Genomic DNA, 107788 nt, shown 5'->3' with positions numbered 1-107788 from the left:
GTTTACTTTGGGCTCCAAACTTGTGTTGCATCTAGTGCTGTAGCTGCAGTGCAGCTGTTGTTCAGAAGTGGCACTCTGAGCAGGACATTGTGGAAATACACAAGTTAATTTGGGTTACCTTTGGCTAGAAAGTTTGTTTAGCATAGTTCCTGAAGCGTGGTTGATTTTACTAATGTATGGCTTTGGTTATCTTCCTTGCATAGATCAGTAAGAAGACACATACATACTGACAGCTCTTACAGACTTGCTGCTGGTAGTTTAACACAGACCACCTAAAATTCTTAGGTACGCTTCCTGTTGAACATCAGGTTGATTTATTACTTTTTTTTTTTTTTTTTTTTACATTTTTAAAGGATAGATCAAACAGTGCTTATAGTTTAAAAGCTGTGTATTTATTATTTTTTATATTGTCAGTCCTCTACCTTGTGGCAAAAAGAAGGTGAACTGTAGGTAATTCTTTGTGACACACCATGATTCTGTTTATTGACCTCCATGTTCTGTGCAGCATCCTCAGAATTTACATCTCATGTTTTTAAATCTTAAATAAGTTATTTTCCTAGAACTAAATTGTTAGAAAATAAGTTGTCCAATTGCTGGTGGCAACTTTTTCTTTCAAATTTACTTTCAAAATGGATCTTTTTCACTTCATTTCTGGAGTCATCATGTATGCTTTCTAAATGCGATATGTGAGCAAGTAATTAGAAAATAGTCTATCTTGAAAATGTTAAATGTTAAAAATGTTAAATGTTAAAAAATGGCAGCCAGCCATTTGACATCTTGACGGATGCTAAAGCTCGCGATAGATGTTAAAACTGAATGACTGCCAACTTTATTTCCTGAACAGTAAAAGCTGTAGGAGATTGCAAAGTATGCAATTACTCAAGAAAGGAGTATGTTTACCCACTCAGGGGTTGTAATAAAAAATACCTTTTGATTATTCCAGCTACTGTTAAAGTGCAAAAACTAGCGATTACTTACTCCGCTGATTCCTACAACTTGATTCATTTGCTTAACAATGCAACTTGATTTTCTAGAATCAAGTTTGTCATGTCTTGAAATGGTGTTTCTTTGTCCTGAAAGTGCAAAATGCGAGAGCTTCATTTTCTATCTAATTTGTAGTGTTTGTGTAGTTTCTCAGAAGTGTTTTCCAGTTGCAGTGACCTAAATGTTAGTGTCTTGACTCTATTTGCATGAGCCATTTACCAGCAGTTCTGACAGATATTCATGGCTTCGTGAATTGTAAAGCGTGTACACTTGTGTGGTGTTGAACAAAGTCTGACAAACCATTGGTGCAGTTCTGTTGAGTGTTAAAAACAAACAAAAAAACTACCCTTGTGCACTTTTGCTTAGGTATGGAACAGTGTTTGACTCCTGAGCTGAAAGATCATTAAGCAATTAAATTCTGCTGATTAGCTATTAGGAAAACAATCAGTACTCTCAGCTGCATTTTTCCAGGTCTAAAGTTCATTTACTGCAACAGATCTGGTGATAGCAAAATCTGAAAACAAACCTTCTGGTTAGACTGTTCTTTTACGCAGCCTGACCATGTAGCACTGTAGTATCTTCTCTGAACTTAATGTTACCATCTTAAAAAACAAAACAAATCTAAAAACAAATCTAACTTGCTGGTATGTATACAACTGATGGTTGCACCTAGAGTATGAAGAAATATTTTTGCCCCAATAACATTATGTGGTTTAGGTGAAATATGCATTGATGCGTACTGTTTGTAAATCCCTAGTTCTGTGACCTATTTCCAAACAAGACTTGTTCATTCTTACAGCAAGCAGGGGACTGACTAAGGATGAGATGTGTGTTTTTTGGTTGGTTGTTTTTGTTTTTTTCCTCTTCACTACAGTGGATATTGAATCAAACGCATTTGTGGTTGCCTGGTAATCAGTAACTATGAAAAGACCATTCTCAGTCAGAAAAATCAATGACTTAAGCCAACAGCAGGTAGAAATCTTTCATATTTTCTTCCTTCAGTGCTAGCTTGTTTGCTTATTCTTTTCAAAATGTTTGACAGTGCAAGGGAATAATTTATAAGGTAATGTAACCTTTTCTATAAGATTTTTATTTACACCAAACAATGTCTTACTAAACCTATGTTATAATGTTATCTTGTATCCATCAAGGTGACAAAAAGTCTAATTCCTGAAAACTTCAGGCACCTCAGAGCTGGCTCTCCAGTGCTGTCCAGTGAATGACTTCTGTGCAGTGTCTCAGCAACATACCCCAATTAAGAAAGGTAGTTTGAAGGTTTCTGTTTTGCAATGTTGCTTATACATAATACTAGTAACTTAAGGTTATAGTAGCTTATTTGGTACTGCTGAGCTACCATCTGCACTCCTCATACATCCCAAATTCTAGAGAATCCCACTACTCTAAGAGTATAACTTTAGAAAACTGTATATTTGTGCTTAAAAAAGAAATGTAACCAATATTAGCAGGGCTCAATTGCCAGTGGCTAAGAGCGGTGCCTGCTGTAGAGAAAGGAGCCATTGCGGTGACCAGCTGCCCTGGCACCTCCCTGGCGCATGCAGGCAGCCTTCGCCTCCTCTGGCAAAACAGGTCATAGAGTGGACCCACCTTCCTAGGCAAAGTACTTTATTTAAATACACTTAACAATTAAATATCTCTAAATTCTTGAGAGCAAAGTCACATGCTGGTCTATCAAAAACAGAACAAATTTGGAGTACATGGGCAAATACAGATGTTGGGAAACCTAAAAGCTGAAGCATTAATGTAAAAGGGAAGGAATTCAAACTTTTGCAGTTTCAGAGAGCACTGGTCTGAAAACTTTACTATGCATGGATAGTCTGATTTAAAACAAACAAACAGAACCCTAAATCTTCAAATGGTATTACTGCACTTTATTTCTACTGAGTAAAATAATATTTTACGTTACAATAGTGATTTTAGAGGGATATTTTTGAAGTAAAAACATTAACAATTCACAAAATAATGCTAGTTCTGTAGCCTTTCTACATTATGTACTTTTTCTAGTTATCAACACTATCAAATCTGTCCATGAAAAATACTGTACTTGAGTTGTGTGTATGAGTTTCTGTACATGTACCTTTGGGAGAGTCTGAATATTCTAATGTGGTTTAGTGTGGGAAAACTACAGTTAGCAATTTTGATGAGCTGGTGTAACACTAAAAGGACGTATATTAGAATTGATATTTACTTTCATGATGTCATTATTGGCAAGTTATTTTCATTTCTTGTTTCATGGCCTCCTTGATATTTTGATTTTATACATGTTTTCTGCCTTTGACACATCTGGCATGTATGAGAAATCACAGGTATCCTTTTCTACTGGGTCTGGCTGGGATGTTAACTTTCCCTGCAGCAGCCCATACAGTGCTGTGCTCTGCACTTGTAGCTAGAACAGCAGTGGTATCACACCAGTGTTGTGTCTGCTGCTGAGCAGTGCTGGCACAGCATCAGGACTCCCTCTAACCCTCCTAGGGGGTGGGCAAAAAAGTGAGAAAGGGACATCACCAGGGCAGCTGACCTAAACCAACCAAAGGGATATTCCATACCATACGATGTCATACTCAGCAATAAAAGGTGTAAAAAAGGAAGAAGAGGGGAGGGGTGGGCTCTCGTTGTGAAAACATCTGTCCTCCTGAACACTGGCTACTTGAAGGCCCTGAACACCAGCCCTGCTTCAAGGATGTGGTCAAGCATCTCTCATTTGTGGGAAGTAGAGAGTAGTTTCTTTCCTCTGCACTTCCATACGGCCTTCACTTGTTTTTTTTTTTTTCCCTCCCTTTTCCCCTTTCCCTTTTTTCCTTTAGTTAAATAGTTTAATTAATAATAATCTTTCCTTAATAATTATTTTTTCCCTTTAATTAAATTATCCTTATCTCAACCCGTGAATTGTTCTTTCCTTTACTTCTTCCCCTCCTCTTCTAAGGAGGAGGAGTGAGAGAGCGGTTGTGGTGGAGTTCAGCTGCCTAGCATGGTAAAACCACCACACCTTTATCCTACCTGCCTGCTGGCATCAGTTAAGACTTGATTTAATGAGCAGGTAGATCACTATTAAAGAACAGTTAAGTATCCATTTCTGATATAATCAAAATTTTTGATACAGTGGAACTCTGATTTCACTACAGTAACAAACTAAAGCATTTCTCATCCTAGTTCTTCTCAGCTTTAGGATAATAACTATATCGGTATGTTTGAACATGCCAACTACATGGAGGAGAAAACAGCCTTTTTCTCAGTATAAAGGAAAACAAAAGTATTAGAATACTTAAAACTCTCTGTGCTAATATAAGGCTAGATCCTGAGGTGATATAAATCATTTTTGCTCCATTTGCTTCAATATAATGGAGCTATGTTGATTTAACCAGATGATTTTGTCCACTTTTTTTAATTTGCTTTGTTACAGACTTTTTGTTTGTTTGTTTCAGTAAATCCATGTTTTCTAGTGGATTCTCTAGGAACTTTGTTGTAGAATTGTATTTTAATTTATGTAGAAGCATTTTTCCCTAAAAATACACATGGTCTCTTTGTTCCTTCCTGATTTTTCCAAAGTATTTTTGGTTTCAAATATTCCCTTCTAGCTACTAATGTAAAGATATGGAAATTGCAAATTGAAAACAGCTAAATAGTTTCATCATTCACTGTGAAAATAAAACAATGTGTTCTTTTTTGTGTTCCTTAAGTCAGTAACATCTTCCGTTTTATTATAAACCCCACCTGCAGTGCTGTAGTTTCTAACAGAGAGATGGCCTCCTTTCATTTATGTTCTTCTCTTGTATAACTTATCAATTAAGGAAAAGAAAGAGTGACCGCTCAATAAGATCATCATAATTGTTTTTTAGTCAGCAACAGACTGGATCTTCTGTCACTCTGCACTGCTGTGGATAATTTGATTTCCAGAAGAAAAAGTTAACATTTTAATACAGATCAACTTGAGTATACAGAAGCATTATAAAATAGGTCTGACCTCTTAGTGCAGTCCAAATCACACCCACAAGCACAGGTAGAAGGCTTAAGCGATCGGCCAGGCACTGATTTTAAGGCACAACGCATGTTCTTGCTCTGCAGAAAGAACGTTAAATATGAGTGAGAGAGGAGATGGAAGTACTTTTCTGATTCTTAATTCAAGAAGTCAACAAAACCTCACAGCTAAGGCTTCAAAGCTGAAGAACATCTCGTGGTGAGACGAACTCCTAAGTCCTTCAGTTCCTTTAGAAAATGGCATATTAACTCTTCAGTCATATAAGTACTTTTTTGGACTGTTGATGCTTTTCATAATTTTTTCTATTGTTTCACAGTGCTGTGAGTTTGTATTGTTTTTAAAGTTTTATTTGGAGAAACTACTTTTGTAGAATTAAGTCCCACTGACTTACATGAAATATGGAATGCTAGAAAATAAGATCTTGGTTCCAAGTCAGTTAGAATCTGGGAGACTTTTAAAACAAGTAACAATTATGACAAGAGACCTGAGTAGCTTTTCATTTCCCTAAAGACATGGGTAATTCATATGGAATTGATTGCTTTATTTAAAGAAAAGCAGCAAATTATTCCCAACAGTTCCTTCAATTGATCTGAGAGACCAGAAATGCAAATTACATAATAGCAGTGAAACTCTACTTTCTTTTTATCATGGCTGATACGTGATATCCTGTAAATGCGGATGATATCAATGTAACAGCTCAGAATAATTTCCCTTTCATTCCTTCCTAAGCATGTAGTGTCTAGCACGTTGGGATTGTTTTATTATTAGACATCTTTGAACTCATAAATTTGCAGGAAATAACACAATTTACTCAAACTATTTGTCTCATCATTCTCTAAATTAAGTTAAGACTGTCTTGGTCACTTTTTCTGGATATTTGATTAACTGCTAAAAGGCAGCATGATAAAACATAGTTTGCTAAAACAGGCTATTTTCTGTGATGTTGCAGGATTTCAAAAGACTATTAAAAATCAGTAGCTATATCTAAAATTCTTTGTGCTAATTTTAAAAGTAATTGTGCTTGTTAAAATCATAGAATCATAGAATATCCTGAGTTGGAAGGGACCCATAAGGATCATCGAGTCCAACTCCTAAAGATTATATTATGCCTAAAAAAAATACCCACAAAATATTCTACTGCATAATAATTTTCAAATTAGTCTTAAGGATTTAGAAGTATTTTCTGAAACTATGACTACGTTTCTGATTTGCCTTCTTCATATACTTATTTACTCAGCAGCTATCTTTTGAGTATTAGCTGACTAATTTATGGGATAGAAATCAAAATGTTGAAACACTTTGCGATTAAAATTATAAAAAAGTAACTTACTGGGTCCAGAATCAGCCCTTTTACTATTGTGAATAGTCCAAGCAAGTGTATCCTGAAGGCAGGCTCACACAATGACTTAAGAAGCCAATTTAACACCCCAAATCGGAATTGTACTAAAAGAGTGCTATATTTTCTTTCATTTCTGTTGCTTTTAAAAAATAGTGATTTTTTTTCCCTCTTTTGTAATGGTTCATGGCACTGGGCATTATGGCGATTTACCTTGAAGCATACATCCTCATTGTACAAAACAGACTTCTGTAATGCTCTGTAACTCAATTTGTAAATGCTGCTGCACGTAGACTCAGTATAAATAACATATCAACAAGTAATTCAAACACAAAATTGAAAAAGAATTTTACTTTTGTTATATTAGATTTTATCAGCTAATGTGTGGCATTTTATTTTAATAACAGATCTCTATTTATGATAGCTTATCCAATTCAGTCTGGAAAGATTTGATTTGTGTGTTTAATACAAACATGTACATTTTATGTGTTCAATATGTACGTATTGTAGAGCTGCTGGACTTTTCCTGAAAAAGTGCTTGTGAATAATAATGTCTGTTCATCTGAGAGTAACATTTTCAGGGAAGCAAATAAAATCTTAGGGACTGCTGTTTTCTAATTTGAACAACATTTTCAGATGGACCTTCCATAAAGGGCTCTTATTTTCATAGTTTCAAACATCTACAGTTATCATGTACACGCAGGAAATTTTAGATCAATATATAGGTTCAAAAAGATAAACTAATAAAATTACAGGCTAGGTGCTATCACTCTCACCCGGGACAGAACCTTACACTTCTGGCAGTCGCAATGTCAGGCGCTCTCCAGTAAGGGGTGGTAGCATCTCCTCTGTGAAATTCAGCCGGCTGTACTTCAGCTGTGCGGCACTTGAGAGAAAAACTAGCTGCAGAAAAAGAAATGGGGAAATCGATCCACAGCATCTGTAGGAGCCAACGAAATATATCTTAATTTCTACATTTTGCTTTTTTTCCTTTTATATCCATTTTGCTAGAAATGTATTATGTTAGTTACTGATAGTTTAAGAGTAATCTGCACAACAGTGTACATACAGCACTTAGTGTTTTGGAACTGCTACCATTAAAAAATTACAATGTTAGTAGCACTGAATCATGCAGGAATTTTAGAACTTTGTCTGGAATAGCAAATATTTGTGGATATACAGAAATGATGTTAAGCAATCTGTGTACTCGGAAGGTCCACAAAATTCTGATGAAGTAAATGGAATCCATCTGTTCTGAAATCAGTCCATTTATGATCTCAGAAGAACAATGTATTTTCCATTTCCTGCATTTTTTTTTTAATCCCTGTTATCTACTCCAACATTCAGTGAAGACAAAGAATTCTTTTTAACAAGTGTTTTACTGGAAGATCTTTTTTTTTTCTCTCCCCTAAGAAATGGTTCGAATAGCCTATGCACTGCTTCCATGTGAACGCTCTAATAATTTCCCAGTGCCTTTCAGATACACAGTGTCCAAAACAGGAACAGAAAGACCCAGGTAAGATGAAGCAAGTTGTACAAGACTGCCCATAAAAGTGTCACAGGACACAGAACAGAGGAGCAGAGTCCAGCCTGTTTGCTGCCCAGTCTTGTGCCTCAGGTATGATAACTACTAATTCTCCAGCTCTGTTACTTATGTGCTTGTCCCATGCAGCTAAAACTAGATTTTTATTCCTCTCCAAGATTCCCAGTCCTAGTAGCATCCTGATTGCCTGGTAGTGTCAGAAAACACGTTTCCTATTTGCCCATCACCATTCAGACAGGAGCGAGGTGAATGCAGCTGTCCTGCCTGTGGTGAATGTGCTCAACTGCTGCTCCCTTGGAGGGGGTGAATTCAGGCACATAGACTCGGGCCTACAGAGAAATTGCCAGCTGGCTAGCAGTGCCCACACCAAAACCATCGTATTTAGTTCCTATATTACGGCAGTAAGGTCAGACTAGGGTTCACAGCGTGCTGTTAGCATGCTCCCCTGCCTCTTGCCTTTCCCTTCAGTGCAGCAGCTACAGGCAGGGGGCACAGGCACCTGTTCCTGGTGTGGCCCACAGAGCCTAACAGCAGCCTCTGTAGAGATCGGTGTCTTCTCCCCGCCTCCACGAAGATCGAAGATCGGTGTCTTCTCCCCAGCGCCTGCCATGAGCTTGGGACCACGGACAGCTTGTTGAGCTACGGGGAACACGCTGAGGAATCCCAGCCAGCCCTGCGAAATCCACCCGCAAGCCAGTGAGAGGACTAAAGCAAGCGGTGAGTAAACTGAGGAACACGAAGCCATCATCGCCCTCCTTACTGAGAGCCCTATGGCTCTCCCAGCACGACAGCCACCAAGCCCCTGAGGCCGGTCCCCGAGGCCGCCCTCCCGTGGCCGCCTTCCGAGGCCCCGGGCCGAGCCCCCCGCCCAGCCGCCCTTCAGCGGCCGCCGCCCGGAGGCGGGCGGGGCGCTGCCGCGTTCCGCCCTCCGCGGAGCCTCGCCGGGCCCCGCCGAAACCTCGGGCGGCGGCACCGGCCGGGGAGGAGGAGGAGGAGGAGGAGGAGGAAGAGCAGAAGGAGCGCCCGGTCCTGCCCCGCCGCCCGCTTCTCTTCCGGCGGCCTCAGGTGAGAGCAGGGCCGGGCAGGGGGGAGCCGCTGCCCGCCTGGGCGCGGAAAGGTCCGGCTCCTGGTAACGGCGACAGAATGGGAATAAAGGCACAGAGGGAGAGGGGGGAACAAAGGCTGAAAGAGCGAAACTTGTAGGTAACAGCGCCCCGCGTTGCGCCCTCTGATTGCTCGGGAGCAGAGAACACCTCCCAGGCCCGCAAACCTGTGCCCGAGTTTGTGTGCGGACCGGAGGAAGGCTCGGGGAGTCCGGGGCCGGAGTTTGTGCTGTGTCTGCAGCCAGATGAGTGGGGAAAGTACCCGCTGGGTAAGGCGGGGGTGTATAACCCAAACCCGGCTTTGTGGAGTGCTTTGGGCGCTTTTTTTGTACTTTTATTCTTAAAAAAAAAAAAAATTAAAAAAAATAGGGCTTTAAAATACTGAAGGAGGTACTTAAACATCCAAAGAAGACTTGAAATGTGTGAAGAAGGTTGGCTTGTCTTATTTTTTAGTGCTGATGAACAAGTCAGTCGTTCAGCTCTGCTCTTGGTGGGAAGCGTTACGGCATTTCTGTAATAAGTGAGCACTCAATAAAGGGATTAAAACATTGCAATACATATAATGTGATGCTTGATCATCATTGTTTGATCACATTATGTTTGCCTGAGGGAGATAAAGCACATCGCTTAGCAGGGGCATGTCATCCTGCAGATGTCACTGAGGATCCGGGACCATTTTAAGGCTGCTGAACCCGAGGCTGCCTCTGTAATCATTAGGGATTTGGTCTGCAGAAGTGTTGAAGTCTGACAAAGACACTTGAAAGCATTTTTGGACACTAAAAGTAAATATTCAGTGTAGCGTTTGAATTCAGTTCAGCACAGAAGCCTGCTTTTCTCCTGTCAGTGTGTTAACATTTTATTTGTATTGCTCTCTGCTTAAAGCGTTTGGTCATGGACCAAGACCACGCTGTGCTAAGTGCTGTGCAAATACAAGGTGAGGAAGTCCATGCAAATGCATCTAAAACTTGTGGGTTTGATTCTGAGGCAGTTGTGATTTATTATAGGAAATAAAGTGTCCTCTGCTGGACGTGGGAGCGTGAAAATTTCTACAGAGTAAGAAACAGATGCACCTATTACCTGTGATAGTGGTTTTGCTGCTTTGTGCTATAATTCAAGATGCTGGGGTCTTGTTTATTTATTTAAACAAACAAAATCTGTGAAATTGTTTATCATTAAGCAAGCAGGATTGCAGGGAAGAAAGAGTTTCTGTGAGGGTTTAATGGTTCTGAGTAGGTCAGAAATAAACAAATAGCGTGTTGTATGTGTGGTTTGTTGTCTGTTTATTTTAAAGAGATCCTGATCTTTTGGGTGTTGATGTCCTGATCTGGAAGTTTTTAAATGGTCCCCTGTAGGAGGGAGAACAATTTGTTGCAGGTCTATGTTAAGACCAGTGATATGGTGTTCTCATGGTATGCTTGTGCGTATAGTGAAGTAAGTACTTGTAAAATAAGTCTGTGTTGTAGTGAGTGGTTGATAAAATCATCACTCACTGACAGCGATGTAGAACAGAAAATGAGGAGTATGAGGAGCAGCAGCCTCAAAACAAGAGAACAATACTGATTTCTAATGGCTGTTATAGCATGTTATTTATGCTTCCAGAAGCCATTACTAGCAGCAATTAGGGTCATTGGGGGTTCTTGTAAAGAAGCCATTAAAGTTCTTAATTTTTTTCATAATGAAGCTACCGTCAACACCATTAGGAGTAAACAGGGAAGACACTTCATTCCCTAGTGTATGTGGATATTTATGTTCTCATGGTTTGTGCTAAGTGAAAGAGCAGGTGCTGGTAGAGAGCTAATTAGTTTAGGTGTTAGCCTAGAGACAGATGATCGTTGTCTTCTGTTATTGTGGGTGTTTATGTAATTGCCAGTTGCTCTTGGATCAAAAAAGAAGGCGGGGGGGAGATAATATTCCTTGTAGAATTAAAAAACAAAACAAAACACTCTAAATTGAATTCTTACATGTCTATTTCTTGGGATATATCTTTGACTCGGATTTAATGTAATGTAACAAATGACTGTGATTTTAATCTATTGTGAAGGCTTTAAAACACAGAGTGAAGTACTTCACACAGAGATTCCTCCCTCAGTCCCATCATTTGTGTTCAAGCTACATTTTATACATTTTATCTTTCTGGAAAAGCCTGATAGTTGGAAGAGTTTGGTGTTTAGATTAATCAAATACAGTAGTGAAAGTGCACTGAGCAGGTCTTCTACATTCAAACCATCTTTTGGGGCTCCTATGCAGAAATCTGTACATGCATTGATAAATCAAAGATTGTTTTATTGCTAACAAGAAGGTAACCCTACACCTGTGAGCTGCCGGCAGATGGAATAGGTGTTCATCAGGAGCTGCCTGCTGCAGCCTGGCCTGGTGCCCCATGGCGCGGCCTGCCCTGGGCCTGCATGGCTCCTGCCTGGTTCCCCTGGCGCTTCTGCTACATTTTGTGTCGAGCAGGTGTTGCCAGCTGTGTGTTCATCTTCCCACTCTGGCAGGCTGAGGAAGAGAGTATAAATATAGATGTTGTGTCTGGAAGTTGAAACTTCTGGTTATGAAACGCAGTGAGTCCTTTTTCCAAGTGTGCTAGTTGCTTGTTCCTGCTGTTATTTTGGGCTAGATTTAAAGCTCTTGTGTGAGAAGCATCTGTGCTTATAAACAGTTCCAGAGATTTAGGCATACTGTTAAAAGGGAGTTAGAGACCTTGGTTAAAATGAGGAAGTTCTTCGGATGAGAACCGGGACCTTCTCTAACTGGAGCCCTGTCAGTACTGCCATTCACAAACGCCTCTCGGTGAAATGCCCTGTAAAACACCTTTTGAAGCGCTAACCTGTTCCTTCAAAGGCTGAATGCTGCTAAATAGATCATCTGTTAAGCTGGTATCTGTAAAGTTTCAAGCTGATTATTTGCTAAGCTGACAGGATATTACAGTGTGAAGTAGTTTGTAACCACTCTGCAGTTAGATCATCATGCATTAAAATAAGGAAGTGTAGCTTCTTCCTTAGGTCACTATGGTGTACTTCACAAGTAGTCAGTGTCTGCCGTCTGCTGAAAAACATATTTTATATTTTACCTTTTGAAAGCAGGAAAGATCTGTTCATTTGGAATTGACTCATACTATTTTGAAGAACCATTTTCACCTGGAAAGAAAAATGATGTCTATTTTTATCATGAGGAAATAAAAGAGTTTTATACCATTTTTATTAATTTCCATCGTTATCTCCAGAGGTATCTTTTGCTGTTGCTTACCTTTTGCTTTGTATACCATCCTGTTTTCCTGAGTCACGCCGAGTAGGAACCAGGCTGTCCTGCAATGTGTCAGCTGTGGCTGGAGCTGCCAAGCCGTAGGGTGGTCAATAAAGGTAGAGGAGCAAGCAATAGATTTGGTCTTTCCTTTTGCATGTTTTTCTTTGCTTAATAAGCATAACATATGACAGCGTAAATATTTTGTGCTGTAGTAATATTTCCTGCATATCATCTGTAGGTTGCTACTGTAGCTGAGTATTCTCTCTTTGGAGTTACTAAAATGAAGGCAGAAAAGGTGAAGTCATTTCCTCTAGGTTATGCAAAGTTAAAATGGCAAAATTTAAGCAGAACATGGGACTGCTGTTCCTTTTCTAATGGAGGCATTGTTTTAACTCAGTAGCTTGTAGTTATGACATGAGTTTATATTGAAATGTATCCTTCAAATAGAAACATTTGTTTTATGTAGCCTGATTTCAGTATTTTTTATTTCATATAAATCAAGCAGGTGTTCTCTTCTGTGTGAGCCAGGCTGCTGTTTTGTTTTGTGAAAAGTTCAGCAGATTCAGGTCTGCCCTTGGTTTAAAGACGAAGCCCAAGTTGGCCCGAATGAGACCCAGGGTTGTACGTACTGCTTTTCCGAAGAGCTTCCTTGCAGCTCGAGTGTTCCTCCCTGTAGAACTGTGTCTGAACAGCTGTTCTGCAATCCTCATTTCAGCATTAAAAGTAGCTTCTGGTCTGTAGTTAGACAGAAGGAACAAACAGGGTGTGTTTAACTTCTGTTTCTTGACATAAAACTAAGTGAATAAGTAACACATTGCAGTTAAACACAGAAATCACAAAGACTACCAAGGCTGTAACTAATGTCCTAAGTAAAAGAAAGGTGACGAGTGTCTTCAAATATGGCTGGCTGTTTCTGGCAACTTCCCTCTGAAGTGCCCACATGCTGTACATATGTGTATGTCTGGCTGTGCTCCAGAAGCTTGCAGGGGAACTGACTGAGGGCATTTCCAGCTTCGCTCCGATGCCTCCTGCCTTGCAGTTTGCTTCAGAGTAGCTGCAGGGCTTTGTATCGTCCTCCATTCTGCATGATCCATAAACGAGTACTATTTGACATGAAAGTTGTCTTTGATCCCACAATCAAAGGAACATATATTTTTTCTGAGATGCTCAGTGAGCATAGTAATAAATTCTCTTTTTATAAAACTGCCTTGTAAATGACTGGTTATAAAACCATGAGTGTACTCTTGTACTGTAGCGAATATAAAAATGTTTTTAAAGGACTTTGATTAAGCTCTAAGGTCTTAAGTATGCATGCTTTATATAAGGGAAGGAGGCACCCTCTGTAAGTGTTTTATAGATAGGTAAATGTAGAAATAGCCTACATGTGACTTTTCACGTAACACGTTACTTTTGTCTCTGGGAAAAGTTTTGTTATGACTAATAATGTTAGCATTTCGGTGAGTTGAATAAAATATTTTAGTAAAATGTAACATATCCCTAGGTTTTAGTCATTATTTACTTAATGTCCAATCTGTGCATTTTCTGCTTTATTTATATAAAACATAATTTATTTGTTCCAGGGACTTCTCTTTAAAACACTCCTTTTTTTAGAACTAGCTGATGATCAAGCCACCTAGCAGTGACTAATTTTTATTCAGATATAGTCTTCCATCCGTGTAACCAAAATGATGAGGCGACGAGGATGCCAATAACATGACAAAGCACAGGAAAGGGCTGGATAATGAGTACAACTGAGAAGCAGCCATCAAGTTGGATTTGAAGCACACTGAGGCACAAAGTCAGCTGAAATTAATGGAAATGGACAATAAAGTCTGATCGTTTTAAATGGCAGATATTCTTAGCACCTGGCTCACATCAGCCTGAATCCATCTGTTACATTACTTCAGGTAGGACTTGCTGAAACAAGCTTAAGCTTAATCAGGCAGAGGGGGGGAAAAACAGATTGGGGCAAGTTGAGAGAGAATGAACTTCCTACTTGGGCTTTTCTGCGTGTTTACGGCTCGTCCTCTGTTGTTACCACTGAGCTTCCGTGGGACTGAATCAAAAAAATGAGTTCCAGTAGCAGAATAAATTTTCAGTTTCCATTTCCTCATTTGAAAGGAAGCCGGGGTATGGCTATCGCCACTTTCTCACTTCCTGATGCTTTCTGCCTGATCTTCTGCTACTCCTTTGCTAGCAATTTTAGGCAGCTGCCATGGAGGTGACTGCTATCTCAGTATCGAGTTGGGTGGGGGAAGTGGTGTCTGAGGAGCAAACATTTATATCTTTGTGTGATACACTTTTACTGGAATAAACAAAATAACAGAAGAGAAATATGAGTGGTCTTTACTACTCTCTTGCCAAGAGGAGCGAGCCTGCTTGCTCTGGCTGCATAGGTAGCCGAAGTCTGAGGTGGAGCATCAGTGCCACCAGAGCTGGAGGCCTGGCTGGGCCTGGGGAGAGCCCAGCTCTCTTCTCCCCCATAAGCAATCTGGCAGGGGATTTTTTATCTGGAAAAGTCTTGTTTCATCCTCTAGAACTGAGATAAACTGGCAGTTGCTTCAGAATCTTGTAAGCTAATAGAAGTTCAGCTTTTTGTGGCTGGTTTTGATCTTTTATGAACTAGTCATATACAGTTCATGAATTTAAGGTTTTTTTTTTTTTTTTTTTTTTTTTTCTTCTAGTAAGGGTTTTGCATATGTACAGGAGAACACAGCTTCTTTTGGAAATGTCCTGGAACCTTAAATTGCTTTCTGCTTGCCAGTTACGTAAATGTCTTTGTAAAGTATATTTTCTGAAAATACTCATCTGTGATTCTGGTGGGATTCCTATGGCATGGCTCAGAGAGCCGCTGCCCTTAGGAGAGGGCAGTTCTGCTTGCTTCCCCGGAGCTGCTCCCACCCCTCCTCGAATTGGTCCTGCTGCTCATCTGACCTGCTGCTGAGCTGTTTTGGGGAACTACATGGGCAAAAAAGCTATTTTTTTTAATTGGATAAGCATTTTTTTTCTTCTGAAGGAACAGAACAACCAGGAGAGAGGAAGTGGCAAGACTATTGCTGAACTTCTGGAGAGACAGGCAGAGACCGTTCCCTTCTCTTAGGCAGTAGCTGTGTTGTAAAACTGTGCTCCTGTTACCGAAGTAGTAAGCTGTACTTCCGCAGACATGCTGGAAAAGTGACCTGGGCTGTATTTTGGTTTGAGGTATTGCTAGCTGAATTGTTAGCCTAATTACAGTACTGCATAAGAAAGATCTTCACTCCTCTGCTTTACTTTTACAGCAGGAAATGAATGTGAAAATATTTCACTTTAGTACTTCTTAAAAAAATCTATATTTTTTTTTAAGTTCCTGAGGAGCATCCTGTTTTGGATTTTGTATTTTATACTCTTCATTTTTAGTCTGCTAATTGTGATAAAACATCAGCTATAAGCCCCCCACTCCCTTTTTTCTCAGGATACTGCACTTTTAAAATAAGGCAGGAGATGCAACATGGTGCTATATTGACAATTGTGTTGGCACATACTGTGATTTGGTTAAGGAAGTGCGGTGTTTAATGTAACACAACAGTATGGAATTCACAGATGTCGGAGGGTAGTCAAAACTAGGAGTTGCTCTGAGAAAGTGCGAATTTGATAGCAGTATAAACACCACATACATCTTTCAAAGAAATGGGGAAAAAAACAGCACAGTTACTTTGTAAATGTGACTTGATGTGGTTCTTACAGCGCCACAAATATGCAAGATTGCACACAGGCAATTTTATTCCCCCACGAGCTGGCGCGATGATTGCATGCATGTTCAGAGCTCACTTGCAGAGTTTCAGAGCGTGATTTAGGGACATCAGTTGTCAGCGTGAGCAGAACTGTGCACGGGTGTTACATTGCTTCTGGTGAGATGCAAACCAGTGAACTAATAACATTGCTGGGTGATGGCGATTAAATAGGAATTCATGAATAATATATTGGAAGAATAAAGGGGGAATTATCTCTTCCCTACCCCCCTAAGATTCTGGACAGATTGAGGCAAGAATCAGGCTGTTCGTGTTCATATATTGAATGTGTGTGTTCTGTAACTGTTGATAAAACATGTTTAGGCAGGGAATTTGGATGTAGTTGTAGCTAAACTGGTTTTCCAGAGTAACTTTAAACACTTGTTTTAAATGTTGAATGAATTTCTATGCTGTGTTCATACAGGCTGTCATGTTTTAGAAATGTGTTCTGCTGTACTTGTCCTGGAAGTTTCCATAGGCAGTGATGGTAAGGCTTTTCTTACAGTTATCTCTGCTGCCAAAAAAAAAAAAAAAAAAAAGAAAAATACATGTAAATACAAGGAAAAAATTAAATGTAATTTCTGGAGGCTACAGAATCTAAAAGATGCTGTGCTTGTTTGTCTTTCTGGAAGGCTTCTCATGTCCTTCTGTGTACAGATATCCCAGGCATCATTCTTTTGGTTTGTGGATTTACAGATGGAGAACCAGCATTTTAAGAAGCATTTACAAAAAAAAAAAAATAAAATAAATCATGTTACTTAGTGGTAAATCCATGAGGAGTGTTCGCTGCGGAAAGTATGGATGGGAATCAGTTAATTTATTTTGTCATTAAAATCAAGCCAAGGAGTGAGGCAGCACTTCTCCAGCATACAGTGTTTTCAGCATGCTGAAGGCTGTGCTGAATTACGTAGCAAGTAGTTGGAAAGAGGATGAAGTGTTGCTGTTCTTACATGCTGGAAAACACCTCTAGAAATAGAGGGGATTTCAAGAGCAGGAAAAAGTGGCTGAGGGGGGAGATGAGAAATGACTAACTGTGGCACTGTACTCACAGAAATGGGCTCGCTGTTGGCTGCAGGCAGAGGAGACCAAATTATGTTGTATAATAATACTCTTTTGGATCTCGGTAAGGTTTTCCAAGATCCAGAGTCAGGCTGGATTAGCGCTAACACTGAGACAGAGACTCTGGAGGTACCAGAAGGGGAAGGCCACATATCTCTTCTGGAAACCTGGCATGATTCAAAAGCTCTTGCCTGCACTTACCCATTGCATTGGAAACCAAAACGGTCAGAAATGTTGCCTTGAGTTGCAGAGACGTGAGCCCACGCTTAGAGCAAAGCTCTAGCAGTAGGCAGAGGAGCTGTGTGGTCTCAGTGTGGAACAGCCCTATCTTTCTTTTCAGTGTCATGGCTGAATTTAGTAAATTCTCTTGTGTGCTAGTTGGTGGTTAAATGACCTGATTCGAGCCCTGTGTGCAGGACAGCGGTTAGCAGTGTTTGTGCCCACCCTGTAGGTGTTCCAAGGCCTTCAGGGGGTGAGGGAGGGTCTGGGCCGTGCCTCCCCAGGCTCCCTCACAGAGCCCAAACCTTGGAGCGACGGCTCTGGGCCTGAAGGTCAGCGCGACTTGCTGCGCCTGTGTAAAGGGAGCTGTTCAGGAGGCCCGTCCAGCAGGACCGCTTCACTCCTGGAGGCCGGGGTACCTGGTAGTCCCAGGGACACGGAGCAAGTTGTGGGGGAAGTTTTTAAAGGTTTTCAGGTGATGCTGGAGATCGCTACTTAGTGCAAAACCAACTATCCTGTGTGCCGTTCCCTGGGTCTGCCTTCTCTGGGGTATTCTCTGGGGATCTGGTCGATGCTCGGTAGGGCTCCTGTGTCTCCGTGCTCCACACCCCTCAGTGCAGGCTTTTCTCTTCTCTCCCCTGTGAGAAGGATCCTGGCAGGCTTCGATTCTCTTACCGGTCCCTCAGCTGCTGGTTTGTGCCTCTGGTCAGGCACAAACCCTTGGGTGGGCTGTTGCATGGTTACCTCGCGGTTTGAGTTTAGACCTGAAAAACTGGTTTTTATAAGCGCTAACCACCTGTTCTGTTAGGGAACAGCCCATGTAATTGTGGACGGTCTTTAATGATGTCTTGTTCAGCAGCGGAGGCTGAGTGCCGCTCCTCCCTCTGTGTAGTGCAACACAATCCATCCTTCTAACTGGGCTCCAATTCTTGAACAAAAAGTTACCTATGAACAGTTAGAAATGTCCAGCTGACCTTCAGAATATTGGTATTGGTTCCCTGGGTAATCAAAAGGAATTCGTGGTTGTAGAGCAGAGCTGTATTTTACATCCTTGTTCTTTCTCCCTCTCCAGAAGTGCGTGCAGCCAGGCTACCTGTATGGCTTCTAATGCTGACGTCAGGGAGCAGCTAGGTAATTACGGCTCTGGTAGTTTTTAGCCAATAATTGGGCTGGTAACTGGTCTGCATTCAAACCTAAGAGGATGACTACACAGAAAGTTGCCAAGGAACAAGGTATAATGCCTCAGTTATTACTCGTGTGTATTATTATCCTGTATAAGGTAAATGTGAGACAGTTTTTTCTACTTTTATATACAAGGGGATGTAGTTTGTAAATTAGCATTTGGTCTGAGAGATTTTACATGCTATTAATCCCCAAATTTTAATTGATCTACTAATAACTTATTCATGTAATTATGCAGTTAGTTTCCTTTACCATGATAGTCTTAAAATATACATATTTAAAATCTGGACAATTTGATAATTTGGACAGACTGTAGAACATAGAAACTACATTATATGCCTTGTGATTTGAAGTAAGACCCCTGTCAGAATGACTGTAAAATGAAATTTGATTTAGTCCTAAGCTGCTTTGGATATTTGCCTGTACCACCCATGGACTGTTATGGGCTATTGATTATTAATTTTTTCTATGTTGAGGTATAAGATGCAAAAGTAGGCAACAGTGATATTTGCCCACCTGTCCTTTCTCTGTTAAAATAAATATACAAACAGTATTTTACAAGGTAATAACCTAGGGGATGAGGGAAACACCCTCCTTGCAATATTGCCAAATGTCACTTCTGAGTTGTTTTTTTTAAAGCATTTTAATACTGTAAGACTCATCTTGCTCTTCCCTTCTCAATTTTGATCTATTTTTGGCCTAAATTTAGTTTTTCTATGCAGTCAAGTGCTAAAAGCTTGATTAAAACACACAATTTTGTGATTTAGTGACATACTAAAAATGTCAGCAAGCATAAATATCCTGATATAGCACTAACCTTGTCAGCCAGAATGCTAAATCATTCTTATAACTTCCTTCCTGTCTTAATGGAGAAGTCAGCAAACCTTTCTGCGCTTTCCTAGGGCCTGTGACTTACATTTTTATAAACGTTTCCCTACAAAGCAATTTTAATTCTAGATTACAAGCACACTAAATGATGGAACATATCAGTAAGGTTATGTGCTGGATATGTGTAATACGCAAGATGTTTTTGTGTTGATGCTATTGTCTCGTTTTTATGCTTTTGTGCAAGTGACTAATTTCTTAACAAAGACTAGTGGTAAAGCCCCCTAAAAACAGTAGTAGTGAAACTAAATAAACCCGTGTTTTTGTTGATGGTTCCTGTTTTTTCTTTTGTTTGAGTTTGGCCAGAATGAGAATACACCTTTCTTATTTGGGATTTATTGACCAGGATTTTGCCCTGCGGTTTGAGTTCCTTGATGTTCCAGAAGATTCACCAAATATTCCCTGTTCCTTAGGCTGACCTTCTGTTACTAGTTTCTGTAGGATCATAAAAGAAGGGCAAACTGGGAGAGTCACTTGACTGCTTGGAGCAGCAGTCATCACCCAGCCAAGCACTGATCCCTGAGGGAAAGGGGAAATCCAGTCTGCACTGGCTCTGGGAAGGTCAGGCGCTGTGTGGTCACTGGACTCCAGCAGTCGGTGCCGCCGTCCGCCTTCCCGCTGTAAGCTGCAGGAGGAAGGATTAGTATTGCATGCAGTCGGACTGGTACTTCATTCAGCATTTTTGCTCACAACTATGAGTTTTCTGTATTGCCTTTTATTTAAATGACAGGTTTCTTCACACATTTTTATGCTAGTTTCCAGGCATAATCTCAGTCAAGATGAGACTTTTGTGAATACCATTTTCTGCAAATCTTAAAATTAGTTTGTTTTGGGTTACTTAAATTCTTGCTTTATGTTCGCAGTACAGATTTATTTTCAGCCATGATGTCGATTATGCAGACATCTAGGGCTCATAGTACATGTAAAATATCTCTTGTACTTGGCACAGTTAATTGCAGCTGCTTTTTTTATTATTAGTTTTTTTGTTTTTTTTTTTTTTTTTTTTTTACTTCCGTGCGTCACCCTGTCTAAGGATTCGGGATTTCATAAATTAATGTTTTGGGTGGAGAGTTCAGTGAATGTTAGTTTCTCTGTTCATTGTCTGTAGCCATTGTCTAAATATAAAAACTTATTCTTGCAACTTAGTCTGTGCTTCATATCTCTTACTGACACAATACAATTTGTTTCCCAATGGGACATCACTTGTACTGTTAGCACCTTAGTCAGAACTGCTATGTTCCCTCTGCCTTTTTTTTTAAATCCATTTAAGCTGACAGTCTGAAAGACTGCCTTTTTCTATGCTTGTCACTGAACATGTTCAAGCAGCTGTGATGTTAGTGGGTTTTTTGTTTTGTCTTTTTTCAAAAACTGAAGCAATTACGCTTAGAAAGTTAAGTTTTGATGGTTTGTTTGCATTTAATTTCAAACTATTTTCTTATCTTTTTTTTTTTGAGCTAGAATATATTTATGTGAATAATTCAGAAAGAAACAGTGATGAAATTATTGGTGCAAACAAGTATGTATGTGCTCGAATACATATATCATCAAGTGGTATATACTTTAGTCATTTGAAGAAGTTGATTGCATTTGCTTTAACAAAAATACATGCCAGACATTATTTACGCTTCATCCTTTTGCTTCCTCATTTCTGACTTCTTGTATTATCTGTACACTTAGGTTTACCATGGTGACAATGTAGAAGTCTGGGTATAAACCACTATCTCATGGTTTAACTAAATGTTACAACATTTTTATGGCTGTGTGTAACACGTAGGGTAGCTAAAAATGTAGACATGCCTGTTTTATGCACGGCTTAGGTCACTGAAGGATTGCATATGGTTTATGCTTTTCCTTACCCAGAAACACTTGACTGTTAGCTCCTGAATGAAGCGGGCTAAGTGATAGAGGTGAGTACAGGTTTTGTCATGTTGCACGTTGCACTGTATTTCTGCTTCATTTGTTAAATTGTTGCCTTTGAGACTTTTTCTCTTTGCAAGCTTCACAGTATTTCCTAGTGAAAGTTTGTCAGAAACAGTTAAGTGACTTAATTTAAAAGCAACAGAAATATCTGAGGGAAGTTTTAGTGTAAAAGTGGCTTTTGGATTTGAAAATATTTGGGGAGTGTGTTATTTTAGAAACACTCTGCACATACACAAATGTTTGTGGCTTTTCTTTACTTTATCAGTGAGCAGTCATATGTCTTTCTAGATTGGAAATTAAATGCAAAAATACCTGGGTTTGAGATTTGACTAGGGAAGGTGTATAAAGTATTTAAAACATGTATTATGAGCTTCAAAATAGCCGCAAAAGGACTGATATTTTTTCAGTTTCTGTGCAGAACTTTTTTTTTTTTTTACTAAAAGCGTGAGTTGAACCTTTTAAATGGTTCTCTTTATCTTGAAATTCCTTCAATAAATCCCCCCCCTCACTTGCACTTGAATACAGATACTTTTGGCGTTTGTCTTGCCATGCAACAGTTTTTTTTTTTTTTTTTTTTTAAGTTGGAAGAACACGTTTTTTTTTTCCATACGAAGTTACTATTTTTTTAGGCAGCAAGTTCAGCGTGATATAGTGGTGGAAGCAGAAACCTAGCAGGTAACAGATGTGAATATTATTTGTAAGGTGGTTCTCTCAAGTCAGATTTTTTTTCTGGCTTTTTCTTTCTGCAAAGTGCTGATAGCAAGAGTATAGGAGGCCCCCTGACAAAAGTGGAAAGTGTTCTGGGCATTAACAGTAATTTGGCTCCTGGAAGTTGCCCAAAGTATTAGCAGTACGTTCTGACTCCTTCTGAAAACTGAAGTAACAGATCTTTTTCTAATAAGCACAAGTCAGCTTGGGTCCTGCTCTACAGGCTGTGTCAGTCATCACTTCTAGCAGCACAGAGCCCCAGGGATCACTGCAGGGCATTGACGGGTTCAATACTGACTCACAGGAAAGAGAGCCACTGCCTAAATCATTGCCACTGATCTCAAAAAATGATGCAATTGCCATTCTCCTCCCTGCTCTGGGAAGGCATCTCACATCTCCTCGCTTGCTGCTGAAGTTTTCAGGGATGGGATAAGCCAGTCTGACCGGGGTGAGTCTTCACTTGTAGTGGATATTTATCAGTGCCTCTTAAATTCTTGAATATTTCCTTGACGTTATGGACTGTGTATAACCAAACTGAAGCGAGAATTACTGACTACTCTGACTGCTTGCCTAGCAAAGACGTTGAGACATGTGTTTTCCCCGAGAAGCTGATCTTTTCTATTGCTGGCTCTTCTCTCGTTATCTCAGGGCTCAGGACACGTGTGGGAGCACAGCTCCTTCCCGCGGGGGCTTTGGTGGCACTGCCAGGTGAAGGAGCTGCCTCCTGCCTGTGCTCTGCAGCTCCCCGCTGTCGGCCGTGCCGGATTGCTGACCTGGTGGGTGCTGTAGAGAAAAGGAAGCAAAAACTGAGGGACGCAATAGGTTATTTTTGAGCTGAGCCGACCGAGCGTGGGCCTAGAAACATTCACACGCTCGTAACGAAACGGTGATGTGGCATGGTGACACGATGGGAGGAAGAGGGGAAGAGCAGGGGAAACTCTTTGAACAAGCCCCTGTCCCAGAGCTGTAGCCAAGAACTATGGGTTTAGCTGCTAAAAAATGAGCAGCTAAAGCTCCTCTCTAGCTTTCTATTCACTAAACTAATTTAAGCTGTGTGTCTGTGGAGAGGGGGCTGATTTATTAATAAGTGCCCTTGCCATAGTAGCTGTTTGTATGTGAATAAATCCCTGATAGTGATGCCTGTCATTTCACTAGGAGGCTGTTGTCCCGTTACATTAGGGCTCATGGCTCGAGCAGTAAGTTGGGCTTTAGAAATAAGGAAGTGCTGGCAATGGCCCATGTGTCAGGTTGAACCATATGTGTAAAAAAAAAATGGTGGTTCAGTTACAGATGCGTGAAAGGGGTGCAAAGGCCTCTGTGATTTCAGCCACTGCTCTGTCTTGACATTGTTTAAATAACATGGTTTTATGCTGGGGGGAAAAAAAGAAAAAACAACAACAAACCTTTCTTTCTCAGGTTATCAGAACATAAATTAATTTTTTTCCTGCTTGTGTAACTGAAATTGCAGCACTGACTCGCTCTGTAGTTTTTGTAACCACCATGACTATCAGTGGGAGTTGAATGACTGGCATTTTGCTCTCCTTAGCACGCGTTCTTATTTAATTTTATTTTTATTTTTGAATATAATAATATACAATAACTTAATTATTTTTTATGCAATATTTAAAGCCTGGCATTGTGCTTCCTGCCACAGCTAAAGAGACAGGCTCCTCCAGGGATATCAATTTCTGGAAGCATGATATTAAAGTCCAACAAAAAGTTTGTGTCAAAGCTGGTGATTACTGTAATGCATTGTTAAAGACGCAAATCATTTTGGACTATAAAATGTCCTGCGAGTGTTCATTTATTTTGTCTGCACCTTTTGGGGATTGATGATGGTATTAGTTCAGCTCCTTTGGGAGAGAAAAAGGGATATCACACAGTCAAAGCCAGCCAGCAGGAAATCTGTGGGAGAGCCGAAAGTTAGGAAATGGATTTTGAGTTCTTCGCTTTAACCGCAGTGGTCATCCTTCTCATACATAGGCTAAGAGCTTCAGAAGGTTTGAGAATTTGTATGTGCACGGGATGGAAAGAAGGGATTACAGGCAGGAAAAATACCTCTGGAATTTATTATGCTTTAACCACAGGATGTGGTTGTTAAAATAATGTCTTGGGTTTTTGGCAATATTTGGATTTCATTCCTGCTCTTGAACTGTACTGAACAAGCTCAGTGAAAGTTAAAAGTAATCAGAATTTTGAAAAGCAGGGAAGTGGCTGTGACGCTAATTAATAGGGTGATTTATGCTTCCACTGGAGCTCTCTGATCTACCGGATAAGATCTTGCCAGTGAACTATCAAGCCTGGGTTGTATTCCCAGATTTGCTACTGAGGTGCTTCATGGCATTTAGTTAAGCACTTCTCCAGTATATAACTGCTTGCTTTCCTCTTGCGTTTCTACTTCAAATGTGAAGTCTCTGAATCATGGATTATCTTTTAGGAAACTAGCGTTTGGTCAGAGCTTAGGGCTACTACTTAATTCCATTTTTAGTCAGAATATTCTTGGTGTATAGTGCTAGAAAAAAAAACACACACCAAAACACCTTTTCGTCCCCTAACAATAAAAGTTAACCTTGTAATTCTATGGAATTTAGTTATATAGTTTGATTACATTTTCATTAAAAGGTATATCCTTTTCTCAGATTGCTTCTAGATTGTCATTTTTGAATTTGTCACTTTCTGCTTTTTATCTCATGCCATTTGATCTTGTTATAGGTGAGTAGTTGAAGTCTACTGTTGCATTATCGGTGTGGTGTATGTTCTGCCTCCTTTAGTTGGTCCTGTATGGTTTCAACTCTATAGCATTCTTCACTCAGCTTAGTTCTGGTGCACGTCTGTATCGTGTCCCAGCCAGCGAATTCCTGCCAATACCAGCCCTGCCAAGGCACTAGTGTAAACCAAACGGCAGTACGACCTTGCTGAGAGAAAGAGAGCTGTAGTGACACCCCCACTGGGTTTTGGCAAAGAGCTTCCAGTGGTGCTGGAGAGCTGCAGCTGCAGGAGTGGAAACTGCATATTTGATGCAGCCTGTAGTAATGGTGTTTCTGCTCTTGCGTTTGCTCATGAAAATAATTGCAATTTTAAATTTGAAATAGTTTAAATATGAACTACGGTTTGCTAAATTCTTAATTTTGTGCTTGTATCAGATAGAAAAACACTAGTCACTGAAACGTAAAACCACTCCAGCAGCACTGTATAGCCTTCAGACTTGTTGCAGCAAGAAAGATTGTACCAGCAAATTTTGGAGACCTTCCTAGCTGTGCGTCTGAGACAGGCTCTGTATGGGTCTTCTTACTTCAAACTTTGTGCGTTCAGGAAACCGTTCCTGTGTTAATTAAATATTACTTCCAAGAGACCAGAAACCAGTCTTTGTGTTGAAGTCCTGTTTTCTAGGTGTTTCCCCAGGGGGATCAGTTGCAAGACGTTGGTAGCCAAGGAGTTCGGATGTAACAAAGGTAAAATGAAGAAGAGAACTGAAGAATGCTCAGCTGGTTGTAACAAGTACAGTCAGGCTGCTCTGTTGTGTTATCATGTAATTTTAAAATTCCTTTTATGGGAGAAATTGATACAATTTTGACATTTCTTGTGGTTTTCAAAGTAATTCTGCAGATAGTATAGGAGAGGAAGCAGTCCCAGCTTTATCTGATACAGTTTCAATCTGACTTTTGTTCCTAAGCATTTATATTGTAAGACAGTTTACTGGAGAAACAAGTTCCTGAGTAAAGTAAACTTTAAGCTATGCATCAGTTCAATTCATGTTTCTTTGGAAATTTAGGATAACATGGAAGTGATTTTAAGGAAATCTGTAAATATTAGCCAGGCAGTAAAGTAGAAGGAAACATCTTAGTCTTCATAATAATTTTGGTGTGCTTTATATATGGTTTTATTATTTTTTTAAATTAAAAAAAATGATATGTATTTTAAGCATTTCTGAAGTATTTTGGAGAATAGGGAAATCTGATTAGTTGGTATGTTGGTGAACAGATGTCTTGAATAAAACAGGGAAGAATCAAACAGTTTTGGAAGTCTATGCTCTAAACAGGTGTTACATTTGGGTGAAGTATGCTAAGTCTGGGACTTTGTAATACAAGAATAACCCATCCCTCTGTTTGGAGTTTCTGTTAGGTCAAATTTATTGTTTCTTGAAGCTAATGAACTCTCAGTAAAATTAACTGAGAGCTATTCTCATGTCTTTTTCTTCATATTGTAAGGCTCCAAACCTAACGCAAAGGAAAAATCTTGAGGGGAAAAAAAAAAGTAATAGTGTGTTACTAAGGACTAAACAGAAAACTTTTTTTTTTTTTTAATGTTGCAGCTTGGCTGTAGTTTTTTACAACTTTTAATAGTTTTAGCTTGATAAAGATTGAACACATTAAAAACAAACAAAAAAAAAAAAGCAAAAAGCGCACACAAAAAAAACAAAACACAAGATAAAACAGATTTGTGCTGCAGGTGCATTGATCCACCAGCTCAATGCCACATAAATAACAAACTGGTAAGTGTGAAAAGCACCTGCAGTCAGAGCAGCAAGGCGCAGTGCTCGCAGTGTAGCTGGTAACTGTTCGGCAGGCAGAATGAGCAGGGCCTGCAAACAGTTGCTAGGGTAATAGGGCCTGTGGTTAGCGCTGAATGCAGGCAGCTTTCTCTGTCTTGTAGATCAAAAAATGGCTCAAAGTACTGCGTGTCGCTTCCTGAAACATACTGCTTATCAGGAGGCTGCTCTCTGTGCCTCTGACGAGCTTTGGTTATGCATACAGAGAGAACCATCTTTTTTCCTCTCTGTAGGTGCTGAAGCAAAGTACTTCTCTCGTTTCTGCTTTTGTTTTCAGTGCTTGTGCATGACGTGAAGCGTACTGTCCGTAGGGCCTGGTCCTGACACCCCTTCTGGCTGAGCAGCTTGATCCCTCTGCCCATAAAGTTCATTTTGCATGTAAATGCTTATCAGAGGCTCTGGTGAAAGTTGTATTTTCAGACAGGTATTTAAAAAAAAAAAAAAAAGAAATTTGGTGAAGTTTTGGGTATCAAGCATAATCCTTACTGTAACCTTCTAAGAGCTAACATCATACAAGTACAAATAACAGCAGTTAAGCCCTTTCACAAACACTGAAAACCATAATGCTTTAGCAACTTGTGTAAAATCTCTGAAGTGTTCTTTCTGGGTAATTGAAAAATAAATGAATAAATCATAGCGTATGTTTCTAAAAAGCATTATGAAATTTCTGGGACACCCTGGGTGTTTGGACATTCTCCTCACTCTCCTACCTGAGTACCAGTGAGCAGCTGCTGGTATTGCTCTCTGCACTGCACTGACCCATTTCAAAGCAGCTCGAGGCATCTGTCTGCTGAATACCAGGGAGCCATCCTTGCAGGAGAAGTAGTAAGATGAAAGTAAAGAAGAAACCTGTTCGGGCATTCCAGATCGAACATGTACCTCTAATAAGATGTACAGAGGTTATAGTCTCATTTTTATCTCCATTTACACACACACACACATACACGCAGCAGATTTATATCTGCCTTTTCAGATCAGCTCTGCAAGATGTGATCTTGTTTTCTTCCTTTCTCTTTTATCTCTAAGGCTGCAGGAAGGCTTTGTCAGGATCTTGACCTTTTTCTTAAGAATTGTCTCCAGTCTCCAACTGACTTCTATAAATACTGATGCCCATGAACTTGGCTAAGTGGAGCCAAGCAACTTCTGTCCAAAAAGTAGCAAGATTTGATCACAGCTTGTCCCAGTGCTTAAGGATGAACTGAGCATTTAACCCCTTGTGACAGAAGTGCTTTCGTAGCTTTGCTGCTGAGTGGGATTGCGTATAGACATGCAGAGTGCACGCTTGTGTGTGTGTTCTTGGTGACAAAGATATTTTAGATAAGTATACAAATATGTATAAATGTATATTTTGTTTTAAGAAAACAGTGCATTGTCGTTGTCAGAGTATAGTAAACTAAGTTTTTCTTCTGTTGATTTTCCTGGCAAAAGACAGAGGATGAGTAGTCCTTTTTTCTTCCTTGAGCTACAAAGGGAAGAAGTAGAAACACTGTTAATGCCTGCGGTGGTCCATGGAATAAAGAGTCCTCATCTTGTTGCAGGTTGGTGTGAATATCTCAAAGATTCGGTGTCAAGAATCATACCTGACTGGGTTGTACTGACTCTGCTGCACAAATTTCAAAATGATCAGGCAGACCACAATGGAGTGAAGAAATGCTACTTTTGCTGATGAATTCTGTGGCCTGTAATGGTAAGCAAACAACAAGATTTTTTAAATATTTTTTTAATCAAGATTCTAAGTAAAATTTAGGACCATAAAACCCCAGAGTAACCTGTTATGCACAGCTCAGCCTTACAGTCTAGGTAAAAAGTACCTTCTCAGTGGCTTCGCCCTGCTCTGGGGATTGGTTAGATGTTGATCAGCATGATAAACTTTCATGTGATAGTGGCTACATACTTTGCTATTTTGGAAAGTTCTTCTGTGGACTCTGTGTTGCTCCAGGGAAGTAACTTCAGACTTTTCTAAAAAAGTAACATTTACCATATCCTGAAGTTTTGCTATGGCTATCAAATTATTTCATGTTTTGGTATTAACTATTTCTGTTTTATAATACTAGTTAATTGAATTTAGTATCACTGAATCCAAAGGGTAAAGCTGCTCAAGCATAATTTAATTGAAGTGCCTGCTTCACTTCAGCTGTTGCCTCCTGAGACACCAATATTTCCCACAGTGACTCAGTGCTTCACATGATGCAGGTTTCCAGTAGCTTGTTAGTGTAGAGAACAGTTGGGTTGGCTGCCAAGCAAAGCTTTGAAAATGAAAGATACAGGATAAGATGAAATGAGAAAGATAGTGATTACAGATTTGTGTTCAGCAGTTGCATTATCTTGGTAGACAATCAAAACTTACAGTGTAAATTCCCATGGGTTATGTGGTTGCCTATGGAGCAGTACAACACAGAGAGCTTTGTACTGTTTCTGTACACCTTTCTTCTTTCAATTATCTAAGAGACCATACCCAAGTACTTGTGAACACTTGGTTCACATAGCATGGAGTATGGATCAGTGGTAAATATGTATGAAACCCCTAACAATTTTGAAGCTTCTGTTGCTATCAAGTATGACTGAAAATATAAGACTTCAGAGCTTTCATCCCATTGGTGGTGGTTTATTTCAGTGAGCTCATAAATGACCTTTCCTAAACCCCATGTTGTGTTTTTGAAACCTTACTTAAACATTCTGTTCTTTTTTGGTGTCTCTTGTGAGCTGAGGTAGGGTATAACAGCAGAAGCAAAACTTCCTGTCAGAAGCGTAGGTATGTCTCCTTAGTGGTACTTTAGTGCTTAACCTCCAAGGGAGGGAACTTCCTTATTGCAAGTGTTAGTTTTAGTTTTGGTTTTGGCTGTAAAGCATGCATGTGGTGGTGTAACAAATACTGCATGGCTGATATTTGGAGATGTCTGGGGAATGTTAAAATCCCCTTATATAATAAATAGTACATAGAAATAAGATTTTAAAAACATGTACTCTATAGAATTTACTGTTGAAGTGCTGGTCATTAAATAAAGGGGAATTGGATTTAATGTGTCCCTTTTCCCCTGTTTCAGAAATGGAAGGAAGGCTTTCTTTATGAAACTTTAAAGGCATTTTATACTTCAAAAATATTTGTACTGCAATAGCACCCTGCAGTACATTGTTCCTGGTGCTGATGTACAGTCATGTTGGTTCCATTGTCCATCTGTCATCAGCTTTGGGCTGAGGTTTGTTTCCAAAGTGAAATTGTCTGCAGGTCTGATATTCTTCAAGTTAGAGTTCCTCCTGAAGCAGATACAGATGAAAAAGCAGAAATTCAGACAGAAAAAATGGTTTTTACCTTTGGCTTAGACACAAGCAATGTTGTTTTTGTATTACGGCTTACTCTTGTATTTTGGTTATGATGCTTGGTAAAAGCATTTTAAAATGATTGGTTCTATAATAGCTATTGATAACAGTACAGTATGAAGGCAGTGCTGACCTATGCTTTGAGCAACCTTACAGGGTCAGTTACCTACTACTCAGTGACATATTTTCAGCGTGAACATCTATGATAGTTCTTCCAAAACCTCAGAGACTGGGGCGGGGGGGGGGGGGGGGAAACCAACAAAACAAAAAAAAAACAGACTAAAAACCCAAAGCCATTGGGTTCAGTGCATCAGCTGAGCCTCAGCTGTCTGTATGGGTTTCTCCTCAGGTCAGTAACATGCAAGTATTGTAGAAAGAAGAGAGAGGTGTGTTTATCTTTGAGCCTGCTTCTCTGTTTCACTGTCTTTAGTTGGACTGAACCTAAATCTAAATAGCAAGTGATTTCTTATCTGACTTAGGACAGGTTTTATCTTCCTCCCGCCCATAGCATGCCCCTTATCCCTTGCCATGTTGTGATTGCACCTGTTCTGTGCAAATATACTGTTTAACCTAGAGGTGGGAAACATGCATTTCTCTGAAACTGCAGCACTCCCCCTAAATAACTAAATGAGATGGGGGGAAGGTAAAAGTAATGCGTGATGCCCATTGCACTCGCTGTGAATTATTTATTTATTGAGTGTCTCCTGGCGTACCTAGCTGTAAGAGGCGGCAAGTTACGTCCATGTGCTCTGGCACTGGCACATCAGCAGACTGTTTCTTGGTTGCTTTAGTGAGAGAGAAAAGTGGAGGCATATTTAAAATATTGCTATACAAATGAGAGAGATTTAAGTCTAGATGTAATTACGTAATTCTGTTGAGCTGAGGGAGCTTGTCAGCCTTAGCATCCTAAACAATAACATCGGGAAAAAAAACTTGTCAGTTTGAACACACCTTTCTTCAAATGATCCTTTTTCTTAGTACTAATTTCAGTATAGACTGAGTATTACCTAGTGTAATGTATTTTTTCCCCTATAAGAAAAATGTTTTGAAAATATCAGGGATTTCAGTTTCTGTAAAAATCAGGGGTATTCAGTAGAAAATATTGAGTCTTCCCCCCTCCCCCCTCTGTTGGAAACACTATTTTTACCTATAGTCTTCAAGCTAAATATTTACCTATAGTCTTCAAGCTAAATATTCTGTATTTTGGATTTTTTTTAAAATGTAGTTTATGTTGCTCTTTATTACTATAAATAACTGAACAAGCATTCTGCTTTTGATATAATTGAAATTATACAATGGAAACTTATCCTGACTTCTGAGGACACTGCGTTCAAAGGTGTGACTTTTAAAACAGGTCACAGAAAACTTACTGTAAGAGGGATATTGACTTTTGTGGTCATAAATTCAATTTTAAACCAGTTAGTCAGAAAATCTATTTGTAAGGTACATCGGAGTGTCTAGGACTCATGAAATAATCACACACCTTGGACTTCGAAAGATGCAAAGCACAGCTGAATTCTCTTCTAGTGTGATAATACTTTTTTTACACCCTGGAGTTTGTTGCCTATGAAAATCAGCATTATAAAAGGACTTTTTTTTTTCCTGCTGAGATAGAAACTGAAGTTAATTATAAGGCTGGAGAGATTGTTGTTTGAGCTGCCTTATATTTGCACAATAAACTACCTTGGAACAGCAGTAAACTCTCCCATCTAATTCAGTCACTCTGCTCTGGTTATATGGATTCTTTTTCCTTTTTTACTTAGCTTAGTTTATGAGCTAGTCGTAAATTATGAGTCTTCAGTTTCCTGAGCCATCTTCTGTAATCGTTGCTGTGTACTGCGTGGATCAGTAGCGCAGAGATTTCTTTGTGACGGGCTAATGGCTCTCCTTGAAGCCTGTCCTGTAACCATAGTGGTATTCGTCAGTGAGCACCGCAGCTCTAGATGCGATATTATCAGTAAACTTCTTTTTGGGCTGTGGACCTGTGAAAATTGATGAGTCAATTAGCAACTCACTGCTGCCCTTGCTCCCGTACTTGTGGTTTGCCTTTCCTTTCCAAATGCTGGGCCAGCTCTGGAGCTCATCAGATGCCTCTGCTCGCTGACACGCTCCAGACACGCTCCAGCACCCAGACAGAGAAGTGACAGGGCAAAACTAGCTTTCTGATTTCTTTGGTGAGTAGGCTCAGAAGAGAGGCCGGTGGGTGCCGGAGTTGGGTGCCTGGGCAGGCTGGCCAGGAGAGGGGTCCAGGTGGGAGACACCTTCTCCTTCTCGTGCTCGGAGCTGCCTGCTCGGCTCGGATGTGTGTGAAACCATGGCCTCTGCTATTTCTCATCTTCTGTTTCTACCAGTGACTGGAAAACTATATTCAAATTACTACTACACAAGTTGTTGTTCTGATTTTAGAGGCTATTGTACAACACACGTCATGAGAAGAAGCAATCTATTCAAATAGGAATGCGAATAGAAAACGTTTTAGTTTTTCTTTGCAGAGTATTTAGCACTATCATCATTACGGCTCTGAGTGCATAGTGATAACCTTTGTTTTATTTCATTGATAACGATTGTTCTGACACGTGTCGGGATTTCTTCTGTCTCCTGATTTTTTTTTCCAATTGTCAGACTACTTTTTTGTATTGTTTTGGCTTTTGTATGTAAATAGAGCTTTGAGTGATCATGTGAAGAAGTGGGAATGCTCACTTCTAATAGGAAAACAAGGTAAATGTAGATCAGATTTTTTCTGTTTTCCAGAAGGAGCTCTTCACAAATTAAACATAAATAAGGAAGGTGGAATGACACATAAAGAACTTCAGGGTACAAAAATGGTTTACCTTTGTAAAGAAACTTACTGCACAAGTTAGATTTACTGCTGATAGCAGATAAGGCATTACAAATGCATCTGTTCTCCTTTTAATATTTTTATAGGAGCAGAAAAAGCTAAGATGACTGCAGGCTAGCATTTGGAAGCAAATTCCTAAAAGGAAGAAGTGTTGTCTTTAACATGAGTGGTATTTCCTGTGGTGACTGCTGCGAAGTATGCAAAATCCAAAAGGATTGCTAACATTCGTTTGCTAGACTGAATTAGTTGTGGAGTCCACTAGACCGTAGATTATTTTTGCCTGAAATTCATAATTCATCTACTAATACTCCTGCAATTATTCTATTTGATGATTACAGATTCCTGATTCCCTTTTAATATCTGCTAATGGGTAATTATGGTCAGCAATCATTCTTGTCATGGAAATTGCTAATGTAATTTCAGAAACACTGTTGTCATTTGTGTGAAACAAAAGATGGAATGGAAATCAAAAGTGCACCTTTTTCTTTGATGCTGTAGTAGTTAAAAACAGAAAAACTGCTTCTGCTCACTTTTGTGCTTTGGCTGTTGAGAAAAATAAGGCAATATATGTCATTTTACTTGATTCTTGCTATTACGGTTTGGTTTTAGTATTTCATGGTTGAGACTGCTTTTCAGTAAACAGCTTGAGGCGGGTAAGACTTGAGTCCCTGGCAAATGAGCAGCTAAGTGGAAAAATAAGTACTTATTATCCAGGCAGTTACTGAGAACGTGTTTGTGAATGCATCGATAATTTCGAAATGGAAAACAGAACTGCAGTGTACTTGGATCCTCCTTGGAATGGCATCAACTTGGTCAGTGTCTGGTAGGGACAGTACTTGTAAGGAAAGGGGAGAAAGGATGTGATTCCTGGCCATCTGCGTCAGTCCTGAGTGGGAGACTGAGCAGGAGGATACGGATTTGCCAGGTCTACTCCACAGTCTGAAACCTGAGAACAGTTTGTGCTTCATAAATAGAATAAAGGAAGGGCCTACCAAGAGCTGTTTTGTTGTTATCAGCCTGATTTTTGTGTCAGATAGCACGTTGTTCTGTCGCTCCACCTTGCGCTGTCAGGAAGGAAGAACGCTCTCTGTGCCGCTGTGACGGAGCTTTCTGCTGTGCTCTCGGCGCCTCGGATGTTCTCCCGTGTCTCCCTGCTCGCCCTGCCCTGGCACCGGTCCTTTAGGACAGTTCAGAAGTTACTCCGTCCTTCAGCACCCTCTGCATGCTGTTCAGGACAAGGCTGGAGATGGAAGATGAGGGAAGTCCTGGCAGCTGTGGAGGCACAGGGATGTAATCACCCCATCAGGTGATGTGCCTCTTGTCTGAGTGATGCAAGTTCCCAGATTAGTTTCCCTGGTGAAGAGACTTGCCTTTTTGTAATTACTTATCTTGAGCCAACTGCAAAAGAATGTCTTCACTGATTTTTTTGTAATATGACTTGTTAGTGTAGCCCAGGATATCATATTTCTGTTTTTTTATATATATTTTTTAAACACTTGGTCTCTAGGCTCTGCAGTGTGGCCATGTCTCTTCTGCAACTCTTGCGTCCTGGCCAATTCCTAAGCAAATGTTGTATATTGACACAGAGCGCTGCGGACAGTTTTAACTAGTCCAAGAGAACAAAAGAGCATCATTCCAAGCCTAGTAGCTTTCAGTCTTCTATAACAAAATCCTATGGCTTTGTCCAGGAGACGAGAGTGTAGTGGTATTTGACAGCTGATACTAATGGGAAGCAACCACAGAGCTGCTGTCAGAAATACCCAGTTTTGTGGAAGACAGAAATAGCTCTTTTCTGGTGAGCAAGAGGTGGCTGTGTGTGTGTGTGTGCACAAGATCTTGCCCAGTACTTACCTGGGTAAGTTTCTGTTGCTGAATCTGAATGCAGCCTTGTTCCCAGTGCATTGGAACAGAATAGATTTACTAGGCTGCAGCTGTTTGATTCACATTCTGAAAGGAATCTTACTGTCTTTCTTTTTCTTTTCTTTTTTCTTTTTTTTTGCCTATCATGAGTCCAATGTTCTTGTGTATTCATTGGGCCAACTTCTTTATCTGGCCAAATATTTTTCAAGTTTACTGCCATGCACGTGGCTGGAACTCATCTAGATCTGATGGAGTTTTATTCATTTGTTTGGTAGACGTTCTTGTCAGTTCTCAGTGCAGTTTCCAATCCGTACTATTTGGGTTATTTCTTATATATGTATACATACACTGAACTAATCCTGTTGACAAATTGTTCCTTCTCCTTTCTAATTCTTCAGAACACAGCGAAGACTTCCAAAGAAAGCTTTTTTTCTTGATAAAGTGACGATCAGAGCTCCTTTTTGTTTGCTGCTCCTGCTTCTGGGAGTGCTGTTTGGATTTTGTGGTCTATTGCCAGCTGAGGGTTACATCTCTCTTGTGGTGTCAGAACGCCAAATCTCCAAGAAGTAATGACCAAAAAAAGTAAAAGTGATGCTGTGGTGAACAGTGCTTAAGTGATCCTTAAATACATAAACAGGAGTGCCTCGACTGATGATTTTACTAGTGTGTCATGTCATCTCTGAGACAGAACATTTCTCCCTCTCATAAGTATTTCTTCTCTGCTTTAAAGTGGCTGTTGGAAAAAAAAATTCAGAGCGGGAGGAAGGACAAAAAGAGTGGAAACTTTCAGCTAAGTCTGTTAGTTTCTTGAAGAAAGATCCCTTTTTTTAAGGAAGTTTTAAGCTAATGGGAGGAATTAATATCACTAATACTATTTTTGTGTTCAAGTCTGGTTAAGTAAATTGAAAGTTTTAAAGTATTTTGCTTGTACTGAAGAAGCACAAGTTGCTGGGTGGCTCTTTCTAAAAAGGGTTCTGGTAGTGGCAGCGGATGCAGGATGCAAACTGAAACTAGTCCAGAACTGAATTATTCATCTCAAAGTAGTATTCATGTAGTGTATTACAGATTCCTGTTAAACCAATACGGTACCATTTGGGGCTTTCTTTACTAAACGGAGTTTTTGAGAAGAAAATGCTGTGACCCAGGGCTCATTAGTAATTACTTGCAATGTATGTCAGTGTAACAATCAGGGAAGGAATACGTGAATCAATAAGCTAGCACTCTCTTACTTTATTGAGATGGATTAAGTCATTGAAGAGACATGTCTCTCTGATTTTTGTGTCCTGTAAAACTCTTGAAGCCATCCCTGAATAGTATTAAAGCTGATATTTGACATTTTTCATCTTTTGAATATTAGCTAACTGAACCAGAGCCACAGTGTAGTTCTGAAGAATAGATTGTGCCTGGTGGTGTATTTTCCTTGGCAGAGTCAGAAGAATAAATGGCAGAAGAAAAGCTGTAAAGTCATTTTTCTTGGATTGCAGATTAAGTAGCCCAAGACAGGATTATATGTCTCATAATTGTGAGTGTATCACTGCTTAGCAATTAATGGTTTTTAGAAAATGGATTTGGTTTTGCAAACTGGAAAAAGGCTTTTTTTTTTTTTTAAGAGCCTTTCAAAATATCTATTATCATAAAAATTACCGTAAAATTGTATTTCTGTGAGTATATTAAATAATTTTTTCTTCTGAGAATAGACACAGAGAGGGGTCCCTGCCCATGGCAGGGGGTGGGAACTGGGTGATCCTTAAGGTCCCTTCCAACCCAAACCGTTCTGTGATTCTGTGGCTGTCACTGATTTCTACGATGCATCCACACACCTTTGCAAAAGCGCAATGATGCGTATGCAAATAGCATACGTGCCAGGTGATTTTTTTCAGGTAAAATATGGGAGACCTTTTTATTAGGAAAGAAAGCTCAGTAACAGCAAGTACAGGTGGGCCTAATAATGGCACAGGTGTGCCATTAACTGTACAAGGGGAAGATCTATTGAAACACGTCTTTATTTCAGATTTCAATATGCATCTGCATTTACTCTGGATGATACTGAATAAAAGTGATGCAATATGTTTTCTTTTTTTTTTGTGATTAATCCAAGTTTGTGCTATACTGTGAGCAAGAAGTTAATTATTCATTTCGGTGCAGAAGCTCACTTTTCGTTTTGGTCCAGCCTCAGTATGGTACATCTGTTTTTGCCTGCTTGGTCACTAATAAGTGGGTAGTATATTAATCTTTGGCTATATTTGCATAAACTAAATCATTCAGTATGCTTTCTGAAACTGTTTTTCCTTAGCACTGCTTCTGGTTGTAATGTGAATGCAGTGGGAACATGCGTCGTTGAAAGTTTCGTCTTAGAGTAACTGGCTAGAGTTTGGCTTTTCTTTTAGCTGGTTCTTTCTCCCCAGAGAAATAGTCTTGGGCACCATGGTGACGGCAGTCAAGTGGCAAAGAAGCTGTTGTCCTGTTATCAAGTTCTAATAAAACTTCTTCTGAAAGCCTGTTTTTCATGCTCCCCTCCATCCCATCCCCCTGCTTTTTTGTTTTACGTCTCTTGGCACTGAGTGAGCTATATTCACGAATCTATTTGAAAAACGTTGGTCACTAGTAATTTACAATACAGTTAATCTCTTAGTATTCATTGTTAATAGAATGCACCCTTTGCCCTGGAAATGCTATTAATTGGAGTTGAATGAAATATATAGAGCTAGATGCTTTTTTTTTTTTTTTAAATATATAGTTGAGTGAATTTTGGCTTCGGTTGTATTATTTTCTAATTTTTGGTCTCCTTTTTAATTAAATTGCGAAAGGAGTAAAAAAACCTTAATTTTTAAAATACACATTTTGAAAAAAGTAAAGCAAGAAACATGTATTACGATTAAAAATTTATATATACACATCACTTCAAAAGTGTTGTTTCGTAACAGCAAAACCCACAAAACAAACAAACAAAAATCTATTGCATATTTCGGTTTCAGAAGGGAGCTGTATGCTCGCTGTTCAACAAGTTTCCACATCAGCTGGTTAGCGAACTTTCTGCCCTCAAACCACCATGTTTACTAGTTCTTCCAGTCTCGATAGCGTGAATTGTCTTTAGTTTTTGTTGCACGCTGCGCACATGGAAAATACCTCATTAGCTCAAAAGGAAACAAACCAAATTTAGTACGCTTTTCAAATGAAGTTTCAGTTGGTGGAGTAAGGTGTGATGGTGCACGCTGAGCAGCCGCTGCCAAGTGTCGCTGGAGCCCTGCCTCTGTGGCTGTTAGACAGCATCGCCTGTGCAGGGGGCTGTCGGGCTTCCACTCTGAGAGCCAGAAGCAGCTTTCAGTTGCTGCTCTTTAGAGCATGCAGATAGTGAGTTTAAGTGTGCTTTTTTGGGTGGGGGGAACATGTTGCCCATTTGTCTGAAGACACCTAACTTAATAATACTGTTTTTCTACAGAGTTCATCTCAGGAAGTGAAATTCAACCTTATGGAAAGAAGGTAGAGACTTTGAAAATAATTTAAAGAAAATAAAAAAATCCTTGCCGCACACATACAAGTTGATCTAGAGATTCCTAACTGGAGCTGGTGAATAGCCCCTGGTTTTGGGGACGCTAACTCTTGCTTTTGGTTGCATCGGGAATCTGAAGTTAGTGCTCATGAGAAGTAAAATCGGAGAACCGGGGGTGCTCAGCGTGGCTAAAGATTGCAGAGGCGGCAGCGAAAAGTCAGACATTCTCTTTGAAGTAGAGGCTTCAGCTGGGTCCTTTTGCGTGCCCTGGGAACTGAGAGAAATAGCAGCCAACCTGGGATAAAATGCCAGCTAAGGGTAAATACTTCTTCAATGAAAACGATGACTGCAGGATAACAGACCCTCTCTATGAGAAGTACCGCTATACAAGCCAGCAGCATCCACTCCTGCTATTGCTGCTCTTCATTGCAATCATCTTCTGGACTACACTAATTATCATCTTTTTTGTCAAAGATGTGAGTATACTATTTAATTGGTGGTATCCAGTGTTTTCAAAGATGATGAGGAATCGGTATAATAGCATACACATAAAACAGCACTCAACATTTCTGGTTAAGTAATTTTTGAGCTATGTGGTATGAAAGTTTGATGTTGAAAGAAATCAAGTAATTACGTAAATAATGCTGTGTATGCTTTTGAAGGGATAGCGTGAGACAAGATAGTTTTTTTACACATGCACAGTTGGGAGAAGGCATGTTCTTCCCTTCCTATATATTAGGAATAAATTGTAATCTACTCTGAGTAGTGGCTATGATAGTAAATAAATAATAGTGGGGCCAAAGACACAACAAAATCGTAAGTTAAAATGTCTCCTGCATGTTTTGTTTTTAAACTTTGTTTTTAGATTCATCTAAGAAATGTAAATTAACATCGGTTATGAACTCCTGATGTGATTTTTTTTTTTTTTTTAGGATTTATATATTTATTTATTTATTTACTAAAAAGACATCAAACAATCCCACAATATAATGGGAGATCTGTTGAATCAGTAGTCATTTAGCAAAGTGCAGGGATCCTATAGGCATAGGAAAGGTACATCTTAAAGAAATTTGCTGTTGTGTAGCATAATAAGATTCTGTTTAAAAAAAAAAAGTGTTCTTCAAGTAAGCCCAGTTGACACCTGGTAAAAAGGGGAGTTGATTTAATGATGATGTTGTAAAAGGGTAATGAGGGAGCTGTTAAAATCCTCCACTGCCTTCTTACACTGCTTTCCAAATAGAGTGCTTCATGAGAAAGTGACTTAATCATACCAGTTGCACTCGTATCCTGTTTAGCTTTTATTCCTTAAAAATGGAAAGAAATATCAGTGCTGTTTATATGTGTTACAAGTCAACTGCCGTAAAACCTGGGAAAACAGTTGTTGCACCCCTTTTAGCAAAGCTTGACTTCTTTAAATATGTTTATTTGTGTACAATATAGTATAGTTATAACAGTTTACAACAACAAAAAGACTAATTTGGGAAATGATGATGATGAAACTGGACAGACAGGGTACCTATAGTAGTATTTGTTATCTCTTTATGTGTGAATACCAGAAAGTATTAACACTGCCACAGCTTGACTACTTAGGAACTCAGCTTAGCATATTTTAAAGCTAATTAAACTGTTTCCAGGACTGTATAGATGCATTTTCCATCTTTACTAAAGGAGAAAGTTAGATCAAACATAACGCTTTGTTTTGTTTTTGCAGGAAGCAAATATGCATCTTGCCTTCATTATTGCAGTATGTGTTGTTCTGGTCATATTTGCAGTCATGTACTTACTTTTATGTATCGAATCCCTGTTTCGGAGATGGCTAACATTATTTGGAGTTATGATTTGGATTTGCTTCCTAACCATAGGATATATTCCTCTTCTTGAAAGAGAAAATGATTTTTCAGCATGGGAACAGGTATGTATTTCCTGGTAATTCATGTACCTCCACAGAACTGGTCAGTATATATAGATCTACTTGTGTGCTTTATTTTTTTCTGAACATTATAACTGCATAATAATATTTTTTTTCTTGAGATCTAGGTTCCCTTTCCTAAATTGGTTTTATTGGTTTATATTGTGGCCGGTTTTCATTTGTATTCTTCTGGTAGTGAAAATACAGTTGAGCTAAGAAAATTGGATAACTGCATAAATTTATGCAGAAATTGCATCTTTAAGTTGTAATTTTAATTCTATTTAAGCAGGTTAAATACTAACTATTATGAATTCATCTTTAAGAGAATTTTTTGTTAGTAATGCTTGCTTTGTTAATTTGTGTGTCAAAGTGGTGTTCAAGACATGTATTAAGGACTCTAGAACTGGGTGTGCCCTAGGGAGCAGTTTTTCAAATCAATGGGAGAGGTGAAGTGAACAATAAGAATTAATGACACATCCTGGCATAGCTGGGTGCGGTTCAAGGCCATTACTTAGTATCTCTGATCAGAAGACAGACAATTTCATGATGCCAAAAATATCATAATCTGTAGGAAACTCCTCCTAAACTTTCATAATGTAAACAGAAGAGTTTTTAATGAAATAAAAATGAGTTTTTATCTTGTTTTACTGACTCTTCCCCTTCCCCTCTTTACTTCAAATAAAGAAAGATATAAATTATGAGTTAAACAGCCAAAATCTGATTTGTATTATGGCCTGGATCCAGCATCAGTATTTACAGTTGCTATTCAGTATTTTTTGACTTAAGGAAGAAGATACCACCTTAGGAAGAAAACAAAACTTACTATTCTTAACTATAGGTACAGCCATGTAATGAAGCAAGATTTGGTTTTGTTGCTTTCTATGCAGCAAGTCAATGTCTTACATTGTTGTAATTTGGTAATAACATTGATTTAAAACCAAAAACATAAGGAGACCATAGGTTAGAAAGCTGAAGCGAATAGGTGAATTCCAGAATTGTATCACAAGTTAAGAATTTATGACAGATTGAGGCTACTGTTTAAATGCAGGTATGACCTTTGCTTGCCTGTGCTTATAAAAAAAAATAAAATTACACAGCATTCAGAACAGTCTGATAGGGTTGTAAATACAGTAGAAAGATTTTTGGTACAGCTGAAATAGTAAATATGAATGTGCAAAGGTTACTTTTTTGTTGGATGAAAACCTTTGTTTATTTCTTTGCTATTTTCTGACCCAGCCAAGCAATCTGCTTAATACTGGCAAAGCATTTAAGTGTTGTCTGGGCCTTGAGACTTCCTTGAAGGAAGCTGATGTCTGGAACAGCGCAAGTTTGAGCTGCAGTGAAGAGAGAGACCTGAGTCAGGAACGCTGCAGTATTTTCTTCTGATCAGTCTTGTTTAGTTTCCATATGTAAGAGCGTATCGCTCTAACAAATCTATAAATACGGATATAAGTTCTGTAGATGTTCCTTCTGATCTGTAGCAGTGTAGCAGACCACTGGGCATTTTGTAAAATCTGTGCAGTTAAATACGTAGGTAGTGGCAATAGGCATTATTCTCTTCTGTCAGCACTTGGAAGTATTTATCAAATATGGAGAAAATAAATGTGATCTGGTGGTTTTAGGATTAGAATACTGACTTGGAGAAGGTGATGAATTTGTTTCTATTCAGTTTTGCTATCTGTGCAATGTGCTTTTCCTGATACATAATGTATAAAGTGCATCTTCAGCTGTAATGGATAAATTAAGGATAAAGAACGAGGACAACTGGAAAAATTAAAGGTGATATGTCAGCTAAACCATTTTATCTATGAATTTATAGCTACTAATTCTTCCAAAGATTTTAGGGTTACTTCCCTCATGTTTTTAACTGTGCTTTTGAAATGTCAATATTTTGTTTGGCTTGAAAATAGGCAAGAATGCTGCTACTTTCCTTCTTCTGTAGTGATTTTTGGTGAACATAATAACATGTAAGAGTGTGTGCGTGACTCACTTTTGTTTGTTTGTTTTTTCCAAAGGTGCCATTCTTTCTATTCATAATCTTCACAGTTTATACCATGCTACCTTTTGGGATGAGAGATGCAGTTATAATTAGTGTTCTTTCTGCTCTTTCCCATATTATTGTTCTAAGTGTGTTATCCAAGGATTCTCAGGCAGACAAGAGATCCCTTCTGTTTCAGGTAAGGAGAAGCTACTTGGTTAAGAAATTAAATATCCTAGTCATATTACCATTTGATACTGGCATAACTATCCTGTTTAGATAAGTACCAAATGTCCACACAATTCAAGGATTTGGAGCTTGGACCAACATCTGTTTTGCATGCTTTTATGATAACATAATTATTTTCATTTATCATGCATTTGGGTTTCCTGACCTGAGTGGAAGAAGCAGATTTATTTATTTATTTATTTTAACATGTTACTTAAAATACAACAAACTTTGCCACAATCTTTCTTCCCAATCTGTGCTGTTTCAGATGGGTCCTATCTTACTTCATCTGGTACTGCCTACTGGGTGGATCAAAAGGGCCGCTGCTGCCCCTGGGAGTGCTACAGGTGCCTTTCAGGGTTCCCAAAGCTTATTAATTGGGTGTGTTCAAAGCAGCACCCCAGCTCTTTTGCAGATGTTGTCAGACTTCACACAGTATGCTGATGCATGAGTTTGTTGGCTGGATTATCCCTAAATCAAACACTGGTGTCTGCAAATGAAAGTGTTAAGCGATACAGCAGAATTCTCTTTTACATTGTACTACTGTACGTTCGTACAGGAATGCCCGACACTGTGTAAGTTAGTTTATATTTCCCAGGCACATCCTGGCTAATTGAAATGCCGTGATTTGGTGTGTGACAGGGTAAGGGGAAAATTAAGGCCTGCGAATACTTTTTTTTTTTTTAAGGGACTAGTAAGTGTGTGTATTGGTGAAAGATCAATGGCTGTTCTGCTGTAGGTAAATATTTTTCTTCTTGTGCAGGTACTTGCCAATGCTGTCATTTTCCTTTGTGGGAACTTGATGGGTGCATTTCACAAACGCCAAATGCAGGTTGCTTCATGGGATTTGTATAGGTACACGTTAAAGTGCATTCAGGTCCGAATGAAACTGAAGATTGAAAAGAGGCAACAAGTAAGTGAAATAATTCATGTTATGAATTGCTTGTTTTCATTTCTAAAGTTGGTGTAATTTTATCAGGTTTGTGACTAATGCCTGTTGAAAGGCTAGGGCTGATCTTTGTGATACCTACCTAATGTCAAAAGTTATGCCATTAGTAACAAAAGAAGGAAGTTAAAGGGAGGAAGCTGTTCCGTGTGGCTTGTCTGTACGAAAATCACAATATTTGTAACAGGAATGTAATTGCCAGTTATTTCAGTTAACTTCTCCTAGTATAAAAAGTTAAAGGGACTGGTAACTTAAAAGCAAATGTCCTTAATGTCCTGACAAATACTTGTAAGGTAACTTCAACGGTTAGTTTTGTGCTTCCCTTGGTCATGCTTTTGCCTTGTAATTCTGCAACGTTTGTTCTTTTATTTTCTTGTCTCACAAAGTCTTTCTTTTGCTAGAAGGAGAAAATTGAAACTTAAGGCAGAAAAAAAAGTAGTATAATACATTACGGTGTTGTTTGGAGTATGATTATAAATTATATATCTCTAAACTCCAGCGGTATTTAGAGAAGTAGGCAAGGAACATGAGTTTTCTACTGAGGAAGGACTGTAAAGAAGTATCAGTTGAAACTAGTATGCCTTTCTTCTTTTACCCTGGTATAAGTTGGGTTAAGGGTTTAAGTTGGCAGCTCTAGAAGGCTGATGTGTGCTGAGTTCTCTGCCCACAAGTTACGAGATGAAAGGAAGGGGCTGAAAAGTGACCAACTTGGCTGAGTTGAAAAGAAAATGTCACACTGCTGGTGCAGCCTGTCCTCTGATGATAGTCTAGTGATATGAGATGACAAATCTGCATGAAAACCTTAGCAGAAGTCTGTTCCCTACACAACAGCCAGGGAAGTATTTAAGCAGCTTACACAAGCAATGTGCTTTCTATAACATCTTTGGGCGATGTGGTAACTTGCATGTCTTCTGTGGTTGCTTGTTTGAAGAGTAGATGAGCTTAAGTCTACAGGCAGTTTACTTTTCATCGGTGTTGTAATTTGTCAGACAATTCTGAGCTGCCTTTTTGCCACCCACTTTTTCCCAATGGAAATGATGTGAGAAATGCAGGTCAGGGTTCATCATCACTTTCTGGAAAACTGTATAATGTGTCAGTATCAAATGGCCCCGTTACATCCAGCGGGGCTCTGTTGTTGGCTTAAATTGGTCCCTAAAGTTGACTCCCTTAATACTAAAATGCTAGGGGAGGGGAAGAAGTAGTTTCTATTTCTGGGAGGCAGCCTCAAGCCAAACTGCAGTCTATGGCTAGTTCAGTCAAGTACTTGACGGACCCCTTCTTCCTGCTGTGATCCCAAGGCATTTATTTTTGCTGGTAGGTGCTGGTTAAGCAACCCTGGCAACTTGCTCCCATCTGTGTACTGCTGCATCCTTTGCTCAGGAAAAGTGGACAGATTTAGTCCAAACAGGCAGAGTTTTACTCAGTTACACAATCTCTTGGCGTTGCTGGTAGTGTTATCTGAAAAAGTTTCTGCTTGTAGCAGCTCCACACAACATTTTCTCTTCTGTGGTGGCTCTTTCTATGGTGCAGCAGAGTCTTTCCTGAGCTAAAACTACTCTCCTTTTGTCTTCTGTCCAACAACTTGGTGCTCTCTTCTTTCAAGAGCAGGCTTTTAAGACAAAGCCAGCAAAACATGCAGCACACTGAATAGCTGAATAGCGTAAGTGGTTTATAACAAGTCTTTATTCTCACTCAGTTCAGAAGACTTTTATTTCAGTGGCATCAGTTCCTGGTTCGTTTAAGCTACAGCAGCATATTGTCAGTTTTGTGTCTGCTGTGTTCCCAGCTACTTATTCCAGCATTTGTGAATGCATAAGAGTTTTTAGTGCTGCATAGATTACTAGTTATAGAGCGTGAGCTTTTATCAGAATTTTTATCAGATGCTAACGTAATCCTGAGGTTGGTTGGGAAAAAAAATAATTTATCTAGAAATTTTAGTAATACTGACTTATTTATTTAATTTTCTCCTGTTTCATACTTAGAGAGGTGTGACATCTAGAGCACAAGGAACAAACCAAAAAACCCAGCAACCTATGTAACGCACTTAAATGTAAAATCATTGTTTTTGCTTTTGAGAACTGAAATGGAACAGTCTTTTCTGGAGAACCTGACATGCATTATGCAAAGGCTATTTGAATAAGGAATTTTTATATCTTTAATTAATTCTTGTGGCCACTAAAATCTTGCAGTTTCAAAGTTACTATATGAAGAATTTCGCATCATTAATTTTTTTGCTCCCCCTTTAGGAAAATTTGCTTTTATCCATACTGCCAGCTCATATATCTATGGAAATGAAGCTAGCAATCATAGAGCGACTGAAGGAAACTAATGATAATAGGCAAATGCATGACAACAACTTCCACAGTCTGTATGTAAAAAGACACCAAAATGTAAGGTAAGTTTAATTTCCAAAGTAGTTATATTAATATAAGCTGCTAGTTTTTACCAATGCATATTGTCCAGTGAAACTAAAATTCAGAGGTAGACTTCCAGGCTGAAGTGGACTTTTTTCCTGTTGTTGAAAGATAATCTATCCCAAACTCATGTGTGGTCTTCTAATGAGTTGAGATACTTGAGCCCTTTTTTTCTGAGGGAGAGGTGTTTTCCATTAAATGCATTTTAATATTTCAGCTGACTGCGGAATAGACATATCTTCATACATCATTTATTTATTTATTTTCCTTTTGTCCTTGTGTAGCATTCTCTATGCAGACATTGTGGGATTTACTCGCCTTGCTAGTGACTGCTCTCCTAAGGAGCTAGTAGTAATGCTGAATGAACTTTTTGGAAAGTTTGATCAGATTGCAAAGGTATGTGTTGCAGTTTCCTGTATAGTGGGATTAAAGACTACTCTCATTCAGTTAAAATTCAGTTGTTAAAACTTCAAGTGCTGGAAAGTAAAAGTTTCATATTTACTCAATTGTATTGAAGCAGCTATTAAGAACTCTTGGAATAAGTCATGCCATCCTAGTTGCCACCAGCTTTTTATGCTACAGTAGAAGTTGGGATTAAATACATTTGGTCATTGCAACTGTTCCTTGGGTACAGATTTAAGATTTTGAGTGATATGCTTGAATTTCTTCCGCAAATTGCACTGTTTAAAAAATATTTGGATTTAGTGAGTCAAGGTCTTTTGCAACTCTGTGGTTGGGCTGTAAGAAGAGATTGCTGCTTTTTGTGCTATTTTTATCCCGCAAGGAAATATTCTCAGTCATCTCTTCCACAATGTGAGGATGTTGTAGGCGTCCTAATAAACTACCTAATAAAAGTCCATGGCTAACCTGGACGCTTGGCTGGATACTGAAGTCTACCAGCTCTGACCTAAAGGTACCCCAGAGATCTCTGAAACAGAGAAGCACAGGACTGTCTAAGCTTACTTAATCAGAACCTACAGGGTGGCTTCAGATGTTAGAGAATGACATGTTCTCTTAAGGCTTGGACTGATGAGTGAGAACAGCTTATTTTGATAAATTGTCACTGACTTAGGCTGGTTGTAAATTGTGGTACTTTAGAGTTGATGGAAGAACTGCTGAGCTGTTCCCACAGTACGGATGGTTAGGCAGGTGAAGGTGTTAGCTGTCCCAAATTAAGCTATCTCTAATCATCAGTCAAACCCTAATTTCTCCCTAAATTCTGTGCAGATTTTATGTCACTACATAATGTTATTTATATGACTGCCATGAGGAAATTGAGGAAAAGGTGAACAAACCACTTATTATTCAGGTATTAATAAATTAAAGACTAATATTAAGAGAGATAATTAGATTTCATCCTTCAGATGGTAAATTCTTTGACAGTTTTTCACTGCTATAATTTCATTTATAGTTTCTCAACTGCCAGCAGTTCCAAGAATAAAGTAAGAAATAAATAAGATTATTTTATTTCAGAAATGCCTGAAGTAGTCATATCTAATACCTTCCAGGCACTTGGACGCAGAAAATTAGAAGTAGGTTTTGCTTCAAACAGGATTGAATGGAGCCTGACTTTCTCAAAATGGTGTAGGCAAGTCCTAGATTTGGTGTAATTGGCCTACTTGCAGTTCACTTTTTTTTTTTTTCCGTTAAATAAGTTTACTTTAATTTCACAGGAGAATGAATGCATGAGAATAAAAATCCTGGGAGACTGTTACTACTGTGTCTCAGGCCTACCTGTGTCATTGCCGGTTCATGCCAGGAACTGTGTTAAAATGGGACTTGACATGTGTGAAGCAATAAAGTAAGTATAGCACAGAAGACTTTTTAATTGTATAGAGTCTATGAAGATATTGAATGCAGTCATTCTTAGTATTCTTGATGACCTTCAAAAAGCATTTATTACCTGTAGTTTGATAGTTATACATTAGGTCATAAGTTTGTCTCTTGTCTTTGCAGTGGGTGTATGTTGAGAATAAACCCTAATAGATCTCCAGAAGGAAGAGACAAAGTCAAAAATGTAAAACATATTCCTTCCTTCTTCCATAGGCAGGTGAGAGAAGCCACAGGCGTGGACATCAACATGAGAGTTGGTATTCATTCTGGGAACGTGCTGTGCGGCGTGATCGGCCTGCGGAAGTGGCAATATGATGTCTGGTCTCACGACGTTTCCTTAGCAAACCGCATGGAGTCTGCGGGCGTACCTGGGTGAGAACCTTAGCTCTCAGTGCTGGCTCACTATATCATCACCATTTTCATAATTGTGGCTTATGAGTCTGGAATTTGTAACTGTGCCATAATGCAAATCATCCTAATGGCATGAAGAAAATAGGTCAAATGTGTACTTACTTACCTGAGCAGTAAAATATTAATATTTTCTGATGGTTACTTTTCAATGAGCTATACAATTGTTTTCTCAGGAAAATTACTACTTCTTGACCTCTCTTTCATTTGAGAAAGTTGTGTGGCTTTAGCAGTGCATTATGTTAACTTGTGTTGTGTACTGTAATTTTAAGTTTAGATAGAGAATAGATGTACTACTTATGTTGACAAGGCAAAGCAGAATATTCACCTGATGTTTCTGTTGACATATAAATCAGGTGGGACCAATTGATATTAGCTCTATATTCAAACACTCCACAAGCCCCAACTCTCAGAAATTAAAATAGATCCTGGTGAGAAGTGGCCAAGCAAGAATTTGGAGCTGTTGACTGTTGTGTATTCTTTCTGCATAGCATTTGTCATGGGCAGAATGAGTAGTCCTGGGTGGAAGAACTGAGGCAAAGCAGTAGTGTAACTTGCTGTGTATTGCTCAGCAGTGCGGAGTGTTGGGCCTGAGGTTGATCTTTTTGCTGTCTTTTTTTGAAGATCCTTATTGAAAAGGACAAATATAAATGCTTCTAAAAATAGTAGTACTTTATATGTTCCACGTTGAGGAAAATGTATCTGTTTTCTATTTTTGAAGTTGAATCAGAGATTAGAATTGAGCTAAAAACTTTGTTTTTCTTTTCTTTTTGGTTTTTTTTTTTTAATCTGTACGAAAAAGATAATATTACAGCTTTTCCTTTTTCCATTCCCAAATGACGCTGTAATTTTGCATGTTCTTATTAACCTGTGCAAATTAATGCTTACTAATGCAATGACATTCTGAGGGGTATATGTTTGCCATTAAAAAAACATTAAGCATTAAGATACTCATTTCTCTCGGAAAGTGATTCTAAGTAGGGACATTGTATCATCAGTGTCATCTTATTTGCATGCCTTGAACACCTTTTAGGTAAAATCCTGTAACTTTAAAGTGATTTTCTGCAAAATAGTAAGGGGATATGAGTTCTTTTCTTTCATTGGTAACAGAAAACAAACGAATTGGATCTTAGTTAACAGTTGCAATGCCATCCAGGTTGAGTGTTTTACTGTGATTCTGCATGATGAAACAAGAATATGGAGTTGTAAAATTTCTTTTGTTGGTAAAGCAGACAACATGACTCTGAACATGGCACGAAAGTTTATTTTTTAGTAATGTTTAGGACTATTGCCTAACGTTAAAAGCTGATTATTCCATTATGTTTGTCATGCTTATATTTGATTCTCTCTTAAAGACTGAAGATCTTTTAAGTTGGCTTGTTGATTCCAAAACATTACAGTTAATAATTTCTGTAGCTATACATGTCTAGCACTTGCTTTTCACATGTTAAAACTAGCTGAAGGAAACCTTCCGTTCCTGGAAGACTAAGCCTCACAGGGAAGGGGGGGATTTCTATTTGTTATGTAGCTTCCTCTGTGGAACAGTGATCTGTCTGGGATTTTCCATAGCTTGCAATCCTAGCTAGTTCTGCTCCTTCGGAAGACAGCAGAAATTTTGTCGCTGGGAGCAGTTTGAGGGTTTTATTTAAAACAGGAAGTATATATGTTTTGGGCTTCTGTCAATGAAGAAATTCTGAAGACATTTGAAAGGATGCAGGGAAACTTCTCCTTTTATAAATATATTATTTCCTTTGACTGAATATCCTCATTCTTTTCTAAACTAAAAAAGATTTGTATTCATAACAATTTAATACACGGGTAAAGCAGAAATAACAAACATAACACCAAAACTAAAAATGCATTTATGACTATTTCTCTAATGTATGCCTGAAAGATTATAATGTTATTCTCAGACACATTAGCACAGGGAAACGAGAGTGCATATGTTAGATATTGTGCACTAACATCAGGTGCATTGGTGCGTGTTAAAACTTGCCTTTGAGAGGCAACTTTAGCAACTTTTGGAGTCCAGTAAGCATCAATAACTGTTGAGTTGTCAGCGTAGTCATTTAAATAGAAAGACATATACAGTGAGATCTGAAATGTGCTATGATAGTGTGTGACTTTGGGAAGAGGGGAGAGGATTCTTGATAAAATTGGAAAATTATGGATACTGAACAAATGAGATAAGTAGAAAAAACAGGAAACTTACTGCAGTACACGACTGATTTAGTGCTTATTTAATACAGACATCACCCAGTATGCTTCAGTTCCGATAGAGGGGAAAATGATGATCTAAAGCAGGCTATAAAATGTAAGATTTGAAGGTTTGCCTCTACTACAAAACTGCTTAACTAAGGTGACAATTAGAAAAAACAGTCTTTTGAGACAATTACCAGTAAACAAAACCATGCATCTTCTATATTCCAAAACTCTTACCTTCTAACTCTGAAAGAACTGAAGAATTTTTTGTTCTTCCTTGTGGGAAGCCGTGGCCAGTGGTCTCCAGGTCTTGGCTAAATTATCTTCAGGTATCCTCTGCAGGATAAGGAAGTTGAGATGGATGGGACCATGATCTCCTTTCTGTAGTGCTGTCAGCTTCCATTCTGGAAATGTTCTGCTCCGAGCTCTGTGCTGACAGGCTGTAGGAATGACAGCACAGTAGTTAACCCCTCAGTGCCAAGGGAAACCGAGAAAAGCAGTGGGAAGATGAACAACTAGAAAGAATATAACAAAAATGTATTTATATATTTGTTTATATACATATATACACACGTACACTCCTATGAATGTACTAAAGTCTCTTGTTGAGAGATTCTGTGGAAAGGTATTACTCATCATTTATATGGAAATACATGATTCAGGATATTGGACTAAAGAACATCCAAGGGAAAACATGAGCAGATACAGACAAGTGCTAGCTGCTCCCATTAAAAGTCTGTTGCTGTTGATGCTGTGTTACACTCGAATTGTTTCAGTCAGAAAAGACAGACTTTCAGAATTGTCCTCCTCGTTGACTAAAAAAACAAAAACAAAAAACCAAAAAAAACCTTGTCCAACTCTTTTCAATATTTTCTTTGTCAATTTCTCCTCCCCTCCTCATGTGTTTCCTGCATAAGGCAGTCCTCCCTTGTGCTTTGTATGTGAACTTTCCTTGTGGCTCTTGCTGTCAAAAACAACCTGCCTGTATGTCTGTTTTGTTAGTCATTAAATCTCCTGTGATCATATTTCTTCTTGCTTTTTGTATTTCTCTGTCTCCTACCGTGTTTATTTCACTTTAATTTTATGCTGATAGTATCCCAATCTGGAAAGTGTTTTTTGGCATATTTATTATGAAAGATGTGCCACAAAGATCTGCAGCAATGGATTGCAAATATTGTTTTAGATACTAGCAGGATTTCGGAGTTGGCTGCCAAAGCACAGAATGGCTGAAAAGCAGAAATGTCAGCAGTAGCCATTGAAATGTAAATGAGATGCTTAATATGACCTTTCTGTAAATGTTTGGGTCTCTTGTTCTTTCTGCCATTCTCAGCCGTGTACACATCACTGAAGCAACGTTAAATCACCTAGGCAAAGCTTATGAAGTAGAAGAAGGAAATGGACACCTTAGAGATCCTTACCTTGAATCCATGAATATCAAAACCTACTTGGTGGTTGATCCAAGGGTATGTGTATGTTTTTAAACATGTATATTTAAATAAATACATTTTAATTGTGTAGCTGTCTGTTTTGCATACACTTTTTTAATTCAGGAACAGAATTAAAACATGGAATGAGTCATCTGAATAGCTTTGATTTGGGACTTTAGATCTGAAAGCATATCCTACTGTTCTGTGAAATGTCTATTAGCTTGAAGGTAATAAGTGTTATACTGAAATCTCTTACATGGCCTGCATAGAGTCAAAATCTGTATTGGATTATGTATTTTCTTGAACCGTGTGACTTTCAAATTAAGGTCAAAAGGTGGGATGAAGTAATGAAAGAGCACATGTACTGTGTAGCCACTTTCAGTTAAAATATTCTCTGTGAACTAGCTTCTGACAACTTCTTCCTCACTGTTTTCGGTGAGATTCACCTTACTTTCAAGGTATACAGATATGCTGGTATACAGATAACTGCTGGTTACCTATTTAGGGCCAGATAACTACAAACACATTGGGTATTGCTGGTTCGAATTGGCTTGTGGTTGACAATAAAATATTTTAAAAGAAAGAAGAACGAAGACAAACTCCTTTCCTTCAGGATCTTTATGGGAGTCACTTTTAATTACCAACAGCTCAAGCTTATCTTACTTGTATGTATGTGCGCGTGCACACACACACACACATCATATGCACTGCACACATTCTCAGATTTAAGATCTAATCCTTTAAATGGTCCCTACTCACTTGAAGATACCTATGAAATGTTAGCAGTTAACCAGTCAATGATTTATCAGTTTATTCTGTAGTTTTAGCTTCCTTTTAGAAGCTAAAGAGGTACTGCTGTATGAGTACTGCCTGGCTGTTCACCTGCTGCATAGGGATCTAAGGCCGAGTGTCATTTGTGGGATCTTCTCCTGACCATTGTTTTGATATGCGCTAGCTCAGAAATTGAATATCTCATGCTTCTGCTCTTGTGCTGACTGCAAGGAAACTGCATCTAAGATCCCAGGATCTCTCGCTTCATCACTTATAAACCAGAAAGCTTGAAAGTTGTTTCACAACTGAAGGCTTGTAATGGGAGCTCAACCAAATTAATTATGTCATGATTTGCGTTAGCCCAAATTAAGTGAGACAAAGGAATCAGGTTGGCTGACACATTGCCAATGAATGTTTAGAGTCCTAGTAAGTTGCTAGATTGTTCTTAAACTACTTAGCTACCCTGAGCTTCATTTGTTTGTAATCTGTATCCCTTGTTTTCTAAGTTACTGCATTTTTCTGTTAGTCCAAACAGTGCATATCAAATAATCATCTCCCTAAAACAAGAGTTAATGATGGGCTGAAGATGCGAGCATCTGTTCGGATGACACGTTATTTGGAGTCCTGGGGAGCAGCCAGGCCCTTTGCCCACTTGAACCATAGAGAAAGCGTGAGCAGTGACTCTTCCACTTCACAAGGAAGGAAAAGAAAGGTGAGGGTTGAAATAATTATTGTCATCTTAAAATTGTGAACTACTTGAAATCTGATGATTTTTGAGGCTGAGTTTCTGTTGTTGTAACTTGTTCTTTATTCCTTATTTGGTTTAGGAAATACCTTTGTGTTCCACTGGGCGCCAGAGGACTTCTGACAGGTTTGGTTTTGATGGTGCTTAGCAACTGTTGTGGTTTAGGAAAAAGCCATTCTTTCTTGAAAGAGACAGGACTCACAGATGTATAGCTTTATAAGGCTTTCTCAAGTTTCTTGCAGCAAAAGCCATTTCTATTATCCCTTCTTGGTGGAGTCCTTTTATAAGTCCTGAAAAAGCAACTTCTTTGCTGATTCCCAGCGGTAACCTGTGGTTTTTTGGTAGTGAGATGATCTTGTTGCTCAAGTACTTAAAGAGCACATACTCTTTGTTATATTTTTTACCTCCATTATATTACTTAGAAATAATTAGAGGGTCCTTCCTTGCCTAACAGCTCACACACTCCTGGGTTAACCTCTTAATGGTTAAGGATGCTAATTTTGAGCCTATCTTTACTCATAGCCAGCCAGTTACACTCAGTTGTTGTCAAAGTGGCTTAAATGTCATTTCCCTCTCTATTCCTGGGTTTCTTGTATTTCTAGGATTCTGAGTACTGACATTTAGATGTAACGAGGTCGTTCTGTCCTTTTTATAGGACTATGAGATAACTGTGTAAGAGGAAGGAGAAGTTAATAGGAATTTCTAGTTTCATCTTTGCTTTCTGATGTTGCCGTTATCAGCACTAGAAAGCATACTTTATAACTGTATCTGATTTCTGTCTTGGAGTTTTGCTTTGTTAATGTTTGTTTGTGCTTGGCATGCATCTGACTTAGGTCTATTTGAAAAAGTACATAATTTATTTTAAAATATTTGCCTGATTTTGAAAGTAGCCAGGTGTTATTTTAATGTGTTTTAGGATACCCGTATTTATCAAAAAGCTGTTTAAATAAGATAAACAATGTCTGATAATCACACAGTACATAACTTTTTCTACATATTTAAGGAGTTTGGATAAAGAGGAATTGTATCTATAAGCCATTAATTGTTTCTGAATAACATTTGTGACATGGACTTCATATTCACAGAAATTCATCTCAAAAGGGAAGGATAGAAGAAGATATTTATGATGAAATGATGTCAACCATTGAGGGACTCAGTTCAACGAAGTATGCAGTACTTTATTTTTTTCTCATATTTTCTTCAAGAATAATTTGCATTCTCAATTTTAAGTCTAGATAGAAAATTTATTTTTCGAAAACATTACCAGGATTTTGTCTTGCTGCTTTTTTTGGTTTTGTTTACTGAAGTTCTCTTTTTACTTTAGTTTGCAGTAATAATATCATTATTTTCATTATTAGAACAAGAAGCAAATGGTTAGTTTAGCTGTTCAATGTGATCTGATACTATGAAATAGCAAAAGTACTGCTTTATTTCTCAGGACCCTCTGAAATGATGAGGTGAACTGCAGTACAGGGATAGGAAGTCAATATTTGCATTCTGATTATTAAGATCTATGAGGAAATGGGGTGCAGTTCTGAACAAAACTTATGTATAAAGACAGAAATCATAGCAAGGCTGTTAACACTGTACTTCACCTATTCCTAAGAGGTGCCTGGTAATACCTATGGGCAGTGTTTGGAGGCTGTAAGATGTCTCTAACATTTGATGTTATATGCTCCTATTTTTAAAACTCAAAAGAAAGTCTGGGATTATATCTTGCGTGTAACTAGCAAACACTGCTGTCTGTGGAAGTTTTGGATCTGCCTGTCAACAACATTAAAATTTAGCAGATCATGTGTCACCCTATGAAACATAAAGACCTTCCAGAGCTTTCAGATGTGTATAAAACCATGGCACCAGCACCCTTTGTACTGTAGAGCTGTAATTCCAACAACAACGCTCTTGCACTCTTCCCTGGCCCTGCTGCATACTTCTTGTAACACGTGTCTCTCTGTACGTAGTCCATGGTGTAGCAAATCGGATGACTTCTATGGATTTTCACTGATATTTGCAGAACCTGGTCTTGAAAAAGAGGTTGGTAAGATCAAAATAATCCTTTTTGGTCTTTGTTTTGCGCTTCAGAGCAGCATAAGAGTAAATTTGAAACTGTTTCCATTCTTAAACTGGAGTCTAGATATGACGGCACACCCAGAGAGGCTTTTGATAACTAATGGGAAGCAGATCTCATGATTCATTTGAGCTGGTCACTCTTCCTTGATAATGCTAGTTATTAATGCTAAATTAAAGGAGATTGTCTCTGATCTGTGGTTAAACTCTTGCCATAAGGGAGCCAGTAGGATTTTAATCAGCTTTACTATATAAAGAACTTATTTCAAAAGTAATGAGAATTTAAAAAATAAAATATAATGAAAATATTTTTTGTGGTTGCTTCATTGCAAGTATAATACCATTATTTGTTAGGTATAGAGTATGTTTTCTGTTCTTTGATTCACTGTGCTGTAATGCACCATACATAGTTACTGGTACACACAAACACGTGTATATAGTCATACTGTGTGTATATCCTTTTTTTGTAAAATTGTGATCGTTTGTATCTGAAGTGCTGATTTACATACTCAGTGGTGGATTTCCCTCTAGGTTAGAAATTATCCTTTGGACTGGGCTGTTTATATTTGTTCACTGATTTTCATTTGTTGCCTTTTAGTTCTGTGTATGTTTTGAATAGTACAGTATAAATTTGTGTATATATATGTAATCACAAAGATGTAATAGGATTCAAAAAATATCCTGGAATTGTTCTTTATAGTAATCTGATTTGTTATAATCTGTGTTTCAGTATCGCACCATTCCTATTCTAAAACTGAAGAGTTACTTTGCCTGTGCGAGTTTTGTGTTCTTCTGCATTTTCCTGATACAGATGTTTATAATGCCAAAGTAAGTGTCAGTATTTTAATAATTTATAATTCAAATTAACCAATGGTTTAAAAGAAACTCATATGCATGAAACTTTTTGAAGTCTTTTGGAGTTCCTGAGGGTTTATGCTTAAGAAAGATACACTTCCTAAGGCTATAAAAGAGCGCATTTGTGTTGTTGGCATAACAGCCCAGATATCAGTATGGAAATAAAATAGAAATATTTCTTAAATATCATATGTGACTGGGTATATACACAGGGAGATGGTCAGTTGATTGATAATTACTATTTTATAACAATATTTGGCTGTAAGCTTGCTGACTGAGTGAGGAATAGAAAAATGGGAGTAGTTGGTTTAAAAAATACAAATAAAAAGTGATCAGCAATCCTTTTTTATTTTTTTTTTTTGTAGAGCTACGAGGAAGGAACTTTAGTTTCTTCTCATATCTCCAAGAAAGCAGATATTTGATGTTTCTGACCTTTATGGGATACTTGCTTTTTTTCACAGCTATTGCAGTGCAATTTCCATGTGATTTATGCATGGGGGTAATAGTTCAGGCTCTTAGGGACGGAGTGGAATAATTTAAAGTTATATTTATGCAACAGAGAGCAACAATAACTTGTGCTATTTTATGGACATCCAGTGCCATTAGAAAAAAACGATCTATTTATAATTTGAGAAATGCTGTTATCAAACATTAGGCTGATGTACAGCCTGAAAAACATTTTCATTTAACACTGTTTTGTTTAATGCTTTCTCTTCTGTTTAGAACTGCAGAACTAGGAATCTCCTTTGGTGTTGTTGCAATCATCATTGTACTTATTTTGCTTGTATGCTTTGCTGAGAAATGTATGGTAAGTTTAAAAAAGCAGATGGATATAATTTGACAATTCAGTCTATCTTTCAGGATGTTGAATTAAGCTGTTGATTTCAATAAGAGTTGCAGAAGCCTGAAACTTTAGGTTACCAGTAGATTGCATTGCCTGAAACAGATTTTCATCTTTTAAAGTTCTTACTGTAGTTCGGAATGATTTGAGTGCCAGAATAGATGGCTGGGAGGGAAGAGGAAGGTATTAACACTTGTGTGATGGGGTTGCTTTTGTGTTTTGTTTTGTTTTGTTTTTTCCCTGTGTTTATCCTTAATAGTAATTTTGGTTGTAAATACTGAGGTTTCTATACTGGAAACAATATTAAAATCTCAAGGAGTTTGAATGCAAGGTTAGTTTTCATAATCATATGTAAAGCCCTATGAAAGCTACAAACATATGAATAATTCATTGACAATTTCGTAGCTGTTAGAATTCGAAATTCACCATAATTCACCATTACATCAATTTTTCATTGCATCATTAAATGTCTGCAATTGCTGTTTAAAAATATATAAAACAGCCTGTAGTGACATAGAGTTCAACTGTGCAAAATGAAATAAACCTCTTCTCTTCTCCAAGAGCTGTCTGGAGGCTGGGGGTTAGAGAGGGAAGGGATTTTAGTGTTCCTTACATTCATCAAATCTTCGTTGTGATAGACCAAGGGTGGGAGTGCATTTTGAAGTTCTGTTGAGATCATCCCACCATCATCTTGTTGCAGACTGGTGAGGGTGGTCTCCCAGGAAATCTGTCACAGAACGTGGTGGTCTCTTACAGAGCCAGGTTCAAATTGTGTAAAAGGGGAAGGTAAAAACGGTGCACTATCTACACATGTAAAATTTTATTATTAATTTAAAAATAGTTAGATAACATGCACAGCATTTACATAGTATAGTTTTTATTTATATGGATTTTATATGTGTGTGTGTCTATATAGAGATGTGTGTGTATATGTATCCATGTATAGTTTCTACGTATTTAAAACACATGGAGAAAAAAAAAAGAAAATTCCAAGATGACAACTGCATCAGGCTTGAGTTTTACACTGGCAGTGTTTGAGTATAGCATCCTTGAACAACGTTTGCAGTCTTCTAAAAGCATATGCTTTGCCAAATATATTTTCTCTGAAGCAATAAAAGAAGGCTACTAGGATGGCAAGGGAACTGTCTTTGGTTTTGATTTAGTCATCTGAAACTTTAGTTCCAGTAAAGTATTATAAATCTGAAGAAAAAAATACAGTGCAGGCTGTCACTATGTTTTTATTAATATTTCTTTAGCACTTTCAATCAGATCATAGTTTGCTATTTTTATAGCAGACATTCAGAAAATGTTATCACCCAATGATAACATTGATAAGCTTTGAAATCAGAAATCATTATCTTAATTTCCAAGTCTGGAATTTAAGGCATTAGGCATTAAATCTGAATTACTAGATGCAGAGCTCTAAATTTGGATTCCAACAATGAGTCTTGACTCTCTTGCATAGACAAAAGTATTTTAAATTTACAAGTATTTCTTCACATATACCAAAATGTTGTCCATGTCATTAAAACTTTTTTTTTATTATTATATTACAGAAGCACTGCTCAGAACGGTGGCTTTTTCTGCGCCATCTTTGTACTATCTCAGAAAAGGTGGAAACAATGCCTTTACTTAGGCTTCCTTTAGCAGTCATCACTATAGGTGCCTTGCTGATTATAGCTATCTTTAACTTCGTAAGTAATCACATTATCTTTATTCTGTGAACATATCATAACTTTGAGCAATGTTCTTTATTCTTTTTATCAAGTACTTTGCTTTTTGCTTTTTTTCTGATGTCCAATTTCCACCTGAGTTGATTTACACATGGGTAATGCACCATGTCATTAAAATAAATAATAAAAAATATTGTGAATATTGTAAAAATGTAAAATAATTCAAAGGAAAAAAATACTAGTTTGTAGAACTAAAAGTTCTTGCAACAGACTTGAGATCTATGTTTCCATCACCTCTTCTTGCTTTCAAGATGGCATTTATAATTACCATTGATTATGACTATCATCACTAAGATGGTCTTCAAGTATTTTATGTGGGTTTAAATGTTTGGCTGAAGTAGGTTTAAGTGGTTTACTCTGTTATGTTCACTACCTAGGAATAATATAGATGGGGGAGGGAGGTGTATAGCTCAGCTCTCTTTTAAAACCAAAGACATTGTGGCTAGACTAAGAAGCAAGCAGAATCCATCTTTTAACTTTAGTTTGAGTATTGTGTTGCACCTGGGGAACACGCACATGAAAAACTACCCTTTGGAGTTATGTTATGCTCAAGACCATGTCATCTGTGTTTTTTTGTTTTGTTTTAAACAAGCTTTATGTGACATCATGTTAACAGTTAAACCTGTCTGATAGCTAGCTACCAAAGGTGATGTTCTTCCTATCCTGTGTTCTCAGTCTGCCATTCTCCTGATTCCATGGGGAGTTTATTCTGAAAGCCGTACTGTAGCTTTTGTAGGGTTGTTTTTCTGCTGGCTTAGGTCCTTGAATTGACTCACAGTGGTGTCATGAGAACACCACCAGAGACAGCCCAAAAGAAAACAGGAACAGCAGCTGTTAAACTGGCGGGAGAGACAGTAGAATGATGTCTGTGCCAGTTAGCTCTTAGATTAGATTAGCTGTAATGCAAAACTTCACCCCCAAATAAAAAAGTAAGTAAATACTTGGCAATTTTAACCTTCTTGTTACCTTATGTGTGAATGTATAGTTAAATGAAGCTATATGGGATATCATGGAGTTCTAACACTTAAGTTGCAGTAGCACTGAAAGAGAGCTAAATCATGTATAACATGTGGCGAAAAATCTTAAAATAAATGACTACCTGCTAACCAGTTTGTATGTTGTTTTTTTTTCTTGCTAACAAATCAGACTGATAATGACAGTACTGCAAACTTTACTGGATCAAATAATGTGAATGGCACCATCTCTGTGAGTATCGTCTTCATTTCTAAGATGAAATGAGGGTTGGATGGTGTGTAGAATATAGATGGATGGCAGTGTTTTGATATCTTTTCATGCTTTTATTAAGACAGAATTCTTAAACCATTGAACACAAAGATTACTACTGCCAAAAGGCAGTTCTAGCAATATTTTCCGTTATTACCCATGACTTACTATGCGTCTTCTAAGGACTTTCAAAAGTCTCATACTTACGGATAAAGCCAAAGTCGGCTTACTTTGGTAACTCAGCACTTTTGAGAGGTGTTCCCTGGCATTTTGTGTCAGGGATAGTTAGGTGCAGCACTCGCTAATTGCACAAAAATATTATTTCTGCGGATTTATTTTTTTAGCTCTTTAGCTTCAGAATAGCTTTCTATTTTCAGATTGTTCAAATCTTTGGGATGCTCCTTTGTCACCTGGTCACCCCTTCAGGTGATGAACATTTTATTGAACAATGCATAGTAGGTCATGTGAGGACCCTTTTAATCGAAGTCCTTGTGACAGAAAAGTCGTACATAATGTAATGCAAATTGTACTCATCTAGTAATTTTCTATTCTTGTGTGCCTGCAAATCAGTCTTTTGGAAACACAACTGAATACTTCGTTGAGGAAACTGTAAGTAGTGAATACGTTTTATTTTAAAACTCAGATATTTGAATACTATATATATTCTTGATAACTGGCAGGTTCTGTTGCTGTATAAAACAGCTTTTTAGGCATCTGGTAGCATCAAAGTTCTTAAGGAAATTGAGATGTTTCTGCTGTTGTTGCAGTGATGAAGAAAGTATGGCTTTGATGTTTTAAACAAAAAAAAAAAATGCAAAATTGAAAGTAGGTCTAGAACTTTGAGGAAAAGCAGCAGAACAGAGTGGTGATTGTTTGTGAAATGAGAGCTGAAGTTGCAGTTTTCCCAGTAAAGTACCATGGCAGAATGAAAGGGCTTAAATGGCAAACAGACTTGTATTCTCAGAGGGTTGGTTTGGGGTTGAAATTGTGTGTGTTCATTATCTTTTGAAAGTTATACTCAAAGCCATTAGGATGACAAAGTTGGTACAGCGCATTGCTATAGGTGGTCTGATTCTGAGTTGTCCAAAAATTTTTTCTAGCTTCATTTTCTTCATCAGAAATTTTTGCTTAGTCTAAGAATCTCCCAGAAAAGTGGTAGGTCTGTCAGTGCTGTTATGGGTGAAAAGCTGTTATAATGTGATCCTGTGTGCATAAAGATAGATAAACTCTTGGGGAGCAGAAGCAGAGGTAATTTCTGAATTGTCTATAGACTGAAGTATGCTACATCTGTACCTGTGGCAGCAGAGAGCAATCCTGTCTCTGCAATGCATTCTATAGCAACTGACGTTCCGAAAGCTCCCAGCTGCTGGCTGAATGTGGAAGCCAGGCTTGCACTGTGATTTCCTTATGAAATTTTTAATGCCATCCATTGGATAATGGCTCTAGCTTGATAATGCATCAAAGTTCTCATGAAGAAGGTGTGCCTAAGGTTTGAGAGCCGCTCACAGCTTTATATGTTACAAGCTGGGGAGATGGGAATGTGCTATCAGCTTAAGGTTACAAAGGGAGCACTATCAAAAAGAGGACCGGAATTCAGGAGTTCCTGCTTCAGAGCTAGTTCACTGGACTATAAAGCTGGTGTTAGTTAGTCCTGACCTTGAAATAAGTAATTGCTTAAATTACTAGTCTTCAGAAAATAAATTCTGAACACTCTGATACCACTCATATTAATGTAATTCTTTTTGTTTAAATGTTCATCTTTAACAAATTAAAAACTAGTAGCTATAAAAAGTGTTAAATTCTGCATTTTAGTACAATTAAAAGTAAAGGATTAAGTGGTTATCATTTCTTTAATGATGGTCATGAACTTAGAGCATTTGCTATGGCTTGAAAGTTGCATGTGCATAAAGTGTGAATAACGCAACTGCATTTAAATTCTTCTTTTACAGTATTATGCTTACTGCTGCATTTTGGGGTTCATTGCTTGCTCAGTATTTCTTCAAATGAGCTTCGAACTCAAGGTTCTCCTCCTGTCTATTGCTGTGACTGTATACCTCATCATTTTCAATGCCTTTCAAAAGTCTAGGAACTTGAGTGTATCCGTCAACAGTACCAGGTGCAGTATAGTTTCTTATTAACAATAATATTCTGTTCAAGGTGCTGGATCTTTGTACGCTTACTAGAATACTGAAATACCATAATGGCATGAGTCAGACATTGTAAACCTTTTTGTAAAGTTAATGACTCAGAAATCTCATTAGACCATATCACCATTTGTACTTATTTATTCACTTGGAAAGGAAAGAGAGTGGAGGTGTGGGATTTTGTTTGTTTGTTTGTTTCCCTGAACAATTCTACCATGTGGCTTTTAAGATATCTGGAAAATTAGCTTGCATTGAAGACTAGAGGAAAGAAGGGGTAGAGTATCAGTCTTGTAGTAGGGTAGATTTTCTTGTAAGCTGCGAGCGAAGCCTTGATAAATCTGATTCCTAAGCTGCGTTTGTCAGACGTGCCCAACAGGATAGTGCACTCTTCATTTGCTTACGTGATAATTTGAAAAGTAACAGAAACTTACCTGATGTCATTGAAGAAACTGCAAGAATACTTAAATCACATGTGGAAAGCTTTTACTCTTCATTTGCAAGTCTGTTTCCTATATTCTTAGCATATTATCATAGTTGAAGATTAGGATAAATTTATTTTGCAGAGGCTAGCTGTGAGTTCTCAGTGTTTAAAAAAGCCTAATTGAGCTCTTAGTTTAGCCTTGAAATCCCAGATTATTCATATCACAAGAATTTAGTTTGATGCATTAGTGAAAATGAATAATGTGGTAAGAGACTCATTTTACTATGAAATGTGAATGATCTCTCAGATTTCTGTGGAGTTCTGTACAGGTGTGATTTAATGGTTACATTTGCTTTAGTAATTCAGGTTTTTATTTATTATCAGCTTCCCTTCCACAAATAAAGTTTGTTTTCCTATTTCAAGGTTTTGTTCACCGTGTTTTTTGTAGGACAGTGTGGGGAGGGAGCATCTCATTACAATAGCTACTTAACAAGGTTTCAGCACCATTTTGTCATTGTGTCAGACACAGTTCATGTACTGAACTGAATGATTATCTTTCTTTACTATCAGGGTAATCAGGTAACCAGGCAGCCATTGGCACGAGTGAATTGGTAATATATACGTGCACAAAGACATCCTCTTCTGCTATGCTTTTGCTCCCCCGTCCCACTCTCAAAACAACCCTTAGTCGTGTGGATTTTCTTAAAGGATACAGATGATTTTGTATTGCTTTCTTGTTTTCAGGCTTTTCATTGAAGAGCCAAGGATAATGATTAATATATATCTGGTTCTGTTTTATGTAACCCTAATATTACTTGCAAAACAGGTATGTATATAAAAAGCAATAGGTTAATTCTCTTACTTGCAGCAAGTTGATTTAAATACGATGCAAAAGTATTGTTTATTGAAATTGTGCACTAAATTAATGTATATATTTTTATCTTTTTTTCTCTTGTACTTGTAGATAATGCCAAAAAAATTTACTGTGAAAGGGCAGGAACATGGTTTTTTTTTTTTTTTTTTTTCAGTAGTATTTATATTACTGAAGTCAGAACTTTTTCAAAATTCCTGCAGTTTGGATCCATTGTGATTATTTATCCTAAATGTAGTAATTCAAGATCAAAACCATCACTGTATTATTACTGTGATTATTATTGTTGTTGTTATTGTTTTATTAAAATACCATTGTTATACATACATCTGATGCTACCTGAATGGCATTCATTTGTAGTGACTGCTTCGTATTTTTCTGACTTCCATTTTTGAGGCACACAGTTCATAACTGTTGAAGTTCAAAATGTCTTGAAGAAATCTTATGGCTACTATGCTTTTGAAATAATTTCATTAATTGTATATTTAAGTGAGATATTATATGGATTTAAGTTATGGTATCGGATTCTTTTGCAGATTGACTATTACTGTCGACTGGATTGTCTGTGGAAGAATAAGTTTAAAAAAGAACATGAACAGTTTGAAACGATGGAGAATGTTAACAGGCTTTTGCTGGAAAATGTACTTCCAGCACATGTCGCTGCCTATTTCATTGGTGAAAAACGAAATGAGGTATGTTTAATCTCTGTGAATGACAGTAAATTGGACCAGTGTGACACAGAACATCAGGCCCACAAGCACATAGAAAACTGCAATATTTTGCATCGTTTGTATCCCAAGAACTTTGTAAACCTAATCTGCTATCCAGACAGGCTCAGAAAGCACAAACTTTTGCTGTCAGTTTCTGAAATCTGTTTTTCAGAACTGATTGTTCAGCTTTGGGACAGAGTGAGTTTGGCAGATATTTAACAACTATTTACTGCTTTCTAAAGACCATAATTCAGTGGAGAAGATAGGCCTTCTTTCTAAAGAAGTTAGTTCAGCAATGGATAGTATCTCTGTGGTAACAACCCTGTGAGAAAAGTTCATCGATAGTGATTTTTCAAAGGCATTTTTGATTCTGCCAGCATGTTATCAGAATAAATACTTTGCTGATTTCAAAGCTATGGTAAGTGGGAGAAACAGGCACTGTCCAGAACAGATAAGAATCTTTGAGATATGTAGATATCTCAGCAGCTTTTCCTTAGGCAAATCAACTTTGTTAATATTTCTGATAAAATTGGACACACCAACTGTGAAGATCTGTAGCTGGCTTCCAAGGAAAATTGTGTTTTGATTACTGTTTGCAAACAATAATCATAGTTTCGAGTGCCTGTGGTGTGTAAGTCGACTGCTGACAATATGTAACTATATTGTTTGTTTTCCTGTAGGACTGGTACCATCAATCTTATGACTGTGTCTGTGTCATGTTTGCATCAGTGCCAGATTTTAAGGTGTTCTATACTGAATGTGATGTCAATAAAGAAGGTCTGGAATGTTTGCGGCTGTTAAATGAAATCATTGCTGATTTTGATGAGGTAATTAAGCTTCTGGCTAAAATGGACTGGATTATGTATTTGCTGCAAAATGTTTCAATAGATCTGTGAGCAGTGGAAGGAGAAAAAACAGCTTTTGTGCTGAACTAATATTTTGAGTTCAGCCTTGCAATCTTGGAAATAAAATGTATTCCATCTGATGGGATCATCTAATTCGTTAGTAGTATGGCTTGAAAGCTGTGAATTTCAGTAGTTGCTTTATTTCTCTTATGAGCTGTTAGAGCAAAAAGATGAAAAGAACACTTAGTGCTTCCTTATCTAACATTCATGTGATTCATAGTGTTCCTACAGATGTTCAGTGTTTATTGCGGGCAGCATAGGATTTCCGGTTAAATCACACACTGAAATATTCTATTAAAGTCTCCGTCTCTATTTTCCTTACCTTCGAACAGCTCTTGCTAAAACCTAAATTTAGCGGTGTTGAAAAAATAAAAACCATTGGAAGCACTTATATGGCAGCAGCTGGCCTCAGTGTTACACCAGGCCAAGAGAACAACCAGGTATGTTTTTTTCTGAAATCAACCTTCAGTGCTGTATGTGTTTTATGAAGCTGTGTGTATGCATGTATGTTTCAAAGTAGCAGAATGAAGTGTGATGTAAAAAAGGAAGTAAATCACCAAGATAACTTTCTCAAATGTGGAAGATCACAAAACTGTTTTGTCTCATTGAATTCACTAGCTTCTAAGCAAGGGTTAAGACTGCATGCTTCTTACATCTTTTCTCTCTGATTACAGTAGCTTAGCATTTCTAGATGCATAACAGAATAGCTCTGGAGATAAGGAAGAATGGCTGCCAGAGAAAAAGCCATCTTATAATTTGACAGGAAGCTTTAGATAGCTGAGAACTGGCACAAAAAGAGAAGCCTCAAATATCTCATTAGATCTGAATCTGAAACATTCTGTACCCCAGAAGAATTAAGAGCAGTTTCTGTACTCGGGCTAGCAGGATCGTACGTGACATTAGGATGCATGCAGGTGTTGTGTGTATATAAAGCATATACATTAAATATGGAACTGTAAATATGGAATTGTAAAATATTGGGAGGGTGTCTAGAGGATGGGGCCGGACTCTTTTCAGTGGTGCCCAGCGACAGGACAAGAGGCAGCGGGCACAAACCGAAACATGCGAAGTACTGGCCGAATATGAGAAAACACTCCTTTACTATGAGGGTGACAGAGCACTGAAACAGGTTGCCCAGAGAGGGTGTGGAGTCTCTGTCTTTGGAGATAGTCAAAACCCTCCTGGATGCCATCCTGTGCAATGCACACTGCGCGACCCTGCTTGGTGGGGGGGGGTTGGACCAGATGATCTCCAGAGGTACCTTCTAACCTCAGCCATTCTGTGATTCTTTGCAATTCTGTGAATCCAGAAGGAGAGACATAAATTCATTATGACTAGCCATGCCAGTTGAATTTAATCCATTTTAAATATTTGTTGAACTGTGTAATTTCATTGTGTAGCCTCATCCTTATATACTTTATTAGTTAACAGTGCTGGTTTTGAATACAAACCAGTCTAATACAGTCATCTGTGTTGTTATTTGATCATTAACACGTTACAAACTGTAGGATAAGGAGAGACAGCATGCACACATTGGGATTATGGTGGAATATGGAATTGCCTTGATGAGTAAACTGGATGGAATCAACCGACATTCCTTTAACAATTTCCGCTTACGTATTGGTAAGTTCAGCTTGTGAAGAACGTGAACTCTGCAGCTCCTTAGAAATTAAAAATGAGGCAGGATGACTTAAGTAAATGGAGTGCTGTGGAGCCCTGCTTAAAACTGAATGCAGTAATTTTTTTATTATTAAATGCTGAATAGCTGAAGGTAGTGTTGTCTTGTCTCACTTTTTAAATATGCCAAACTTACAGAAATGCCAGGGATGGGCTTTTCTAATCACTGAAAGGAGCAATAGGAAGACAGCAGCTGGATGAGTTTGGAGAAAATTACAGATATGGGTGAAGAGCGAGGTAGTCTGTAATTATTAACTGTTGGCTAAAGACAGTATTGTCGTTATAGAAATATATATTTCTATATATTTAAAGTAGAAAAGGAAAAGTTTTGCTTTGGCATAAACTCTGCCCTAGCTCATTTTGGACTTCCATTATATAATGAATGAGTGACCTCCCATCTCCTCAAGTTCAGTAGTGTTATTTATAGAACAGTGATAATACTGCCAGAAAAGTGTAGCAGGGGTAGTGTGGTGTTTTTTTTTTTTTCTTTCCCTGAAGCTCACAATTTATAGCTAATAATGAAGGTAGGTATCACATAACCACCTCCTTTAGTAATGACACCTGCTTTTATTTATACAGGGATAAATCATGGCCCTGTGATTGCTGGTGTAATTGGTGCTCGGAAACCACAGTATGATATTTGGGGCAACACTGTTAATGTTGCTAGCAGAATGGAGAGTACAGGGGAACTTGGAAAAATCCAGGTAAATGTGAGCGTTGGAATGTCTAAGAAATTATTTCTAATTTTTTTTTTAATTGAATAATGAGTAGAATTTCACAAGAGTTTTCTAATTCTTTTCACACAAAGGTCACGGAAGAAACAAGCAGAATACTACAGGAGCTGGGATATTCATGTGAATGTAGGGGACTCATTAATGTCAAAGGCAAGGGAGAACTGAGGACTTACTTTGTTTGCACCGAGACAGCCAAATTCCAAGGTATTGGACTGAACTGAGGCTATGACAAAGTTAATCAAAGTAGACTTAGAACTGCCTCCCTTCTGTGAAGACTTAGAATTTCCCTCCTTATGTAAAGGAGATTATTCAAAACTATATATACTATTCATACTTCTTCTACATCTAAAGATAGGAGAATGTTGTTGTGTTTGTTGTTTTTTGAAAGAAGTTCTGAGAAGTTTGTAGAAGACATGGAACCACCAGTTTGAAAAAGTCTACCTTTTCCCGAAGTTATTTGAGGATTTACATGGAATTTGCATGAAGCATTTTCGGTTAGTTCCTTTCCTTCCCTGCACTGTGAGAGTCTAACAGCTCCAGTAACAACCTGTGTGGATGCACTGTAGAACTCCTTACCACCTTAAAACATTCCACTGCTTCATTCTTTGTCACACCCGCACACAGTATTGCATTTGTCACAGACATACTGAGATGATACTCTGGGCACCGCATACCCTGCTTTTAATGCTAAACAAACTTCATGGCAGAAGACAGCTGAATAACAGAAAGAGAAATGCAAGTAAACTCCAATATATCATATGATAATTGTGCTGAGCTCCTTTGGTTGTGGAGGGAATTAATTGCACAGTTTGGATCCCTTCTTCATTATCTTATCCTCTACAGTAGTACAAATGTTTTTCCTTACCAGCAGCTGTTCAGAAATCTTTAAACTAGTTCAGAGTGTTTACATTCTAATACATATCATCCTTTGTATTTTTGTGCTTCTGTATTTAGCATCTGCATGCAGATTTTGTACAGTCGCATAGGAGAATGTTCTTTAAAAATTCTGGCTTGAAATTTCAAAAAAAAAAAACAACAACTAATCTTGAGGAGCACTGCACACCTGCATTTATGCTGAATGCTTGGTTAGATAGGCTCTGATAATGGCTTGTATCACTGACATCCAGCTGGAATTCTGCATACTGACTGTGTTCTTGAGGGCAGTTTTGAATGGTTTGGAAACTGAAAAACAAAACTAATAAAATAGTAACTGTTACTGTTTCTAATACTGGACAAACAGAACTGCAACTGAGATGGGTTTTCTTTTTTTCTTCCTTTTTTTTCTATTTTTGTTTCTTCAATTTGACTAGCTACTTGCTGGTTTGAATTCCTTTGAAATGCAATGCAGTTTATGAAACAGTTTGGTTTTTAAAATTATAAAAGGAAGTGTGGAAAAAACATGCTTAATGGAAACGTTTCAGCAGAGCCTCGATAATGAAAGTATGCTTGGTGCATTGGTAAGATGATCATGGAAATCAGCTTGCTCTTAGTTTGTAAAGTATTTAAGGTGTTAATAGCTTTGGCAAAATTCTAAATTAGTATTTTTCTACTTCTTGTAATCAATCTATTTTCTGTTGGTGGAATGACGGTATTTTATAATAACATCTCGTGCCTAAATGTATGCATTAACTAAGGATGGATTCTCCCCTTACACCTTCATACCACATGGAGTATGACTAAACAGCACAGTGATCTGTAAGCTATACATCTGCTTTGTTAATCCTTACTCCTCTACAAACAAAGCAGCACTTACTAATCTTTGGGTTTACTACTAAACTATACTGGAAAAGTTTTTAACAAGCAGTCATATGCATTACTGCCACTTTCTAATTACTGTGTAATTTCTTTAGAAGATGAAGTGACTATGTTTCAAGACAGAAACAAATCTAGATATTGTCCAACTGTGGATTAAAACTTGTGCTTACAGCCTTTTTCAATTTGGTAGGTCAAAACTGTGTCTGTAGTAAGCCTCCGACAGGAAATCACGTTAGAAAACCTTTGTTCGAGGTTGTCTGGGTCATGTATGGACTCGGCTGAAGAAGGAAGTTTCAGACTTGGCATCTTGTCAGTATCAGATCAGTGTTGCAATTGTATAAACTTTCAAACAGCTTTTGCTACTCTTGTATGTTTTGCATTTGTAGTAACAGATGCTCAGCAAGCATTTATCTTGAGATATTTATTGGTTTTTAAGGACCATGCATGTGTCAAAGGCTCCTTTCAGCAGTCTTTGATGTCATATGTTACGTAAAGTCACAATTTGCGTCTAATATATTTTGCAAAGTGCATTATGCCTATAGATAGAGCTGGCTCTGAAGTGTCTCTGTTCACAGAACTAGTAGAATGTAGGTGTAAGTTATCTATGAAAAAAGTGGCTGTCTGTAACAGCATTTTGAAATGCTTTTGTTTACATTATATTGCCTATCAGGCTAGTAACTTGCTTGGGCATAACTTAAACTTAACCTCATTTACAGAAGTGGTATAAAAAGCTGTAGCTTTTGAACTGGAATGAGTAGTTTGTTTTCTTTTTGTCATGGTTTTAAAAGGACATTGTGTACTTACACTGCTCACTGAATTTTAGCTTATGTAATGGAGAAGATTGGAAAACACATGTAAAGAAAAAGGGGTTATATCTGAAAATGACTTTAACATAGCAGAACTGGAAGTGTATACTAAGAAAGCTATATTCAACCAGAGAATAAGTTCAATTTAAATGGCAACTGTCTTTACGTAATTGTTTTTAGCAGCCGTTTCTTGAGAACTGTGAAACTTAAGATTACTTCTTCAATCTTGTTTGAAAATCTTTACAGCATTATTGTGGTTTTTTGAACTGTAAAAATGGCATTGTATCTAATTTGAAGAGCTAATAACATGTTTTGAATTAGCAATCTATTTTAAAGAACAAACTTTTCTTTTTACCGTTAAATAAAGAACTTCCTGAAACTTGCTTGTTTTTTGTAATTATTTTGATGAAGTTTCCCCATAAACAGGAGGCATGATATATCTTATATATCTCTATAGAGTTAATGAGATTGTTTTTACTTACAAAGTAAATTTGATACTCATATTTTTGAGAATGTATCTAAGTAGAAAATACATAGCGTGATATACTTGCTAAAGAAAAATTTCCATGCTCTGTTTTCTGTCATCTGTGGCCTTCTATTGCACTATATGAAAGATAAATGACGGGAAATGAGATGCTATAGACTGAACCAATAATGTTTTGCGTCTTACCTTCTCTTGTACCATGAAAATGAGTTAAATATTAATTGAAAAATTCAATCCCTGAAGTGTTTCAAAGTAATCAACTACAATTAGCCACTACTGTGGGGAAAAAACCACAACAGTTAATATTTTATTTAAAGAAAACAAAAAACTATTCTGTGATGATTTGATAACTGAAACTACTGGAGAAGTATTCAGGCTGACAGTTCAAACTGTTTGGAATGAGTTTTAAGAACTGAAAAATTAAAAATGGAATTAAACACCTCTGCAGCTCCTTTTTAGAGAGGAGGAAGAAGAGGAAAGGAAGTATAAAGGTGATGTTGGCCGTAAGACTAGGAACGAAGAGTGGAATTCATTATTCTGTTTTGTCTTTAAGTTACCTCTTCATTTCAGTTCCATGCCACTACAAACATTCTAAATTGCTAATCAGATGGAGATGAACTACTGCATGTCATTGCTGTTAACACTCCAAGGTAACACTGGAACCTTAAAATAAATACTATGGGGTAAAAATAAACAATATTTAAAAATAGGTAATGATGTCTGTGGTAAAACGGTATAGCACTGGACAAGTGTGTGAAAGTAATTGACTAGACCATAGGAAGAATTCTTGTTCAGGACTCTCTGGCTCTGCGTAATACTGCCACCATGCTTCAATTCCTCTCTGCCTGAATGCAGACAAAACAGACTAACACTATAAGCAATTTTGGTGACAAGGGAATCATCTTTTAATTGACAGTTTTCTAAATATGCTCTTCTTTCTGATAAGCAAGCTTAAAATAATTATTCAGATGGTGTTTAGTAATATCTTCAAGTTTTCTACATGCACATCTCAACCTGAGTTAATACTGCTACATTAATGTGGAATTCTTACTGGCAGCCAATGGCTTTGTTAGTCTCACCTTATTGTTGTCATGATGTATTTTAAAGCTTTCAACTTTTAGGATACTGTGAATGGATGTTGCTGCTCATCTATGAGGAAATTAATCTATGCTGAAAGCCTTACAAAGGTGATCTTTTGTTAATTTATCAGGTTACATCAGTTTCATTCAGTGTTGTTTTTTTCCTGTCCCTCATGATCATAAGAGTTGCATGGTTATTTTAAAAAGGGAAACTTGTGTGTTCAGATACTAACGGTTTTTGCCCCAACCAAGTTTAACTACAGTTAAAGCAGTGCTTTTGGAAACTTGTGGTTGAGTCCTTTCCCCCATACACAGCTCCATTTTCACTTAGTGTTTGACTTTTCCAGGCATATAATAATGGAAGGAAAACTTAAAGGACTTCAGCATTTAAAATAAATGACAAAAGAATAATTAAATGAATTTAAGTAACAGAAAAAACTCTTAACAAAACTCAACTTTCAGTTCCAAAATTTAATAAACAAAAGTAGTTTCTTTAACACACAATATACACATGCTCTGTGAATGCACCTGAAGAATGTTTATCTGGTTCTTAAAAAGAATCAAACAAACACCTGTAAACTTAACTGAAGCTTCAGACTTTAACTGGCCCACATTCATTTTCAGTGATGGTGACAGTCTTTTTAGGTTCTTCAAACTCTGAAAGAGTACAACAGACACCAGGTCAATAAGTATATTTATAACTTGTCAATTAAAGTAGTGCATATACAATATAATACTTCTAAAGTAATTTGTGCAGACAGTCCTGAGTTAACTGTGTGTTCTGTAACAGCTCAAGAATTTGTTTGTTACATAGTCTGGCTTGTAGTACACTATGAAAAAGAAATTGCTCGATAATCGTCAAATTGAGATTTCTTAGTTTCCTTGAAAAGAAGTTACTGAAGCAGTCCTGTTCTTCTCATTAAATCACATGAGACCTGAAACCTGTTATAAGCCACGTATTGTGCAAATTTGTTTTGTGAATTGCCTTTCTTGAAACTAAATTCTTGCCTGTCTTATAAATTGAGGACACACAAGTTCTAGGAATGCTTTCACAGTTTACGTGACTTACTAAGCTGCTGCCACAAGGGGGAGATCTGGTTCTGGCACTTAAGTTTTTCACAGAACAAACTCCTAAATCCAGCAAAAACAGTAGTTACTTCGTGCTGGATAAATGAGTTGATGTTGTCAACTGAAAAGCACTACAGCTGGCCAAATTAAGCAAAAGGAGTGCACAGCCAAAAGCTTGGGGAAGAAGGATGCATGATGTCGTCATTTTAGCAAGTGAGGAATTTTAACTTTTTTCTTGTAACTTCACTCTAAATGGAAAAACTAGAACTTAAAGGTTTGCCAAGCTTTACAATTTGGCAGTGCTATAAGATGAATGATAAAATGACCACTTTGAGTAGTTGAAACAAAGTTCCATATATTCAAAAGATTAATTTTGGACTGAGACCAAGCACAACAACTTTCCATTAAAGACAGAATTTTAAGAAGTAGAGAATAACTGAAAGCTGGAACTAAGTTACTGCCAAGTTCTACCACAAGCATTCTAATGATTTGCAGATGTGGTTTTGTTTTAGTTGCACAGATGCTACAAAACAGTTTTGTATACTCACCATCTGTTAAATCTACCCCGCTGTCTTCTGTATCAGGTAAAGGAATCGAAATTCCCATTGCTTTCCGGATTCCATATGTACTAACAATGTCACCTGGAGTCACTCGTTGTGCCAGTTCTTTCAGATTATTGGTTACTCTCTCCGCTGCAAAAAAAAAGAAAGTAGTAGATGTACTCATAGGCTACATGTACAAGCATGCATATAAAATCACTGACATAGAACTGGACCAACATTGGTCATATTTCTGCAATAATGGGGATTTTATCTTTTCTCATTGAGATTGCTATTTTAGGCCACATACACTGTAGTGGATAGTGCACAATTTAGTTTTACTCACAGAACAGACACTCTCGTCACACACTCCTGTCAGAGTAGGCTGCTGTTAACATAAGCTGTGGAACTGAGCTGTGGAACAAGGACCTTTGCTCGAATAATTGAAGAGTAAGTGAGAAAAATTGAGAAAATTCTTGATTTTAGGGAAATTCACTTAGTAAAGAAGAAATACTTGTCATTACTGTTTAAAACCTGAATCTGGCTTTCCATACAACAAATGAATCTACTATACCCAACAGGGCAGAGAATCCCCACTGTTGAAGTTTTGCCTTGATAAACACTAAGACTTGATCAATTCCCCAAAAATTAGCAGAAAAAGTATATTTACCTAAGTGCATCTCTCTGTAAGATGGACCCAGAAGACAAATCATGTTCGGGGGTGGTTTCGTACTTAGTCGTTCATTTTGGGCATCCTGAAGTTCTCTCAGAAGCTTTGTTGTTTCATCAAGTTTCCTCTGGAAAATTTCAGCCTCTGTTTAATGAAGAAAATTCCTGTTAGTAAGAGTGTGTGTTTACTTATGTTATGATATAAACTATGTAAGACTGAATATGCAAGGAGACTGAGAACATTAATTACCTTTCATTAAAGGTTACAGACACATCAGAATTGCTAGTACCAAGATAACTTACCCTCAGAATCAAACTCTTCTATAGGCATGCCAAAGTTTGTAACAGCTTTTAGTGCTGTGAGTCTGTCATTATTAGCAGAGTCCAACCTTGTTGCAATGTCAATTTCCATAATCTAAAAAAGCAGCAAGAAATAATTTATATAATATTTATATCAGTCTTGAAACAACAAAATTGTTTTGGGGAAATCAGAATATCAAATTAGTTAAAATTAATCAGCTCTACAAAAAAGAAGTGAACTTATAGCAGGAAAAAAGTAAAGATACCCTATAAACTTTTACTGATCGCTACTTACTCAGCTGACTATTTCATACTCAAAAATTGGTATCTCACCTAGAAAAGAACTTATGTACAATCTGAGACCAAAAGTCAAAAAACAATCCAGGAACTGGAAGCAGGTTAAAGCTTCAGGAGAGCAGCCTTTCAGTGGAACTACTACTATACTTTCTCTAACTGAACAAAGTTTGTCGGGTGGAACGATTTTAGTGATATTTTGTATGCCTACAGGGACACAAGCTAGTTGAGAATGTGACTCAAAGATTTCTAAGTCTTGTGGAGTATGGTATTTTATACTTATTACCAGTTCATGTTAAAAGAAATCATTTTTAAGAGTAATTAGAATAACTAAAGTTGCCAAACAGAAGAGCCAGTGGATTGTATAATAATTTCAGACAAAAGTATATAAGCATTTTCTTCCACTGCTATTGGCATATAGTCTAAATTAAGAATTAACTTTTTGAAGATTCTGGAGATTCTCCAAATGCCTACTAAATAGCATGCAGTTGTCACAATTTACATTGTGTATATTTACAATCAAATTTTCAATGTCGCTTCATAGCTTTACAGTTGTTGGCAGTTTTATAACTGACAAGCTAGACATGTTGCTTATAGTAGCTAATAGATATAGAAGAATCTTACCTTTACATCTTTTATTGCATCACTTCTTTCATGTGGGCCTTCAGTTTCTTCCAGGGGCTGAATACACAAAGGATTCTTTAAAGCAGGCATTAAAACTTATCTTTTCCTTAAGGTCAAAGTAACACCTTACGATCTGGTATTTTAAACTGAGGTAAATGATGCAAGCTTTCTTTGTAAAACCAAGTTACAAAGCAACTATTTTTTAGAAGGCATTTTCAGATACCAATGTTTGCTAAAAATACATTTTTATAGCATGCATTTTATTACTCTCTGCAAACATCCATGTGTTTTTCCCCAGTGACATCACCTCACAGATTATTTACTGGGGAGAAGGGAGAAAAGGAAGCACGATGATTAGAGGCTGAAATATACTGCTTCAATACATAACTATTTCTTAATATTTTGCACCAATAGCAACTGAACCCTGTAAGTCAGTGTCACTACTGGGTACTAGAAAAGAGTAATGCTAAGCAAAGGTCTGAACTGGAGGCTAGGGGCTGATCTTTGCTCTATGAACTATTTCCAGTATTAGTTTAGCTGATATATGAACCATTACTAAGAAGCTATGATCTGTATTTCAAGTTTCCATTCATGTGAAAGTAGGTCAAATGAACATTTGTAGTTAGCAGTAACTGCCCTCTGAAGATACTCAACTAATTCTAGGATTGTGAATGAAGTTTTAGTCTCATTCTGTTCCCCTCATCAGCTCCTCTGATTCCAGTCATGTTGGCATATATGGGTACTGAAGTCTCAGGAGCACCTGAGGACTACCTGTTCAGTGGTTTTCCATAGTGCAGTGCTTTTAAACTCAAATATGTGCTAACTAATGAAAAAAAAACCCTAGGTACTAATTCTGACATAAACAGTGGCTGCTAGGAGGCATGCTAAACTTTTCATGGAAACTAACAAAAAACTGGGCTCACCTGGTCTCTAAACCCCATATTGCTGTTTTCTTTCTAAGCACTAGGGGCAGAATAGATAGAAAAAGGCCATGGGACTCTGGGTAACGTTACAATATTTTGTAATTTTTCACAATTCATTAATTAACAAACCAGCATAATCTCTTCCCTGAAGACAAAGGTGTCTTCACTTCCAAATTTTACCACTTAAAAGGGGGCCTGTCAATAGGATCAGTATCATCTTTCTCTAGCTTTATGGCTTGCGTGCAAAAATAAAGCCTAGAAAGTCCACAAACTCACTCTTACCGCTTCAAGTTCTCTGAGAGATCTAGAGTGTCCCCCTTTAGTTAGGACATCAAGCAAACTATCAGCCATTAGGAAAGGATAATCTTGTGATTTCATCAAAAATTCATGAATACTAGAAGATTAAAAGATAGTTAAGGTAAGCAACTTCTGTATCTAACATTCAACAGTAAGAAGTTTTGTTAGGTAAAGGCAGACCGATATCTACAGAATGGAAAACACAAAAAACAGCATAGAATTTAACCTAAATAGCTTGCTTTTGTTTAATTATCTATGGCTTTTGTAGCCCAGGAACCCATTCAGATTACTTACAAAACCTGAAAAAGGATGAAAAGTATACTGCTTTAGGCAGCTGCATGAAACTGACAGCAAACTTGCACAGTCACTTAACATTTGCGCTATACTTAAGTATTCCTATATTTCATATGAATTTATATTACTGTGTATTCTATTTTTGAGTTCTCATAAAACAAAAGGACTTAAATTCTGACATTTTTACAAGCAAGAATAATAGAAGCAATGGGAATTAATTATTTTTGCTGTAGCAAATAGTAGGAAAATCAAGCAGTATACGCGTTATTTAAGAATGAAATTAGGACTCTGGATTCGGATCTCCCACTGTAACCACAGTAATGTGGTCACTATTTGACGTTAACAAAGATGACTTTTTCTTAAGGCAGTAATAAAATTCATTAACATTAAAACATTAACGTTAAAAATTTCAGTTTGTCTGAACACTTTTGCCTCAACAATTTTTCTGGTTTTGAACATGAATCCTTCAGAATTAGTTATGAATACAATTAAGTGCTAGACTCTATGTTCTTATGTATTGGTACGATAAAAATCCTTCAACCCTGGCTAATTTTACATCGCATACAAGTTCTCTTACTAAATTTTTCCTTCTTAAAACTAACAAAAAAACAGTAGGCTGTAAGACAGTAGCAACATCATTCCAGCAGCAAAGATGCAGTCCATGCAGAGATTTGCACAAAACTGCTTCTGTACATGAAAACTGTAAATACACATCCTAGCTGTTTGATTACCTGAAAGATCCTTGATTAGAGTCTTCCCCATACGTTGAATAGATTAAGTCAGAATCTTCTTTGCTGATGTTGGCAAACGTAGAATCGTATGTCGGAGCATAGGAACTATAAGGTCCATAATTCAAGTATGTCACTAATGAATAACAACAGCGCTAATTATCACCTCTGGTACGCACATATCAGATAAAAGTGAGAAGCGGTTGTAAAACAATCCCCCCAAAGAAATTTCTAGAACATAGTTCTTAAGATGAAAACAAGTTTAGCAAAAACCTTTGTACCTCGCTGGTATAGTTCCTCTTCTCAATGTAGATGATTTTATTGAATGCACCTCCCCTTTTGTACGTGTAAATTTGTGATGTGCTGTTTAGTTGTGTGATAAATATATGCAAAGATGTGCTTTATCATTAAAAAATAAGTTCAAAACTGTACGAGTAATGAAATCAACATATTTTGTTTATATAAAAAGGAGAATTAAAATAATAACAAAAAATAGTAATTCAGCACTTGCCTGGAGTAACCTTGTTTCTTTTATCTTCTTTGAACCCTTGTAATGTATTAACTCCTGACTGAAGTCTCCCTGCTGTCATACCCAGCTTTACAGGGCAGTAACCTGGTTCTATAGGATATAATCAAAATACATAAGTAATGATGGCACAGTTAACTGACAGAGGAAGACATCCAAACTCATTTAATACTCATAGCCAGAAACTTCAGATTATACAGGATACAACTCTAAGTGCGTTTCTGTCCAACTGTTTCATATTAAAGACTATGTGTAGTCTTGAATATGAAGTCAGACTTAAGTAAGCGATAATACTAGTTTAAGTAATAACACTAGGTAAGGATAGAAGATTTAACTTAGATGTTTTCACTACTAATTTTCTTCCTTCCTGCCTCCCCTAACAAAGGCTATATTGTTAAAGAGGATCTGATTGTAAATGGGACAGATAAATTTATTTATTCTTGCCGAGATTTCCCACTGCACAAATTAGGGGAATGGAGAAGTCAAACTTTCAGCAAGGTTTCACTCTATTCGAGACCTTCTCAGTTCAATTCTGCAGTGAGTCGGCAGTTAACCAATCAAGTACCTGCACTCTTCCAGCTAGTGGCACTACACAGATGGCACTGATGTGACAAATGATTGAGGTCCCAGATGGTTCCTAGTTCTTGAAAGGTCTGTGACCCTTCAGGTCACAGACTTCACTCTACAAATGATCCTGACTTAAGGGTATTCCAGAAATTAAATGTGCCCTAGCATATGACTGGTAGTCCCGTCTCTATGGCAAAAGAAGTCTCTTGCACCTTCCACAAATAGGTGATGCAAAATGGAGAAGCAATAGCCACTGAGGGCCCTCTCCAGTTCCTCCTAACAGTGATCAGCTGCAACTTTTTAAATTCAAATTATCAGGCTATTAAGAACCATTTGATTGCTAGGCACCATTCACCCATCTACCCCAGCTAAAAAGCTACAGAACAGGTAGGTGGAAACTATTTGTTACCTGAACCATGCCAACTTACCTCCTGCAGTAAGGTCGACTGGATTAAGAAGGCCCAGAGTTGTTGTACCATCTGGCTTTCTTCTTTCAAATTCACACTGAAATAATATTTTAGTTTATACACTAGTTGAAATTCACAGCTCTTAGATTTATAAAAACCTCTAATGAAACCCCCTCAACTGTATGAATTAGAAAGCAATTTGGAAATATCAGTCAAATTCAAAGTGAATACTCCTACTGTTTTTACTCTCACTAGGTAACTGTTACTGATCTAGGAATTAACAAGTTACAAGAAATAGTAACATTTCTGTAAAGACTAAGAAAACAGGTAACTCATACTTTATAGAAAATTAGGCCCAATTTTACCAAACTGGGTTCTTCCTCCTATATATTTAACAGTCTTTACTCAGACGTCTGACTGCTTCAGAAATCAGAACTAAGAGGGAATTTTTTTTTTTTTGCAGGTCAGATGAGATATTTTTTGAAGTTCTTAGTATTCAACCTTTTCGGTTACTTTATTTAAAAATTCAGGAAACTTAAGCTGAACTTGCTCTGTTGATAAAATCCAGCATGTGTTCAATGGGTATCCTTCCTTCTCCCCACCCTCCTCTTATCTTGGACATGATTACTCATGTAAAATGATGGAAGCTGTAGTAAAAGCACCCCTTGAGTTTCAACTGACATACGATGCTAAGTGAGCCTGGTCCACGAAAAAGTGAATGGAGTTACCAAACACCCCAAGACTTACCTGGCTGTTTGCAAGTCGTCTTGTTAGCTTTCCTCCAGATTCTCTAACAATGCGATCAATCTGCTCTTGTTCCCTTTCCAAGCTATTGTTTCTTAATTTGTCTTCAAGTAGATCTTTGTCTTTCCTGTGAATAAAATTGACACGTCTTAATTACTAGCTTTAACAGACACCAGTCGGCTATCAGGAAAGGATACAGTGGAATATTTTTTTTTTTCTGTCAACTGTGCAAACTGTTTTAATACAGCAGGAAAAAAAGTGACAGACACTACTCATACCCACAAATGCTTTTTAAATTAGTGACTGTAAAGACCTTTGTTTAGCTTACTTTAGCCATACAGATGTCTAGTTTGGCAGCTTGTCAGATTTTACATCATTACTCCCACAAAACAAACAAGGATATTTTGGGTAAAATTAATTCGGATACTCTGGATTTTAGTATCTATTTTTGAATCTGTGAAAATGAATTCACTAGTATTTCGGAACATTAAAAGAAGTATTTCTAGATATTAAAAGATAATTTAGAAAGTATATGTTCTGTAGCTATGCATTTACAAGGTTCAAATACAAGTATTATGCACAAAATACATGCAAATGGCTAAATAGTTATTTTGAACTGGGATATTTAAAAGTTTTCTTCAAAACAGTGCTATCTACGTGAAAGAGACACTAAAATAGAAAATAACTGAAGGAATGGAGTTGATGACCAGTACAGGGTTACCTCCACAAAAAAATGATGGTACTATATAAAAGATTCTACATATATTTTTAGTATACAAGAATGCTTTATATAAATGTTGCTCCCTTGAGATGAAGGACTCCTAGTGTATATCCTGTACCAGAGAGACCCACATCTACTAGTCCCTAATAATTGTCATCTTTCAGTGCCTTTAAAGAGGTGTATCCTCTAATCAGTAATGAGACAATACTTCACTTTTTGTGTTCTTTGTTGGGTGTTTTGAATGCTTTGGTATCACCATCCACAGATTCTACTTTGTCTTTCCCAGAACTATTTTCATCTTCTCCAGTTAGTTGCTGTTCCATCTTGTCTTTCTGTTTCCTTGTCTTCTGCAGATCAGCCATGAATTCTATACTTTGTTTCAGGCTCTGAATCCTCTCCTAAAAAACACAGCAGAATCTTTCTGTTTCCTGCTTCCATCAATCTTTTCTTAACTTACCCGCAGAGAATTATTTAATTTTAATCCTTTCTTTCTTTTACTAGCAAAAGACAATTTAGAAAAATCAAATATTAAATGCAAATAAGTGATCTGCTAGCAGTACTAAAGCATGAGCTTTTAATACAGTGAAATCCTAATATACAAGCATTTGACACATATTAAGCAAGTTTTTATTCATTTTCATGAGATCCCTATAAGAAAAGCAGAATGAAAGAAGAGTCAAAAAGTAAGAAGGCTATCTTTTAATAGTTTGTTTTGTAATTTTCTATTACCTGGCTAAGTATCTTCATCCCTGAGTGCAGCAGTTTTTTTGCAGCTTTGTAGTAAATGGTGTCTGGTTTGTTGTATGTCATTGCGTTAGTACACATCAGTTTGAAGTTTTCCTATGCAAACATTAATAATTTTGGAATTAAAGTTAAAATTTTACAGCACACTGTATTAAAATCCTTGTTGCAAATGATTTATCTAGAGCTTTAGTGAAAAAGAACTTCAAAGAACCTTTTAAATGAATTTAAATGTATTTAATTAAAAATTTAAACGGAAATAAGTAAATCAAACTCCTCTCAAAACTGGCCTCCCAATAACATCCTGAAAACATTCCTAAATGTTAAGCATTGTTTCTAATTTTTAAAGTTTTGATGCAAAACCTCTTTCTCACAAAAAAGCCAAGAAGAAACATTTCTTCATGCTGAAGTATTGGTTCTTTTTGGTAACTTCATATTCTTATAAAATTCTAGAGCTGAAGTAAACTGACCATAATCCATCTCTAGTCAAAATGAAATTTACAGAATTACCTTTAATTCTTCTATGGACTGGTACCCATTGTTCTTGATCTTCTCTTTCATTGTACTAAAATCCATCGGATTTTTAATGATCATGGAATAGCCAGGAGCAATAAAGTCAGTCACAGGAAATGAAAAGAAAGAACTTGGATCCTTTCTGATAAGATATGAAAAGACATTTTTATGTTTTGACTTTATTATAAAGAACATATTGAGCTTGGAGTTAAATAGAAAGGAACAGACTAGGCTGAAAAGGGATCAAAAACATAAAGCCAGAAATGGCTTGTGTCAGCACAGTCTTTCACTTTTGAAGGCTGGAAAGATTCCATAACAAACCCATATACCAGAAAAGTGCTACAAACATATTTTAGGAGTTAGTTCTACAGTTGGATAACTATCTGTATTCCTCAAAAGATTTAAAAATAAAAAACATTCTTTTGAAGTTTTGGTCTTTCCAGAAGTGGTTTTATACTAAGGTTGATGAAAAATAAAGGGAACAAATGTGATAAGAATGCATACCTATCATTCATTAATTTTCTTACCCTGAAATTAACAGAAGGGAAAGCTGGTTGCTAAAATCTGTGATAGAACATACGTATTTATAATTCTGTTCATTTTCAGTTCACACAGTTTTAACATTCTTTTTTACATTAAAATTTTTCCAAGGCTTTTTGTGATCTCTGATGTACACTGATGTTCACGGATGCTTCTAATAGCATTAACGTCAAATTTAGTTGCTTGGTATTTTCTCTGTGGGGTCAGGCTAGGCTGATGAGCTGCTGAGAATCTTTTCTAGAACGGATTTTTTTTGTGTGTGTTTTTTTTTGTTTTTGTTTTTCAAGGGTTTTCTAAAATTACTTTAAACTTAAAACTGACATGATTACAAGAAGCCTAAACTGAGCAAAAACTGTAAGTATGTATTCTTAAACTAGTACTTCAATTCCTAAAATAGTCATGTCAGCATAATATTTAGCAATATTGTCAGTCAGCTTTTTATAAGCTTCTTCTCTTAATGTAGGTTATATTCATTTCATAGCTCTGAAAGCCTGTAGCATGGATATTTACCTCTGCAGCTGTCTCATGAGTTGATTCAGAGCTTCCTGAAGTGGTGTCTGCTCCACCTCTAGACCAAAGAGAAGGGGGCGGGAGAAAGGATGTGAATCAGAACTGACAGCAAGTGGTACTAAACTTCCAAGATATTAGCAATCAAACTAATAAAACTGATCCAACTTGAGAATTCCTGATAAACAAACAAACAAAAAAAGATGGTTGCGAAAACGACAGGATATGTAGGGGATCTCCTTTTCTCATTGACCTTAACACCCTACACACACAGACACGGACACTAGATACCCTTTTGCAAAAGAAGTACATTGTAACGTAGTTTCATGTATTTCTATAAGATGGGGAAGAACATTGGGATGGCAAAAAATGTCAACACAGTTGCTACAGAAACAAACAAAACATAAGTCAATTGCAGAAAACTGGAATTAACCAAGGGTAAACAAAATGTAATTTTTTCCTACCTTCCTGTTTTGATAAAGTACTTGCCAATGGTTTCTCTGGTGGCAATTCCAACCTGATAGGGGTCTGACATTTCAGTTCCTGCTCTCCATCGCTGTCTGGGTGGTCTCGATCGCGTTTCTTTTTATCATCCTAGAAAGAGAAAGATTGTTATAGAAACTCAGGGGATCTCCAAACCAGTCTTATTACTGCATGTAATGCTCTCCAGATTTTTCAAAACAACCTAGCATTTTTATTTTTTTAAAATAATTGTAAGGCCCTGTATTCTTTATGTACTGTCTCCATCTACTGGACAGTACTTTAATTCAGCTATATAACAATCTATCCCAGTATTATTATTTTTTAAACATGACAGCCTTTTATAGCATGACAGGAACAATTCTGCACAGAGAATTATCTCCATTGAAGCCCCTAGGATTATTTTGAAGCTTTTAGAAAAACTAGTAGGAAAGAGACAGGAAGTTTAAAATGAGGGGTACCCCTAATACTTCAAATAAGTATGTTATAATTACTTATCAGCTAAAGAACCCCCAAAGGGAAATATATTTCCTTCTTTTTAATTAAGAACTAGTAAGGCTTCATTTTACGTAAATTAATTTATTTAGATGTGAAAATTGTTTCTGTTTTTAATTTTCTTTGTTTATACTAGCCACTATTTTAGATGGCTTTACTCATCTTTTTCTGAAAGTACCTGGAGGAAAGGCATTGGCAGAACCAGCATACACGCTTTGAATGTACTCCAGTTTAAGTATACAAGCTAGTCATATCTGCTCACCATCTGACAAGAGGTCTAGAGAAAGCTGAAGATTTTTTTTTTGGGGGGGGGGGGGGGGGGGGGGGCGGGGGGGGGGAGGCTAAAATGCAATAGTACGAATGCATACCTTAACTTTTCTCTTTCTTTTCTCCTTTTCTTCTCCAGGAACTTGCTTCTCTCCTTTCTTCCTCTTTTTCCGTTTTCTGTCTTTGTGCTTCTCGTGCTCGGATTTGTCATCGTATAGGCTTGAATCAAGTCCTGTGTTTCCAGTAGACAGCTCGGCAACTTCACTTCCTCCAACTTTCAGCACCAGCTTCAGGGGCTTTTCTACATATTCTTAGGATAGCAGAGAAATAAGGCACATGAGTAGCGCAGAAAACACTCTCACTCCACCCGGATAACAACACAGGGTGAGCTTTACCTCCACCAGACGGTACCCCCGGGCTGCCACAGGCGCAGAGCCCCCTCCCTTGCCTTGCGGGCCCCGCAGCAGCGCTCTCCCCGGAGCTGGGCACACGAAGCCCAGCCCGGGCTGAGGGCCGGCGGCTCCCGGCCCGTCAGCAGCAGCCCAAGGCCGGCGGGCCCGGCCAGGCCGCGGGCCGAGACCCCACACCCGCCTCGCTCGCTCCCTTCCTCCCCTGCCGGCCCCCCAGCCGCCGACCACCCACCCACCCTCGTAGGGGTGCTTGTCCGACTTGTGCTTCTTGTGTTTCTTGCCCATGTCGCCGGCGGCCGGCTCGGCCAGGCCGCGCTGTCGTCGCGGCGGGGCAGGGGGGAGATGGGGCCGCGGTGCTGCGGCGCCCCCTGGCGGCCCGGAGGTGCCGCGGCGCATGCGGAGCGGAGGCCGCGGGCTGCGGCGGTGGGGGCGCGCTCGGTGCCGGTGAGCGGGCAGAGCGGGAGGGCCGTCGTGAGCGGCTCTCCCAGGTCGTGGGGGGTTCTTTCAGCCGTGCCCGTGCCTGCGCAGCCCGGGGCGGGGGGTGCGGCCTCCGCAGAGCGCCCTCAGAGCCCGCCCGGGCTCCCCTCTCCTCAGAGCCCATCCCGCTCCTCGCAGCCCGCTGCCTCTCCTCGCAACCGCCCGGGCGCCCCGCTCCTCACAGCCCGCTCCGCTCCTCACAGCCCACCCCGCTCATACGTTTTCGGGAAATACACCCCTATTGTCCATTACAAGTGCAAAAATTAACTTTTAGATGGAAATTAAGGCTTCCTATAAACTCCTTCGAATTTAATGGCATATTTGTCGAGGCATCTACGGTTTCAACAACACTGCCGTAGCTACTGTTTTAACGCCTGCCCCGTAACGTCTCTCAAAATGTTACTTCTGTAAAGTTTAAGTGCAGAAATATACCGTGCCTGTTTCTAAAGCGAAACTTCAATTTTAATCCCACAGGGATAATCCCGTAACTGTTCCTCAAATTTGTTGACTCATATGTGATATTCTATAGCCTAAGAAAATAATAATTAGATGTTAATTAGAGATTTATTATACATCTTCGCAAGGTTAATTTTTAAAGCTTGCGAAGTTCCAGAAAAATGTCCGTTGGCCACTCAGTCACAGGGAATTTAATCAGATGTGACAGCTTTGTTTTGCATTGTACTGGGGAGATTTACTGTCATTTGGTAACCTACTCAGAGAATTGTGTGGGTGGTGCTCTGGAATAAACCACAGTTTTCCTGCTTGATCTTACTCCAGTAGTTTGAAATTCAGCTATAATAGACACAGTTGTTTTTCTGCTTCACATCTGGATCCTTTAATACTCTTATTACATATGCAGTGAATGTTCTTAAGCATACTTTAGTGAGATGTAGAGGGCTTTTGCTTGGGACCTGGCCACATATAGAAAATACAAGTCTAGTAAATATTTAAAGGACATGTTTTATAGAATAAAAAAAAGTTGCTATATCCTCTATTCCCACAAGAGAACTGGCAGACTTTCTAAGTTTTTTCTTCTAAATGTTATATGGCGAGACCGTTTGTTCAATCGTTTTTCTGAAATTTCCTGACTAATCTCATCCTGAATCTAATGAAATTTGAGAGAATTATACACAAACAAGTCATGTGGATATTGCCAGTGTTGAGGGCTGCCCTTTCTAGGTGTCTCATTCAGTAACATCTGGATCAGAGGAAGATACATTTCCAACTGGTAGCAGAGGCCCTCATTCCTAGAATACATGCCATTTTGCCATCCTTGTCTCGATGTCTTCTTTCCAATGGAAGGATATGTATTTCTTCCCCCTCATAAGTATTAATACAGCCTTTCAAAACACACTGTGAGAAGCCTGAAAAGAGAAGATGCTGCATTTCTGAGCAATGTTCAAGAGTCGCTGTTGGGTCTTTTCATTACGAACTGAGCATATTTGGTTCCTGCCTACTCAGCTGGCTCTGCTGTTACCTGTAGCACTAGAGGAAAGCTAAAGGAATCTTATCTCTGCATCCTCTTCCAATGCATTTTGTCTTCTCAGCCCTGATCGTGGGCAGTTCTTGCAACTTCAGGGGAATTCAGTTGTGTGAAGAAGAAACACGTAAGTCCTGAATGTCCTATAAATCAACACAAAGGCTGCGTACAACTTGGAGCAGCTGTCATTTAAATGTTTGAGAAGTGATTTGTTCTATTGCCATAAAGAAAAAAACTTATGACCTCCTGTTTCCCAGTGATGTATTTTCATATTTTCAAATGAGATGCTATTTTTCAACAACAAATCACATTGTTTATAAATTTTCCTTTCACCCAGTAAAACTGAAAGCTGGTAGTTTACAGAGCTGACTCAAGATAGCTAAAGCTTGGCTGGTACAAAGTTTGCGTGGTGACATAGCAAAAGAGCTGTCGGTGTAGACAGAGCTACAAGCTTCAGAAAGCTTGATCTTCTTTCAGATTTATTGCAAGTCTCACACTTCAATATTTTGCCAAATTCACATCTACTGGAACCATGTACTCACCTGTAATTATAAACTGTAATTAAAATAGAAGTTATTACATACTATTATTCTAGACAAAGACTTGGAAATCTGGTTTAAGCTAACCCTAGAAACCTAGAAGTTGAATAAAATAATCTAAATTTTAAGACTGGTGATTTCTTCAGAAATCCGACTCGAATTTATGGATTCTTCTATTGAATTCTGTTTCATACTTCTGTGACTTTTATTAGCAATATTCCAGACTTTATGATTGGGACCTAACTTGGCATGCAGTGCACGTTCTAAAATTCTGTTTTAGTAATGCTTCCTGAATGTGCTGTCCAGCTGTTTTAAATTGCTATGATTATGAAAACAATTTCAAAGCCTTACCAGAGTAAAAAAAAAATGGGTCTTTTTTTTTTTCTCTGTATCAAAATCCTAAGATTACACCCCTACACAGCAAGACTACAACATGTATATAGTGTAGTATCTTCTATAATGTTCTTGTCACTTGGCTTTCAACTAATTGTTGTATAAGCCTAACTCTGAGGTGTAAATTTTGCATCAGTACTTGAGTGGTGGAGCATTTTGTTGTACTGTACTGTCCCCTTCTGTTTCCTCTGTTTTCTCTTAGTCTTTTTTCCTCTTCTCTTCCTTTTCTTTTAAATCACAACAGAGAGGAGAACCTGTAACCTGTCCTCGCTGTGCAGTCTGCAGATGACCATAACACAAGCCTTTGTTCTCCTATCTTTGTAATTAAAATCACATGCAGGGATTTGATTTCCATTGGACTTTAATTTGCTGAAGGGCTTTAACTTTATTCATAACAAACTGTCCTTAACAGACAAAGTATTTGATGTCAAATGTGTTTTTTTTTTTTTTCTTTTCCCCTTCTTCAGCACATTTTTCTTGGTGTATTATCTGCACTGAAATAGACAAATTTGAATGAGGTTGAGGTCAGTTATTAGGTACAGTTATTGTAGAAGGTTTTTCAAATCTGTTTCATGAAAAATGTGTTTTGATTACAAATACAACAGGACCCTCTGCAATATGTCAGATTAATGGATAGCATTCAAATCTCTTTTCTTTTAACAGTCCTGAACTCAAGTTAGAAATTAAATTAAACCTGAAATTTCTTTATTGCTATTAAAAATTGTACAATTTTTCAACATGTCATCTCATTATTTTCTGTTTTTATGGAAAATATGCAGTCTTCCGTAAATAGGCTTTAACCTGGAGTAAATTAGCTGCTAGTTATTTTAAGAATATTTACATGATGTATGCTATATACTAATACTGAGTTACTGAGTCATCATTTAATTATAACCTTCTTCAGTGACATGTAGAAGTGTCTGGAAACTATGTAAGTATTATATAGAAATTTTCTATATAAAAAGTATAATTTAGAAAGTTTCTATATAAGAGAACATGTAAGAAGTATCACAGAAACTATATAATACTCTTTCTAAAATATATCTTCCCAGCTAACAAAATCAGATAAAGAAAAAGGAAGCTATTAGAAATCATTGCTCCATCCCAACAAGTATTTTTTTATTTTCCCAAATTAGTGTGCAATATAGCCTTATAGCAAGGACGATATGATGACGTTCTGTTTCTTCTAAAGGTTACAGAACCTTTTTTTCTGTTTGAAGAGCTTTGCATTGGCAGTTGATGTTAAAGATTATTATTTCTTTTGCCTGACTTTTTGAAGTAAATCTTTCCTTCCTGTATGATTTGCTTTGTGAGCAAAGCACGCTTTCTGGTTGAGGGAATGAAAATAGAGCAGCTTCTATTAATTACAAAGAGAAAGACTATTACTTCAGACTCGCAATATATGATATTGTTACATAGGAAAGCTGACAGTTCTTATCATTACTTGGTGTACACAGATCTGTAACAAGACCTCTGTCAGCTAAAGCGATTTCCTTTTCTATATGATTTTTGCAAGTGTAATAAAATGGTGGAGTGCTTCTTGTGACTGCAAGTTGCAATGCGCGAAGTGTGAATATGTTTTGCTAATGTGAATGGAGGTCTTTTAGATGCCATCCAAATGGGTTCCAGAATTGCCCCACAGAGTTAGAAAGAAATCTGCTGCAGCTCGTGTACACAAAGAACCTGAGCTGCGCTGGGACAAGAACCTCTGTGTCAACAGTTGCCTTTGATTAAGGGACGTTTTCTCCCTGAAAGCCCTTACCCATGCTCTTTGAAATACTTTTAGTTAGCAGTCCGCTGGCAACAACTGTCAGCTTGTGGAAACTTGCTTCAGGTCACTTTGTTTCCATGTGCTATATTACCTAGAAAAAGTCTGGTTCAGGCATCACCTCGAAATGCCAGCTGTCAGCTTACAAAAAGCTTTATTGCTGTCTGGCATTCAAAATGCAAAGTCTCATTCTTGTTGGTTGAATGTGCAGGTTTAATAATTTCGGTTCTCTGCATATTTTCAGAGGATCATGTTCCTCATCTTAATCAGTGTCAAGTTTCTATAGCAACTAGCATTTAAGAGTGTGAGGAGGTAACGTGTGCTGCTGTTACTGTTAGCTGTGGTGAGGTAGATGTTTCTGGTAACAGCATAGGGCACTGCAATGCGAAGGAGGCCTTTGGAAGAAGGTTCTGCGTGTGTACACGCATGGGAAGCTTGGAATGCTAAAGTTACTGGGAGCTTTTGTGATTTTGTAGTCTATGACACACATAGACATTCTTCTATTGATTTATGTAGACCATCATGTCTTTAGGTTGCATTTTCTATTTTTCATTTTAACATCAAAGCGCTGCATACTGTGGGGGTGGCAAATCACATCTGTAAACACACGGTAAATTATTAGTGGCAAAGTAATGGCACTTTGTCTAAGAAAAGTAATCCTAATTCATTTCCTCATAGTAACCCAGGATCCTTAAGACTGTAATAAACATTATAATTAGATTGTAATTCAACTGTAATTAAGGAAGATTATTTTCCATAAGAGCAGTCATGTTGATCATGCTGTTAGAGGTATGTGTGTGTATTTGTAAAAATCTGTGTTTTGTAAATATCCTTCCTGTGACCTTGTCCAACTCCTTTGGGCACCTCTTTTAATAGCTTTCTTTTTAAGTGATTTTATGCATCTGAAAAACGACCTCATTGCACACCTCAGAACTAAAATAGCAAAATTTTTGCTAGGTATGCATGAAATTGCATGAAATTTAAACATTCATGACCTTGGTTCTTTTCTGGTATTGCTCCACAGGTTGGAAAAATTAAACAGGATTCAGCTGGATCCACGTAGTTTCCCTCATGAGTGGAGATGAATGGAAAATTTATCCATTGTCCCTGTTTCTTGGGTCATGTGGACTTCAGAGGCTTTGGAGCAGAAGGAGTGAGAAGCCTGAGAAGCAAGCAAGTTGGAACTGGAGCCTGCCTTGGCAGTTGCAGCAGGTAATTTATTAGGGAGCAGAGATGTCACTGGCAGAGGCCATTTCTCAGGGCCATTTTCTTGTCCTCCATGATAGCTTGCTCCAGCCCTGCCTGCTTTATCCTCATTTCCTCTCTCCCTTCTGTTGATTTAGCTAGTCCCTTTTCAGTGCAGATCATGTTTGTATACATGAGTGGGTGTGCAAGAAATCTGCATGCTGTTGTGTTGTTTGCCATGCCCTGTAGTTACATTCCTCTGCTCCAAGCTTACTTTGCTGTAAGGTTTCTAGGGCAGCAGTTATCATTGGGTGCGCCTCCTGGAACCAGAGGTTCCAGGTAAAGGAACCGGAGCTTCCCTCTGGCTGCCTGCTTTATGCTGCGAGTCACAGAGCAGGGAGGTATCCCTGCATCTGCACATGTCCAGTTCCCATCTATGTGACTTCTGCCTGCACCCTGCCGCTGGTTTTCTACAGCGCTTAAAACAACCAGGTCCCAATTTTTTCTTGGCGTTTTCTATAATCGTGTTGGAAGAAGTATATCACTCAGGCTTGGGGGAGTATTTAACTCTCAATAGGATTCTCTCAATAAGATAATATAAAGAATACATTATGTTAACATAAACTTTCTAGCTCACTATGTCTAGCTGTCTAACTATGGAGCAAATTTCCAAATAAAGCTTGTAGCAGCGTAAGTCTGGGCATTACGAATGAGGATGGAAAGTTTGAACTCTAGTTTTAACTGGGATAGGTACAACATAATTTTTGTGTAGATGTAACCAATTATATTTGGTCTGATCCTGTTGCCCTCACTCGTGGGAGCAGTCCTGCTCATTTCAAATAGCTGCAAGCTTTGCTTGTTCAGTAGAGACAGAGGAACCAATGCAAGCCTGTTCCAGATTTCCTTGATTCGCTTGCTTTTCCAGACTTTATTTAAAATTCTCAAACATTTTTTCCATAGTACAGATTTTAATTGCTTATGTCAGTTTTTATGTTTAATGAAGTATCTGAAAATGCTGGTGTTCATAGCAGATGTATCAGACTACTCCATTAGACACACGTATCACCCAAATAAAGGTGAAGAAAAGGGTAAACCCTCTTCCTAGTAAGTTTTAAGTTGCTGCTAAGAGGAAAAAAAGGATAATCAAATTTACACTTGTATTAAATTTGCATTTATAAGCTATAATAGGAGAAAATTTGATACAAGTGTCTAGCTGAATCTTGCAAGTTATGGTCTAGTTAATTTATTTATCTTATGTAGCAATTCAGCTTTTTAATTTTATTTTGTTTTCAGTACCGGTGTCTCTAGAGGAAACATGGTAAATAGAAAAAAAATAAATATGAAGCGCATTAGGCCACTTGGTGGTGTAATATGCAAAGGAAAATGAACTTGTCTTATTAAAGCTAAGGAAATGTACGTGATAGACCATTATTATTTGCTTATCAAAGCAGTGGTGGTTATCTGATTACCACTAGCAGTTACTTTTTAAAAACCTTTAATTTCAAGCAGTGAGTCAAACAAGTGTGTTTGGTAGGCTACATTCTGGTTTTAGCTCAGCTCTTTCCAAAGGTGCTTGTGTTCAATTATTTGTGTTCTGTTTGTTGGTTTAGAAATCCCGAACTGGTTCACAGTGGGAAATGTAGCATTTAGAAATGGAGAGGACAATGGCCTGCAGCCCCCAGCATGTGACTTCAGTAAGAGCCTTGCTTTTCATCTGCCGGAGCCTGGGTTTCCCTCATATTCACAACAGGTGCAGCAGCTTCTTTTCAGCTCTGTGTTTTATATGTGACTGAGAAGCTTGGAGAAGGTGTGGGCTGCAATGCTTTGGGAGATACCTCAAACTGCACAGGCTGTGGCAAGGGAGCAGGGGTAATCAGTACCAGCAATGTCCTCAGCCCAGCATGTTCTGCAAATGCATACACCTGCAAAGGCTACGTGTGGCAAGACTGAAACACAAACGCCCTGGTGCAGGGAATACCAAAAGGGAGGGTAACGTGGGAGGATCAGTTTGCTGGGGCCCGTTTGTTTTTCTCCATACAATAAGGAGAATGAAACGCCCAGCTTTCCTTTGCCTTTCAATTCAAACTTCTTGTAGGCAGGTGCAAAATGTTTGAGCTCAGCAGGATGCCACAGGGTCTGCAGAGCAGTGTGCACACAGACAAAAATTTGTACTGTATGCACTGGTGTTCATGTCAAGGGAGAAAAGTGAGGATAAAAGCATCAGGATAATGCTGCTCTGCAAATTCTAGCAGAAGTAAACAGTTTCCTTGCAGAGTGGGGCCTGCTAAGGGATGTCAGTTTTAGTCAAACTACTATTCTGAAGTGTTAATCAGAATTTTCTTTACTGGGGGAAAGAAAAAGTAAAGGAAAAAAGAGGAAGTTTCAGTTCCCTTTTGACAGAAACATCAAAATAACAGCTTGGTTTCATTTTCAGATTGAGGAAGGGAAAAAATAAAGATGTTTCGACTAGCATTTGGCTTGAGTTTGATTTGGCTTTTTAGCTTACAGCCATCATATGAAGTAAAATTTAAGAACATCTTAAGCCTGGGCTGTTCAAATTAAACTGAAGACATGACTTTGTCCTTGATGGATGTACCAAAGCAAGTCTTTGAAACTTTTGGACTGAAATAAGTAGCAGGTACTTGCTAGAACTTTAAGAACAAGTGACCAGGGTGCTGAGCAAGTAGGTGCTAGCCTACTGGGACATGTCTTAGGTGAGATTATCTGTATCATTTCACTCTGTTCCTCTGCCAATCCAGAATGTATGGTTGAAGTGAGAACTTCACCTGTGGGCGGTAAGAACGGTAAGGAGGTCTTTAAGTCTGTACGGGGCATACTCCTGTGCTTCAGAGGACATCATCTGTAATGGTTGCTCTGCTGCTATTAGGCTTGCTGGTATGGGTGATGACATCCTGGATTGTGTTCTCCAGGAATGTCTTCTACAGTCTACAGCTCTTTACATAAATCAGACATAAAATTTATTCCACTCTCCCATAGCAAGCAAGGTGACAGACTATTGATTAATTTACGCTGTGGATATTATCTCCTAAAACTTTTAAGTGGTACTTCTGACCAAAGGTGAGATGGGAACGGGAGAGGCACAATTTATAACATACTTCTATAGTTCCTGTGATATCCCCTGCAATTTTGTTCTCTGAAAGCTTGGAGGACAGAAACATAAACAGAGCATCCAGTAGGGTCACTTGAGCCTTTAGTTTGCTGATTTTATGTAATCAAAATAATGTTATTTCAATACCCAAGTATTAAGGACCTGTTGAAGGCTATGAATATCTTAAAAAATAAAGTAGGATGTGTGTATTTCTAGGCAGTGTCTGGTCTGAACTGTGAATTGTTTGAAAGTATTCGTTCTCCTCTCATTGAAACTTCTAGTTCTCTTGAATAAGGTCCAGTCAGCTTTACAGGTTTGAGAGATGCATTAACAAGCTGGGTGACAGGATCAGCAACAGGATAGACCCATGTTTAATTGTAGTGTAAAGACACTTGGAGACATTGCTCCTATGTCAGCTGGTAACCATTTCTCTTGCTTCAAGAGATTTCTTTGTTGTCTGAGTATGGCTCTTGGAGCAGCTGATGACTCTTTGCAGTTTCACTAGACAGTTATGGTGCTCTGTAACAAGATACAGGAATATTTTTTGTTGTTGTTGTGCTTCAGTTTTCCTTAGTATTACAACTTCAAGGATATTTAAGTCTTCATTATTTTTGTAATTTTTTTTTTAAATCTTTTTGTATAGATCGTGCAGTGGGAATGTGAAGTAGTAATTGCTATGAATGCTCCCTGACTTTTGCTGTGATTAAATTCCTTTTTTTTTTTTTTTTTTTAAATGATGAACCCATTCCATGCAGTGGAATACAGATTAAAAAAAAAAAAAAAAAAGATTGTCTGAGTTGGAAGCTGATAATATCAGAAATGAATTGAAATGAAAACTATGAGAGATTTTTCTGACTAGGCTGATTTACTTGAACTCTGTACAGATTTTAGTTCTTCTGAATTCTTTAAGAATAACCAGCATGATGTGGATTCAAAGGGAATATGGATGCAGTTGATGGGGAGGAGCATGTCTCCACGATACTCGTATTATGCTTCTCTTTATTACACTGCTTTTCTAATGAAAGGGTTTGCCAACAGAACTGTACAAAATGACAAATAAATGATCTCTTTTTTTAATCACCTTTAAATGAAAAAGTAACGAATTTGGTCCAGGGAGTGGAGGAAGGAATTCAAGTATTTTAGCATGTAACTGCTCAGATGGAGTCTGTTTGGTTAGACAAATTTTTTATGTCATTGCTTATTAATGTTGTTGTGCCAAGTGTTTATGCATGATTATCCGAGAAGAACTGGATGTGATCAATTCAAAATGGCCTTGTCAGAGTGCATGAAGAATTCACTCTGAGATATATGTGGATATACATGCTTTATGATTTATTCTGACAGGGTATTCACATTGCTGCTTTAAGTATTTCTCCCAATCTTTCCATAGGATCTGATCACAGTTAGTGCTTTATTCTATTAATTTAAAACATGAAAACAACAATATGGCCACTTCTCGCTGGACTTTTATATATCCTATTAAATTAAATTTATCATACCAGTGATCTACCCGGATCTGTCACCAACAGATACTTAGAAGATCTGCCCCTGGTTGCAGCAATTTCCTTCTATTCCCTTTTAATAGAAGGTGAACTGAATTACAGCGTGCTATAGGCTTGGGGGAGAAATAGATTCTGACCTTGGGGCTACACTTTTTATGTAGGTTTCTGTAAGCTCTTCTTTCCCCTCTGTGGTCTTCACGCCTCCAAAGAAAACTACTAATTCTAAAAATTACTTAACAGGTTTATGAAATTTTGCATAGAGTTGCATTAGGCAACTTAAATACGCAGTGGCATGGTTATTCCGTGATGTTACATCCTGATGTTGAACATCTATTTCTTGGAAGGATGTTGTCTTACATACTGAGAAGGGAATGATCCAATATTATTTGAAGTTTTAAGCTCATGTTTATGTTTTTGTTTTGTTTTGTTTTTCATTGTCTTATGACGGGTGGTTCCAGGGACAATTGGGCTAGAAGGTAGTTTTTTAATCAATGGTTTACATTTTCTGTCCCTCATTTCACTCACATGCCCTTGTTTTTCCATACACAAAAGCATGAATTTTAGTCATAGTTACCCTCATGCCAAATTACTGTATCTTGGAAAAACAAAATTGTCGGTGAAATTGTCTGTGTTTAACCTTACAACAAGTTAGCGAGTAATTTTGTCCCAAACCCATAGTATTGTTTATAGTTTGTTTGTTTGAAAGGAGCACTTTCTTATCTTTGTTGATACAGGGTAAAACTTGGAAATGTGTATTCCAGAGACAAAATTAATTTAGATTTATTTTTTAAAGTACTATGATTATTCTAGTGGAAGTTGTGGCATTTTCAATGCTTGTAGTTGCTATTTTTTTCTCTTAAAATTTGTCCTTATTGAAATATCTTTATTAAAATATCTGAAAGTTAGACATGTTTATTAATGTAATTCCCTATCTCAAGCTACTCCTAAGTACTGTTTAGCCAAAGATATGCATAGGAAGCAGTACAGGAAGAAGTTTTAACCATACAGTAGGTGGCACTTTCAGAGTCCTTGTTGGGCTGGTTATATTGCTGGAAATGTTTATTTGAGATAATCTATCAGAGGGGGTTGCAAAATTTTTCTGCTCTTTGTAGAATCTATTTCCAATTTTGCTGGTAGATGCTACATAAAAAGACAATGCTACTTCAGAAAAATAATTTAACATTCTTGCTTGATTTCATTTGAGGCATAGATGTAGGTCATACTTCTTCAAGTGAAACCTTATATTTATTGTTACCTGACAGAATTCTTGCTTGATAGCATAGAGCGACACTTCACAGTTGCCAAATTTCACTGGAGATGAAGTGATAATCTCTGGCTATAAATTGTAAATTGCTTTGGGATAAAAGGTACTGCATAAATGTAAATTGTTACCTTATTAAATGCAAGTGTCACATAACATGGTTTTCAAAATACTAATGAGTATTTTCTCTACAGGTCTGATGCCTTTTTAAAGATAAAATAGCACTAGGTTTATTTTATCAACGTAAAAAGTTCTTATCTAACACATTGTGAATGTTATTGATATAAACAAACATTTGGAAGTATTATGAGATAAAATAAGATGAAGTTTTACAGTTTTTTTATTAGTTTTAAGGTTCTGATTACCAATCAGATTTCTTTTAATTTAATCATAAAAATAAGCAATGTTTTATGATAATACTTATTAAAATACTTTTTGGGGAGTCTTGTATCTGCTTTTAACAACACAGAAGTCAAAATGTCATAGAGGCTATTCTGGATGTGCGCAATGATTAAAGATGTTAACATCAAAAACACTGAATAGGAAGATTATTTGGGGGATTTTTAACTGAAGTACTGATGAATACTGTTTTGTGATTTTTTTATATCATTTCTGTTACTTCAGTTACTTCTCCCCATTCATATGCTTGGCTTTTAATAGGAGGAACAAAAATTAATGAGACTATGACTTAAATGAATGGTTTCATCGGTAGCTTGCAAGATCATAAAATTCTTACCAGTCTAATTGTGGTTGTTAAGAAGTGTTTAGTCAGTTCTGCCTGACTAAATCTAACGCTCATCTGAACAACCATAAGAATATGAATATGTTTTTACATACCAGCTACTGAAATTTGACAGGTAATATGCTTTAAAATGATTTTGCTTCACGAACTTACTTTGTCGAAGGAAGAAATGGAGAAAAATAGGAAGTATTTAAGTAAAATTGCTTAGGAAGAAGGATCATAGCTGTAGAGCAAACAGGGGGAAAACTCCCACATAATTGGGAATTGTCAAGTTCTGTTATAGCTGTGAGAAAACCAGAAAGCCAAGTTTGATGAGAAATGGTAAGACTAAGTGGGGAAAAAAAAATCTATGAAGGCTTAAGTAATGATGTAAGATATATTCCCATAGCACGTAAAATTTTGTTGTTGTTATTGGACACTGAACTTGTCCACCATAATTTCCTTTTGTGCTGAACTACGTTTCATTTGTAATATATAGTCATATATTTTTAGGAATACTAAATGGTAGGCTCTCTTGTCTATAAATGAAGAGAGTTTTATGCATGTACATTTTAGCAAGTCTAATTTCACTTTCAGAGCATGTTTACATCAGGTAAACACTGTCATTCTGTGTTCTGATTGTATTCATTATTATTCTGACATAATTCATGTTGTAAAACATGGGAAGAGAGTAATGCTAATATAGCAATAAGCAGTACAGTAAAAAATGAAACTAAATTTTCCAGATGTATTGCTAAGCTGACCTCATGACCAAAAAGAATCAGAAATCAGATGTTATTTTCTGTCTTCTCTTGCTGAAAATATTAATTTATTTTTATTGTTGCTCAACACATGATCACGAAAGACTTATGCACTCTTGTAACAATAACTATGAACAGACTGTAATATCCTGCTCTGTGAAATGATAATACCTGCTAAAAACTGAAGGAGGTGCAGTAGAATAGCTTTATTCTAAAACGGTTGTTTTTAAATTATTTTCTAGTCGGTCGAGGTAAGTGATTGTCCCGCTCTACTCTGCACTGGTGCGGCCTCACCTCGAGTGCTGTGTGCAGTTCTGGGCACCACAGTACAAAAAGGACATTAAACTGCTGGAGAGTGTCCAGAGGAGGGCGATGAAGATGGTGAAAGGCCTAGAGGGGAAGACATATGAGGAGCGGCTGAGGTCACTTGGCCTGTTCAGCCTGGAGAAGAGGAGGCTGAGGAGGGACCTCATCGCAGTCTACAACTTCCTCGTGAGGGGGAGTGGAGGGGCAGGGGACCTATTCTCTGTTATCACCAGTGACAGGACCCGTGGGAACGGTGTGAAGCTGAGGCACGGGAAGTTTAGGTTAGACATCAGGAAGAGGTTCTTCACCGAGAGGGTGGTTGCACACTGGAACAGGCTCCCCAGTGAAGTAGTCACTGCACCAAGCCTGTCTGAATTTAAGAAGAGATTGGACTGTGCACTTAGTCACATGGTCTGAACTTTTGGGTAGACCTGTGCGGTGCCAGGAGTTGGACTTGATGATCCTTATGGGTCCCTTCCAACTCGGGATATTCTATGATTCTGCTTCTGCTACCATTTCCCACTTCGGAAAATAGCGTGTTCAGGAGAGCTACAGAAAGAGGTGCCAGATATATAAATCACTATTTTTATTCTGTTCTTTAGATATCTAAAGGTTATGTATGGCTCTGGTCTTTAAAAGCAACATGGAGATGTTCTACAGCTGCTTGCTGATGTCTGACTCAACAGTGCCTCACACTCCTACCTGCCTGCAGGTATCATGGTGTATTCTACTGATGTGATTAAAATAAGCGTTATTTTGTGAAAAAAAGGTATAAGGAATAGAGGGAATCTGAATAAGTATTAAGGATGAAGATACCATGAAGAGAACAGCTTTCTCAAAAGGGAAATTTTATTTGCCCTAGGCTCTCATGGTCCTGTCAATATCAGTGTAGTGTTAAGGCATTTCACAAAAATATAGCATTTCTTTAGCACAATGACTTATTTAGCAGTCTCCCCAGGCTATTCCAGACTTTCATTAGAACTATATCATTCTATCACAGATGCTTATTTATACCCTTTCACAGCCTGATTAAAAAAAACAAAACAGAGCATTTGTTTTTCTAAGCTAAACCAAATGATAGTGCTGGTATTCTGGGGAAATTACTGTTTTACACAGCTGAATAGTTGACTTGATTGTCCTTCAAGTGCATTTCGCTTTGTAGTGGAGGATTTGCATGGGCTATACTTGACTAGAGACAACACCTTGTGCTTTAATTCTTTGGCAGCAGTTCACCATCAGAGGTCTGCACGTTTTGCTCTATAAACCAGCTCAGTGTCTGGTGCCATTGTACTTACAACTAAAGGAAGAAGCGTATGGCTTAGCTGGGCTGGTGTGTGCTGGTGTCAGCTGAACTGGGGAGTAAGGGTGGAGGTGTGATGACTTCTCTTAGCCAACAGGCAGTTATTCAAGTAATAATCTTTTCAGTCAAATGCACAAGTCTTCCCACCTTGAAATAAGTCAGACATCTGACAGGCTCAGTTGATAGATTTCAAGCCTCTTTATATTAGGCACAGACTGTAATAAACACTGGCCATAAGCATTGCATTATTTTCCTTGTCCTAAACTACCTTATTCTGTGAATGTAAACTTCTTCAAGGCATTTTGCAGCCAGGGCTTCTGCTTTTGTAATATGACTGCTTTGGCTGCCACTGAAGAGAACTAAGATCAGGATTTCCAAAGGTAAACTTGAATTCTCACATCAGTCTTGGCAGTTGGGGATTTCACAGTCCACACTGGCGTGTTCTATGGATGAGGTGTTTATGATAATATTTGCCAACCAGCCAGAGAGAAGAGCAAAATAGACAGGACTGCTGTTTCTTACCAGGAATGCTATAGTTACAAACAGTCAAATGCTGCCTCCTCGTAAGAGTTTAGCTTAGCCTACAAGGCAGAAAAGACATTTTCCAGTTATTAGCACAACTTCTGGAGTATTTTAGCCCAGATTTATTCAAAACTTGGTTTTATTCTAGAAATCAAGTTACTCTAGGATTACTTCTGTGCAAACAACAGAAGAATTTGGCTTCTCTGTTGGCTTTCTTTATAAATAATTCTGAGTTCTTTTCCATAGCCTTCATTTTACACTGACTGATGCAAAGCTTCGGCTACTGAAAGTTCACAAGAAAAAAAGAACATGTATTTTGTATCAGCTGTGAAAATCTGCTGTTGAGTGACACCTCTGCAATCAGTAGGTCAACAGAGCAGAATCAAGCTTATTGTTTCCTTCACAAGGAAGGCCAAAACTGAAAAGCCACAGCCCCACTTCTGAATGATTTGTACTGTTCACTACCACATCCATCTGCATAAATATGCTTCCTTACAGAATTTAGATGAATAGAAATGCCTCCTTTTTGGCTTTATTAATGCCATTTATTTTTAATAGAGGGGAAAATTGAAATAAGTTCTTTATGTGGAGTCTGTTGAGGAAAGGAATCTGGGGAAAAAAAAAAACTTAAAAGTTTTTTTTTTTTATCTTGAAATCTTGTGCTTAGTAAGTGTTTAAAAATTTCTGGCAGTCCTGTTAGTAAAAATAATTATTCACAGCCTTCTGGGTGTTGTGGATCTTTTCATTTTATATGTTCAAAAGAAAGGGGGATTCTTCCGAATCCTCAAATGTACAAAAGTACATTAATTTCATTTTCATCACATTTCTTCAGTGCATTAGATTTGCAAGGATTTTTAACCCAGAGATTTAGCAGTAGTGTGGGAAGATAAGCTCCTTTTTTTTTTTTTCTTTTTTTTTTTTTCAGGAGGGCGTTTTGGGTCATTTTAGATTAAAGCAATTTCAGTTCATGCTATTATGTTGGTTTCCTGGTTACAGTTCAGTTTTGATTCCCCCTCTAGAGAACACACAACAGGGAAAAATGTTGGCAACTCTATTGGACTTCTGGGTTGTTGGGTTTCTTTTTAATTTTAGCATGTATTCTAGTTAATATTTTTGGATAGTGTCAGCCTTACTTCTCAGGTTAGTTCCACTGATCATCTTTTGGGGGGAAGCATATTTATTAGGTGGGAACTGCTTATGTAGAACTCATCAGTGTGACTAGAACTGATGGATCTTGCTTCTTTGATCAGGGGAGTCTGGTTCCTCAAGAGCACAGAAGACTTGCACAATGTAACTAAATACAAGATAACACCACAGTTTACAAAAACAGTGCCATACACTCCAACAACTGCACAATACAGAGTCTGTAAAGATGCCCACCAGGGATTCTTCTTATGCAGCCATTTTGTAGAGCTCCGTGTAGAATATGGCCACAGGAGGAAAGCTTGGGTAGTGTTTGCATGGTAGGGGGATCTCTGGGTAGTTCCACTACTGATGCACAGTCCCAAAAATATCTGAATTGTTTGAGTGAGCACATTATACCTTTTGGATAAAGGAATTTTCCTGAAAGGAAATGCTGAAGTGACCTCTCAGTGTGAATTCTGTGTCACACCTACTACAGGTGCAATGATAAATCCCACTGCTCTTTTCTAATAAATGATCTAAGTGTACTGGATCACATGCATTGCTGGCCATTTCCATGGGTGCTTAGGAAGAACATTCTCCAAAACAGAGGTGTTGGAAATTCTGGTGTCCATAGCAAATTTAGTCACATTCTTTCTTCCCTATTTATTTTTAACCCAATGTAGATTTATGTTTCACTGTCCTTTGCTAATCACCCAAACACCTGCTGAATGTTTTATGATGGGTCTGTTTCTCTGGGAGTGACCAGTACACTGGGTATTCCTGGTGACAACTGGTACTTCGTAAATGCAGTATATTAATAGCATAAGAGCTTTATTACTTATTATTTAGAGATTTACAGGTTGTTTCTATTAAGAGAAGATTTTTTTTTCTTTTAATGTGAAAAGACACACAAAAGTGTACCATATTCACAGAGAGGAGATAGTCTTGTTTATCTAAACATGGTTGGGATTAAATAGCAGCAAATAGTTTCTTGATTTATGGTTCCAAATCCTTTGGTTTAGAAAGTGTTCTTGCTCTCTTGCTTTCTCTGTCAGCTTTCTCTCATCTCTTACCATGCTTTTCTTCCTGTGTCATTGACTTCCCTGCTACCTACATTTTTATTTATTTATTTATTTTTTCTCTGGCTGCCTCAGGTTGTTTTTAGTGTTCAGTATTCAGTTGCATGTGACTCCACCAAAAATCCCCAGGTGGATTTTAGGAAAACCTTAGTCTACCTGGCCCAACCTCTAGAACTTCAGCCAGGGTTGTGGAACTGTGTTGGGAATGGTGGCATCCTTGTTCAGCTGTTACCATGAAAAAATGGACTTCAAGCTGTTCTCTTAATGGCATGTGGCTGCTGTACCTGCTACCCTGAAGGCAATTTATAAGACTACCTGTAGGTCAAAATCCCATTCCTAGGAGGCTGCCTGATCTTCATTATATCATTTTAGCTGTTAAGCTTGAATGGATGCCCCTTTCATGCATCTAATGAGGTTGTGAAGACAAGAGGAATACTTTCCTGTGCAGCATGTACTGCTTGGAATGTTACTGCTGTGCTACCTCTTCACTCGTTTTGTTTGAACATGTTATTCAGCATTTAAGTCAGCACTGATTTTCCAGTAATATTGCATAGAATTAGGATTTGGATATAAATGCAATGATATCTGATATGACTTCAGATCTGATATTATAGGAATTGTTGCTTTTATGTGGAGCAGAAGTTCCATATTTCATTGTCTTAGTTCCACAATCAGATACACATTTGCTTAACAGTAGGGAGGATCTATGGATCTATGTCTGTATTCATTCATGGAGAAAACCACCACCATCTAGAAAGAACAGTCTCTTACACTTGTGATTTTCAGACTGATTTAGCAGCTCGGTGGGTTTCACATTTATATGACAACTGATGCTGCTTTTTTATGGATTTGGGATTCTCATTTTTGGTTTTGATTGACATTAGAATCTAACACACTAAAAGGCTGCCTGTCTGATGTATACTTTGGTTGTGTTGCTACAGAGGTTTGCTCAGGGTTTCATTGTGCTAGATACTATAGCTGCCTACAGAAAGACGCTCTTTACCCAAAATAGCTTGCTATCTAAATACGAACCAGAATGGAGCTACAGCTTTTTATATTTTGGTGAGGTTATGGCTCAGAATGTTTTCCAATATTTTTACATAATCATATTTTCACTGCCTCAAAACATGATTTACATCAACTTCCATTAAAGCTTTTAAGATTTAGGAAAACTTTCCATCTCATAATTTTATTTGTTCATAGATTTGTACTTGTGTGATTTATGATGTACCTGGATTAAAAATAAATGAAACCCAAAGAATAAACATATGGTGTATAAGAAAATTCCTTTACCCAGTTTTGATCTTGGGGGCCGTGAGCTCCTTCAGTGGTGTGACAGAAGCCATAGTGCTGCCCAGGGTTGCTGCTGTGTTTATGTGCAGTAAGGAGAAGCTTTCAGTGACCACTGCTTCACTGTGACTATCACTGTGCTCAACAGGTCTGGTAATCCCGATAAGCCTAGAATACGTTCATTTTGTGTTTGTACAGCTTAAAGAGATCAGGGTGATGGGACAGAATACTGTTGAAATAGATGGTATCTGAGAATAGACTGCTGCCATAACAGCCTTTTCCTGTAGCTTTACACAAAACAACAACAAAAAAATTGCTAGGACTGGGCCCTAGATCTGATGATGTTAGAGCATTTTCCACCCAGTGACTGGGTGTCTAGAGATGATTTGTGGGGTGGGGGGAGGAAATGTATCAGCATTTTATTTACACTGGTTATTTTATTTTAGAATGATGAATGTCAACTTTTCTTTAAGTGTGATTCTTCTGATGTAACTTGAATGTTTATTTTGTTTAATTATTTTAGGATTTTTGTTGAAGTTTCTTCTCTCTCTCCATTGCTAACAAGTTACGCTTTCATTCTCAGTGTTATACAGTGCAAGGTGAAGTACTCATTGAAAGGTTATTTGGCATACTGAAAGAATGAAAGTCTAGTGAGATATGAAAATATATATATATAATGTTAGGACAGATATATAATGATAGGAGTGCATTGCAATTGAGATGTACAACATAGTGGGTGATTTAACTTATATGAAAGGTAAATATGCTGTAGAAAGTTCTCATTTATACCTTTACTATCATATAAGCTAGTATTAAATGCTCAGTATAAAAAGAGTAATTTTGACTAAATAAGTGGAAACTGTGTGTAGTCAGTAATTGCTATTCTCAACATAGCAAAGCAAAAATATGTAGTATTACTTTGGGGATGCTATTTTGGATGAAAGAATGTTGTGTTTCAAGGCTAGTGGAAAGTATGATTAATGCTTTAGAAATGAAGTATTTTGGATGTTTCTGTGTGTGGAGTTACTGCCATACCACTATAAAGAGTTAGTCCTATGTTGTAAATGAGCTTCAGCCTCGTGTTTCCTTGTCTGAGATGTTTAAAGGTCATGTCCCTTTTAGGAGTTTTATTTCTAAAAGTAATGGAGCAGAAATAGTTTCCTCTTTGAAATCTTTTTAACTGTCAAAAGCTGAATGCAAATTCAGTTGGGCTTTGTAGCAGCTCTGTTTTTGTCTGACGCAGTTTGTGCTGGGTCCTTGCCTGTTTGCTTCACACTGCTCCTTCCAGTTCCTTGTTTACCACTGCTAGCACAGCTACTTGCAAGCAGGCAGCTGCTTCCAGAGAATAAGCTGCAGTTTGAAACGATGGCTTTGTATAAAGTGATCTAGTTTTTGGATTTGTTCTCTTTGGTCATGTGATAGCGGAATATCATTTGAACTACATTAATTGTATAAGTTGTGTTTCTGGGAAAATGATGATGGAATCCTTGAATGACATTGAGCCTTCTATCCAAAAGGAAGAGTCACTCTTTGTGTGGGTTTGTCCTGGAAGGCTGATAGTAAGCAAGGAGCTGATAAAGTCAGAACGAGGTGATGCTGAGATGTAAGATTTGCAACTCAGAAGCAGAAGGTAGAAAAAGAAAAATCATAATGCTGTCACGATCAGAAATGGGATGAAAGAAGTGGTTAACTTGGGGGGTTTTATCAGGGAAAGCAAGAACAGAAGTACCTGGATTCATGTTCTAGATGATCAAGTTTCAAATATGAAATCAGAAAGCTTTCTGAGGTCAGGAATAGAAGATCAGCAGAGAAGGAGTTTGGAATGGCAACAAGACCAAGCTTATTAACTGCTTGGGATGAGGTGGTGCAGGCAAACAGCTTGTTTACTCCTTGTTCTCAGTCAGTTCTTCTCTGAAATGCTGTTGTGAATTATCTGTAAATTTGTCAACTATGTGGGCTGTTTGGAGAGCTTGCAGTGATATTTCACACTGATATATTTACATTTTTAATCAATTTAAAAAACCTTATTTAATTCATATGCTGAAAATGAAGCAGGTATCAATTGGAAAGAAACGTTTCTTGAAAGAAGCCAAGGCATTCATGAAAGTAGATGAGAATAGTGGTGTATAGGAATATATTTTTAACTCTGAACTGTATGTTGGAATTCCTTACTGCAGCAAAGTAGTTCCAAGTCACAGTTTATATATTCAATTGTTTGCAATGCAAATTGGAAACCAGCCTTGTCATTTTTCACTCATGTTCCACTCCACAGCCTAGAATCCAGGAGAGCTTTGGAAACCCATAGCTGACATTGTAATGGTGTATGGCTTTACCACAGTGTGAATTCCTTTTAATGTCAGTTTCTCTATGGGGGATTAGCCACCGCAGATGTCACAGATCCTGGGAATATCTTCCATGATAAAAAAAGGAAAGCTGGCATCTCAACTGTCATTTAATAATCTACAGACTGTTAATTTATGTGTTTTATGACATTTGATACCTGCAGATACAATAAACCTGGTCTTCAAATGCTTGCTGGTTTGATTGCAAAATGTGTATTAATTTATATTCTTTTAGAACAGTTAATTATAAAATTTTCTGTTGTCATTGCTTTGGCTTTTTTAAGATATCAGTGGATAAATTAAGAGCGCTGACCTTCCCATTACATAGATCTTAAAGCAAGCCTCTCTGACTAATAACTTCTCCCCCCACCCCACCTCCCTTTTTTTCTTTTTTTTTTCCCTCATCCCCATGTAATGTTAGTCTAAAATGCTGATTAAGGTCAAAACAAGTTTATGCCAGTTAAAAACAGGCATATGGAAAGTTCCAGTGCTGAGCTCCATAAGGTATGAGGGAGGAATTTATAGCCTTGCAATGCTCCCAGTGCTTCTCTTTTATTAACTACCCTAAGCATCCTAAAATTCTCAACAACAATCTGCCTGACAACAGGGAACCCTCTAAATCTGTATTTAGTAGTAATCACTCTGCCCCAACAGTACTCCAGATAGATGTGTGTATCAGGTGTTCTGTGACCTCCCAGCAAACTGTTACGCTTCTTTGTTCTGCACTGTAGATGAGAAAAATAATGCAATTCTTTTGTTTTACTTAGAAACAGTGGTATGATTCTTAAATTCTGCTTTACTAATTTTGCTTGTAAAAACATGTTTGTCTCTTTGTTTTAAAGAAATAGCTAAAAAGACAGCATTCCACAGTGATTTTAAGCGTGTAACCCTTGTTCTATTTATACAGTTTTCTTTTTACTTGCTTCAAGTGAGGGACACTTAGCTGTCCTCTGGAGGAAAGAAAAGAGACTAACAAGTTTGTCAGTATTTACTCTTTTTGAAAAGTAGGTCCTCAAGATCTGTATCCTAGTGGTGATCTAAAAAAAAAAAAAAAAAAAAGGATACTATTATTCCTTGCTTGTGCAACAGAAGAGCCATCATCTCAGTAGTTCTTGTAGCCACAGAAGGACACAGAGAGCCCATGTTTATTAGGTTACCTGCTACCTCTTAGAACCCTAAGGTTATCAGAGTTACTGCTCTCCAGGATACTCCATCCTGTAAGTATGTCCACCCATATTTGTTCATAGATATAAGAGCTCACATTTTGCTTTCTTTGCATCTATTTTTTAATTGGCTATACGTGACCTGTTCATGGTATGGTTAAATTCTCCCCCACTTGTTATCAGCAAACTTTGTCAATATTTATATACTTTTCTTCTTTGTCAGTGTTGAAAACATGAAACACTAGTGACCAGAGATTCCTCTTTTCTTAATAATTATTCATTTTTAATTAATTGTTTGCCTGTTGTTTTTTTTTTTTGTACTAAATATTGATTAAAATCAAGAACAGGTGTTCATCAAAGATCTTCCAATGCAATTTATTATGTTTGTACCTCCCACCTTCATCAACAAAACTTGTCATTTCATAAAATAGGAAGATGAAATAAATCTGTTGTAACCTTTATGCTTTTTCCCAAGCTGCAGTACAACTGGGAGATTTGTATTCCCTGTAAACATTTAGAAATTTGCCTCTTTACGTTCTTAGAATTCTGCTAAAGACTCTCCTGTAATAACTGTATAAATATGGTAATGCATAACGCAGTGTTATGAAGTTGTCATTTATTCTTATAATGACTAGTGCACACAGACTTTGGTGTAGCGTGGTGTGGTTATGTCCAAATAGGCTGGCCTGGGGCCTTGACGACATCACAGAGCTTAGGGGAAGCTGTAGCATCTGCTGGCATTCAGGGTAAATATTTTTGTGGTTAATTTATACTCAGCTTTGTGCTGGTAGATTCTCCATTTTCAAACTAGCAATTTTACAGCTATGTTGAGTATGTTTCCAGAGATCATATTAAAGATGTGTCTGTAGGGTGTAAGGTTTTGAGGAAAGGCTATGGAAAAGTACAGAGAATTGAAGCTCCTGAATGTTGAAATCCTAATGTACGGTTCCTACAGTGATACTGTGAATAATGACATATTTGCTTCCATGAAATAATGTTATTGTCTTTGGTGTCACGTTTCAATTTTTCACTGCCAGAGGTTGATCAAACCTCTCTTGTGGTAAAAATACCTGGAAAAAGTATGTCCTTTGGGAGGTTTAGGTGTGTTGCCTTTCCATTTCGCTGGGTGAGCCAATGGTTTTGTTTAAAGAAAGGGGTAATAAACACTGTCTGAGTTATATTCTACAGCGCTTTAAAATCTGTCGTATTAGCCTATCCTTATTTTCTTTTGAAGTTAAGTTGCCAGTCATCCCCTTATTTCTTTTCTTTTTTTTACCTCTGTCCTTGACCCTAGTGTTAGACCGTTGAACCCCTCATATATGTCATCTTTTTTGACACTGGTCAGAATGGGACAGCCTCTGATGAGGATGTTTCATTGTTTTGCAAAATACCATATTTAAGAGAGGATTTCTGCAGCTACAAAGGGCAGCTAGACATCTGACTGAAAATCAGTGCTAACTGAATACTTCACTCCCTTTGTACCTTTGAAAATCTCACCGTATAATAATATTTCCCTCTGGAGTTGTCTGAATGAGAAAGATAACAGATGTCTGTGTATCATGATTGCTTACCCAAGACATTGCTGTGTAAACCTAGTAAGTGGGGATCAAGATACTTTGTGATATGCTCTACCATGTCAAAACAG

At 37.8% G+C, this 107788-nt stretch overlaps 2 protein-coding genes across 8 annotated transcripts; one reads left to right on the top strand and one right to left on the bottom strand.

Annotated features, from left to right (window-relative positions):
• Positions 1-8436: 8436 nt before the first annotated feature.
• On the top strand, positions 8437-69986 carry ADCY7 (adenylate cyclase 7). 7 transcript variants are annotated; one of them, XM_013186857.3, is made up of 28 exons: positions 8437-8574; positions 28031-28179; positions 37949-38475; positions 39711-39911; positions 41924-42085; positions 42878-43027; positions 45307-45455; positions 45759-45870; positions 47148-47275; positions 47521-47679; positions 51248-51380; positions 52642-52827; positions 52943-52986; positions 53946-54026; positions 54822-54894; positions 55658-55755; positions 56506-56590; positions 58180-58317; positions 59503-59562; positions 60151-60189; positions 61530-61696; positions 62890-62971; positions 63553-63708; positions 64407-64553; positions 64964-65071; positions 66140-66254; positions 66888-67012; positions 67117-69986. In XM_013186857.3, the coding sequence occupies exons 3-28, from the start codon at positions 38305-38307 to the stop codon at positions 67261-67263; spliced, it is 3216 nt and encodes a 1071-aa protein (XP_013042311.1). In that variant the 5' UTR covers positions 8437-8574; positions 28031-28179; positions 37949-38304; the 3' UTR covers positions 67264-69986. The 7 variants fall into 7 exon arrangements, with proteins under 7 accessions (XP_013042311.1, XP_047931319.1, XP_047931315.1 ...); XM_048075358.2 differs by lacking the exon at positions 8437-8574 and adding an exon at positions 8787-8922; XM_048075360.2 differs by lacking the exon at positions 8437-8574 and adding an exon at positions 13885-14110.
• A 1636-nt stretch (positions 69987-71622) lies between these two features.
• BRD7 (bromodomain containing 7) lies at positions 71623-84215 on the bottom strand. The gene is made up of 17 exons (XM_048075368.2): positions 84057-84215; positions 83512-83720; positions 82633-82762; positions 82172-82229; positions 81119-81263; positions 80597-80707; positions 80081-80265; positions 79150-79273; positions 78424-78499; positions 77414-77521; positions 76906-77038; positions 75866-75977; positions 74661-74717; positions 73746-73857; positions 73444-73587; positions 72783-72926; positions 71623-71823 (listed from the first exon to the last, which is right to left on the bottom strand). The coding sequence occupies exons 1-17, from the start codon at positions 84103-84105 to the stop codon at positions 71759-71761; spliced, it is 1962 nt and encodes a 653-aa protein (XP_047931325.2). The 5' UTR covers positions 84106-84215; the 3' UTR covers positions 71623-71758.
• Positions 84216-107788: the final 23573 nt, after the last annotated feature.

This window comes from Anser cygnoides, chromosome 12 (assembly GCF_040182565.1).
Source record: "Anser cygnoides isolate HZ-2024a breed goose chromosome 12, Taihu_goose_T2T_genome, whole genome shotgun sequence".
Taxonomy (NCBI): domain Eukaryota; kingdom Metazoa; phylum Chordata; class Aves; order Anseriformes; family Anatidae; genus Anser; species Anser cygnoides.
Note: the sequence above shows the minus strand (reverse complement) of the source record. Positions and strands in the feature narration are given on the sequence as shown.

Coding starts and splice junctions, on each gene's coding strand:
- BRD7 (XM_048075368.2), bottom strand. CDS start 84,105: ATGGGCAAGAAACACAAGAAGCACAAGTCGGACAAGCACCCCTACGAG. Junction 73,588..73,745: donor AGAAGAGTTTGATTCTGAGG/GTAAGTTATCTT, acceptor TTCATTAAACAG/AGGCTGAAATTTTCCAGAGG. Junction 72,927..73,443: donor TTACAGAGAGATGCACTTAG/GTAAATATACTT, acceptor TTTTTTTTGCAG/CGGAGAGAGTAACCAATAAT.
- ADCY7 (XM_013186857.3), top strand. CDS start 38,305: ATGCCAGCTAAGGGTAAATACTTCTTCAATGAAAACGATGACTGCAGG. Junction 45,456..45,758: donor AAAAGACACCAAAATGTAAG/GTAAGTTTAATT, acceptor GTCCTTGTGTAG/CATTCTCTATGCAGACATTG. Junction 65,072..66,139: donor CAGGCCAAGAGAACAACCAG/GTATGTTTTTTT, acceptor TACAAACTGTAG/GATAAGGAGAGACAGCATGC.